Here is a 111781-nt window from a genome sequence, read left to right as displayed (position 1 = left end):
TTAAGTTGCAAACAATCCAAGCATTTTAATGCCTCGAACTTGCTTTGTGGCAGTTGGAGGTGCTTTATTGTTAATATATTAAAATCGAGAGTGGAAGGTCGAGAGAAAGAAGAAAAGACAAGACAAATTGCTTTTTATTCGAGAAAATAATAAATGGGTAAAAATGTCCCCGCAAGTTATCGTGAATTTTTTTCGTAAATGTTTCACATGAGAAATAAGACAATAATTTTTACTTTTTCCGGGTCCCCTTAGGCTTAGAGCCCGCGCGCCTGTATGTTACGCCACTGATTTGATATATACATTTAACTAGAATTTAAAGCCAGATAAAAACAGAATATTTTAATTTTATTGCCTAGAAAGATTAGCCTTTACCTTCTTTTTCCCCTCACTTCTATTTAATACATTTTTGTATCAACCCCATGAGACGCAAGACCCGTTCAGGCGCGAGGCTCCGGGCTTTCGCCCACTTCACCAATCCCTTGCTACGCCACTGGCTAAAAGTGTCAGAAAAGCGAGGTAGAATCAACCAAGTCAATCATTCAAAATCACCATTTAGAGCAGGGGTGTAGCTAACAACTTTGCGGCCACCCCGAAGAACTTAAGTGGCCTCTTCTGTTAAAGATTTTCAGGTATTTGGTAGCACTACATTTACAAAATACGGGTTCATAGACGTAACACAAATAAATAAATCAGCTATTCAAATGCATGGCAATGTAGTAAAATGTGCTGAAAATAATTGATCAAATCATTTTATATTGGGCTGGTTCCCCTGAGAGGCTGCCCCCTCCCCCCGGCGACGCAAGGCCGTTAATTACGCCACTTCCTTTTCCCAGTAATGTAATTGTAATATTCATATTACGAACGTAAAACATTTGTATAAAATAATTATGTAATTAGAAGTATAAAAATGATCACGTATATTTGTTCATAACATGATCTTTGGTACACAACAGGATATTTCAAAACTGTAATAAATTATAGAATGTTTGATATTATAAAATTTATTGAAATACAAATTATATTTCCAGTAATAATTTATATAACTTAACGTACCTTAGAATTAAATTTTACAACAAAATATAGTACGTATTTAAATTTGTCAGAAAATTGGTAATTTTGAAGTGTTGTTCTTTTCCTGTACAATATGAAATATCTTGCCCTCTCCTTTAATTTGACTCTTTAGCAAAGCTTTACACCTACGCAGCTTAATTGTTGCGATGTATTCTTGTTAGTAAATAGATTAACATTTAAGCTATCGAACTAAGAATATACCTTAAATATGAGTTAGATTTCAAGACTTTTCTGTGATAAATGAGAGGTTTATATTTAATATCACAATGCAAATATAAATGTTATCAAATGCGATAATATTACGTATAAAAAGTGTGTTAAAGAAATCTATCATATGAACATTATAAAATTGTAGAACATTTCCAAAATAATATTATATTTCTGTCATAACTAACCATAAAGGGAATATATCATTTTGCATTTCCATTACCGTTAAGGTGTACACACCTAGAGAAGCATTAGCACTCTTACATAACATGATATTTTTCACAGAATCACCAACCATTATGTAATTTTGTACATATCTCAAGTGCTTACTTACTCACTGCACCTTTTACCCCATCCATGGTAACTCTACAATTACATGTGAAATTTAAAAAGAAACATAATGGAATATGTCTAGCTTCCAATTGTGTGTTCTGAGATTTGATGTCCTTCAATCTCCCCAAGTTTCCTGGGAGGTCTCGTCGTAACTGTAGGACATCCTGGACCAACTAAGAAGACAAACAGAAATTATGTTGAATCGCTTGTTTTGTAAAAAAACAAAAAAACAAAAGGGTACAATTTTTTTAAACTGTAAGTTAATATTCCGGATTCTTCTTTAGATACAAGCTAAGAAAACTGTTGTTAAAAGTATTTATAAAATATAAAATATGTATCTGAATATTATAACGCAGGGAATTGTTTCTGCTAATGCTAATATTTCGATGAAGAAAGCAAATTTTCCATAGTCATTCTCACATTACAAATTACTTTACAAATTTTAAAAACATAATTAAACTATGATATTGATAGACAAATATTAATAAATTATAAATTGATACTTATGAAAGGTTATGACTTACCTTGAATTATGTGCTCTCCCGGGCAGTTCTGTAAATAAAAGGATATTGTTTCAGAAACATGTGGTCTTGATATGGGGGATTGGTATTTTGTTTCGGTATATCTAAACACAGGAAAGATATACAACACGGTCAATTGTATGTTAAAATCAATATATTTTATGCTAGTTAAAGTCATGACGAGAAACAATGTTGCCACCTTGAAGCAGAACACACACTTATATTGCATACAATAATAAGTCTGCTTACATTCATGTACAGATATATACAGTAATTAGTTAAATAGAAGTAAAGACGTACGAATGTTACAATAGAGCGTTATTATGACTTACATTCTAAAGGTATTGTAATAAAAGTTACGTCAGTTATTGACTACTCTCAGGCAGTGGCGGCTGGCAGGTACTATGATGGGTAGTGCCAACGGTGATTTTTTTTTACAAATATTAAAGTAAAATATCCCCTGGTGATGCGAATTCTCTTTGATATTTAGACAATTCTTTTTATTACAGAAAATGTCTTCAATATTGTCAACGAGAGTTGCAGCACGTGAGTTTATGTGTGTGTGTGAGAACAAGGGATATATATTTTCTAAAGGAAGAAATCGATAACAAAGAAGTCTGAATGGCTCTTTAGACGCATCTATCTAAATGGTTATATAAATTTGGGAAGATATTACGTTCGTTCTTCCTAAGTAGGCAGGAAAGTATCTTTCTCGCGAATTACTTCTCCAACGAGTATTACAAATCGGTCAGGATTAGTCACTTCTCTCTGAAGTTTGAAACTATGTCAATACAATGCGAAAGCTCTCGCGTCGTGCCAGCCGAAAATGTGCACAATTGGTTGTCTTATGGCTACCGTATCCTTACCCATATGCTGCGGAGACTTTTTCAGGCCTCCACGCATGCCTCTGCGCAAGTGAGAGAACAGCTGGAGATGCGGCGCAGGAATTTAGGCAGCCGTAAGCTCGAACGCTTACCAGATTCCAATCTCCTTGTTCGTAAATGTATCAATTTAACTATATTTTGGAAAAGCAAGTGCTTTTTCTGAGGGTAGAGCCATGGCACGGCGGCTCATCCCTTAGAGCCGCCGCTGCTCTCGGGTATTTAGAAAATGGTTTATTGATATGTTCTTAGTATAATTAAAATATTTTTGGTGATATTTTATATTGTGCATAATGCATCTGCCCTCTTACCATGTGAACTTCATGAGTTTCGGGTATTGTTTCTTCCTAAGTCAGATAAACAGACAATTTAGACATTTTATATCGTTATTAGGTTAAACATCAAGATATCTATCACATGTAATGCCACTCTCCATCTTTGCTAGATTCGGAAATACTTGAATCTTAAGTTATATGCAGTTTTTATTCTCGCGCGAAGAAAACCTGATGTACTTCAAACAATATGTGGTCTAAGATTTTATTTCTGTGAGACCGTATTACCATGACCTTTTGGTAATCATCTTGAACCTTATTTTACCTAGCGTACTGTTAAATGGTAAGTAGCAGTAATATGATAATAAACAATGTTAGAAAGGATCAGAAAGTTTTAATGAAACTTTATTTGTGTAAGAAATGAGAAGTATAAAACTTACCCGTTTCAATTGATGCTTCATGCATCTGATGTACACATTAGACAGTTCACAAAGGCTATTTTCATCTTGATAACTACCCCAAAGGAATTCTAGATGTAAAGGAATAAGAATATTTGAAATGATATTAATTCTATTCAAGTTGATATTTTAAAGAAAATATTGCATAAACGTTGAAAATAGAAACAAACTTAACCTTAAGCCACAGAAAATTAATTTACTGGCTGAATAACTATCTTTCATTAAATTTCTCAAACAGTGTGCAAGTGATGTAATAGGACATGATTCTAGGCTACTGTATTGCTGTTTTGTTATACCATGGATTGAATTAATTTTGTAATTCTTAAAGAATTCATTTTTGTTCAAAAAAAATTGTCCAAATCAGATTCTCTAACTCAGAATGCTCTGACACCGAGGTGGATGAGTGAATTCAATATATTGTTGATTTATCTCAGGCAGGAAATATGCTTATTTTCTGGAAATATATTTAGATTTTCCACTAATAATGTGAAATCAATGGAAAATCTCAAATTACCATAATTTAGATGAATTATTAAAATCACTGAATTTAAGTAATTTTTTGAATGTGTTGATTTATCTTTCCATGTCATTAAATAAAAAGCACCCATGCAAAACAATTTGTCCTGTGGTTTCAAAGATCATGTACAGGAAACTATAATATATTCCCTAAATTGCTCATTGCAACCTTTCCATTCCTTCCCTCTTAAAATAGTCCCAGAATATTTTATATTATATATTATAGTTTTTGAAGATGATATGTTTTCCTGTCCTATTTGTTTACGATGCTGATATTGAAGCGGTATTTATGTGAAACACTGATTTTTTTTCAAGAAATACATTCTAGCTAGTGAAAAGAAATAAATGCTACTTGCAAAAGATAAATGTACTTACGATAATACTGGACCCAAAAGGACACCCTAGCCATGCACTTTCGGTCAGATCTCTGGATGGCTCCGTCCCATTCCGGTCCTGTTACCTTGCCAAGCATCTGCTGATATTTTTCGTTATCTGGCAGCCCAGTGGAGCGGATCTACGAATATCAAATTGTATGCAGATAGTTCCACATATTATATTTTCAAATTCAGTGAAATGTTACATTAAGCAGTGCATTAATGTCATGGAAAAATGTAATAATCAATAAGATATACATTATTGAATTCCTCTTCTCTATTGATTTATTTTATTCACACAAGAGGAAGACAATTTGAAATATATTTCACATCTAACTTTAAAGAAATGTACCAATGGATGTATTGCACCGTCTATTTTAAAAAAGGGGGAATAGGATCTAAGATCAATCTACTTTAACATTTTTTACAAGTTGAAGGAAAACTCAGGAATTAACTGGTAAAGAATAATAATCCACAGCCTGTAAGTAAACTAGAAAGCCATCAGGCACGTTTTTGAAGGCTGTTCATTAATAATATGTGAGTCACTTTTCCGTATGTAATTTTCGTTTAAGCTGTTATTTTCTGTTCTTGTTATGTTATAATGTAAAATGACCAATGTTGTGTTTGGGATCCTCTGTTAAATAAATAATCAATTCGTGTGAATGGAAAAAGGAACCGTTACTAATAGAAGGTACCAGAAAAGCACTTCGTGCTTTGACTTTTAATTTACATTTTAGGAAGCAACGAATGACGTAAAATATGAATTGAATGTCCAAGCTAAAGATCAAGAAAATTAAATATATATGCTCAGATTTGCAAATGAAGTGAGGATAACAAAATAATAGACAAAATGGAAGACGTCCTCCATATCTGATATAAAATAAAAATATAATAATAGGAGAGAACAGAATCGATGAAGTGAAGGAATTTCCTATTTTGGGAGTACAATAACTAATGATGGAATATGGAGGAGGGATATTAAAAATTGGATAACACAGGCAAAGAAAAGCTTGTAACAGAAGTAATTATTAAACTCCAGGAACATAGATTTGGCTACAAGGAAGAGAGTCCTAGAGGTATTTTTCTGTAAATGCATGTGAAACATGGAGAGTAGCTGAAGCTAAAAGTAAACGACTGGAAGCCTTCGAAATGCAATGCTACAAGATAATGGAGAATATCACATGGATAGACAGATGTTTTGAGTCGTACATCTAATAGGAGAGGACTGTGGAGTCTATTCGTCCAGAGAATATGCACGATGGAAGAGCACGTCCTGAGTTATGAAAGAATAACAAAAACTGTAATTGAAGGAAGAATAGAAGGGGGAAGCATATTTACAGACCCAGGATGTACTGTATCAAACAAATCGCTGAAGATGTGAATTGCCAAAACTACAGAGACATTAAGACATTAGCTGCATACAGGAACAAACGAAAGAATGCAATAAAGTAAGAAGAACATAACATAAATAAATTGCAGATACCCTTCCTGTAAATGCGCAGGTACGGGCAACAAAGGACAAAAAAGAGCATAGGAAAACATGAGGAGAACAGGAAAATAATGGAATAAAATTTTCCAATGGAAAAAGAGCTTGAGCAAAGAAACTTCAGAGTTGAACCTTGAAGAATTAAACAAAAAATATACATTTATTTATTGCATTGTCTCAAAGAACGTGTTTATAAAAAGCTATCCTTATTGCACAAATTACATGTGCAACTAAAAGTAAGTCTCTGGTACGTACAACAATAACAAAAGGAATACGATATTGTTATGAATGCTATAATGTACAGTCAATAGCTCAATACTATTTACAATATATATGTAGTTTGCATTAATATTTAAATACTAAATATTAAATACTAAAACTAAAACATTATGTAATGTCAGAGTGTTGAGTCCCTTCGTCTCTGTTTCCTGGCTTTCGAAACCGATATTAGACACTGGAATATGTGAAGATTTACGCTCGGCCTTAGTACTGATCCCAAATGTTCAAAATTCAATATTACAATAATGATAATAAATTTTGTTGCAGTTATTGAAAATTGTGCATCTTTCAGCAATAGTTCTATTTACACAAACACACTAGGCATTCATAAATTTTAAAAAATGTTGAATTTTCGTAGCACAATTTATGTATCACTGTGTCTAATAGTTATAGGTTTAAGATGACGTTTGAACTTCTAATAAAAGAAAACTGAGTATTTCTTGAGAATACTAGACGGATCCATTAAACATGTGATAAAAAAATATTTTAAACTTGCTACATATTTATGGAGATCAATAGGTAAACACGTAATCTGTCGGAAAATATCCATAAGAATGTTGGGTATAGATGTCAACTTTCAACCAAATATTATAATAATGAATGAAAACAAAACTTTGTTCGGGCAAAAATATTTGGAATTTTTCTCAAACATAATAAGTAAGAGGATCTACTCACCATGGACATTTTTTCCAAGACACATTTAGAACCACACTGAAATGAAATAAAAATGCATAAAAAATATGGAAATAATGGCTTTAGTGCAAGTTGACGAACGACCAGACTTGAGAAAATAATATTTGGGGTAAAGAAAAACATTTGGAATATTATATTTTGCCTCAAAAGACACTGTATTCTGTATTGTTTCGTAACGTGAGAAGTGTGGGCTATGTAAGTCTCACGACATACAATGGAATGCATTACCATTTCAATGTTAAGATTTATGAGTAATTTGCAGTGATGTACAATACACAAAATATTATTTGATTTCTTTCTATCATCATTACTATTTATTTTGTGGCTCGTAGTACTGGAAAAAGTGGTTTCAAATAAAGGAAGCCAAATTTGGTTTATTAAAACATCAAAATAATAACAGATGTGCTTACTTCATGGAGGATGATATGTTGTATTTTCATTCGATCGTTGTAATCTCACTTTTCAAAATGCAAATATTTAATGGATATATCGGGTGATGCATATATGAGTTATATATACATATGAAACTAGTCCGTTAAGAGCACATTATACATGCATGTACTTGAATAGTGGTTATGTGAGAAAGTTTGTCTACCTTAATCAATAATTCTAAAACATTACAGGGAAGAGTCGTCCGAAATGGGGACGGTGTCAAATGGGTACGTTCAGCTCCTCACTAATTAATGCTGTTACTTGGAACCCAAAGCGATATTACCATTCTTGACTGTCTACATTATATACTAGTAGTTTGAATCGAGTCGTGGACACGGCAACCCAACATTTCTCTACGAAGTTTTCAAGTTTTCGTGAAAAAGGTTTTCGATTTTTCCTCCATACTGTGTTGGGTTTCATGTTATATTTTGACATACTGCTTGATATGTTATCTTACATCTGTGTGAAGAAACGCCATGTTTTCCAGCATCTGTCACTGTCGGCTAAAACGGGAAAGTTGAGGGTAGTTCGAAACGGGATCGTCCACGTTCTGAATGCAACGGACCAATATTGAAATATGTTTTACCTATTAGGCCTATGCTTTAATTCTCAGAAAAATCTGTGATATTATGTTAATTATTAAGTGTTTAAATCGAGAATAAGAAATTATTTGTTAGTGAGGATGTTAAAGAAAATGACAAAAGTACTTCTTATCTTATATTTTTATTGTATTTTTCATGGTTAACTTTTGTTCTCTCAAAAACGTGTTTGTAATAAAATTTTGCATTTAACCTCGAATTTGAATTGCTTCATATGAGTACCCCACTTTACCAAACCGATTGTCCAAACGGGAACATCGCATATTTTCCGGAAATATATTTTTTCTGACTCTCCTAATGTGTGTGTGTGTTTTTTTTAACACAAACAACCTTGTTTCCTGATAGTGTAGGACCTACTCAGAAAAGAAAAGGTTTGAAACATTTCTTTCATTGGGAAATTTGCATTTGATAGGCCAAAATATGTTAGTGGCCCCAATTTGGACGACTCTCCTCTAAACAGAAAAAAAAGATTGAAAAATTTTCCAATTAATTATAATATGAGACATTTGAACTTTTGGCAAGAAGTATGATTTTAATTCATGGTTCTGTTTCACTGCGCATGAACATATTGAAAAGAAAACAGAATACATCTTATTCGTTAATGAATTAACTTTATCAGGAAATCCGATGATTTCTTGAAGAGTGGTTTCGAGTGCTTATTGTACACTTACAACACGTATTATCACTCATTAAATGCACTAAAAATGTAAAAACTTTAAATAGCATACATTTATTAAAGGGTATAGTGTAAATATTATAGTGTATGCAATACTTACAACTTCAAGAGGTAACCCAACTTGTCTCTGTGGTCTGCTTCCCTCAGGATTAAGAGGCAGATCACTCTTTGAAAGAGCTAAAAGAGAAAGAGAATGAATGTCATTCGATGCAACTAAATTCGAATGGGGAATATAAATGCTTTCAATATATGTTATAACGTTTACAAGTCCAGATAAGTAACGTGATGAAAGTGGGCAAGAATTTGGATATAGTTTTTTCTGTGTTTTTTTATTTATTAAGAGCTAACAATATGTTATGTGCACCCTTCTCCAATGTGTACCTAAGGTTGAACATACATAAGAGGGTACTCGAGTATTGGGATAGAAAGAGGTAATATCTTTCTAATACTTCAGACACTAAAAATCCTTTAATATGTGAAGTCTCACGACATACAATGTAATGCATTACCATTCCAATGTTAAGATTTATGAGTAATTTGCAAAATATATATATATATATATATGTAAAATACACAAAAAGTACACTACAACGATACATACCGGGTGGCCAAAATTAAAGTTACCCAACTCAGAGCTCTCTGTAGCCTGTTTGAGGTATCGTAGAACTCTGAAATTTGATGAATATACTAGGCAGACCATGGTGAAGAGGATGGCGATAAAAATTAGTTCAATTTTCCGCCACCAGGTTGAAATGTGGCGCTATACTTCCATGATGGGTTGTAATAATGACGTAAATTGCTCCAATTGGTTATGGATTTGTTTTTACCTTGCAATCTTGCAATAAACGAGATATTATTTTCTGGCAACTTCCAGCCACTAACAAATGTTTTTCTAATTAATAACTTAGCTAAATCACTTAACGTGGTTATTTATACAACCCATCATGGAAGTGCAGCGCCACATTTCAACCTAGTGGCCGAAAATTGAACTTTTTTTATTGCCATCCTCTTCCCCGTGGTCTGCATAGTGGATTCACCAAATTCCAGAGTTCTACGATGCCTCAAACAGGCTACAGAGGGCTCTGAGTTGGGTAACTTTAATTCTGGTCACCTGGTACATTCATTCATACTACGGATAGTAACGTGAAACAGAATGCTATTAGCAAAGCCGGTAAATCCAATTAAATTACAGGATGGTTTTCAAAGAAGAATTTTCCAAGAATTCACGGGACTATATATTACATAACTACAAGAGAGACATGGAATTTTCTCGAAAGACAAACCTATTATAACAAATCATGAATTATGTTGAAAATAACATCTACCATCTTCATAAATGTCGATGAGATAAATTTTTCAGGATTTGCCATAAACGAAACTTTATTGAGAACTGAATAACAAGAAAACAAATTACAGATTAGTTGAAGTAACTTGTAAGCTGTCTGTTCTTTAAATTTGTGTTGTTTTTGTCACATTTATAGTTGAGTCAGTAACGAAGAAAGTAAACCCATTGCAAGTATCTCTATATTTGTGAAATAAAATGCATGAAGCAGTATTTGTTTGTGTTATGATATGAAAGTTGATAATACAATGATAGAGCACATTAATAGAAATTTGGAAATAAACTGCAAAAATTTAGACTTTTTTACAACCAACGCTCAACATTTGCACTAAATATTTAACATTTTGGCCCCAATAGTTTAGATATCGTAGACGGACATGGCGGAAGAGTACTACTATACTGATCGCTGCCGACCCCTGTGGCGGAGTGGTTAGACATCGCGCTACGACGCCAGGGATCCCGGGCTCGAATCCCGGCCTGGGCATGAATGTTTTTGCGTGTCCATTCATCAATTTCATCATATCATCACTCATATCTTCGCAAATTAGCCAAAAGTTACACAAGAAGCGAAGTAAAATAAAGTCAATATACTGATCGCTGGCCCAACTGGAGGCTGACCTACATAGCTCCACTTGTGTCCACCAATCGTCTTCGGGGGTGTGGAGCTCGATGAGCGTCAACAAACCTCAGTTTGCGAATTAAAGGTCTGGGGGTAACATCGCTCACCTATTACAACGTTGCCAAGCGTACGTCTGTTTTTGTCCGTTGTTTTTATTAGCTTGTTTGTACAGTGTTGTGGTGTTTTGTGCACTTATTTTCCGTGCTTTGTGTACTATTCACAACTTTTATCCAGTAAGGGAGCTGATCAGCTCTCTCTCTCTCTCTCTCTCTCTCTCTCTCTCTCTCTCTCTCTCTCTCTCTCTCTCTCTCTCTCCCCCACGTTTTATAGTACGTTTGGCAACATGCTGTGTATCCGACGCTCATTTGTTTCATCCCGCCAGCAACGTTCGGGTGCCTTGTGACACAAAAATGCCCGATGTCAGTCAAAGAGAATTGAACTGATCGCTGATTGGTTCTTTCCCAGCCGCCAGCTGGAAATGCGATCAGTATACACTAACCAACCAAAACAACGTATCTCTTTCCTCTCCTCTTCGCCCTAAAGTCACTATTTGCTGGACACAAAGTATTCCTGAAATCATGTAATGACTGCATTATGTAGTAAGTGTTACCTGGAGGAGAATCAAAAAAGTATTCTTCTGCGCCATCAGTTTCTCCAAACACTAGCTCAGCTCTGCAATGTTTAATTGCGTCATCCATTTCGGCAGGAACAGCTGGCATGTCACACGATGTCTGTAATGGAAATTGTTAGCAAATATCGTGTGTATTTACACTGTCGAAATTCGTCACAACGATAGCTAATATGGTGAAATATTAAAATCATTCCTTCTATTGGTAATTCTATTCCATATGCAGTCTGATTCCATTATTTTGTTGTTACCTTTCAGTAACATTATTTGTGTTGAATTAGAACAATTTTAAAACTTAAATAGCAAATTATAGTCAGAAATGTTGGCTTATTTCCGGAAGGAAATAGAACCATTTCTCTGCCCCAAAAGAAGAAAACGAATGAAACTATATACTTGTACTTCTCAATGACAATTTTTTGGTATTTAGTAAACTGAAAGAAAACAGAAATAAAAATAAGAATGGTACATTACAAGGCATCTCTCAGAACGTGAAGATTTCCCAGAACTCTTTCGTAATCCGTTTATCACAGGCTCGGTTATCTTCACCAGAGTATCTGCGAATTCTAAAGTTAGAGATTCCACAGGAATTGGAAATGCTTTTCCTTTCCCTAAAATAGAACATCATTAACAAGACAACTTTACTCTTATTTATTAGTAAGCAGAGGCAAACGAAATGTCACATGCAAAGGAACACAAATAGTAAGCAACATAAACGGAATATTTCCTTAACAGAAAAAGACAACAAAAATTATTTACTTATGCACACAACATGCATAAGATACAAAGGCGAACAAATTTTGCTCGTTGCTCGTTTCTATGTTATAGAGAGGTATATTATTTGTAAATAATGAGATTAAAAGACTTTAAAAAATATATTTTTGTGAAAAGAGTTTTTCATTTACAGAATAAATCCTATCATTGTTCTAAATTTTTATATCTCGGAACACAGAGCACATATTGTTAGAAATGTTAAAAATGTTATTTCTATCATGTTATTTAGTGAAATGCGATTTAATTCGTGTTTTCTTGGCTTATAATTTAATGTAAAATTTTATATTCCTGAAAAAGTAGTAGTAGCAAATAAACTTTTCTAAACAAATTTTCTCTAATATTTCTTTACCTGTTAAACCTTTTAACGATTCGAGTTGCTTCAGGCTATCTTTTGTTTCATTTTCATTTGTGGAAGAAACAACCTGTAAGAAAATATTTAAAGGTTTAAAAATATTTTGAACTGAACCATAAAATAGTTTACGGTAGTAATATAATACATATAATAATCACTTGTAAAAACAGCAGAGTTGAGTTTAATATGTTCTAAAATTATAATGATCTATGAAAAAAATATTCTTCGATGATATCACAGAATAAATGTTTATTTTCATACTTAGAGTAGCATGAAATAGCTTCATACACAGAAATGCATACACCATTGCTATAGCAAAATAATAAGTCTTCAGTTAAATAAATTGAAACTCGGCACTTATGTATAGATATATATCCATAAACAAAATATATTCAACCACTAATCTAAGACAGCCATGACAATATAACAAGTCTTCAGTTGAATAAATCGAAATTCAGTACGTACATATAGATTTAGATATGCATAAACAAAAATACATTAAGCCATTATTCTAAGAAAGGAACAGAATATGAATAATGATGTTTAAGTTTTTGTTTTTGCTTTAATGATGAAAGAAAGTAATTTACGACTGCACTTACCAAAATTGCACAGGTGAAAATCAGAACTTCAAAGACGCTGTGAAATCTTTCCATGGTACGTAGGTTTCCTTCAACTGTGGAAAATAGACAAAAGTATAGGTAATGTACTACATGTATTATCCATTATACACACACGCACACATGCGCATGCTCCGCTTAGCACATTTTAAAAATATATTGCAAAAACACCCATTTAGAGCAACTAAAATATGAGATATCTATCACTTGCTATTTGAGACCGGAATGATTTAATGTTTTAAGATTTGCAAATATTTGACATGTAGGCTATGAGACAAAATCCAATATTACCTACGTTGTTTTTCTACTATATATTGTATCATTGGCTCACTTCCCGTTGGTCTTCTGGACGCGTTCCTCTCTTCGTTTTACAGCACATAATGTTGTTGGTACGAGGGTCACTATTTATATTTTGAGCCTAACAATGAAAAAACACGAATTTGGCATTGAAAACTGCTTTATTGTTTTTCGAAGTATTCTCCTTTATGGTCAATACACTTTTGCATTCGTTCGAACCATTTGTCAAAGCAGTTTTTCCAATCTTCTTGAGACACCTCCATAATATGGTTTTTGAACGCATCAACGGCGTCTTCCACCGACGAAAATCGTTGTCCACGCAATTTATTCTTGACATTCGGGAACAAGAAGAAGTCACTGGATGCCAAATCAGGACTGTACGGCGGATGACTCATCAACTCGATTTTTTGACTGTTCATAAAGTCGGTTGTTAGACGAGATGTGTGACAGCTGGCATTGTCTTCATGAAGAATGATCCGACGGCGTTTGTTTGTTTTCCGTATTTGACCAAAGACCTCTGGCAAACAAATTGTTGTGTACCATTCAGAGTTGACCGTTCTACGTTCCTCTAAAGGCACAGTTGCCACATGACCAGTTTTCCCGAAAAAAAAAACAGGCGACCGTTTGTTTCGATGTGCTTCGAGCGGGAACAACTTTTGTTGGATTGGGTTCATCTTGAAACACCCATACAGTCGACTGCTGTTTACGTTCCGGCTCATATGCATATATCCATGATTCGTCACCTGTTACAATCTTATATACGTCTTTTGAAGCACCACGATTGTATTTATTGAGCATTTGTTTGCACCAATTGACGCGAGCGTCTTTTTGAGTTTTTGTCAAATTGTGTGGGATCCAACGAGAACATACCTTTCTCACAGCTAAATGATCATGTAATATTTTATATATGCTGGTGGAACTAATGCCTATGGTTGCCTCAATCTCACAGCATGTCACATGACGATCTTGCAGTATTAGGTTTTGCACAGCATCAATGTTTTCTTGAACAACAACTGATTTTGGACGACCTTCGCGAATCTCGTCGGTGAGCGAATGGCGGCCACGAGTAAATTCGTTATACCAGCGTTTCACAGTGGCAAAGGATGGTGCTTCATCGCCAAATGTGGAAGTAAGTTGATCGATGCACTCTTGTCTTGATAATCCACTTCTAAAATCGTAAAAAATCATCGCACGAAAATGTTCACGAGTTTTATTCATTTTATTGTTGTCGCGCAATCTCCAAGGCAACATGAACAACACAAATGAAGCTATTGACAAAACATTTGAAGTACGTTATGGTCAATAATGCCAGACGATTCCGTGCAAACGTCAAATCGCGCCTAACTTCAATCAGTGTTGCCAAGGCTCAAAATATAAATAGTGGCCCTCGTAGTTTTTCATTTTCACAAAATGTGTGTGTTCTTTGCAACACTGCTGTGAGCTATTTCACCGTAGGAACTGACGCCACAGATGCGATGTTTAGTTGCCAGGTCATCCCATTGTACACATTTCTCTTTCTCTTCGGGATCGATTTCCAAATGATTGTGGAAAAAATCGAAGTAATTCAAAACATTTTCCCATACAGGCTATTTTTGTTAAGTTTTGTTAAGTTTTTTAAGTTTAACTTAATTCATGGATTCTTGGAGCTCGCACTATTCTAAACATATTTTTTTATTCCTTTCTTCTACTTTGAGATATTCGCCAGCTAAATACACCCGATGTTTGGAGCATGCTGTAGATGTCCAGCAAACAAGAGATGATTATAAAGGAGTTTTGTTTCTCAAATCTTTTGTACTAAGAGTAAGAAGTAGAAATGAGTCGTTTAGATATCTTGGTGCAATTCATTGTACTCTGCGTTTTCTTCGGTTAAGTTTTTGTTTTAAGTCCAGTTTATTCACAGAAAGGCTAATTGGAACTGGGCTCCGAACCACTATGTGCTTCCACCGGGTATCAAACTCAGGAACCCTTGATTTCAAGGAGACTACGTTACCACCAGACCATTGGGGAGGCCCCTCTGAGGATGAGCAAAGATGTGTTGAATATATTTCTATTTCAGCATAAATTGCTATTGGCCTCATAAGAAATCAGGAAGATATCTAATTTAGCTTTGTTTATGAGCTGGAATGAGTGAAGCTCCTCTTGCAATTCCAGCTCCCTCAAGTCCCATTTTAGATTGTCCTCAAGACTTGTGCGAATCGGATTGTGGCTATCAATATTTACGGATAATTTTGCAGATATCTTTGGTTTCTTTCGGAACACATGTTGCGCTTGCCTTTTTTGATGATCGAGTAACCACGGAAACAAAGGAGAAAATGACAGAATTTACAACGTCCAAGATCTCCCATTCCCGCTCGACGTCTGCAGATCACAGATGAAGTTGATCTAGGTTGGCGAAACACGTGACAGAAAGGACCTCTATATTTATGGAGGAAGGTGAAGGAAAATCTCAAACCTTCCTTATAAAACATCTAAAGGAATGGATGGACGATCCTGTTTTAAGTGAACTTCATCATAGGGTCTCACAGATGAAAGTAGTGAATGACCAAGGAAAACGAGGCATCGGAAAAGTGTGATGAAACTCTAATAAGAGATGAAGAAGAGAAATAGTTGCTTCTTCGTACAGTAGCAAATCACAGAAAAAAGTTTCGAATTCCTAATATCATAGGTTTTTGAACGTGCATTTCTTAAATAAGAGATACAATTTAATTAGGTAAAAAGTGTAAATTGGGGCAACCCCTAAATATTATTTGTTTGAAGAAAACTGTGGGCTAATTTTTAGTTACATGTCGAGGAATAAAAACATCCTTGTGGAGAATGGAATATTGTATATCTGGATGTGTGAACCACTCTTGATATATATTATTGTCCCAATTTATTTAAATTGGCACCATTTGTTAATAAGAGAAAATCTGTTGCTAGAATAATTGGACAATTGTGACCACTGATAATTGCGTTCTTGGATAATTGCGACCGTGGACAATGATGATCATGGATAATTTAAATTAAATCAGTTTAAAGTGAAAGTTCCTACGAACAATTAGGACAACGTTGAGCAAGGGGTCTGAGCGACTGAACAGGGGCAAGAGGAGGCGATCGCAAACATCAGAGGAAGTTTCGTTTTAATCAATATCAGGGGCGGTGCCAGAAATTTTTGACCGGGTGGGCAGAAGCTCCATAGTGACAGATTAGGGTGGGCAGTATAAATGTAAGACCATGTATGTGTACATAAGACGTATGTATCCCCCTCTCTCTTACATTCCCGATTTTCCTCTTACTTCTTTTCCCTTTCCTTGTTTTTCTCTTTATTCTTTTCTAATCTATTTTCGCATCTTGTTCCATTTCCTTTCGTTTTGTCTCTGATGGACACAATTATTTCAAGGAAGTGTTTACACATGCGCAGCCATACATTCTGATCAAATTCTTTCATGCATGTTAATACAGTGAAATAAATGCGAATTAGGTTTAAGCTTGTTTCAAATACAAGGCACATACTTGATTTAATGTATTCGGCGACAATGATAGAAAATGCGACGGTAGACAATCGTGAAGTTTCTCGTAATTTAAATGCATGTTCCTGAGTATAGTATTTTCATCGCGTAAGTTTTTGACTGAAAGAGTTTTCTTACTCCTTGGGGGTTACTTTTCTTGGCTTACAAGGTTTGTACAACTGACAAATCTATCTGAATGTTTGTAGTAGCAGCGATTTGAGGGGCAAGGACAATATACGCAGAGGTGCCCATCCCCCCCCCCCAGGCCAATGGCGCATCCCCACAAATATCATGTCCATGTCATCCTTCCCCTCCCCCCAATCATATCATATCCGCCCTGAAACTATATCGTAATCCCTACACCGAAATAAACTTTTTTCTTAGCTTTTTGTTACAAATGATGCACCTGCTTTAAAATAAGCAGTATACCAACACTAAGCACTATATTTTAAGAAGTGATGTTACTCATGATTATGGAGAATATCGCTCATGTCTTGTAATGCAGCTATAGCATAAAAATTCACATCCACCTCAGTAAAGCGCCAAACACGCATTGTTGTAACAAACATATTATTGCGAGCGAAGCAAGCAAGAACATTTTTACATCAATTTCTTTGCAGGCTTTCAAGAATATTAATTTAACGGGGTGCCAATATTTTCTTAGGATCCCGGGATATTTAGTCTTTTCCAACTTCTGATTAGGCACGTTCGGGGTCAAAAACGTGTGGATACCATATCGCTAAATACAGTCTCCAAAATTTAATGTTCAAACTCTCTCTTCACTACAGAAATCCCTTGACAATCTAAGATTTAACACTTTATCAAGAGCTCCCTATCTCCCCCTTTAAATTTAATATTCAATCCTACCACAAAAATGTCCATGCCAATTTTAGACTTACTGTTCATATGGAAGACTGGATATTGCCTCCTCCAGAAAAAATAATTCTCAGTCTCCACACCAGAATTTCTGCAACATTCACACCAGAATTTCTGCAACATTCTAAGACAATAGTAATACACAAGAATTGGATACCTTAATGCTCAATGCCCCTCTAACTAAAATACCCCGCCATAATCTAAGACTAGAGTTGAATACTGTCCCCGCCAACGTTTAATTCAGAATTCCCCCAGAACCCACGTGTCAATTAAGGCCTAATATATAAGAGTTGGATATTTATCCTCCGATCGCACCTTCAATAATGACCTTAAACACTTTCTTTTCTTCATCTAATGGATTAAATATGGTGAATTTAAGATGTAAAATTTTTACCCGTTTTTTTTGGAAAAATATATAAATGTTCAATTTTACATTATTTGAAGGGAAAAATCCCCCAAAGAATCTCGATGGCGCAGCCTGCGCCATAATAATACGTTTTCTTGGTAGAAAAGGCTTAGCATAAAGAGGCCATAGTGCGGGGACAAAAAGTGGCAAAATGTGGCTGGAGAACTGCATCCCCCACTTTCCGCTCCTCCTAATCGCCACCACTGAATGTTTTGATTAAAATGAACGTCTTATTAGGAATGATTTAAAACGCACACGGAAAACAAATTATTTGTTCATTGTCCATTAAGTATCCCTAGGCTAATGAAAGGCTATTTTGACAAAATATCACTCGTCATAAGTAATAAACAAGTAAGATTGAAAAATCTGTTCAGAATTTAAGAGATTATTAGCTAAGTTGCTATTAGTTTTCTGAAGAACTGTCATATTACTAATGCGGTAGAAGCAATACACGTATGGTTGATTACATGAACATATTTTTTGAGGTAACAAAATTATTTTGGACACAAGGAATTCATCGAAGTTGATCATCGTACCAGTAATACTTCATCTATTTTTCATTGGGTTGTATGGCGTGATCATTTCGAATACACTAGAATGTCAACCTCTATCCTGTGCAGCATACCCTGGAAACTTTAGTCTTTCAGGGCAACGAGTCCCTGGCGCCTGGAACCACTGTCAAAGTAATAATTTATGAGGGTTTGTATTTTGAGTGTCGGCGTGCGTTTGTGTTCGCCCCTTCGTTACTTTCATCTAATCACCATTGAACCTTATAACGTCGTCATTATTAAAATTAGCACAAAAATGACTTACAATGAAACAAATCAAACAGAACTTACTCTTCCAAAAATGGAGTTTCATTAGTTTATACCTCTTAGAAAGTTGAGGTGGTAATTTCAATCGCACAGCGTTTCATTAGTGGATCAAGGCAGCTAATTCCGTGAACAATGACGTTGTTTTCCGAAAGTCTCAAATATTTGTCTCAGGCAATCACCCTCTTAAAATAGACGCATCTTCTGTGGTGATAAAATGCCACGTTTAGTGCGAGTTCTTTCTGTATATTTTTCCCGAAATGGCATAACGCTGTCGCATTATAATGAAGAGGTCCTTTGTTTGACTCCCCCCTCCTCTGGTGGAAGCACAATGCACACTTGTTCGGACTACACGTTTAACTGTAGGTTTAGTCCCGATTAGCCTATCTGAGCATGAAAGTGGGCTTAGAAACAAACTAACAAAATCGTCTTCTATATACTTCGTGACATAACTTTTTTTCTTCACTTCAGCTGCATCTACAGATTCTGTTGACATTTTCGGCTGATTCATGTGACAAAATATATGTGTGGAACGAGGATTCCTAAATAGGATAAGCCACTCATTAGCAATTGAATAATTCTGTAGCTTTTTCCATATATAACTGATTTATTAAAATTTATTCACTTCGGCATTGTAGTGATTGTTGTGATTCCTTCTTATTAGTAGAACGAATATAAAGTTGATATTCCGTATACAGTATTGATATTTGAAGATAACAGGTATATAAAAATTGTAATGAAAAAAATGGACACTTCTGGAATTTCAATGCAGAGCTAATTAAAATTATATTACACTCTATAGCAGGCATGTCCAACTTCAATCAAGCAGTGATCTACTTTTTATTGTCACAACAGGCAGTGAGCTACTATTAATCGTTCATCTTTGCAAAAAATTGTACCTACTCAGCCATTATACATTATAGAAGTTGAATTCAAATAACGTATATTCGTATAATTACAATAGATAACTGCAATCGACCGGTCAATCGCGATCGACGCGTTGGACATGCCTGCTCTATAGCATACTTCAACCCGAAGGTTTATGGCTGCAGCAACACAAGCCTTCCATCTGTCCCTATCCTGGGCAAGATCAATCCAATCTTTTCCATCCTTACTGATTTCCTTTAGGTCCATCTGAACGTTATCCCTCCATCCTCGTCTTAGCCTTCCTACTGGTCCCTTACCATCAGGTTTCGCAACAAGAATCCTGTAAACTATTCTTTCCTCTGCCATTCGTGTCACATGGCCTGCCCATCTAACTAAGTCTTCTTGATTAAATTAATCTAATATTAATTAAAAAGTCGAAATAATTTATTGTGTTGCTGGAGAAAGTAATGATGATGATGATGTTTAGATTTGTTTATTTGGAGATTATTTTAACCATAGCCAGGCCGGAATATATATACGTAATGGAGGCCCGGAGCTGCAGTCCTCAAGTTCACCCTCAATTCTGATTTAATCTTGATCATACCCTGCATAATTTTGAGCCTCCTAAGCCTACTAGCTGCTTTTAAACATGGAAGTATTCATTTGCTCACAGTTTTTGTTTCAACAATGACAAAAGTGGCTTTTTATGGGTTGATAATATGTGAACATTTCCAGCATAGATAATATTCACAAGTAAAATATACATGTTATGAACACCAGGTTACACTTAAATATTTAATCATTCATATATCCCCGAGTATATGTACTTATTGAATTTGATTGGGTGGGCAATCGGGTGGGCACATGAATTTTTGGGTGGGCGCTTGCCCACCCGTGCCCACCCCTGTCGCCGTCCATGATCAATATTAGAATTAATAACCCTAGATTACCCGAGAAACTTAACTAACTAACTCTCTAGCCTTCTTAAACCCTAAGGTTCATGGCTGCAGCTTCCACTTTTCCCTATCCTGAGCAAGATCTATATATTCTTTTCCATCTCTACCGATTTCCTTCAGGTCCATCTCAACGTTGTCCCTCCATCTTCGTCTTGGCCTTCCTATAGGTCTCTTACCATCAGGTTTCCCAACAAGAATCTTGTGAACTCCTCTTTCCTCTCCCATTCGTGCCACATGGCCTGCCCACCTAAATCTTCTTGATTTAATTATTCTAATAATATCTGGACATAAATACAAATTATGTTGTTCTAAATTATGTAATCTCCACTCACCTGTCTCCTCATCCCTTTTAGGTCCAAAGATTTTCCTAAGGATCTTATTTTATTTTCAAATACTCTCAATTTGTGTTCCTCTTTCAATGTAAGGGACCAAGTTTCACACCCATATAATACTACAGGCAAAATTACTGTTTTGTATATTTTAACTTTTAGTTTCTTAGATATTAAACGAGAAGACAAAAGTTTATGAGGAGAGAAGTAACATGCATTTCCTGAATTAAGCCTACTTTTTATTTCATCTTTAATATAATTTTCATTTGTTAATATTACTTCTAAGTATTTGAATTTGGAAACTGGTTCAAACGAGTTCTTATCAATAATTAGATTTTGATTATTACCTAACACTTGGTTTCGGCCTGCAAGCATATATTTAGTTTTCTGAAAAACTTACTTACCTGAATGGGGTTAAGGGCTCACAGAAACCATTTTGTTTTTGAATTATTGCTTTCTTTGTTGTTTATTAATTATAATAATTACAAAAATAACATTAATAAAAATAATAACCAACTATTTCACGACTGTCACACATATTTTATCATTCACTAAAACTCGCAAAAACCAAATTAATTACACTGGGAAACAGTGAAATTGCGGCACAGTGTTTGAGAGCTAATTTAGGACGATTACATGCTGCTGAAAAATTATAAAATAATATATTTCCTGAATTGGCTCTAATTTATGAAATAAATGCAACTAAACCAAAATGGCGGTAACATAAGAAATACATATAAATGAACTTCCAACAACAATTTAACATTTCTTTTTGTGATTACAATCATTATTATAAAAATAAATTTATATAGGCCTATGATCATAATAATTAAGAAAATATGTACACAATGAAGTAACAAACTATGTGAAACGTTTTCTATACGATTTCCTGCTGTATTGCTTTTTAGGACTATCCCTCTGTAAGCTCCAACATTTGTCGGCCATCATGTGGCGATCCCTGGTACCTTTCTTCCATTATCCTTATATCCTAATGGAACCTTTCTCCCTGTTCTTCACTAAAATCACAAAGGTTTTCGGGGAATCTGTCAATGTGGCTATGTAGAAAATGTATCTTCACACTCATATTAGCTCCCAATTTCTCAACATTTTTCAACATATTTCCAACTATATCGGGGTACTTTTCTGCTCTGTGATTCCCCAAAAAGTCTCTGACGACGGACACAAAGCTCAGCCAGGCCTCAGATTCGATGTAAGACATGTAAGTTGTAAAATTGGCATCATTTATAAGTGTACGAATTTGTGGTCCGTCAAAGATTCCTGCCTTCAATTTTTCAATACTTAGTCCTGGAAAAGTGTGGCATATATATTTGAAACAATCACCACTTGTATCTAAGGCCTTGACAAACTGTTTTATCAACCCAAGTTTAATATGCAGTGGCGGAAGGATGATTTTGTCCCTATCTATCAGCGGTTCATGAATGATATTAGCTTTAACCACTAATATTTTCCCTTGAGGGCCCAACTTTTATCGTCCAATGCTTTTCTCTAGCACGACTATCCCACAAACATAGGAAACAGGGATACTTTGTGTACCCACTTTGCTGTCCTAGTAAAAAAATCACCATCTTCAAATCCACACACACGAGCCACTTATGTTCAGCATATTCAATTTTTTTCTAAAACCATTTTTATGTTTTGGTATTTTTCCTTAAGGTTTGTTGTTGAGTGTCCGATATATTGCCTAGCAATGCTTCATAAGTTGCCTAGCAACAATTTACAAGTAAATAAATAACTTTCTTATGGGAATTTCATCCCATTATCAAATTTTTATATTACCGAGAAAAGCGTAGAGTAATTTTACCTCCTACATTTTCCATGGTGTGTTTATTTTTATAACTGGAGTCAATTCAACTGAACCAATCATACAATTGGCAATCACGGCTGTTTTGTGTGCTGAAACTGTTATTAAACTTTATGCCGCAAAATAAAATCTTTTTTTTGTTCCCCAGTGTTATTCATCAATGCTTTTCTGTTTATATAGGTGCAGTTATATATTCATTATAATAATTACAAAAAATACCATTACTGACATGAGTGTCTCGAATAAGACGCATCCAAAGGGCGGGGCCTATACCAAGTGAATTTTGCCTCCTATGTACGTTGCATTTATGTTTTCATGAAAAGAAGATAATACAGAAAAATTGGGAACAGCGTAGGGAATAATGTACTTTATTTTCAATATTTTAATAAAAAAATTCATTATTGAGGAAAAAATTAGAGGTGGTGGACCTGACAGCCTCCATCTCTCGGTTAAGCTAGGGTTAAAAAAGTAAGTTCCATTATGCTTGTAAGAGTCAAAGCATCAAATGATTATGATGATCGCCTGCATTTACTTCATTATCGTCTTTCTTGAGTTGTTTTAGTTTCAGATCTTGTTTCAAGTCCAATTTATGCACAGTTAGAGAAATCGGGATCCGATTTAAAATGGGATCCGAACCACTATGTGACTTACCGAATATTGAGCCCATATGTCTTGATTTTCAGCACTTTCTATCCCTTTTGAATATCAATTTACAGAAGAAAATACTACTGCGATTAAACATAAGATACAAACACAAAATGTGTTAGTGAGTAATGCTTGTTTGGTGGAAAAGTGTCTTCAATTTAAAAGATCAAACTACGATTCATGTTTATAAGATATCCGTCAGGTTGCGATGCCGCTATCCGACATCACCTTAAGAAAGAAATAAACAACCTAATAACTGCTTCCAATCATTAACAAGAAAACACCTTATTCCCACTGAAGTCACGTCCAACTGCACTAGACATTTTAAATATTCCTTACCTCTATTATGATGAAGTTCGAATGCAACTGCGTATGCAAGTAGGGTTGACCAAAACTGCTGAGGAGCATTCGGGGTGAACTCACTAAATACTTCAAACGAAGCTCCAGTTAACCACAGGAGGCGTCTTCATTGGTGCATCAAGTGGGTCACTTTTCCCCACCCGTCAGTCAAGAGCCAGCAGCCCAGAACAAAACATCAACACATGCGATAAAAAAAAAAAAGAACTTGCTCCGGTGTCGAAACCCGGCACAGGAAAATGACAATTATTGGCGTGGTTTGTTTTGTAATTGTAATTTTCACCTTGTTCGCGGAAAATTGGAACGATGTCACCAACCCACTACCAGGAACGTCATGGAAAACAGTGCACTACCTGGCTGCAAAATTGTCTCTTTCCGTCTTGTTTCCACGCTTTGAACGGCTGCAATGTTTATCTGGAGACCCGCATGGATTTTTTTTTCAATTCTCTGCAATCATGTGCCGTGAGCATCGTTCAACGAACTCTAAACTTTCATATGAAATGAGCTGTGTATATTTTTGTTTTGATTGATTTAACCCATGACTGGTGTGGTGGACTTGAGTTGCGCTAGTAGTGTGGTGCGGGTCAAAATGACCCAGGGTTTCTTTTCTTTATTTTGAGAGTATATGATTAAATAATTATAAAATTGAATTTTTATTTATTACATTAATGTTAATTAAATATACAAAACATATTTTTGCTTAAAATTCTTTACACTAAAATATTCAAAAAATTATCAACTATTATTTACCATTTATTTCTTGTTTACAGAGACTGATATTTTTCTTGAAAATTCTGAACTCGCTAATGATCAAGATAATTGTTCAGTATATGGAATTAAGAAAATAAAAATGAATATAAACACTGACATTCATAAAATGTTTATGAATTGAAAAGTTATTTTTTTCTGCATCACTTAACTTGGGTCACAATACTATATGCACAATCTCACAGTACACAGGCTGTTTGCACTTGTTACAAGCTCAGAATCATCACTATCAATTTCCACATTATCATTCCACATGTTCAATCAAACGACGTATAGTGTCACAATCGTTGGACAAATTTTTGTTCACGTCTCGCGCCATAGCACCAAACCCCACAAAAAAATGTTAACGTAAACGATGTGGTGTGAGTCAGGATGACCCAAACTTGCTATTATACGAAAACAATCAACTGCACATGTCAGGTGGTAACTGCTGTCAATACACACTGCAACTATATTCAGCTACTGAGGACCAGAGCCTTCTACCGGAAAACTCATAAACTATAGAAACGGAGTTTATTTTACTTCTTTTTTCTGCCACTTTTGTTTAATCGAGAAGATGAGGTTGAATGGTGATAAGATGAGATGGATTAAGGAACAATCACAAACACAAAAGGACAGCACACAACACGAGTCCCATGGAGATTTATGCTGGCCGTGAGTCCAGACTCCAGAGTCTCGTTAGTCTGCAAAATGTAGTCCAGGGCGTACTTCGTGGAAGGCAGGTTCACATTTTGGCGCCTTTGGTAAGTGTCACCCCTTACACTCCTATGCATATTTGTTTCATGAATCGTTTAATGCAGGGATCGAAATGAACCGGAACGGACCGGAACGGCGTTCCGGTTCCTTATTTTTATTATTATTTTAGATATTTCACTACATTTTCCTTTTCAGTGTGAACTAAGTGATTAATACTCTTAAATAATGTTTATTATAGCATTCATATAAGTTTCCCCTGTACGTGGAGAAGTGAGGGTGCTTACCAGGGTGTCTATGTTGCCTTCGTCTTCTTGTGACTTATGGTTCTTGTTTTTACTTTTTTGTGTTAATTTTTATATTGTGGATTCGATTGTTCTGACAGAGTTATCGTCCTCCACAAGTGTTTTACACAAATTGGCATTTCTTTATTTTCACACTTTTCCTTTTTTTATATCTTCGCTGATTAATCTAATGAGATCATAGCGTGTCATTTCACTAGTCGTTAATCTCGTCGCTGTAGTAATTAGTGTAAAAAAAGTAAAGGAAGACAACACCATGTTAACGAAAGTAGAATGTTTAATTTCGTGAAAATTTCCATTTCGAGCCCTGGTTTAGTGTTAAAATTGCATCTCGATCCCTTCATGAAAACTCTCCATTGGTATAAGTTAACTTAAATATTATCTCTGAACTATAATCTGTATTAGGCCGGCTTTAGACGAAAGCATTTCCTTTAACATTTTTGCTAGCATAAATGCTATGTAAATGCTTCCAAAAATCTTACAGCAGGTAGTACATTACACGATGATATAACATTTCGAATTTGCGATTACAGCACGAAACGCACCATCATCTATGGTGAGTGCACGATGTTTACAATTGAAACAACTAAAATATTCTTCCATACGTGTACTCTATACGTTATAGAGTATGTATTTAAGAAGCGCCATTGCTTTATACCTAAAAACTTTTTTTTATAAGAAACATTATTTTTCTCGGTTGAATAGTTATCGGCTTTTGAATATGTGAAGTGATACATTGTTTACATCTCACGCGGCCGCTATTACATTTGCACTCGTGACCTAGAGGTCGCTACGAAAAATGCTACTGAAATAGGACGGATCCTATCCTTGAGAAATGCCATGAAATATGCCATGGCATCTGAAATGCCATAAGATTTCTTACTTTACACGGGAGCATTTTGGCCATGGAACAAATGTTAAGAAAAATGCTTTCGTCTAAAGCGTTCCATAGCCATCTCGGCACTTATATTGAAACACTTATAGATACCACAAGATTCAGTTCCGCAATATTGACTTTAGTGTACGGAAAACATAAATAAAAATAACATCACACTACAAACTTTTCTCGACTGTCTCGTCCATGCATTCGTCTGGATCGACACTAGGGTATGAATAAAGATTGTTTACACTTCAAAATTTTTATAAGCCTTTTAATTGACCTAGAGACAAGAGCTGTTGTTTTGTGTGATACGCCAACTCAGAAAGTACTATTTGTGTTCAGGCCAGTTGTACATTCGCACCTTTTGTGGCACATTGGCATCTAATTGTTATTCCCGTTTTAATCCGCACTCAAGGTACGAGTAGCATTAACTCGTAACCGGTGCCAACGGACAGGAGTTTTGTACACTTGCTCTCTAACATAATCTCACAAAGACTTCCAGGGTTCGAGTTTCGGCCTGCACGTGGGTGTTTTTTGTGAGAATCATTTCATCAATTTAATCTAATCACTTCTCATCTGCATCACCGTGTCAATCAAAAGTGTCGGAAAAGCTACGCTAAAAACAAACATACAAACAAACGATTAGCCTAAACGCACGGCTATGAAATTAGGCGGGTGGCAGAAGTTCGCGCTGTTGCCACGTCGGAGGTTTAATAGAATTAGAGATCTCGTTGTAGAGTTGGTCTTTGTAATCCATGTGATACAAGCTGACAGTATTTGCTCGAAAGTTCAGGGATGACACAAAAGTGTCCAGGAGAAAGGACGGTCTGAAGCTCGAACTAGGCAACGCAGTCCGGTTGACGTTGGCGCACACTGCGCGGAAATCAGCGACTTTTGTCCTGTTCTTGCTTTGCTTTTCCCATATGTGGGACTAGGGTAATTCTGCCAAGTTACCTATTTTCGTGTAAGTTAGTATAAAGTGGGCTTAATGCGAAGAACTTTGACAAACTTTTGCTGTCCGCCTGCTTATGGGGTGAAACAATTAGTAAAGGTTAACTTAAGGCAATATAGAGGCCAAAATTTCTATTTCAGTTATCTCGATTTTAAATAACTACTAAGATAAAAATTTATGTAATGAATTCTCTATCATGTACTTATTCATTGTGATATAAATTAACCTCATTTGGCAGTTCTTTACAAAGTCTATAATTAATGAATTGCAGATATGCCACGATGGGGATGGAATCACAGTTACACAATAATCCAAGTTTATTTATCATTACAGTCATGTATTCGGAAAGTACCAACTTGTCCTAGAAATTCCACTCATTGCCCCTCTAAAATTCCTTAACAGCGGCCGATCTAATGAAATATTCACATAAAGTAATGAACCATTGGAGTTCCTAATTTTCTTCTTACATTGTTTTACTTTTCTTCTTTCATTATTCTGAATGAATTACACTAGGGAACAAATGAAATATTTTTTTTTGCCTCCAGAGCGAAATAAGTTGCCTCTTATGGAAAAAAGTGTGCTGAATTCAAAAATAACAAAAAAAAATGCTCTAACACGCAAGATTTTATTTTTACAGGTAGATTTTAGTATACATGGAAATATGCGTAACAAATGTACAGAGCCATGAATTGTACATCATGTAAGTACATGTAAATAATATAAAGTATCATTTTATAAGGAAATTAGTAATCAACCACTAGTCAGAAGTAATTAGCTTGCTTCAGATAAGGAAATTTGAACAATACAAAAGCATACGTTTACTTGAGAATAGGTAAAAAATGTCTACCTTTCAATGAACGTCTCTTATATTCAGTGCTACTTTCTTGTTTCGTATTCCAACAGTAATCCCCTAACATGGCTGGGTCCCATCGTCCTTGGTAACGACGTTCCATGTGAGAAATGTCCTGATGGAACCTTTCCCCCTGTTTATCACTTGCATCACCTAAATTCTGTGGAAAATATTCAAGATGAGAATGTAGAAGATGAATTTTTAAAGACATTCGGCAACCCATTTCTTTGTAACACCTCAGTAGCTCTGAAACTAGAAATTCATAGTTATCTTCTTTTTTGTTTCCCAGGAATCCATTCACCACAGCTTTGAAGAAACTCCACGCTGCCAGCTCGACATCTTGGAGCTTTGATTAAAAAAATGTCTTTCAGGAGTTTTCTAATTTGTAGTCCCACAAAAATACTTTCCTTCAATTTTGCTTGTTGTCTAGTTCAAGAAAAGGTCTTGGAGGTAACGAAATCCACTGCCATCTTTATTCAAGGCTTTCACGATGTTCTTCATCAATCCTAATTTAATATGTAGTGGTGGGAGAAGAATCTTCTTTGAATCAACAAGCGCCACATATTCCACATTTTTTCTCCAATTTGGTATTCATCCCCAATCTTTAACTACAAAATGACGACTTGTGTCGCGACTGTCCCACAGGCACAAAAAGCAGCAATGTTTCGTAAAAACTCCCTGTAATCCTGTGAGCAAAGCAATAACCTTGAGATCAGCACAGATTTACCATTCATATTTATTATAATTTACAGCTGCTAACAAAACAGACATTGTTTCATATGTTTCCTTCGTATTTAGAGCATGGAATAAAGGAATTGATGGTAAAACATTGCCATTATGCAGCAATACAGCTTTCATACTTAATTTTGAGGAGTCTATGAACAGTCTCCAATCGGGTACTGAATGTCGAACACCGAACTCATTCATTAAGGAAACGATATCTACACAGAAGCACATATTTTCTCTCATTGTAAAATACTTGGAAAACTGTTTGTGACGGTTTCGATAAATGGAAATTTTTGTGTATTTCGCAAGGAGTTTCCACTGCTGAAGCCTTGAACCAAGAATCTCTGCTTCTTTTTTTCCCAAATTTAAATTGCGTATAAGATCACTTAGCTCATCATGCATAATGAGGTGCACACCATCATCTTGTTCGTCACAATGGTATTCTACGGTGATTGATGTTGACGGCTCGTCTGCGGTATCTTCATCTGGTGCTTGCACAACCTATGTGCGTGTGTGTGTGTGTGTGGGGGGGGGGGGGTGGAACTGGTAGTTCCTCGCTGTGGTGTACCAGTCTCTTATATATAAATTTACATAACAACTTTTCGAATGAAGTAATTATTTCCCTTTCTTTTCCAGGTAAACATCTAGCCTTATTTTCCAATGTCCGTATACCTTATACCTTAAATTTTATTTTATTAAAAACCGACATTATGAAAAATTTTTGCGTGTAGGAGAATTTTGAGAATTAGTTCCGCTTACTACACTACAAAACACATTAGGAACAGTCATTACTTTCACGGGGGCAAAAATCATGTTCCCTAGTGTTATTTACAAATAATACAAGTACAAAATTATAACAAATATGAAAAAGTTTTTTTTTTTGTCTATAATAGACTAATTCTGTCGAATAATTAACAGAGATGACAGAATGAAATTTAAATCGTACGTATCACGTCGCTGTGAATTAAGCCATCGATGAGTTCCAGCACATAGCACTACCACTTTAGATGCGTTGAACTGTGCTATCAGAAAATGTACAGAATCAGGCCCGTACCCAGGAGGGGGGAGCCATGGGGGCCATGCCCCCCTGGAACAATGAAATATTTAAATGTGAACCTATAAAAAGCTATGAAAATAACATCGACGATTTTTCAAATGTGTAAAAATATCAATTTTGTCCCTTCATATATATGTACTTGTTGTGTAGACAAGAAGGCTCCAGAAGCCTCTTGGAGCCTGCAATATTGAGTAGTTTTAGTTTCATAACCATTGATACAAGGCTACCAGACGTAAACATAGAATTATTATGGCTGTCCAATGCACCATTAAGATAATTAAAGGGAATTTGAAAACATTGTTAATTTGCGGAAACTGGAACTATTCGAATGCTGCTGAGAATTTAATGTAAACAATGAGCAATAAGCTGTACGCCACGTGACACCTTTGTCTGTAAGCTACTGTGTTGCTGATTGTTTGACGGGGGTGGGGCGTGTATCAGTGAGTTGAATTTTTTCCCGTTTCTTTGGACCATAAATATTGCAACTCTACAATAACGTTTATCTCTAGCTGTAATATTATCATATCATTGGTGGTTACATCTAATACTCCAAAAGCATAGGTTTCTCTGTGAGTATGTTCTTAATCAATTTCATCACATCATCGCTCATCCTCACCTTCGCGATCAGATAAACGTGTAAGAAAAGCAACGCAAAATAATCTAATTCAATCAACCTCTCAGCATTTCTGATCTCTATGTTCTTTGATCTAACCCCTCCCCCTTAAAAAAATCCTGGGTACGGCCATTGCAGCAACAGATACGAAATAAAAGTAAAACACGAATTAAGACTAATGAAATCTTATATTGTCAATAACAGAAATTGAATTAAATGAAATCTAACACTTAAGAAAAACATTTAAACTATTTTGAAATCTCTTTACATACCTCATACATACACAGGATCGGATTAAACTATGGGTAACTGGGGCAATTGCCCCGGGGCCTCCACTAAAAGGAAGCTGTGAAGGGCCTCCACCAAAAAAATATTTTAACCAGCTGGCTATCCTTGTGAAAAATTACGTAAGTTGTATTTTAAAAATCAAAAAAACTTAAATGTTGTCGTATGTCTACACTCTTCTGGATCCAATTCCAGCACATCTCTTAGTCGATCTGTTTGTAGATATCTGAAGTTTAGTATACTTTAGCTATACCATGCATTGATTTAACTGTGGTGTGGGAATAAGGCACACTTATTCAATCAATCAATTCTCAGATGCGATTAAGATAATGAATAATCCTACGAAGTACATAACTTTCTTTCGTTAATAACATCGTATTAGAACTGTGAGTTTTTCTAGGGAAAAAATTATGGAGATTCTAGCGCTTTCTCAAAAAGGAAATTAGTGAAAAACAGGCTTCGTGCTGCCATGGGACAGGATCGCTTATCCAATCTTTGTTTATTAAGCATTGAACATGAACGTCTTCGTGAATTGAACTTCGATGATATGGAAGATGAATTTTCGGCGAAAAGGGAAAGAAATGTGTGTCTTCTATAAGTGTTAAGCATTTGGACATTTTCTTGAAGAAAGTGTTACTACAATTTGCACAATGAACCGGTCGGTAATTGTCCAGTAGATGGACCCTGCATATGTAGTGACATATTTACTTTTAATTGTAAATAATATCATTTATAACAAATTATGCACATAAGTACAGTCTACTGCTCAGTTCTCTGTTTCCGTCTGAACCCCCTTAGTATTTACTATATATTGTAGTTACGGTGTTCACTATTCATAATATACTGTAGACATTTAGACGCAGAATTTTACTGCTGCTATAGCGCTACAATTTTCGTCCTGTAACTTTATTTTACAGCGCTATTCTCCCTGCAAACCTATCTGCGATATGTTCGATTGTGAATGACTACTGATTCTAAAATCAGGTCTACCATTTCAACTGCTGAAAATTGATGGTTATCATATTGAGCTAATAAAGCTCCTAGTAAAAAATAATAAAAAATGGTGGGCCCCCACAAAACATTTTGCCCAGGGGCCTCCACAAACCTTGATACGGCCCTGTACATACATACATACAAAGATATATATATATATATATATATATACACATTTCTGGATCTGGCCCTTCCCTTTAAAAAAAATCCTGAGTACGGGCCTGTACAGAATATATATTTTAAGAGTTACTCATGATTCAAATATATTCTTAATAGAGCTTCCCTTCTAAATTACAAATTATAGCCTCTTGTAAAAATGCTGTTTTCAAGTTGTGATGCACCACTAAATATAAATTTAGTTGTGAGTTGCAGGAAAATGTTACTAAGTTACAATTTGTATATTTGGTCTAAAAACCTGAGTTACGGTTACCGTATTGAAATCTTACATGTTTGTGAAATAATAAGTGAAACGTTATATTAAAACTAATACTTTATTTTAAAATGTCATAATTTTTTTTGCGGGCAATTTCGACATTTAATATACGTAATTTTGCATCTCTAAAAGTTAGCATAATATGTGCACTAATCTGCTCAGATCATTGCCATACATCATAAATCACATTGAAATTACATTCGAGGCCGACCTTTTTTTCTGGATGGTTTATCTATCGTTCTACAACGGCAGTGGTTCGAATCCTTTGTAAGGCATGGTTGTTTAGCATCTTTTCACGAGTTCATCACTCATCTTCATAGCGGAAATTAATACGAAGAATAGAAGAGCGAGGGTATAACAACCACCACAGAAGTAGAAAAATCATTGGGCCTTTGAATTGGAGTATTCTCGCAAAATCTCTTGGAATGCACAACATTTGTATTTCTACATTTATAGAAAATGTTCAGTTCCTGCTTTCACTAATTTTTAGTGGAAGGTTAATTTCCCCCTTCTTGCAATAATACAGTGTCTCTATTTTAAGAAATTACTTTTTTATACGGGAATTGCTACTTGAAGTCGCACTCTCTATGTATCTCTTTCGTTCTCTTACGAATTCTTCAAAACTTTTCAACACGAATACAGGTAATTAGTTTTACAGCAGCAACTTCTTCCGTACGAACTAATTTATTTTCGAAACCATGGGTACTACACACTGCGAATCACACACTACACATACAAAGACTGATTTGAATGATTTGCTTTATATTACTTAGCTTTTTGTGCCTGTTGAAGATTGTAAATAGTATATTGCTTTCCGCTCCTCACTTGTTTTTATTTTACTCCCGCTGGGAGCTTCTTGCAAGAACTCGGAATTCTGGGAGCGTGATATTCGAACGCACGGCATGGTGCATGTCGGCTCGCGGCAGCGGGAGAACATTTCAACTAGCCTATCGGATGTGGGCCTTTTTGTATTTCTTCAGTGTGCAAACATATTTAATTATTATACAATACCAAGTGAATTAAAGGACTTATATCATATGCGAATTTGTTTCTATATCCGTTGTTCCAGCCCTATGGTAAGATAGACAATATGGCGTCATACCCAGAGATGCTAGTTTTCTTTCATGTTGATACGTGGAAGGTATCTTCAGACATTTATGGTCCTCCGCATTCCGGATATAGTGGCAGTTTGTTTCGTGCAGGTCAGTGATCATCAGTTGTGACAGTGCTAATTGTGACAGTGTTACAGAACAAACAGTGTTTTTGGTTTGCACAATTACATGTTTTCCGCGTTTTCGTAACGAACATCGTTACAACGAATTTTGCAGTGACCTTGAACTCGGTTGCGATTACAGTAGCATTAATCGTCACGGTACGGTGGAATCAGCTGTTTCAGGAACTCTCGTTCGCGAACACATAAAGCAATAGCTGACCTTGAACTTTTCTTCCGTTCTACGATTTTCGTCGGAATCAACAATGAAGCTCTGCGGAGAAAAACACAATCAACAATCAACTCCCCGTGAAGTGTGTTAGCTTCGGCAACGGTGAGTACAAAAGTCTGGTTTCCTATAACATTCCTTTTCCTTCATTGTTTCATAGCCCTTTGTATTCTTGTGTTTATTTCTGCATTCAGTTTCGTTTCTCAGCAAGCATGGCAAACGTAAGAGCATTGATCAAAGAAAGAAGCTCCCACAAAGGGAAACTTATACGCATTCAATCGTATGTCAGTACTTACGACGAATCCTCAGCTAAAATACAACAAATAAAAACCCGCATGGAACATGTAAATGCTATCTGGAGTAAATTGGAAGGCGTTCTAGACACAATAGAATCAGAAACAACCGAGGGTGAGCACGACGCGGAAAGGAATGAAATCGAAGAAATGTATTTCGATTTAAAGTCACAGATGCAAACATTAATTGACAACCATGATAAAGCAACATGTGTAGAAAACAAATGTGTATCTAAAACTTCAAATACGCAAGTGAAACTGCCGGCAATTGCATTACCACATTTTAGCGGTAATTACACACAGTGGGTGTCTTTCAAGGACACGTTCGTATCGCTGATACACAACAATGTAGATATTTCAAATGTTCAGAAGTTTCAGTATTTGCGCGTATCGTTGAAAGGCGAGGCCTTACATCTAATTCAAAATTTGCCAATGACAGAAGCAAATTACGCTATTGCTTGGGATCAACTCAATGAGCGATACGACAATAAAAGGTTGATTGCAGTCTCACATGTAAATGATATTTTACATATCAATCCAGTTGTAAAGGAGAATTGTCAGGAACTTCGTGCATTTACAAACACTTGAGTTAGCTCTATTTCAGCGCTCAAAATGATAGCTGACAACATGTCGTTAACTGATATAATTTTAGTTCAGCATCTTGTTTCAAATCTCGATCCTGCAACGAGAAGAGCATTTGAACTAGAAAGTAATGATACTGAATTTAGCAAATTAGATCAGCTCTTTAGTTTTCTGGAGCACAGATGCCAGGCTCTTGAAAAGATTAATCCAGTTACGAGTGAAGGTAACAAGATAGCAACAAAATCATCTACAAATATGCACAAACAGTACAGTGCTAAATGTCAACAATCTTCGAAGTCATATGTTACAACAGATTCTTCATTGTGCATGTTTTGTAAAGCAAACAAACATCGCTTATTTTCGTGTGAAGCCTTTAAGAAAGCTTCTATTTCACAAAAGTATAAATTTTTACGTGAGAATCGCGTATGCTTTAACTGTCTTAGCAGCAACAATCACGTTTCGGCACAGTGTAAATATGGAGTGTGCAAGCGATGTAAACAGAAGCATAGTACTTTACTTCATGTAGATTAAGGTACATCCAATGTAAACCAGCAGCGTGAAATGTCATCTGGGGGTCACGTGAACACATCGATGGTAAACAATACAAGCGATTCTTCACAGCATTCAGATCAAGCACCTCAGGTTTCTTATTGTTCAATTAAGCAGAAAAGCGCGTCACAGGTGTTACTTGCTACGGCAATTGTTCAAGTACAAGATATAGCGGGCAATTGGGTCAATTGTCGTGCTCTCTTGGACGCGGCGAGTCAGAATAATTTCATTGTTGAAGATTTTGTTCAAAGTCATCGTCTTAGAAAGGTAAAGCATCGAGTTCCCATTCAGGGAATCAACAATTCGTCAGCTGAATCGAGTCATTCAGTAGAGATCCGTCTGAGATCTAATAATAGCAATTTTACGACAAGTATTTCGTGCTCAGTGTTGCCAACCATTACAGGACTAATGCCTTCAGAAAAGTTTGATGCATCTGAATGGAACATTCCAACAGATATTCGTTTAGCAGACCCAAGCTTTTGTTCGCCTGGCAAAATACAGATTCTGCTTGGTGCAGAGGTTTTCTTTACCGTTATGAAGCCTGAAAAGAGAACAAAACCAGGAAATTTCCCCATTCTTCAAGACACAGAGTTTGGATGGATTATTGCAGGGAAGATTCCAGCAACATCTTCTAGCAACAGTATTACTAGGTCATTTTTCACGAGAAAGGAAGATTCTCTCAGCTCGCAACTCCAACAGTTCTGGATCATAGAGGAGATCCACACGAAACTGCAATCACCAGAAGAAATTGCTTGCGAGCAACATTTTCAGCGAAATGTGACACGAGATGAAAGTGGCCGTTATACGGTCAGGCTGCCATTATGTAAGGATCGTTCAGTGTTAGGTGACTCCTCACACTCTGCATTAACTCGATTTCACCAATTAGAAACGAGGCTTCAACGTCAACCACAATTAAAAGCTGATTATACAGAATTTATGCAAGAATATTACCAGTTGGGACACATGGAACCCATAGGGAATTTAAATGATGTACAAACAAATGACAGCACAAAATTTTTCATTCCGCATCATTGTGTTTTCAAGGATTCCAGTACAACGAAAATACGTGTTGTTTTTGATGGGAGTTCGCCATCAACAAGCGGTGAATCAATAAATAGCATACAAATGGTTGGACCTACCATACAGGAAGATTTATTTTCAATTGTTCTAAGATTTCGAACTCACAAGGTGGCATTGGTTTCTGATGTAACAAAGATGTATAGAATGATACACATACATCCAGATGACAGGCCACTGCAATGCATTCTGTGGAGAAACTCTCCTCAGGAACTCATAACAGTATTTCAATTGAATACGGTCTCGTATGGGCTTACATCAAGTGCCTTTTTAGCAACCAGATGTCTGAAGCAGTTAGCCGAAGATGAAGCAGTTAACTTCCCACACGCATGTCAAGTGTTGCAGCGTGATTTCTATGTTGATGATTACGTTGGAGGAAGCAGTAGCGTGCAAGGTGCGTTACAACTTTACCAAGATCTTTCAGAACTTCTGAAAAGAGGAGGATTCATCTTACGAAAGTGGTGCTCCAACAGCACTGAAGTACTCAACGCTATTCCAGAATCACTGAGAGAGACTCAAAATCTAATTCATTTTCATACCGAAGGTGTTAAAACTCTAGGAATTTCATGGAATCCCTCGGCAGACACTTTCATGATTAACATTGGAGCCAAGTCTGTTAACATGATGTCACACAAACCAACCAAACGTCAAGTAGCCAGTGTTATTGCCCAGATTTTTGATCCAATTGGACTACTTTCACCAGTAACTGTAATGTATAAGTATTTTTTACAACAGTTGTGGCTTCACAACATAAACTGGGATGATCCACTTCCAGAAAGCCTGCAAGTTGAATGGGTTCATCTTCATTCTCAGCTACCAGTCATCAGTGAAATGTAAATACCACGTTTCATCCTAACACCTGGTTGTGTCAAGAATATACAAATCCATGGCTTTTCCGATGCATCGGAGAAAAATTATGGCAGTTGCTTGTATGTTCGCTCAGCAAACAAAGAAGGTTACACCGAAGTTCACTTGCTGTGCTCAAAATCACGGGTCGCCCAAATCAAGAAAACCACTCTTCCTAGATTGGAACTGTGCGCTTCAGTCTTATTGACCATATTACTCAACAAGACTCTCCCAATTTTGAGACTTAATATTGACAATGTTTATTTGTGGACAGATTCACAAATAGTTCTGGCATGGCTCAGATCGCCAGCAAACAGATGGAAGCCTTTTGTATCCAACAGAGTAGCGCAAATTCAAGAATTTACTCAAACTTATCAATGGAGACATGTTTCGTCCAAGGATAATCCAGCGGATTTAATCTCCCGTGGAGTTAAACCTCAAGATATTCATCATCATTCGCTATGGTTTCATGGTCCAGCTTGGTTGCAAGAAGATGAAACGTGCTGGCCATCATCATCATCTGACACAAGTCTTAAGAACAAAGATGGTCCTGAACAACGAAAGCTTCCTGTAACTACACTGGTGTCTCATCTGCAATCAGAGGCAATAATAAACGATTTTTCAACATTTTTCAAATTGTTAAGGATTGTAGCGCTCTGTAAAAGATTCATTCGCAATTGTAAAAATGCAAGTAACAAACAATGCGATCCACTTACTTCAATTGACATTGAAGACGCTACTCAAACGTGTGTCGTTATGACACAAATTTCGTTCTTTCATCGAGAGATAAATGATCTCACTGCCAAAGGGCAAGTATCCAACAAAAGTATCCTTAAAGACTTACACCCCTTTCTGGATAATCAGGGAATTCTTCGTGTCGGAGGTAGGCTAGAAAATAGCAACTTGGAATTCAGCAGCAAGCATCAAATCATTTTGCATCCAAAAAGTCACTTCGCCCGTCTACTAATTGCATCAGAGCATGAACGATTGATGCACGCAGCACCTCAATTGTTAATCTCATCCATTCGAGAAAGGTACTGGATTCCTAGAATACGACAAGTTATTAAGCAAATCATTCATCAGTGTTTAACTTGTTATCGTTTGAAGGCATCTGCAGCACAACAGCTAATGGGACAGCTCCCATCCATCAGAGTTACACCTAGCAAGGCATTTAATCATGTGGGCATAGACTATGCCGGACCATACGTTATCAAAGTAGGGTCAATCAGGAGTAAAATCACAAAGAAATGCTACATAGCTCTTTTTACGTGCCTAGCCACGAGAGCAATACATCTTGAGCTAGTAACAGACCTTACTTCTGAAGCTTTCATAGCAGCATTGCGACGCTTTACAGCAAGACGAGGCAAGTGTTCCACCATTATCAGCGATAATGCCACAACATTTCAAGGAGCGAAGAACGAACTTCAGAAACTTCAATTGCTATTTCAATCGCAAGGATTCAGTGAAGACATTCAAAGGTATGCAGCACAAGAAAACTTTCAGTGGAAAAATTCACCTCCACGTAGCCCAACATTCGGTGGTGTCTGGGAAAGCGCCATAAAATCCATGAAGTACCATCTTCGTAGAGTCGCCAAGAATGCTGTACTGACATACGAAGAGCTGTCAACTCTTTTGTGCCAAATCGAAGCTTGCTTAAACTCTCGACCTCTTACAACCTTACCTGACTCTCGTGAAGAATTTAATTACCTCACTCCAGGCCACTTTCTTATTGGTGGTCCACTAACTTCCTTTCCTCAACCAGACTTAACTGATCTCAAGGAAAATAGACTTTCCAGGTGGCAACGAGTTCAACAGTTTCAACAAAGGATTTGGAGAAACTGGTCCCGAGATTATCTTCATGGTATGCAACAGCGTCAGAAGTGGACAACCACGCAGCCCAACCTGCAACCAGGACTACTTGTGCTTCTGAAAGAAGACAACCTACCCCCATTATCCTGGAAAATGGGCATTATAGAAGAAGTGTTTCCAGGGAAAGACAATTTAGTTCGTGTAGCCGTGGTTCGCACCAAGGATGGAGTGTACCGAAGGACTCTCTGTAAGATTGTACCTCTTCCAGATGGGAAGATCAATTGAACTTTCATGATTTAATTTGGATGCTGCGCATTCCAACGGGGGGGGGGGGGAGAATGTTGAAGATTGTAAATAGTATATTGCTTTCCGCTCCTCACTTGTTTTTATTTTACTCCCGCTGGGAGCTTCTTGCAAGAACTCGGAATTCTGGGAGCGTGATATTCGAACGCACGGCATGGTGCATGTCGGCTCGCGGCAGCGGGAGAACATTTCAACTAGCCTATCGGATGTGGGCCTTTTTGTATTTCTTCAGTGTGCAAACATATTTAATTATTATACAATACCAAGTGAATTAAAGGACTTATATCATATGCGAATTTGTTTCTATATCCGTTGTTCCAGCCCTATGGTAAGATAGACAATATGGCGTCATACCCAGAGATGCTAGTTTTCTTTCATGTTGATACGTGGAAGGTATCTTCAGACAGTGCCACTTTTGGCTAATTTGCGAAGATGGGGATGAGTGATGATATGATGAAATTGATGAATAGACACTCACAAACATCCATGCCCAGGCCAGGATTCGAACTCGGGATCCCTGGTGTCGTAGCGCGGGGGCCGGTACACACATAAAAAAAATTGCACCAAACTTGGTTTATGTACTTCACATTCATTCATTGATTCAACCCTGCGTTCCTGGAATCTTACGATCTGATACATTTTTAAGACATAAAGAGAAAATAAAGTGTTAGGATGAATAAACGAAAACACCGGAATGATTTGACTCAAAATTTACTTCGTATTAAGCCCACCTCAATGGTCCTTATTAATGTTATTATATGAACTAGGGATGCAATGAATTAAATTAAATTTTGAGTAGTAAGTTGTAAGTTGAAATTGACTAACATTTCATGCATTATACAATATATAACATTACTTGCCGTAGTACAAAAAAGGAAGCATGATTATAAACATCAGGAGGGACATATTGTAACTAATTAATTCAAAATAACGTAAATTAAATAAAATGTCTTTCGAACTAACTGCGGAAAAAACTATTAAGACCATGTGGAGATTCTATTATGTAAGTTGTATTTTTCCAGGTCTGCCCCCACATGACTTTCAGAAAAACTTGGTTTATTTTGCAAACACCTTATCAAAGTCCCGCTGAGTCATTATCTGCGAACTGGCAGACTCCCGTACAGTAACACATGTAACCTGACTCTCTTGCATAATGCGGGCACATGACATAACGGACATCAACCTGAGGTGAGGAGAGTGACGTATCAGGGCTATTAACCTTGTATGGGTCTGCGGGGGATAACAAAGGCAACTTTTAAAAGGTGGTACTGTAGGGTAGGTAATGCTGAATGCTGTGCATGCTTGGAACTACACTCGTATCTAGGGAACGGATTTTAAGGTTCAGCACCTTTCCAAAAATATAACTGTTTTCATACCGACTGTATGAGATATGTATTTTAGGTCATGACATCAAGTAAAATGAATACACTCTGTTGCATCTTTTTTTGCACCTTTTCGTAAGATTAGTACATTTATCCCCTTATTACGCTTTTTCTAATGCTTCAGCAGCTTTTTCCTTCATTTTCTTTCGTGTTTTGTTAAAAAATTGGACAGAAAAATAAAGGATTTTTACTCTTCTCGAGCAGCTACATAAAATCATATAGTCTCATTTTGTAGAACAGAACGAGAGCTATAAAATGGTATAATACAGGGAGTCCATACAGTCCTGCAAACAACTAAAACTCTATAACTTTTTAGCTGTTGCGTTTAACAATACACATTTTTTGGGTGAGAAGGGTGGAAGTTTAAAGTTTTGTTCTGGCCACACTTCTCAGAGACGCTTACACTGGTAATCACGTGATCATGTGACTTAAGATGGCGTCCATTCAGGAAAAGGCAAAGTGTGATCTGTGGTTTGCAGAGTTAAAATTTTATGTTTCAGTGCAGAGAAAGTTCCAGACAACATATGGGAAAAAACCAGCCCCGGCAAATTCAAGTATCAAGAGATGGTATGAAAAGTTCAAGGCCACGGGAAATGTGTCAGATTTGCCACGCAGTGGAAGGACAGGATCGAGTGACGATGTGCTTCAGTCAGTGCAGGACAGCATGCATCGGAGTCCAATGAAATCGCTGAAACGAAGATCACTGGAACTGGGAATACCGAAGTCAACATTACACAAGATCGTACGCAAGAAGGTGAAGGCCCGATCCTACAAGTTCGGCAGTTTCTGAACGAACAATTTCAAGGTAGATGGATTGGCCGAAGAGGGCCCACACCTTGGCCTGCAAGATCACCAAACTTGACACCTTGCGATTATTGGTTGTGGAGACATGTAAAGACCGAGGTGTATTCACAGAAACCAGCTAATCTGGATGACCTAAAAGAAAAAATAAGAGAGGTGATTCTGAATAACCTAGGAGAGCACCCTCAGCACGCAATTCTCGGTTTCACAAAAAGACTGCAACAGTGTTTGGACGTGAATGGTGCACAATTGGAGGTTTGGCGATGAACCTAACAAGCAGAAAATAAACTTTGAACCTTGCTGTAAGTACACACAAAATATTTTGTTAATAAACTTAATAGTTTTCAAGTTATAGAGTTTTAGTTTTTTGCAGAACTTTATGGACTCCCTGTATAATCATTGCAGCTCCAATAGTTCCCAAGATAATGTAGCAAAACCCGCGAGAGAAAACACAAACTTCAACAAAACTTCTAAAATATTATGTTACATGTGAATATTCTTTTCTGTCATATCGATATTGACTATTGAATACACCTGTTTCTTGAGACTGTTGTTTATGAAATTTTTGTTATTAATATATAAAAAGATATATCGCGTCGTCGATGAGGATGAATGATGATCTGGTGAAATATATGAACACACAAAATAAAACACCAATGTCTCACTCAGGGTTTGATCCTGGAACCTCCTTGCTTGCTATGGAGTTACACTGGCACTTCGCCACGAATAGCCAGCTCAAGGACGTATTTATGGGGGTCCAGGGGCTCCGGACGCCCCCCGAAAGATTTACTAAGTACTAAAATGAAATAATGAAAATGAGGAAATAACAAAATTATTAAAATTAAATCATGAAAATTTACATGTTTAATCAAGGGTTATTTATTTCTGCCGAACTTATTGGAAGGCAAAGGATTATATTGAGATCATACGATTTTGAATGACAGTACCAAAGAAGATTTATGCAATATTTATTACTATTTATAATAATATGCATAAAATAATACCAGGAACTTTTCTTTCGTCAACTGTATTTAACATCCTTTTTTTGATATTCAATAAATATTCAAGTCTTTATCTATTTGATATTTTTTTTCATGCTAAGCCAGTTGTTTCTTTTACAAACTTTTCGTAAGCTACATAATAAATACGAGCTATTATATCACTATCCTTGTACCGTCTTTTTACTTATTCATCTAAAAATATTATATCAGTTTATTTGAATATTTTAATTAATATTATTTTAATTATTTTAATATTATTATTTTAATTTAATCAGTATTATTATTATTATTTACTATTATTATTATTTTGAGATACTTGGTTTGGATTTCCCCGAAATACATTTCTAGATACGTGCCTGTATTTTATCAGATCATTAAAAATAAAACTAAGGTAATATCTTGTCATTTGGTGAATTTTATTTCTTTAGTTTGATCCAAAATTACCACATCAACTTGTCTATAGAAGCAGGTTGAGTTGCTTGTGTTGACTAATCTTTTGAACCAGACTGTTTCCACTTTTTCTTGCACTCCTCCCTTTCTGTAAGTAGATAGAAAATATATATTGCTAAAATGTGCAAATGAAAACTGCTTAGAAAGAATAAGTATATATAAGCTATTCATTTATTAACTTAAATATAAGTAATGCAAATTTTAAAAGTGTATCCTGTTGTCCTTCAAAGCAACGTCGTGCATACATGCCTGTATTACGAGTTCTAACAATTCCAACCGGTTAGGTTGATAGTAATCTTAAATTCAGAAGAAATAAAAAACAATTTTAAATGTTTAGTAGTAAATGAATATTATAAGCTATATCAAGTTCAAACATCGAGCTTTTCCTTTATCGAATGCAAATGGTATTCTATACATTTGACACTAGTTTAAAGTACAAAGCTACAAATTGAACTATTCAAAACTACAACAATGTGAAATGAATGCTTATCAAACATTATCGTTATCTGTTTTAGATTAAACAATTAAAACACTTTAGACAATTAAATTAATTTAAGGAAAGCTAAATATTCGGAGCTCCTTGTAGTAGAGGAAACGAATGGGAAAAAGGCCTAACCCGAAAATAATTGCAACACAAATGTTTTTTATTGCAGATTGTGCGGAATGGTATAGTGAATAATATATTAAAAATCCGGGATCTTGGAAAATGGCGGCAAAAATTCAACTTAAATATAAAAAAAAATTAATATATCGAACACGAAACGTGAAGATAACCAAAATGAAGGAAAAGAAAATTTGCTAAATTATGTTTTTTGTTTGATAGAGCTACCATAAATCTTAATTGAATTAGAAAGATTAAAATATTTTCTTTAATTTTTAGAATTAGCGTAAAAGTTGGTTTCTGATACAAAAAAAAAAACAGAAAATATGTAAGAAACTATGTAATTTACGTCCTAAAGTCACTGAACCAAATTCATAGCATATATTTTTCTCTAGAGATTGGTTCTTGCTTCGTGCCTTTAGAGTCAGGGGTTGAGAAGATATGAAGTTTAATGCAGAATCATGTGTTTACCTAAATTTACGTGTTCCGTTTCATATGATATTGGTTGATTGATTGATTGAATTGCTTTATTTTCTTCGTTTTTTGTGCCACTTTTGGTTTGGTTTGGTTTGGTTTGGTTTCTGAAGATGGGAATGAGTGATGATATGATGATATGATGAAATTGATGAATGGACACTAACAAACATCCATGTACAGGCCGGGATTCGAATCTGGGACCCCTGGCATTGTAGCGCGATTATGATATTGGTGAGAACGTAATACAGCGTGTCCACAAAGTCCTGCTACCATTACAATGAAACATTGCTCCTAAACTATATGAGATAAAGATATGCGGTTTTTTGCAACGTGTTCTACAGCTAAGTTTTAATAAGTAGTGGTATTTTATTATTATTATTTTAATTTTTGATTTTTTTTTATGTTGTGAGCGACAATGACGACAGCACAGGAGAAGGCCCAATGTGTGTGGTGGTATGCTGAGTCTGGTAAATCACCAGTAACTGTGCAGCGAGAATTCCGCCAGAAGTATGGAAGAGATCCTCCATCAAAATCATCCATAATTAGATGGTGCGCAAAATGTTTAGAGACAGGTAGCGTAATGGACTTGCCGCGGAGTGGACGACCAGGTGTGGAGCAAGAATTGGTGGACAACGTGCAAGTTGCATTTCAGCACAGCCCTCAGAAAACCGTCCGTCGTGCTTCACGCGAATAGCATATACCGAAATCAACAATTAATAAGTTCCTCCACAAGCGGTTACATCTGCAGCCCTACAAAGTGCAACTTGCGCAAGCTTTGGAGCCAACTGACCTTCCTCAGCGTGCTTCCATGCTGGCCTCAATCGAACAAGACAATCAGTACCTGCACAGGGTGATGTTCTCTGATGAAGTCACTTTCCATGTGTCTTGACATGTTAACCGCCATAACGTTCGGATATGGGGTTCTGAAAATCCTCAACGTCATTCGTGAACATGTTCCAGCTAGCCCAAAACTAAACGTTTGGTGTGCTCTTATGTATGATAGAGTAATCGGTCCATTTATCTTTGCTGAGGACAGGGGTTAATTACTACGACATGATTCATGAATACCTACTCCCTCAGCTGTTGGAAATGCAGCCAAACATCATCTTCCAGCAAGATGGAGCGCCTCCTCATTGGTCTCTAGATGTGAGGGACCTTTTGGATAGACATTTCCCTGGGAGATGGATTGGCCGCGATGGACCAATCTCCTGGCCACCGCGCTCCCCTGATATCACCCCCTTGGATTTTTTCCTTTGGGGGTACGTCAAGGATCGTGTCTACGAAACCCCTGATCCAGATCTTGTCACACTGCGTACACGGATTGCAGAAGTTCTCGAACAGGTTGATGCTGCTATCCTGCAGCGTGTATTGATGGAGATCGAATATCGTCTCGACGTCCTGAGGGCAACTAACGGGGCGCATGTGGAAGTGTTGTAATTGTAAATAAAACTTTGAGAGCTGTAGAACACGTTGCAAATAACTGCATGTATTCATCTCATATAGTTTAGGAGTTAAATTTCATTGTAACTTTGTGGAAACCCTGTACATTGTTTTCTGCAGTGTCTCGTCCACGTGGCGTTTGTTACTTACATGTTGTTTTTGTTATTCAAAAATGTATGCACATATTAGCTCTATTAAACAAGAAACATAATTTAGCAAATTTTATTTTCTTTCATTTTGGTTATCTTCACGTTTTGTGTTTAATGCACAGTTTTCGAGATATTATTATTTTTTTAAATATTTAAGTTGAATTTTTGCCACCATTTTTCAAGATGGCGGATTTTCCACAAACATTTGGATGGCGGACTTTTAATATATTATTATCCACTATACCATTCCGCAGAATCTGGCACAAAAAACATTTGTGTTGCAATAATTTCCGAGTGAAACCATACATTTCCTCTACTATTGTGTGTGAAGTAGTCTTAATTATCGTATTGTATCTTGAGATGCAAGAAAGGTAATGATTATTTGGCCCTTTCGCATGATAAACAAAAAAAAATCGCGTCCATCGAAGCTGTCGAGAGATTTTTTTTAAAACAAATTCAGATAATAATAAAAAAATAAGTTATCCAAGTAATGAGAGAATGTGATTTTACTGAAATCTCTTATAAATCTATTAGGGTGGGGTGTCTTGAGCTGTTCAAACTTGAAAGTTGAACATTTGAACAGAGTGTTCAAATTTTACTAAGTTTCAACATTTGTTCATCTCATACCGTCTTTTTTCATTACAACGAGCTCAAGCATCTTCATTCGTTCCCGAGATATACGCAATTGAAAATTGCCTCTCAAAAATGACTTTTTGATCAACCCTCTTGTAATGCGTAATAATCATATTTCAGCAAAATCCTTTCACAAGTGTCGGTTTTGAAGCAGAGCGACGCTGTGTACCAAATATCATCAAAGTCGGTGACTATGAGAGTCAACTCCTGCCTGATTTGACATGGAATGACCCTAGTTCTAATTGTGATCACACATTTGGTTGAATGAAAGCACTTATTTGATATTTAAAAGCGCTGATATTGAAAATAACCTATATTCGTTGTGTTTTCATTTTCAGGTGTTGAATATTGAACTTCCTTATTTTTTCTTTCCTTCTATATTATTATTTTTGGTAATTGACTCAAGGCTGATGCATTATCATCTAGTGGTTTCATTCATCTGTGTTGAGTCACACAATTTTAAGGAAATTTAAACAAAAATATTTTATAGACATTTTATTAATTAATGTCCCTTAAGCCATAAAAACAGCTGGTTTTGTCCAGGTAAAACTTAGCACGAATGTCCATACTTACTCCCACTTACGGGTGGAAAATTGGATAAGAAAATATAAAAATTTCCGAAATATATGTCGAGGAAAATATAAATACGGAATATAGAAATTCCATTAACATGTAATTAAATCATTTTTTAAAACTGGACAACAAAATCTCTAAAAAAATTAAATACGTTAAGCTTAATAAGATTATATACCATAAACCAAGAAAAAGTAAGCCATGGTTTGATATTGAATGTCATAATCTAATACAAATAAGAAATCAGGCTAGACTTAGGTGGTTGAATAACTCTGATGATACAAATCTAAGTAATTATAATAGAATAGAGCGAGAAGTTAACCGCACGTTTAGAAGTAAAAAAGAGATTACTTGAAAAGCAAAATTAACGAAATTGAAACAAACAGCAAAAATAAAAATATCAGAGATTTATATAAAGGTATAAATGAAATTAGAAAGGGGTGGCAACCTAAAGTAAACTTGATAAAATATAAAGATGGTGATTTTCTAGCTGACGCAAGCGATATTCTAAATAGATGGAAGAGTTACTTTAATGACCTTTTAAATGTTCTTGTAGGAGATAAATCAGAAGTAAATGAAGTACACACAGCAGAACCTTTAGTTCCAGAACCTAACTTGACTGAAGTTAAAGATGCTATTAAAAGGCTAAAGAATAACAAAGCACCTGGCATTGATTTAATACCAGCTGAGTTAATTAAATATGGTGGAAATTCGTTAATATGTCAAATTCATAAATTAATTAGTTTAATATGGAATAAAGAAGAAATCCCTCAACAGTGAAGAATCCATAATTGTTCCTGTGTTTAAAAAAGGAGATAAAATGAACTGCAATAATTACCGTGGAATTTCTCTACTCTCAACATACAAAATATTGTCTAACATTCTTTTAACAAGACTAACCCCATTTGCTAATGAAATTATAGGTGATTATCAATGTGGATTTAAACGTAACAGATCAACTACAGATCAAATTTTTCACATCAGACAGACACTTGAAAAAAAGTTGGAATCTAATCAAAATGTCTATCAGCTATTCATTGATTTAAAAAAAAGCATATGATTCGGTCAAAAGAGATAAATTATATAATATATTAGTAGAGTATGGAATACCTAAGAAGATTGTTAGTATGATAAAAGTATGCACCAGTGAAACAAAAAGTAAAATTCGTGTGGGTATTAATGTGTCTGACAAATTTACAATTCAGGATAGGTTAAAACAAGGAGATACATTATCTCCATTGCTCTTTAATTTTGCCTTAGAATATGCTGTTAGGAAGGTAAAAGAAACTAAAGAAGGACTAAAATTAAATGGTGTCACTCAGTTGTTAGCATATGCAGATGATGTAGACTTATTAGGGGATGATATAAATACAATTAAGAATAATGCTAAAATATTTTTCAAAACTGCTAAAGGGATAGGTTTGGAAGTTAACAAAGAGAAAACTAAATATATGCTTACATGCCGAAACCAAGTGTTAGGTAATAATCAAAATCTAATTATTGATAACATCTCGTTTGAACCAGTTTCCAAATTCAAATACTTAGGAGTAATATTAACAAATGAAAATGATATTAAAGAGGAAATAAAAAGTAGGCTTAATTCAGGAAATGCATGTTACTTCTCTCTTCATAAACTTTGTCTTCTCGTTTAATATCTAAGAAACTAAAAGTTATAATATACAAAACAGTAATTTTGCCTGTAGTATTATATGGGTGTGAAACTTGGTCCCTTACATTGAAAGAGGAACATAAATTGAGAGTATTTGAAAATAAGATCCTTAGGAAAATATTTGGACCTAAAAGGGATGAGGAGACAGGTGAGTGGAGAAGGTTACATAATTTACAACTACATAATTTGTATTCATGTCCAGATATTATTAGAATAATTAAATCAAGAAGACTTAGGTGGGCAGGCCATGTGGCACGAATGGGAGAGGAAAGAGGAGTTTATAGGATTCTTGTTGGGAAACCTGATGGTAAGAGACCTATAGGAAGGCCAAGACGAAGATGGAGGGACAACGTTGAGATGGACCTAAAGGAAATCGGTAGGGATGGAAAATAGTATATAGATCTTGCTCAAGATAGGGACAGATGGAATGCCTGTGTTGCTGCAGCATGAACCTTCGGGTTTAAGAAGGCTAGAGAGTTAGTTAGTTAGTTAATAAGATTATACTATTATCAGAATATGTTGTTTTTATTATGTCGTTTATAAAATTGGAAAAATATACAGTCACGAAGAGACTGGATATAAGTTTTTGTCTTGTAACGTGTTTGTTCATTTTTCCATTTGTCTCTCAAAAGCAACAGATTAAAACTTACCGTAGTTTCTGTAATTCTCAGGACAATTCTGTAAAGATAAAATAGTAACATTTTTAAAAATGAAATTTTGGAAGAATTACATAGAACAAAATATTAAAATTAAGAGTTATTTCAGAACTTGAACGTAACGACATTTTTTTCCTGTAGTCGTTTTATTGTTTTATTGTATCGATAGAACCCCATTGCTTTTAGCAAGTTATCCAACAACAAAAAATTAACTCGAGACTCAACTGCGAGTCTGTGTTGCGTAGTTACATATATACAGGATAAAATATGCGTTTGCAGGATGTGAAATGTATTTTGAGACAATACCACCACGAAATAAATATTTATTTCTTACGTTAGTTGTACGAGGTGCAATCAAGCTCGAAGGTGTTCTAATTTATTTTGAAAAATGTACTTACCTCAGAAAGTTGTAACTGGCGTCACTTCTCAACATTACCACCCTCCAGACGTACATATTTTTCACAACGCTGACGCCACGATAGCATGGCCTCTGTAAGCGCTTCTTTAGGGGTCTGTTTTGTGTACTGAAAAATCTCTGATACAAGAGCCGAACGGCTTGAAAATGTGCGACCACGGAGACTGTCCTTGAGCAGTGGCGGCGATTAGGGTTGCGATGGGGCAGTTGCCCCTTCCCCCACTTTTTGTCACTTTTGCTACTGCGCTATGCTAAACCTAATCTAGCAAAGGCAAGTAAACTGCCTTTATGCCCCCCCCCCCAGTTTTGGCACCTTGCCACCCCCTTTCCCAGTTTTGTAATCCAATCACCGTCACTGCCCTTGAGCGTTGAAAAGAACCAACAAAAGCTAGGTGCGAGGTCAGATGAGTATGGATGGAGTATGTCAATCATTTCAAATTTTGTTTTCCATAGAAAACGTGCGAACAATGGCCGCCCGATGAGGCGACGTCTTCTCCTGCTGAAAGAACACAGCTGCAGCCTTTTCCGGCCGTTTCTCTTGCAATGCTGGAAGCATCTTGGTCCTCAAAACAGCTTCATAGCTTGTACCCATAATTGTGTTACCCTTAGGATAACAGTACGTGAGTATAACGACTTCGCTGTCCCAACACATCATTTTCTGCTCCTTCGGTTTGATTTTCACACTACGTTCAGCCTTAGTTGAACTGTCGCATCCACGAACGCACATTTTTTAAGTCAATTATACCACCACAGAATGTCTCAGTGAAGTGTTACTCCACGCAGGGGAAGAAAATTGATAATAACACGCTGTCCTTTCATTGTAAACGACGCCATCTCCAGTATCAAAGATACGTCCGTCGCTAGACAGCACGCTTCCTATGAGCCGGACCGTGCTGTCATCTGGCCTAATCAACCTTCAAGAATGGATGCTTCTTCTCAAACAACTCTCACGTTTATAACTGCTTCTATTCATGAAAAAATAGTAAGAAACCTTAGAACTTGAATGCACCTCGTAAGGTTGAGCTGTTAGGTTCAACTGGAATCCTTATTTTTCCTGTTGAGGGGAGAGTAGTTCAAAATGGGGATCTAACATATTTTGGCCTACCAAAAGCAAAGTTAGTTATCAATGAAGAAAAGGTTACAAACTTTTCTTTTCTACGTAGGTTCTAGACTATCAGGAAACAACGTTGTTTGTGTCAAAAAAAGGCGAGGCCTGAAAAACATTTTTCTGGAAAATGTTCAATGTCTCCGTTTTGGACAACCGGTTGGGTGGCTACTTACATGAAATAATGTAAATGCGAGGTTTAATGCAAAATTTTGATACAAAACTTTCTTGAAAGAACAAGTGTCAAATTAACCATGAAAAATACAATCAAATTATAAGGCGAATTAATTTTGTAATTCCTGTTTTTTAAACATCTGCACTAACAAATAATCTCTTATACTCAATTTAACCACTTAACAAACAACATAGTATCACAGATTTGTCTGATAATTAAAGCATAGGCCTAGTAGATAAAACATATTTCAATATTGGTCGATAGAGTTCAAAACGAGGATGTTTTGGACAACTTTCAAAGTCCCGTCTTATGAGACAGAGACGAACGCTGGAGAACATGGCGACAGATGTAAATTAACTTATCAAGCACTATGTCAAAATATAACTTAAAACTGGAAGAATCACTGCTGAATATCCAAAATTGAATATTCAAAGGTGGCTTGATAACGCCCAACACAGTGCAACAATGTAGGCCGTCAGCCCGTCGCCAAGGCACACGACACACCGACTCGGTCCCCTCGAAAGACCAAGACCGGGCGTCGCTGCCTATCAATTATCTTTCTGTTATAATATATGCCACGACTAATTCTCAGTTCCTGCGGGTCATGAGAGTCCGCATCTCAAGGTTCGGGTAAGGGTCTGCTTTTTGAATAATGATAATAAAAATAATAATTTATGCTTACTTATCTAAGAACTCCAAAATAAGGTAACCATTCTCATGCTTAAACCTCCATCGTGATCGCACCCGCATCTCACTGACCAGTGAGGATACGCATGCGAGTCGCGAGCGAAATCAGCATAATCGAAACTGACGTCTTATGGAATGATAAAGCCTCCGCCTCACTAACCAGTTATGGTGGGACACCTCACCAAACCAAAAGGATGCCAGTTAATTTGTACTTATGAACTAAATTTACTATAAGGAAATACCCATTAACGACTACAAGTTTATTTACAAATCCAAACATAGTTAAGTTAAAAGAAAAATATACACACTTCTGATCAAAAGAAAACTACAATGCCAAAATAAAATTTAGATCAATAACGACTCCGTAACATAGACTGAAACTTGCTTTACAGTAAACATAAAACCCAGAGAGCACTCTCTTATATAACATGTCCAATGTCCATATCCCATCATAGAACTAACACAGCTTTAACTTGGTTTCAATTTACGGGTGACAAATTATTAACTAAAGGTGGACATACTATTAACCAAAATCAAAGAAAAATTTGCATAACATCTTTCCGTAAATTTCTATTCGTGCTTCTGTCATATTTTCACATCTGCATTATGTTCTCTAGAACTCATGAGGTAAACTACCATCTTCAGGGTCAACCTCCAAAAACATTCATAACAAAATATAAGGGGAGCCTTTCTCTACCCAATATAAAAGCCATATCTCGGCCACAAATTACAAATGTCCACGTGGAATTCCTTAACATAGGGGACTCTATGTCTACCCTTTTTGGCTACTCACATTGCAAAAGCAAAACAATAGACTTTTACATAAAAATGAATTTCTATAAAAAAATATACTCGATCGGTCACCTATTATAGCTGTTTCAAAATTACATCACATATCAATCTAAATAAGAGAAACCAATAAACTTTCCTTAACGTTCCGTATACTCAGACTTTAAAACGGACATGAAAAACTATATAAACTGTGAGATTTAAAAGGCACCCTCTGACCAGAGGTATGCTCTCGGATTAATGTAATAAAGAAAATAAACTTTTATTTAAATGAACCTCCTGACCAGGAGAATTCAGAATGATTTAGAATAAAAATTAACTTGGCGAGAAGGATGTATATCTTTGATGAGCCTAATTTACTTAATTTGAATTTACATCGGAGCCACACTGACCAGTGCCAACTTCGACAGAATTTATGAATCAAAATTTTAAATTATTAAGATTAAATATTTATATATGAATTCACTATTTATAAGCCTGCCAAAATCCCCTTTAAGGATCATGTTGACCAGCACAAATCCTGAAAGGTGGCTTACGGAAAACCTCGGACATTGTGGAAGGGAGAGCTGACCAGCCACTCCCCACACAACGCCCGTATTCTCCCAACCCTGGACCTCGACAAGCGATTTAATCACCTAAAGATTCCGGAATCTTCTGCTATACTCATTATTTTGCCATCGAAACGGCTTGTATTTATACTAGCGGGATTACGCAATCCTATTCCCTGAACAAAAGATTTAGACCTATGTAAAGTTATTTTTAGCTTTCAACAATTACCCCGTTGAAAAAGCATATCGGGAAACACAATGCAGCAAAACTTACAAAACAGCGCAGCGCCGAACGAAAAAGAACCCATTGTTGTTAAGGAAGAAAAGAATGCAAGCTTCAACTTTTTTTTTCTTTTCCGGGTGGCAGAAACTGCGTTACAAATTTTAACAAGAATAAAATATACATTCAGAAAGATTAGACAAAAAAAAAATATACGAGGGCTATTGAAAAGTAAATTGAATAATAAAGAAATTTACCCAAATTTATCAATCGTTACAACAGTATAGATGCAAAATCGATTTTTTCCAGGAAACCTTGAAAACTTTGTACAAAGAAGATGGTCAGGCCTTTGCCTCCACGACTCGATTCAAACTGACATATAGATGGGCAGGAATGGTAGTACCGCGTTGGATCCCAGGTAACAGCATTAATCAGCGAGAAACCGAAAGTCCCCATTTGACCCGCCATTCCCGTTTTGGACGACTCTCCCCTACTTTCATTTTACATTGTCGTGCTAGTGATTTCTCTTACGAATCAGTTATGATGAGCGAATTAAGGCGACTATCTTAAAATAGGAAATTTATCATCCTTTACTGAGCTAAATAAATTATTTGAATTGTAATAGAGATTCTCAGTGGTGAAGCTTTTAAACAAGGTAGCTACAGTCACCTCACTTCACTTCATCGTACTTACCGTTAATAAACGGAAGAACATACACGTCATGGTAAGTCCGGAAATCTCCTTACACTGTCCTTCCTCTTGACTTCCCTCTGTAATTAAAAAATTATATTTTTAGTACATGTATAAATCTCTCAATTAATTTTTACTCATGCCAACAACAGTACCGATACGTGTTGCAAAGTTGATGGTGAGGACTTTCTGAAAGAAAGAAAGGAAAAAGTTTCAATTTTGAAAATTTCGTCAATTTCACTTAATTTTCACTCAATTTCATCGTCGCAGAAAAGTAATAACATAAGAAATGTGCAAATAATAATGAAAACATATTGTATTTTAACAAGTTTAGTATTAAGCTATATTTTTTTAATTTATCAATATGTCAGATGATCGTCAGATAGTAAAAGTAATCCGACACAGTAAATACTTTTGTAACAAATGTTTTACCCAAACATAACTGTAGAAACCGCAGGACCTCAATTTGTTTCATTGTTAATTTACTTGGCCTAAAGCCGAGCAATCGTAAACTGGCGGTCGATAGTCAATGTTTTCGTTTGTATGATCTTACAACTAATCACCATGTCACGTACCCGTGGACATCCACAGGTATCGTTACTCTTTGAATCGGACTCTCAGTAAGGCAGGAGTAACACGTAGTCCGTTGCAGGCGATACAGGTCGGAATTTACTTGTTCTATCCTCGAACAGTTTTTTATATCATCTGTTTATTTATTGAGATGATTTAGCTGTCTTTATAAACGGTTTTTAGTGTATCATCAGCCCTTGTTACACCGCTATTACGAGAAGAGATTTGTGTTGATCTTTTTTCGTTCATTAATCCTAAAAAAATACTAAAGACTCGTTAACGGAGAGAATCAGGTACCCCTGGGTGAAGACCCTGGGTCGCCTTATTACTGACTCACTGATAATTATCACACGAAAGCTCTTGGTTGGGTTTAGGTGAAGACCTCGTTCACCTTCCAAGTTTCCGCAATGATCCTCAGGCAGCTTCGCCTACGTCTCAAGGGTGAAGATTGACACGTCCTTTCCCATTGCACTAATATTTATTGTTATTAATTATATTTTCTCTTGTACAAATGTTTATTGTTCTTTAATCTTAATTTCTGTAATTTACCTATCATTGATAATGTCAGGATAGTGACTAACCTGTATATACTTGTCTTGTTAAGAGGGTTACCATGGCAATTACGAGTGTGTTTTGTCTTGACTATGAAGTTCGAGCTCAGTTTTTGAATAGAGTGATCAAGTTGAATTATAAGAAGTTTAATTTCTTTTAGTGAAATGGATTATATGTTAGGCATATATGTATTTAGTTTGCAAAGAAGTAAAATCGACTTCCTTTTTATTAGTGCAAACTTATCTTTGATTATTATTTGACTAACTAACAGAGAGATATTACCCCATGCCCTGAGAGGCATCACGCGAATGCTTTCGAGTCTTTCATGTGAACTTATTAGTTAAATCATGTTCTTTTGACTAAAGAATGTATCAAGACTCTGTTGACGGGACTGTTGAGAATGATGTACCCCTGGGTGAAGACCCTGGGTTGCCTTATTACTGACTCACTGATGATTATCACACGAAAGCTCTTGGTTGGGTTTAGGTGAAGACCTCGTCCCCCTTTCAAGTTTCCGCAATGATCCTCAGACAGCTCCGTCTACGTCTCAAGAGTGAAGACCCTGTTGACGGGACTATTGGGCAGGGTACACATGGGGTGAAGATCCTGTATGTCTCTAACTAGCTGTCGAAATTGGCCCGCTTTTATACCCGTGCTTGTAGACTCGGTAACTATGCATTTTTTTATCTGTCTTAGGGTTGCTATGCTTTCAGTTTAGCCTTTTGCCTTTCTGGCTTTCTATAATTTGCAAGTAAGACATAAATATCATTTCTTAATTTTTATCAAACTTCTGAAATAATCCTTTTCTTTAATATTCGTAGTTTTATTTAAGTAACAAAATATTAATCACCAACGAAGTCCTCACGATGTTTTGTTGGGTAAATAAACCGTAGTATAGGAGCATCCTGATATCTTACAAATGATAAAGTGAAGTTCATATAGGTGAGTCCCATGACAGGAAAGTTGAGTTTATACAGAGGTACCTGTCAACCAGTAGAATTACGTAGTGAATCGTATCAACGGAACCATAAAATTTTGTTCTTGATGAGAGCAACTAATCACTGCATTATCTTAGACTATGGATTGTAATGTTCTTCACAAGAAGCTGAACAATTCAGGAAAATGGATGCCCTTGTAAAGCACCATTTGAATAGGAAAAAAAAAAACTAAAATAATGAAGAAATAGTATAATGGAAGGAAGTACATAATATTAATGATCAAATTGTGGTGGGAACTTACTACTTTGAGTGCCGTTCAAACAAGCGTCTAAAACCTTTGCCACTGGGTTTGACCATTCTCCTTGTGCCTGATTGTTCATATCACTCATGATCTGCTCTTCCTGAAGTTCACCAGACTTTGCCTATGGAAGAAAAACAACAACATTTTTCCAATACAAACTTTAGTTAAATAGACAAGCTACAGCAGTAATCATTATTGTTGCTATATTGACAAATATTATTGCTTTCATTATTAATATAAAATTAATATAAATTAAATTATAGAGGGTGCACCTTGTTAAATCTGATTTAAATTTTAACACTGAAATTGTGGGATAATTCTTACCCCAAATATCAAATTATCAATTTGAATAGGAGTATTGCAGTGTTAACATTAAAATGTCTCGACGCAATTGAGTAGTTGGACATTTAAAATGTTAGGTTTAAAATAGATCACTTTTAGTATGTTAAGATGTCAATTATAGTACATGAAACAATTGTGTAATGTCAAAAAGTTGTTTTGAACAAATCTGCAGGATGTTCAGTTGTTAGATGATGATTGCCGATTTGGACATAATGAAATCTGTGTATTCTGTCCTAAAATTGTATTATTTGGGTTGTGTAATTTTGACTACTGTTATAGTAGAAAGATTGTAAAATATTTTAATAATAATAACACGTGGCGAAACACCCCTTGAGGCTCAGGGCCTACTTACCGACAGCTGGCCTCACTCGCACATGTCTCAGCAGAGATGGGTGATCATCCAATCAGTTACGGGGTGACGTGTGATCAGCACGACGAATCCCCAGTCGTTGTTGTACGTTTTCATGACCTGGCTACGCTAATTATTCGTAGTTCCCCAATTTCCTCACGATGGTGGGTGGTCACCGCACCGGTCCCATACACTGGGTGAAATTTCGGGAGAAAAGTTGTTAAACGAGGAGACTCGATCCACGGTACGGGACTTGTTCAGTACAGTAATATTATTATTCTTTCGTTCATTGTTTCTTTCAAGTGTAAATTTTTTAAAATGTTGAATGAGAGAAACTAAGTGCTGCCGTAAGGATACCTTAGGCAGTGTATCATATGTTCTATATTTTACTCCACGTCGGAAACGGTCTCAGACGCCTCTGAGGAAGCAAAATAATATTTTTATTGTATTTAAAGACAGAGAATAATGAAAACTTACCCATCCCATGGAATTAAATATGCACTCCGTGTAGCACTGTAAAGAGAAATAAAAACATGAGTAAATTTGAAAAATAAAATGTATAAAATGGTTACTTAATGTTCAATCTTAAATTGATTGACAGAGATTTAAAATGTTCATTTAAAGAGCATAATGAAACATATTCCCAGACATAAAGTGTAATACCAGTAGGTCAAGCATATAAAAGTATAAGTTCTTGAAAAGTATATGAAAAATATGTTTTGCTAATGAAAAGGAATTCTTGGGTACATGAACTGTTGTGTCTGAAAATGTGTGGCGACGTAAAATAAGGAAATACATGAATTATTTTAACCACGAGAAAGAGCCGTTCATAGGTTCCATATACCGTGAATTTTGCAACATGCACAATATATAGTAGCTTCCTCAAAATTGCATAAGTATAAATCAATTACACACTTTTTATTTTAGATTTAATTTCTATTTTATGTAGCTATAACATTTTTTGATTGAAATAAAGTTATCCTCTTTCAAATTCTTCGTCTGGGGAAACTTTTTATCCCTTTTATGTGTTTTCAAATAATTAAGCTTACATGGTTTGAGATGTATGTATCTTCTTCTTACTCACAGAACACAGAATAATACGCGGAAATTATGAAATATCTCTCGTTAAGGAACTCCAAAATATGCTGTCCCAACGTCGCAAATCTCTCTCTCTCTCTGTCTGTCTCTCTCTCTCTCTCTCTGTCTGTCTGTCTGTCTCTCTCTCTCTCTCTCTCTCTCTATCTCTCTCTCTCTGTGTGTGTGTGTGTGTGTGTCTGCTTTGTTTTATGGGGTTAGCAACAGATTACTTGGTGCATGATTTCCAGAGGAAAATCACTTATTTGGATTTCCTCTCTCTTTCGATTTGCTTTCTATTCCGATTATTTTATATGGCTTTTCTGTCTTCTGGGTTATAATGGCGATAAAGATGAATGATGAAGTGATGGAACAAACACAATGCCCATGGGTTATCCATTGTTTTACATGGAATATTGACAGATCACTCTGCTATAGAAGGCTCTTACATGATTTTTAATTTTTCTTAATTAGAATTCCAGAATTTCCAACTACCATATTAGGGCACCATGAAGAGTTTGAACGGCTCAATAACTAGGAAACGTTGTTTTTAAAATAGTGCATATTTTAAAGGACATATCGGTGCAATAAACTGGTAAGAAACCACACACACACAGAGAAGTACGTATAATGTGTGTGTCTTGGTGTGTGTGTACCGGGCTAATCAAAAACAAGGAGCACATTCAAAAATGTTATTTCCAAGAAACATTTACAAGACAGGAACATAATCAGCACATCATTGGATAGATTAAGCCTAATGTTCAAAGTTTTGTTGTAGGACAATTGGTTTCGTTCATATATAATTCACACTTCAGTGTTGAGAAATCAAATACTAACTTACGTTCCATTTACGTTGCCATTCTTGAAAACGGTTCTTGAATTGTTGCCACCAAGAAGTGGATGGATTGGACTCCTCTGCTTCCCTTTTTTTAATGTCAGAGTTCTCTTTACAAAATAAAAGATATCCATAATTACGAAATTTTGTATTCATATTTTACATATAGCCAATAAGAACATATAGACCAAGGACTATAGTTTTGCTAAGTTAAGAAATTCACATGGATATTGTATGTATCTTATAGGTTAACCCTCGAGTACTCGCGCGGCATCCCGTAACACGGATACTCGCGCGGGTGACAGTTGTCACCCATAAGGTATTTTATTTATTTCGAAAATACTAATTATAGTATGGTGGATTTTTTTCTTTTGTTATATTTACAATCTATTCTAGGGACACTTAAAATATTTTTTGAATTATTTTTGTATGAAACAGGTGTTGTAAAGAAAAAAATACCAAATCGTTCTTTAACAAAAATTTTGCATGGAAAAAATATCTTAAACTTTAGGCTACCGTAACTTTTTTTAATGCAGGGTAACATTGTAAAACTCCTTGCTCATCTGAAAGACTGCTTTATTGAGAATCCATAAACATATATATTAACATAATTTGGCCTTTATTACAGGGCAAAATAAATCGCTAAAGCGTACCCTGCATTTTACATATAGAAAGAGTATAGTCACAACAATGTTTGTTACTCGTAATAATTTTTTATGCATATTGTAGGTTGAAAATTTCAATGGCAAAGAACTGATGAATGATCACTACAGATATGACGTCCACATTTTTCACAATGTTTTCTGGTTAATTTGTCTCTTACCCTCCCACACAGATAGGAGCGACCTCTGCTGTTACCTTGTTGTCTGCACTCAGGCTGAGGAGTTTCTTCGATTACAAGAAGGGCCTTTCCTCTTCTCTTCAGATGTGCAGGGATGAAAGGAAGCTGGATGAGACTCTCAATCAGAGGTTTTATGAGTTCCAACGCCAAACTTTTCAGGAATTCTCGTCTTGCAGGTGGTTTAACTGCAGCTTTGTTGTACTTGTAATTGATTGAGGCGTTGACCACAAGTTTTGCCCTACAAGTTCTAGGACTTCTCTGATAAGCGCAAGCCGATCAATTTCTCTTCGCTGCTGACAATCTCCGATGTCATCAAAACGAAGACATCGCATGAGGAAATGAAATCTATTCTCACTAACAAGATAACAGACTTCCACACCAGTCCCTGCAGAGTTGTCCCACATTGCTTAGTTTTTTCCTTTCACTGCCAAAACAGCCAATTAGTAGCAAAATGCCTATGAAAGCACGAATTTCAACAACATTCGTGTGTTTCGCGTCCCGCTCTCGGCTAAAATGCTCCTTTATATGGTGAATATAAATGTTGGTTGATGTAACTATAGTTCCAATAACGTTAAAAATTGCAAAGCAATCAAGTGCACTGCGTGCTTCCCTACCCTGTCTAGTTGGTTCTGGCAACCGCAAAATAATGTTGTCAGCTATGGTTCGTACATTTCTGGGCTGAGAGGATAGTTCTTCCACTTCATTACAGTCTTAAACTGGTCTCTTAAAATGTATAAATTTGCAAATGAGATGTCCTCTTCATCACTGGATTCTTCTTCCGCATTTGGCGGCAGGTCTTTTTCGGCATTTTTTACTTGGTCCGTTTGTGGCCCATCTGCTTCTTCTGTGTCAAAGAGATCGTCCTGGACATCTAAATGGTCATCTCCACCAACGTCACTATCATTCTCCACAACATCATCCTCATCGGAACTCTCACCAAGCAATACGTCCAAAATAAGAGAGTTATTACAGAGTCGTGGATGCTTTGGTGCATTCATAACGCCGTTAATCGCGCGGGGGACAAGTGTCACCCAACTGACTTTCAAGCGCAATAACACGGGCCACTCCTCACTACAACATACAAACTCACACTAGTCAGGTAGCTGGAAATGTAGGCGGAAGGCAAGGAATATAGAGATTAGGTAAAGCCATCCGAAGATTACCGATCTTGCACGAACGCGTGACGTCACCGGAGAAGCAGTGAGCTCGGCTGAAGCAGACGGCCCCTAGCATTTATATGGGAGATTCAGAGAGCGAAAGTATATTATTACTTTTAGGAGGGGGAAAATATTAATTGTCATCCTCCAAGATGGTATTGAGGCATTATTATAATGATTAGTAACATAATTGAAAACGCGCTACTTTTAAAAGGGGGCACATGTACATGTACATGTGAAAAAATGTATTTTGAAAATCCATATTCCTGAAACTTTCTGACAGATGCGCTACAAAGAAAGTTGCGTGTTCTCCTTTAGAATTTCGTCATTTTACAAATTGTAATATAATTTTAACAAAAACGTTGCATGCTAAAGAAGAATTAAAGAGTTGAAAAAAATAATTGATTAATAGACTTAGTTTATTTTACTTCGCTTATCTGTCACATATGGCTAATCGCAAAGATGAGGATGCGTGATGATATGATGGAATTGAAGAAAGGAAAGTAGACCCATGCCCGGGTGGGGATTCGAACCTGGGGGCCCTTGCCATCGTAAAGCGTTGTGCTAACCACTTCGCCACAAAGGTTAGCAATACAAGGAAATAAACAGAAAATGGCATCTATGTTTTAATATGCGAGAAACATTTGCGAGGAGGTTATTGAAGTAACAAATAATTATTACAAGACGTTGTTATGAAAATTATTAATATATCTGAAATATCGAGAGTTGACCTTGCAGTCTCTAAATGTACATTTGGGGTTACGCAAAACCTTTACTCAAAATTGCTAGTGTAAATTTATAAGCTATTAAAATTTAAAACATTCCTGTTCGAAAAAAGAAACTGCCAGTCAAATTAATATTTCGTAGAAATACATATATTTTTCTTTCATGAGGCCAAGAAAGTATTTGGAGGGGACGGTGGCTTGGGAAGGCTATAGCCCCAGATCTCGATCTGCAAAAGGGCTTCCAGTGGGAAAACATTGCTATGAAATAGTCCAGAAGAAGGGGCGAAATGTTTTTTTTTTTTTTTAAATGGCTCATGAACACAAAGATATAAGTGGACATTTGACAAGCTTAGTCTAAAGCTTACAACTGAAATCGTACGTGTGTGTGTGTGCGGGGAGCGGGGTGGCTACGTGAGGTAACACAGTGGAATATGATTCACAATACTAAAATTAAAATAAATATGTGGGAACAATAGAAATCAAAATATGTTGTAGATAGTGACGGCGCAATAGTAAAGATGGAGAGGTAAATCATATTTTCCCGGGGCAATCATGTTTATTATTTCGTACGTTACGACACAAAAATGCATATTTTGGCTAAAAGAGCATTCATTCATTTATTTATTTTTGTCGTTTTACTGGGGGCAGATAAGAGAGAGAGAGAGAGAGAGAGAGATATTGAGAGAGAGATAGAGAGAGAGAGAGAGAGAGAGAGAGAGATTGAGAGAGATTGAGAGAGAGATAGAGAGAGAGAGAGAGAGAGAGAGAGAGAGAAATTGTCGAACGAGAATAGGGGGATTCCGCCCCCCTCCCCTGTAGCGTGGGCACTGCTTATACTATGCTGGAGAAGAATGCACCAATTAATACGCTATTAAATAAAACAGATACTTTTAAAACTTTTAATCAAATTATTTGTGAACTATGATTTAAATTTAGAGAGAGCACATACTTGATTAATTTAATTTGGATGAGTTAACTTCTGAAGCCTGCCATATCCGAGCCTTCTTCCGGTGTAACTGCACTGTCCTTTGAGCCCTAGTTGCTGCGTTCAGGTGGCGGAACGAGCAGAATACTAATTAAAACAAATATGTGACAAATATATATTAACAAACAACGTGTTGAAGCTATTGACGGCGCCAAAGAAAAGACAGAAGAGAAACGTGGAGAGTGCAGTGATATATTTACGGGAAGTAGCCGGCACGTATCCAGGAATTCCTGTCGGGGAGCAGGGGCTGAACACCATTTTTTAAAGGAGTATCACAATTGTAGGTTTAAGGCCAGTGGTGGCAATTGGGTTCCAAAATGTGGGGCGGGGGGCAAGGGGATAAGCATTAAGAGGCCATAGTGTGATAGTGTGGAGGCAAAAGAATGGGGAGCAACTATCTCCTAAATCGTCGCCACTGTTTAAGGCTGTCATTTTAATCAGAATGTGACATCGGGACATTTTCTACCACTCAACTCCTCTCTTTCCATGCATTAATATTGTGTGCCGGAACCATCTCAGTATGTATGTTTGTCCATTTCTTCTCATCAGGCATCAAAACATCTATGTACCAGAAGTGTTTTTACGAAGGTGTTACACATGCACGGAATGCACAATCCACTCGACAACGCGAGATTCAAACTGTGTTCTGGGAACTGGACGCAGACAGTTCACGAATATTTCTCTCTGATTCGAGCCTGAGCACCACTAATGTGTCTTGTCCTCCCATGTTTGCAGCTCTTATAAAAGCCGAAACCCACCAAATTGTTCATATTCAGGCCTAAGCACTCGCAAGTGTTCAAAATTGTCTGTTGAGTGTGTGTTGAACCCAGTAGCCTTAAACAAAAGTATTTTTTATGCCATGAAATTCTCGGACTGCATACACAAAATTTGGTCCTGGCAAAACCAAATCATCACTTAAAACTTTGATTGTCAGTTGATCTGTGCAGCTTATTTCTTTTTTAATAAATCGCTCTAATGCCCAGCCCGATACTGCCGAAATATTCATTTTAGAGAGAGAGACCTTCGATCTCTTCGTCTTTCGACCTGAACTACTCGAAGTTCCGCTGTCGTCAATGTCTTTAGCTTTGGGACAGAACTGGAACTAGTGGTAGACTTCGTTACTTTACGGTATTTAGTCCATTTCATTTTCGAATCACTAGATCTTATAAAGCAACCAATGGACACTGACTGATCACTAATCGACTGTATGAATTGTCATACTTACCTCTGAAGTCTCCACCTATTCTGTTGTACAGATCAACCGGGAAATTGAATAAATAATAATATCCTCATTATATTCTAGAACGTTCCGCAGATAAAACGATTCGTAAATATTGCCAGTAGTTCGATTCCTTCTATTTTTCAAGAACGTTCCCTCTCGCGCTTTCCAGAGATTAAAAATTACAATGAATCCGAATCGCCCTACCTGTGGCGCTACCTTTGTTGTGCAGCTTCCAAATGCTGACAAGTCTCTACATAGTGTTCAAGTTCGCTACGACAACACCGAAAGCGTGAGAAAAGTTTACGTGCAATATTATCAACAACAGGGTTATATAACATTCTCTGTCTTGCCTTGATAAGTATTTCTCTCCTAAAATTATCGTCACATTATTCAAGAAAACAAACCTAATTTTATCTGGTGTAAACTGAAAAATTTCCTGGAGGGAGGGGCACGAGTTACGATCCTCACCTTGGATACGCGCTATAAATAATACCTGGGTTATAGAACATTCTCCGTCTTGCCTCGATAATTATTTATCTCCTTAAATTATCGTCACATTATTGAAGAAGACAAAAACCTAATTTTATCTCGTGTAAACTGAAAAATATCCTGGGGAGGGGACTCGAGACACCTGATGCCCACCTTGGATACGCATTATTAACAATAACAGGGTTATAGAACATTCTCCGTCTCGCGTCGATAATTATATATATGTCTCAAATTATTATCACATTATTCAAGAAGCCAAAAACCTACGTAATTTTATCTAGTGTAAACAAAACAATTTCCTAAAGGGGGGAGGGGTCGAACTCCTGATCCCCACCTTGGATACGTACCATTAACAATAATAGGGTTATAGAACATTCTCCGTCTTGTCTCTATAATTATTCATCTCCTTAAATTATCGTCGCATTATTCAAGTCAGAAACCTAATTTTATCAGTCCAAACTGAAAAAAATTCCTTGGGGAGCGGGGGGCGCCTTGAGCCACCTGATCCCTACCTTGGATACACGCTATTAACAATAACAGGCTTATAGAACATTCTCCGTCTTGCCTAGATAATTATCTCTCTCAAATTATCACCATATTATTCAAGAAGCAAGAAACCTAATTTTATCTAGCGTAATCTGAAAATTTTCTGAAGGGGGGCTTGAGCCCCCTGATTCCCACCTTGGATACGAGCTGTTACCAATAACAGGGTTATAGAACATTCTCCGTTTCTCTCCTTAAATTAACGTCACATTATTTTATTTGACACCACAAGAAATAAAAAATCTCATTTTATCTATATTAAACCGAAAACTTTCGGGGGGATTGAGCCCCCTAAGCCCCCCCTTGGATACGTTCCTGGGAAGCAGTCACGTTTATTACACCCTTACATTTACATACAGTATTAAAAAGTTCTGATTTTAGATCTCGCACAATGCCTTTTTCACAAAAATGGGCAATCCCGCATTTTTTATATCAATCAAGCTGTGATATTTTAGATTTCTTCCGTTAGTTTTCTGATAATAGTTTTCCACAGCTTTCCATAGCATTTAGGCATGATTTCAGTTGACAAGAACAACATAATCTTTTTTCAAAACATAGAGCAAAAAGAAATCCAACGCGCTTAAGTTAAAACTCCTTTACATTGGAAGCCTGGAGAGAACAAAACAGGGGTTCCTTCGTAACACGATTTCTTGAAAAACATTTTACACATGTGAATCAACTTCGTGATAAATTGATTAGCAAGGATGAATCTTAACAGTAAAAGTTGTAACTTTTCCCTTGCTACTATATTTTAGAAGATATTCGTTGTCAAATTTCTCAATATTTGCATAAGGAACCAGCCTTTTCCGTGCCGAGTGTTTCGATGATGACGTCATCCATCCACGGACAACTGCGCATACGATCTGCGCCGCCGATCGAGCACCCCCTGGGCGGAAGGTACTGAAGCCCCTACCACTCCCCTCAACCACACTGCTTGGCGGTAACAAAAACAAAGGGGCTGGGTGACAATGGTCACCCGCGCGAGTACTGCAGGGTTAACAACAACTCAGAATATTTTCAAATACAAGACAGGTACTTCGTTAGTGGTGCAATTGATCCTCAAAACAACAATGCAACTCAAATTGCCCCTGGATGTTTATCATATTGTGTTACAAGAATATTAGTTTATATCCAAGCATACAATGTGCGAATTAACGGGGTGGGGGGGGGGGAGATGCCGGGCATTTCACTCCCACAAAAATAATTATCGCCGGCAGAAGATAATTTCTTTCATCCCTGCCACGCAGTGGCGGCGATTAGGGGGGCGATGGGAGGCAACTGCCCCCCCCCCCCCAATTTTCGCCATTTTTGCCCCCGGACTATGTTAAACCTTATATACAAATGGAAATATACTGTCTTTGCAACCCACTTTTGGTACCTTGAGCCCCCGGTTTTGGAACCAAATCGCCGCCACTGACCAGGGATGGATTTCTCCCCCGCAAAGAAAATGAAATTCCAATAATATAGTGTACCATTCCTAAACAATGTAACAAATAGGCTACATTAGTGGCCCAGTCATCAAAGATTTCCCTGTCGAAAAGTATGTAGCCTTGTGGGTTGAAAAACGACTCCATTCTTCAACTGAACAACCTCACCAAGCCGAGACAACAGCAGGCTATTTTCTACTTAAGTTTTCATGGCATAGTGCTGATATTTTAAATGTATTAAAGTGTTCACAAGACACTTGTAGGTATGCTAGATGAACATTAAGTTTGAACTTGTCAATACAAATTTGGTCATGTTTTCGATACATCTACTTATGTAAGGTTTTATTAGAATGTAAATACACTAAGTGTTTCTAAATTGCGTGTAAATGTTAGCATAATATTTCATGGCCAAAGTTAGAACCAATGCTCTAAGATATTTAGAACCGCAAGGCAATTAGTGTTGCCCACGGGACGAGACGGAACAGGCTTTTAAAAATTCGAGACGAGACGAGATTGACCATGTGTCATGAGACAAACGAATATTTTCGAGACGAGACAGCATTTCCACGAGACGAGACAGGCCAAAGTCTCGTCTCGTGGGCAACACTAAATTCAATAGTTTAGTTTAGTGACTGGTAACACACACATTTGCATATTAAAAAAAAAAAGGAAATGAAATTACTAATACGCCACTGAGTGTGCTTCTCCCCCAAAGCAGAAAGCTTAATTCACACAATGGTAAAAACAAATGTACTTCCCTGCCAGGGATGTTCTATCTCCCTCCCCCTCGCTAAGAGAATGTAATTGAAACATTGTAAACCACTTCTTGCAACTATGGAACAAACACAATTGAAACATTCTTATTTTTAAATAGCCCATTGTTTACTTTATTCGTTGGAAGTGGAGCTAGATTTCATTTATTTTTGTGTATGAATTTGTTAGCATGTTAGACAACTGGTGTGAGGTATTTAGAACCTTTATAAATAAAAGTTTAGGTGACAAGTAACGTATGCATATTTGCATCCCCCTTCCCATAACAACTACGTACGCTCAGAAATGAAATCACAAATTCGCCAATGAGTGAACATCCCCCCCCCCCCAAAGCAAAAAGCTTAAATCGCACAGCGCAAGCAGCAAGCATAAACCAGTACATCAAATCCACTAACTTCAAACTTTACAGGAGTTTTTGGACTGAACGTGAACTAATTTCACTTTCACATGGAGACACAAAATATATCAATTTCCTATGCATTCACATTTTTCTCGTACGGTCCCGGGTTGACCGACCAACTAATGTCCCCTCGTAGCTGCACCTCAAGACTCAACAACTAAGAGGAATACAGAACGAAGTCTTTACAGAGGTGTTTTTTTCTATTAGCAGGAGGAAGAAGCCATGTTTTAGCATCCAAATAACCAAATATACTTTGGTCATACCAGCTATATCAAGTATCATGAAGCGTACAATGATGAATTTGTTCGTTCGGAAGTTCTACTCTTTCTAATTTTTAATGGTTCTATAACCGGTGAGGCACGTAGTGGTTCCGATCCCACTTTAAACTGTAGGTCTAGTCCTGATCAGCCTATCTGTGCATAAAGTGGACTTGAAATAAATCTCAATCAATCAATCTAACTTTTGTTTCACCGTGTAAAAGTTTATGCTACGACGGTACGCAACGGGAAGCACTACCGGCATCTTTTTGCACAGATGCAGATATAATTGTTCGCTCCATCGAAAGAAATATAAATAAAATGTACTAATGTAACATGAATATTATAATAATGATTATAATTTATTATGTTAATAGGATTACAATTAAGCCACACAATATTTCATTTAGAACAACATTAATACAAACAATAATTTTATACTTTTCAGAAACTCTTATTATTAATGTCGCATCACTAATGTTTGTGCGTACCACCAAAGTAAGATGACCTAATAAAAGTGCCGAAGAGTACCGCAATATTTGTTCTTACAAAAAATATGGTGTCTCTTTACATCAATGGGGTAGGGTCGTCCAAAATGAGTACATTAACATATTTTGTTCTATCTAAAGCAAAGTTATCTATGAAAAAGTTGTATTTTCTTCCCATTCTGACCAGGTTCTAGACTATCAGGAAATCAGGTTGTTTGTAAAAAAAAAATACATTAGGAAAGGCAGGAAAAGAACTTTTTCGGAAAATATGCAATGTCCCCGTTTTGAACAACCGTTTGGGTAAAATGGGATATACTCATATCAAACAATGTAAATTGGAGATCAAATGCAAAATTTTGTCACAAAACCTTTTTTGAAAAACAAAAGTCAATAGCCGGCCCCCGTGGCGGAGTGGTTAGCACATCGCGGTATGGCGTCAGGGGTCCCAGTTTCAAATCGCGGCCGGGGCATGGATGTTTGTGAGTGTCCATTTATCAATTTCATCATGCCATCACTCATCCCCATCTTTGCAAATTAGCCAAAAGTGGCACAAAAAGCAAAGTAAAATAAAGTAAATAAATAATTCAAACCATGAAAAATACAATAAAATTATAAGGCTAAATAATTATGTTAGTTTTGTTTTTTAACATCTACACTGAATAATAATTTCTTGTACTCTATTGAAACACTTAAGAAATAAATCAATATCACAGATTTGTCTGAGAATTCAAGCATAGGCCTAGTAGGTAAAACATATTTCAATATTGGACAGTGGCATTCAAAACGGGGACTGCCCCGTTTTGACTACCCTCAACGTCCCCGTTTTAGCAGACAGTGACGGACGATAGAAAGCATGGTATCTCTCCACACAGATGTAAGATAACATATCAAGCAGTGTGTCGAAATACAGGGTGATTTCGAACTCCCATTACAAACTTAGGGGGGTGAATCTAGAAGGCAAAACAAGCCGAAAGTGCCATGTGGCAAAATTACGAAAACGGCACCGTGTGGCTGCCAGAGCCGTGAGAAAATCGGTTCACACCTCTTTCAGAGAGCAATAACGTCTGAACCACGAAAGATACGAAGATCGGCTCTGGCGGAAGTGGAGGAAGTCGTATCCAAACAATATCAGGGCGTTGAAATTGCGGCGCTTTTCGTAATGCGCAAGGGGAATCCCCAAAGGAAATGGGGAATCCCCACTGCATGTGAGCGGAAACTCGCGCAAAATGGAGAAAGACGACGAGGGAACATACTGTCACAGGACGGTGACACATGGAGGGAGTCCCCAGAGGAGCGCATGAAGTGCGACAAATGGAACATGCTTGGACAGTGACTGTCGCGCATCCCAGATGGTACGCAAAACGGAGTGATGGATGTACACGTGCATGCTACGTGGAACGCAACGTGCAATTACAATTGCGATATGAACCACTACGTGCCCCCTCCCACCGGGAATTCGTTGAACCCGGGACCTCGGGAGTACAAGGTCAGCCGGAAGTCGACTCTCTGAGGAGCAGCACCAAATACGTATCCACGTGCCCCACGAATGCTGGGACACGTTCGTATTGTTCTGTACTACATTACTGCAGAGCGTGTAGAGGTATCCCATGCGAGTCCGACGTTAGTCATTAACGTTCTCACGTGAAGGACATGGAACGGGAGCGACCAACCCGTACTTACTGACGTTCCTTCCCGTTCGTAGCCTCTGTGATGCATGAAGGTGTGCGCTGACGTCATACTAGGAGTCACTCGCTATCCCTGGTCGAAGTTGACCCTTGCCCCCTCTGGGTATTGCAAGACTGTATGGAGAGAGCGCTGGACGTGACACATTGGTTGAGTACGTACACACGACGTATCTTCTGGGGACATTACGACGTTGTGGGTGTGTGTGGACGTGAAAACTCCCACGATGGTGCAATACAGTTTCGAGGAGTATGCAGACATGATGCTCATTTACGGGGAAGCGAGATGCAATGGAAGGGCTGCCCGTGCGATGTACCAGGAACGTTTCCCGGAACGTGTGACGCCATCACACACCATATTCGAAAAAGTGAACCGTCGTCTTCGTGAATCTGGAACATTTGTTGCGAGTAGAGTGGACACAGGTGCCACAAGGACGAGGCGCACGCCTGCGGTGGAGGAGGCAATTCTTCATGCTGTGCACGAAGACCCTGGTACGAGTACCCGAATCGTAGCGCGGGATGTTGGTGTGTCTCAGTCTGTAGTGTGGAATGTCCTTCATGATCAACAACTGCACCCATATCACCCCCAGAAGGTGCACGCCATGGGTCCCACAGATTTCGAACCACGTGTTCGCTTCTGCACATGGTTTGTGCGTCGTTGCGTGAATACGCCTCAGTTTCCACAGTTGGTGCTCTTCACGGATGAGGCGAAATTCACCAGAGAGGGTGTTTTTAATTCCCGCAACAGCCATGTGTGGGATGAAGAGAACCCATTCGCAACGAAACTCGTGGGTTCCAGCAGCGAATGGGCATCAACGTCTGGGCAGGAATACTGGCCGGTCGTTTAATTGGCCCATACGTACTTCCCACCAATCTCACAGGTCGTACTTATCTGATTTTTCTCCAAGAGACATTGCCAGAGATGTTGGAAAATGTGCCATTGGCCATTAGGCAAAACATGTGGTTCCAGCATGATGGGGCGCCACCCCACTTTGCACGGGACGTACGGGACCATCTGACCCACAGATATGACAGGCAATGGATAGGGCGTGCCGGGCCCGTGCCGTGGCCACCACGATCTCCCGACTTAACGCCCCTGGACTTTTTTTCTATGGGGGCGCATGAAGAGTCTCATTTATGAAACCCCCATCGAGTCTGAGCATGACCTGGTTGCTAGGATTGTGGCAGCAGCGGACTTCATTCGAGAGAATCCACTGGTCTTCAATCGTCTGTATGAGAACATTCTTCGAAGGTACAATGTGTGGATCGATGTTGGTGGTCGTCATATTGAGCCCCTGTTGTGAGTTTCCGTTCTGCACACGCCAAAGGATGTTTTCATACTGTCCTTCGCAGTGCTTACGTGCTGCATTCCGAGTTCATCGTCGTTCCTTCATACCATCGGTAATGAACAGAAACATCAAGCAGCAATGATTCAAGACTTAGCACAAGTTGCCTATTTTTCAGGACAAAGGGTCAATATCTGTGTTACTGATTTTTATCTGTTTGTGCTACTCTCTGTTTTCCTTCCGCCAAAGTGATACTGTACATTCCAATGTAAAACCCTTCATACGTACGTGCCAATTTCTTTCCTTTTTTTTTTTTTTTGTGGCTGTGACTTTTAGGGAGGTGTCCCTGCATTCGTGGGGCACGTGGATATTTGGTGCTGCTCCTCAGAGAGCCGACTTCCGGCTGACCTTGTACTCGGGTTCAACGAATTCCCGGTGGGAGGGGGCACGTAGTGGTTCATATCGCAATTGTAATTGCACGTTGCGTTCCACGTAGCATGCACGTGTACATCCATCACTCCGTTTTGCGTACCATCTGGGATGCGCGACAGTCACTGTCCAAGCATGTTCCATTTGTCGCACTTCATGCGCTCCTCTGGGGACTCCCTCCATGTGTCACCGTCCTGTGACAGTATGTTCCCTCGTCGTCTTTCTCCATTTTGCGCGAGTTTCCGCTCACATGCAGTGGGGATTCCCCATTTCCTTTGGGGATTCCCCTTGCGCATTACGAAAAGCGCCGCAATTTCAACGCCCTGATATTGTTTGGATACGACTTCCTCCACTTGCGCCAGAGCCGATCTTCGTATCTTTCGTGGTTCAGACGTTATTGCTCTCTGAAAGAGGTGTGAACCGATTTTCTCACGGCTCTGGCAGCCACACGGTGCCGTTTTCGTAATTTTGCCACATGGCACTTTCGGCTTGTTTTGCCTTCTAGATTCACCCCCCTAAGTTTGTAATGGGAGTTCGAAATCACCCTGTATAACTTGAAACTGGAAGAATCAATGCTGTAATTACCAAAATTGAGTGTTCAAATGTGGTTTGATAAGACGCAACATAGCATAGAAGCAAAATCGAAAACTTTTTTCACGAAAACTTGAAAACTTCATAGAAAAAAGATCGGGCTGCCGCGTCCACGACTCGATTCAAACTGCCATACGTATAGGCGGCCAGGAATGGTAGTAGCATGTTTGGTTTCAGGTATCAGCATTAATCAGTGAGAAACCTAATGTTCCCATTTGACCCACCATCTCCGTTTTGGACGATTCTCCCCTACTTGTATGCCTCCTTGGAAGTGTGTAATACTAATTCTTACATATGAAATTGTTACTGAAGGAATACACTATACATTATTTTTTATCTTTTTTCTCACAGGCCATCCTGTGCTAAGCTAATGATTTGAGAATATGTCTAAACATTTTCTATTTCAGGAAACTTACCTTTCTCTCTCTCGTTGGGGAAGTGCTCATTCCAGCATTTCTGCATGTTTTCGCGATTAATAAACTGTGGCGTCCGGCAACATCGATCATCCTGAAAAAAATATGAAATTGTTACACATAATTCTGTAAAGCGTTAATGAGGGATAATGATTTGAATGCATGATCGATTAGGTTTAACGAAACGCTACTACCTACACAGTCCGACAATTAAATAATGAGACTGGTTTTATGTTGACCCACGTGTGGATTTTATCCTTGACGTAATCATGGTGTAATGTGGTCCATAATCTACAACCTGGCAACACCTCATGAACTTGCGATGTGCATGCTGGAAATTACGCCGCCATCTCGTGAAAGGGTGTCGTTACATAGCCTAATCGCTATGGAGCAGCGAGTGAATATCACGTTTCATGAAAGACATTCGAAAAACTGCTTGCAGGAATAAGCATTTCTTGAATTCTATTGTTGTGGAAGACAATACAGAGCATTTTCACTACGATCTTCCTACATCATCGACAAATTGCACAATGGAAGTGTCTAATTTTACCAAGAGCCATGAAAATGCAGGTGGAGCATTCCAGCATGACGTGTGTGACATTTTACACACAAAACTTAAGGTTCTAGACATGTGATTGGATTAAAATATTCACAACGAACTGATTTAATAGAATTATGATGTACTTTGTGGTGCCTGCTAGCAAATGAAATTAAACTTGAGTAATCAATGCATGAAAATCATTAACAAAAGTGCGTTACGTGTGTGACACTTTAAAAATGTAGCAAATTTTGACTTGATTTGTCTGTGAAGCGTATAGGTTGCAGATGATAATAAGTTTTATTGGTGAAATGTGCAGATTATATGCATTCACAAACATCAAAACGTTAATGCAGTTAAAAACAATAATAATATTCATATTAATTCGTTATTTTATTAACATGGAGTAGGACCACTTTTCGTGGAATACCCAGCTTCAAAAATCAAAGGTGTAGACAATGTTGTGTTTTTTACGACAGCAAAGGCATTATTCATCGTTTATTTGTTCCGGTGGGTGAGGCTGTAATTGGCTGTTGCTATCGGAGTGTTCTGAATGATTATGAAAGGGAACTGACCGTGTTCGACCTTAGGATCCTGAACCGAACAGTTGGTTTCTGCTCCACGATAATGTACTGTGCCAGCGAGCAGTGTCTAGGTATTCCTAGTCCACGAACAAGTGAGTGTATTGAATCATCCTCGCCACTACCCAGATATAGATCCCCTGTGATTATTTTCTGTTCCAGAAATTGAAGCTGCTGCTGAAATTACGCACATTTGATGAACACAGGACCATCCAACAGGTTGTGACGTCCAATCTTCAAGTCATACCACATGAAATCTTGCAGATAACGTTTCAATCATTGGCCAACAGTGCCAATTGCTGTATTGATGCAGGCGCGATGTACTTTGTGTAATAAATAGGCAATGTTCAAATATTTTGTTTCCTTTCCCTTTGATAACGGCTGTCTCATCACTTAATTGTCGGACTGTGAATGTTGGAAACGCAAGGAATACCAACCGCGCGATTTTTTTCTTTTGCAATAAACAATATAGAATTCATATTATTAATATATTGGGCCAATTGATTAATTGGGATTGATCCAAGATGCTCACATATTTCTGGAAATAGTCAAGGTACAAGATTTGCATATTTATTAATGTTTCAACTAGTCAAACAGAGCTTGCATTGTCGAAGGTAGTTGAACAATATCTTAACACAGTTTTAATAGAAAGAATTGCTTTCAGGATAATTGCAAGGAGTTCAGAGGAATTGTAATGTTGCATTTTACTGTTGGGAATTTGTGTCACAAAATAAACAACTACTTCGGTGTCCAATTGAGTAAATGGTCGAGTGACGGCGATCTTGCCATCGAAGATTGCGGATTCGAGTACTGGCCTGGGCACATTGGCGCCGACTAGGGGGGGGGGGCAAAATTCACGTAGAGGGACAGATCTTCGCATATATAAAATATTGTTTATGCCAACCTTGCCCCCTTAAATTTATTTTCATTTGACGCCTCTGGCTGGGCATGGATCTTCCCTTGCCATTGTCGCTTCATCAGTCTCATCCAATTCATTCATCCTCATCGTCAATATTATCGTAAAGGGGAGGAAAGCTATGAAAACTATAGTATGCAAACATAAATAGATGCATGTAATGTGAAAAATCATGCCTGAAAGCTTAAACCAATAATTTGATTCATACCACTTAACTTGTGCAAGAACTTGGTAGTTATAATGTTACAAAGGAAGAACACCTCATAATATTTTCTTTCTTAGGTTCAAAGATTTTCAATCTTCAAAATTAATAAAGAAAATATTTTGGAAAAAGTTTTTTTTACCTGTATGTATTCTGGCATATTAAAAATTGCTACTATTCGAAATTCATGTTGTGGCTGATAAAGAAAATGATCAGAAATTGTTCTGGCATTATTAAAATACCACACGATGTGAAACAAATTATTAGTAGGCTTTTCAAAAAAGGTAACAGTAAATAAACACCAAAGCCTATTAATTGATTTATCAAAACACATGTATTTTAGATCTAATTAATAACAAGGGCAAAGTGGGCTGGCTATATGTGCAAGAACTGTTGGTGTGTCAGAATTACACTTTACATTTTCGAACTGTATTTACATTTTTTATTGACCCAGTATCTCTTACAATTTCAGCTTATCAACCAAAGGGGTAATGAATTTGATTGGACAAGTACATGGGTGAGGTTGGGAAATCATTACACGAGCCGATCAAGAAACTTTCTTTGGTGCTCAGCTGATGAAGTCAAGAAGAGTTGACATCAACGATAATTGTTTAATGCAGCTGTAGTAATTGTCCTTGATGAATGTTAGGATCCTGACCATAACCTATATTCCCACATCGACTACTGATGTTGGGAGATAAATCATTTCTAAACTCTTTTTCTCCTGACCAGATTTTGCACCTTCTCTTTCATCATCAAATGCACAAAAATGTCATTAGCTTATGTGCCACTTCCTCGTAAGGTAGCTGTCAAGAAGACGAGAAGTGTCAACTTAGTCGAATGATCATAATCAAGTATTTTTTTTAAAAAAAAGGTAGTATGCGCATGGTAGCAGTTTGTAATATGCCATGACATCTTGTAGCTCTTCAAACTTACCAGGACATGAAATTTCGTGTTGTATCCCTCTCTGTAAAGTAACAACGTGTCCTGGATCTCACCACTGAGAGTTCTAGACCTTTGAACCTAACGTCTTCATTACGCAAGAAATGTTTGTTCCAAACGTTTTCTGTAACAAAAGGTTTTACCAGTTCTATTCTACTCTACTCACAGTTACCCCAACGTTAAGAAAGTTACTTCGTACATTTAAAAAAAAAATCTAGAGATGATGTTACTCGTATATGAACTGCAAACATGATATTTTTTCGTAGATGAAAATCTAAATTTTAAACTAATATTTAGTGCATTACAAACTGTGTTGTATTTAAGAAATTTCCAGATGAAGGGAAATTATACTGACTGTCTAGAGACAGCATGTGTGTGTGTATGTACCTTTGTGGCCGCTAGAGGATAGAGGTTTCAGGGGAAGGGGGGTATCTCGACAATTTAAATGGGGTAAGTCCACACTTCGATTTATGTCACTCAACTTAAAAAAAAAAAACACTCAACAAAACATATTTTTAATAATTGCTGAAAATTGCCAGAAAGAAAAGGCCAAGTCCACTTCATGATCAAAACAGCAAATCGGGACTGGGTTACAGTTTTTAAAATGAGATTGTGACACCCACCTCCCGAAATCTAGTCTGGGACATAACTTTTGTGGGGGAGGGCAGAACCAAAAAGTTTTCTACCCCATAAAAATAGTGCCCAAGACAACTTTGCTAAATTATTGTTACATTTGCGAAATCATAAGAATTACTCATTAACTTGCTTCTCAGGTCACAGGAGCTTAACACAAGTTCCATTAGCTTCTTAATTCTGAAAATGTATTAGGTGGGCAAGTAATCCCACCAAGTTACGCTAATTAGTTCGGGACTCCTTGAATGCAAGACAGTAGCAATTAGCGATTACCACTATTATGTATATAGTATACAGGGTGACTGGTAATTAGATGTATTCCCTGAAAGGGGTTAAAGTAGAGACAATTTGTAATAAATTTGACCATATGATACCCCGTCGGAAAATTAATAATTTTCGAGATAATCGAATTTCAATTGTTTTTTAAAAAAATGACAATTTTCCACATAAAAAGATGAATTGAGAAAAAACTGCTCATTGTATGGAACTTATTTCAGCGTTTGCTGATAGCTAACAAATAAGTGGTTCGTTGAAAAAAAAGTTTTTCCCAAATAACAATCACATGTAAGTAATGGGTGGGTCTAAACTTACAAGTGATGATAAAAAATGCACTCTTAGTTAACTTGGAACATATTAATAACAAAATGGTATGACACGAAGCGTACTAATTACTTAAGTTACTTCAGCTATCCAACAAGGTACAAATGTTGCTAACATTCACATTTGTGTACAAGAAATAATACTTCATTCATCTTCATGTGAATGGAATCAATGAACAATACAATTAAAGAACATTACACGTCTTGCTCAAAGTAGGCACCTCCGTTACGAATGCAGGCACGCAGGTTTTTACGGGTCATTTGGTCTCGTAACTCGTGATGTGATGGTGGCCTTGACGTGTTGACCAGCTGTTAAGATCCTCTCCCTGAGCTCTTCTTGCGAGTTTACCGGTGCCTTGTCATGTGGCTCCAAATGTAAAAGTCGCAAGGCGTCAAATTGATAGGAACGTCCTGCGCTTATCTCGGGAGAATCCCCGACTTACTGCAGTGGATATTGGACGGGAATTACCGAGTCCAGGACATCGCCAGCCATCCATACGGACGATACAAAAGAGGCTGAAGGCTGCCGGACTGAATGGACGTCGGCCAGTTAAGAAACCGCTTGACTCCGAGACGAATAAGATGGCACGTGTCGAGTGGGCCAAGGCACATCTGAACTGGACTCGTCGTGAGTGAAATATCGTAATCTGGAGTGACGAAAGGAAGTATCTACTATTCGAGACTGACGGCATACAGTGGGTACGACGTCCTAAAGGCACCAAATTCCACCATAAGTATCAGCTTCCTAGAGTGAAACACGGTGGTGGATCGGTCATGGTGGGGGGTGCTTCTCTTCCCTCGGCACTGACCCCCCGGAACGCATCAATGGAATCATGGATCTGCACGTCTACAAGAACATCCTGGAAAATACCATGCTGCCGTGGGCACGTCGCAGTATGGGCAGAAGATGAGTTTTCCAACAAGACGATATCCCTAAGCACTGATCGAAGGACGTCACGGGATGCTTCGTGCAGCGCAGTGTGCCAGTTATGGAGTGGTCCAGCCAGAGTCCCGATCTGAACCCCATAGAACACCTCTGGGAGGTACTCAGCCGACGTCTCCGAGGAACCAGAGTCACTTCGGCGGATGAGAAGTTCAGACAACTGAAGGAGGAGTGGGAAAAGATCGACCAGTCTGTCATCGATACTCTCCTCCATTCCATGCATCGTAGATGCCAAGCTGTGATTGATAGCAAGGGATTTACTACGAAGTATTAACTGATTGTTTGAAGTTGTTAGAGCACAGCAGAGTAGGCATAGTAGGCTAATTTTTAGTGTAATAATGACGACTAGTTTTTTGCGGCTCTGCCCAAAATGACAAAATAAATTCTGTAAAATTTGAAAATGAGTTTTCGATGCTGTATACCTGTTTCAACTATGTGATATACCTCACTAATATTATGTCGAAATTAGCAGATGAATTGATGTAGGTTCAAAAAAGTTGTCCTCAAAAAACCAAAATATGATATAATTTGGGCGGGTACTGTATCTTCGTGTAGTATTGTTCCACTCGTACAAATACAGACGTTATGTGGTGACAATTTACAAATACCACCCTCAAAAATTGTTCCCAACAATTGATTGATTGAATTGAAAATTTTGGGTGCGTCAACACTTAGACTATTTTACACCCATCACTTAATAGACTAAAATATTCTTACTTGGGTTAAAAGCTGAAGCTGTAAAGAGGCACTCAGCACACATAAGGACAAACACAGGACAACACACACACAGCCCTGCGAGGATTATACTGGCAGTAGGTCCAGTCGCCAGAGCCTCGTTCGTCTGCAAAATGCAGTCCAGGGTGTACTACGTGGAAGTGAGGTTGACAACTTGGTGTACGTTCCCAACAAATATCCATACACTGATGTATGTGTCAGGTGGAGGGGGCGAGGAGGATGTGGATTTTCTATATTGCGACAATATTGGATATAAGTGATTAACTTCACGTCCCAGCCACTGGCGTACGTAGAGAAGAGCTGATGGGGCTACATCCCTCTCCGAAATTTTGAGAATCAACGTTTTCAAAAAAGCATTGAAGAACTTGTGAAAAAGCAGAGTGGTAAATGTAACCCCTCTCCTTAAAATTACAAAATCCTTCGTATTCCGGTGGTCCCAGGAGCCTTACCTTTCTACAACTTTGCTCTCACTTACCCCCCACTGGTGACAGGTTGGGTGACCCCTAGAGCGGCCTATGCACGGACGCTGATGGAAAAAATCCTACTTCAGATCACGCACTACTGGAATCGAGTACGTGTCTAACATCCTACCAACACTACACAGCGGTGTTTCTTACATCCCGGAAATTGCAACAATGTTAATGAGATAATTACAACGAGCAATCACGGTCAGGATAATCATCGATCCATTTGTTGTTGCGTGACTTTTGCATCCTCAGGTTTGGCCTTTGACGAAGTTCTACGACTTAATTCGAAATTGTTTCTTATCATGTTTTAAGCACTGCCACGAGTAATTTTAACGACATCAACGTGAATAATCCTTTAATTGTAATGGGAATGCCTTACAGTGTGGTCAGTTGAAACTCACCTTTTCTGCTTGTCGCTTGTATCTCTGGGATATCCCTCTTGTCATTTCATCCAAAAGGAAGATTTCTTGTTTCAGTTGCGTGGTTTCGAGCCCTGAAAAATGTACAAGTAAAAGCACGTATAAAGAAGGACAAAAGATACGAAAGAACTTTATACGCAACTATTAAAATAAAATAAGGCACCAATATAAAGAAAAACTCTGGAAGTTTTATTGTCACTTGGCGTGCTAACGCAGCTTTGCCGCTGCTCCGCCAGGATCGCTAGTGTGGCAAAATGGCGAGTGACAAGCAGAATGCATTTTGTGTGTTGAAGTTAGAGAAGACTGATTCAATCATACTGGTGCAAAGATATTTCCGCACGAATGTGTATGTTCCACCCCTTCGAAAGGATCTGTGAGATGATACAACAGCGACTTGTTAGAGTCCTTGAAACCGAAGACAACGACATGCTGCCTCGTTTAAGACAAGAGCTTGATTATCGTTAGTACACTCACTGCAATAAAAATGGACACCTATATCCTGAAATACTCGTTTCTCTGCAATGCGTTATGTGTGTTGACTAAATCTACGGCTGTGGTAGAAGTTACCATTAAAAATTTGATATTACAATCCACTTATCGCCGTAGAGTGCTATTACAACACACATAACGCCTAGCACGGCGTACACAGTTGGGACTGTACGTTTGTCGCGTGACCCTTGGTTCCCTTATTGGATGTTTGAAATGTAAATCATGTGAGGAAAACTTCCAGATTTTTTCTTTATATTGGTGCCTTGATTGATTTTCTATCTTAAATAGTTCCGTCTGTAATGACCCCGAGTTGGCCATTACTGCGTTGTGTTATATTATTATTTAACAAACATTATATAATGGATAGTATATTCTTTCATGTTTATTACATATATAATTTTATTATTAGTATACTTAGTTTTTCACTTATTTTACAGTTAATAATTACAGATATAAGATCATAAATATTATATTCATGTCTTCAGACAAATTTATAAATTTCCCAATATGGACCCCTTCGTTAACTTTATATACCAATATTTCTAGATGTAGGTATATATAACGGCAAATGTAAGCCAATTTCATAATATACAACACCAATAGTTTGATTCGACTTTAAACGTGGTAAAGAATGGCGTAATTTTATTTCGATCAGTGTATTGAGGCCAAGATTATTCCTTTTTAAGTGAAATTCGTGATATTAATTCTTAGTTATTTGCTTTTGGCAGGCGCCATTCTTTCCTCTCGTTGTTTCGAAAGCCAATTGTTCATTTGTTTAAATTATTGTGGAGTGAGAAGATTACGCTTTGCCGTTTGCCACCAGTTATCAAAATGCACTGTGCCAGATGAATGTACGTTTTAATATTTTACTGTTTAAATATATAACTAATTTGTATCACCTTTCTAGTATTTAAAAATTATAGTAGCTGGTACTACTGAGTCAGTGAAGAGAAGTAATGGCTTCCTGACAAAGCGGTTGGCAGTTTTCGGTAAGACGATCGGGAGTAAAGAGGTGTATTTGCGTAACCAAAAATTAAGCTTACTCGGTTTGACTGTGGAAACCGTGTTTTATTTTATTATTATTATTATTTATTTTCCGAAACCTTTTTTTCCATTCAAAGATACGGCTTCTCGATAATGCGCATTTTGTTGGAAGTTACACAAGTGTCGTGATGGACTTGCATTCCGAGCAGAGAGTTAACATTAAGTTTTGTGTTAAGCTGTGAAACCCCTAGTGAAACGTGGAATATGATACAGCAAGCATTTGGTGACAAGGTCCTTTGGACGTCACAATAACTGTGTAAAGATTCATTCCGGTTGACTTACCCTGTGTACTATTATCTTTGCTTCCTCGTGGCTGAGAACTTTGAGATACGACTCATTATCTTCGAAGGTTATGGGTTCGATTTCCAGTATTCAAATGTCTCCTTCATTAATTTCATCTGATCATCATTCATTCTCATCGTCGCGATTATACAACAGGGCCACCAGGAAAGAGACACAAAATGAGCAAAATACATATACGTCATTATATTAGCATTAATTATTCTACTTAATAATAATTTATTATTAGCACCATCATATTGTTTACTTCTACATCTTCATGAAAGTAGAGTTGTTATCTGGCATACCTCCTGCTTTTTTCAAGTGGCCCGAATTGTCTTGACACTAGGTCAATACAAATTTCTTGGGGCTCCTATGAGGAATCGAATACATTTTATCGATTTTTTACTTAAATTTTGCATTGTGATGATGAGTGATCGCCAATGAGATACAAATTATCACACGTTATACTCTGTCACTTAAAATCACAAGATACATTTAAGTAGTTCTGGTGTTTATGTGGAGTGTCAAATTACTCACCAGTATCATCTGGTACAAAACCATCTCCTACCTGAAAGAAGATAATATAATCTTGAAATCAATCTCTTTAAATAGAAGTTTATTGCAATATTTTTATGTTCTATATTAAAAATTACCTTAGTGAATTTTTCTAATCATAAACATTTTGACCAGTATACTTCTTATAAATAGTATAGGGCTTAGTAGGAACAGAAAAGGGGTCGAATATATCCCGAAGCGACTGGGTAGGAGGAGACGAGGGGAGGAAGAATTAAAGGAAAACTGAAATTTATAAAAGGTATTTTTTTATAAAAATAATATTGATTTCAGCAGATAAGTTTTCATTTTCCATTTCATAAAAGAAAAAAAAAAGAGTCTTACTGATACATGTCAAAAGACCTGTCCCCCCAAAAAACAAGCCCTTAATTTGGAATTTCTGGATTATGATATAGTTAGATCATGTTGTTCCTTAAGTTATGTAGTATCAGAAAAATAATGATTGCGAGATTCAATCTGGGACTGAGGTTAGGGTGACAGGTGACAATTGTTAAGGTTCACGGAAAATAATAATTTTGTAATGATATACAACTTTGTCAGAAAAGTTCCAGGACTGAGCTCGTAAAAAATAATTTATTCAACTTAGGAACTAATGGTCCTAGATTTTGTCAAAATAGTCCCCTCGGCTATCTATACATAACTACCACCGTTTCTGGAGGTCATGGAAGAAAGCAGGGAAAGCTTCATCTAGGATGCTTCTCAACACATCTGTCACAAAACCGTTTGAATTGATACCAATATCTTCATGACGCTTCCCTTTCAGCTGTGTTTGCACACGGGAGACAAAAAATAATCACAAGGTAACTGGTCGGGTAAATATGGGAGATGTGGTAGAGCAGAGATACGATGCTTGGCCAGATATTCCTGGACTGATAAAGCAGTATGTGGCCTTGCATTGTCGTGCAATAAGAACCACTGCCCAGATGCCCACAAATCAGGACGGCGCCGCAGAATTGCTTGACGCAAATGTTTTAGGACGTCAATATAAAGGATTTTGTTTATCGTTTGTCCTTCAGGCAGATATTCATGGTGCACCAAACCTTTAGCATGAAAAAATAGGATCAACATTGTCTTTGGATCATCTTGCACTGAAACTCTGTCCTTCCGAAACCTTTTTTTTCCATTCAAAGATACGGCTTCTCGATAATGCCTTGTCACCAAATGCTTGCTGTATCATATTCCACGTTTCACTAGGGGTTTCACAGCTTAACACAAAACTTAATGTTAACTCTCTGCTCGGAATGCAAGTCCATCATGACACTTGTGTAACTTCCAACAAAATGCGCCAACAAGCCAAATAGTGGGCTGCTAAGCACAGTCCTACCACCTACTGTGTTTACATGGAAACACTTCCAAGGCCATTTCTATTCAGAACACATATCAGGTGACTGAATAACACCAATTTCTTGTGTTTGAAAATCACAGGTAAAGAATAAAAAAATCAGTCCTGGAACTTTTCTGACAAAGGTTGTAGTTTTAGAAGAGAAATAAGTTTATTTCCCCTCTATTTCAGTTTTCACTTCGTCTTTTCATTTTGGATACTTTATTTGTTTTCCTAGCGTTTTTTGTATAGCTGCTTGACCTCCCGTTCGGGTATTCCACGTGTTCCTCTCTGCATTTTACAACACATATTGTGGTTGATAGTTTGTCATTTTTCGCAGAATGTGTGTTCCTTGCTACACTGGCACGCCCGATTTCACAACAGGACGAGCCATCATATATGCAATTTATATATATATGGAACCAGAAGGAACCCAAATGTCAATCTTTGTTGGGTTGTGTGCTGTCCTTGTGTGATCCTCATCTTCAAAATTACCCTAAAGTAGAACACAAGCTAAATAAAATACATCAATTTAATCAATCAATCAATGCATACTATACATCATGTGTAGCTATAATATGTGGGTGGGTATATGATGTTTTCTCTTCAATCTATTGCACGACGTATAGAAAACTCGAGCAAATTGAAGGTGTTTATGCGTATGTCTCTTTATCGATTCATACTAGGTGTTTTAGAATTAGCCATGAAGAGTTCGTGATTACACATCACAGTTCGGACGCTGGTGTTTAGTTGCGTAAGAAAGTAAAAACTAATTTGCTTGTGAATCAGAAAATTACAGTACAAACCAAATGGTTGCAGGACACGAGGCACGTCTATTTCTCCGAAGAAAGATTTCATATGGCAAACTTGACTTGTTGTAGATCGATATTTTCGAAAATATACATGAAAATAAGAAAAGTGAATAACTGAACTTTTTGACGTTGAAGACTTAGGCAATGCTATTTTACGATTATTGACTTCATTATTGTTCTCTAGCGTCACTTTTCTGCCACTTTTGGATAATCCCGAAGGTGAAGATGAGTGATAATATGATGAAATTGATAAAGGACACTTACAAAGAACAATCCCATGCACATGCCCATGTCCAACTCGGGATCCCTGGCATTGTAGTGTGCTGCGCAAGCCACTTCGTATATCAAGTTGATGCAATATTCCTATTTTGATTTGTCCACCAATTTACCTGTTCTACTTAAGAATCAAATCCAATCAATACCTGTCGATTACTTATAAACTACAAGAGATCTATATATATAAAAATGGATGTATGTGTGTATATATGTATTTTAGTGTCTCATCCCCTCGAGCCGAGACTAAAGTATGTATGTTTGTTCCGGCATAAGTCTCGAACGCCTGCAGCAATTTCAACCAAATTTGGTACACTCATGACTTACAATCTGGAAAGAAATACTGTGGGGGTAAGAAAACCCTGGTACCCCCAGGGGTGGGGTGGGAAGGGGTGACATGTAAAAATAATCGAGAACGACCGATATTAGTGTGGAATCCGTAGCTTTCAGGGTTGCTAAGATGAATAGTGACACTCCCAATGCCATTCAATTTATTTATTCTTGCTCCAGTAGGTGAAACTAAAAATGTTGTTTATAATCAAGTTTTGAGTTAAATTAATATTATAGTGAATTTGTAAAATATTTTACTTTATAATTTGTATACTGTACTTATACTTTTAAATACGTGTAAATAAAATTAGTTACATTTATAGTTAGAATACATTATTTTCCTGTCTAATATAAGATTAGGATAAATAATGCAGGGTAATCAGCTAGTACTATGATAAAAATGAGTGTAGGTACTGAAAGGTCTAATAATCTCGATTGGTATATACTTCGGTCTGTATGTGGGAGCTAAGCAAGAAAAACTTCAACCATCTCTAATATTTAAAGAATTAAGATGCACATATTCCATACAATGAGAGACGGTTAAAAAAATATAATCAGTTTACACTCAGCAACTATTGGAGATATATAAAGAACAGCTGATACACAGATATATACAGGGTGAGCATAAAGTCTTTCCCTGATTATGAATATTGATATCTCAACTTCCACGGTAGATAGGCAAATAAAACCTATGGCAATAAGTAGTGCAATACATCAAGTTTTTTTCCATTTCTTTGTTTTGTCTGATTCTTGTTCTCTTGTCTGATTTCTTCTTCTCTTGTGTTTCAGGTAGCGTAATTTTCAGATGAAGCGACGTTTCACATATCTGGGAAAGTAAACAGACATAATGTCCGGATATGGGGATCGGAGAACCACATGTCGTGTCACAGCACATAAGGGACAGCCCGATAGTAAATGTTTGGTATGGCTTAATGCACAACAAAATTATTGGACTGTTATTTTTCATTACGTCAACAGTTTACCTGGACATGTTGAAACTTTACATTGCGCCCCAGTTACAGGAATTTTTCAACCATCAATAAGATGGTGCACCGCCACACTAGGAGTTAACTGGTCGCCAGTTCTTGCATGACACCTTTCCAGACAGATGGATCGGTAGAGACGGTCCCATATCATGGCCACCGCGTTCGCCGGACATAACCCCTCTTGACTCTTTTTATGGGGTTACGTTTAGGACACAGTGTTTAGTTCACCAGTCCCTGATATGCAAACTCTTCAGACACGAATACGGGATGCTATAGAGACGGTGACGGAAGAGATGTTGGCGAAGACATGGAGAGATATTGAGTATGGCCTATACGTTCTAAGGGCAACAAAGGGAGCACATGTCGAAGTGTACTGAAGTGTACTGATAACAAAACATTCTGAGTTAAGCTACCATTTTCAACAAACCGCATATGTGTATCTAGCATAGTTCTTAGCAATAAACGTTTTTAATCAAGGAACGACTTTATGCTCACCCTCGTATTATAAATAAACCTAATTGATCAATTTTTATTGAATATTCGGTAAGCCGAGAAATATCAATTATCCAGATTCTAATTAGCACTAATGGTGCATGTTCAAGTTACACAGTAAACGAAACTCTAACTAGTTTCACATAAAAATATTGGAAAATGTTGGGATTATTAGATTTTAATTGTAAAACCAAATTTTAATTTTACGAAAAACACAAAATAAAAGTTTTACTGTCTTTTTGAAAGACATGGTCATAGCTACGGAAAGATGACCATTTGATATGTAAAGAGTTGCCGTCCTCAAATAGACCCAAATTCTAACAGCTTTCAAAGAAAATTTATCTTTTAGATGCATCTAACCTGCTCTGAAGATTTGGATTCTGTTTCTGTGTACGCTGATGTAGTGAACAGAGTGGTCGACTCATTGCCTCACCAGCCGGCCCCTTGGCGGAGTGGTTAACAGATCGCACTACGACGCCAGAGGTCCCGGAATCGAATCCCGGCCTGGGCATGGATGTTTGCGAGTGTCCATTCATCAATTTCATCATATCATCACTCATCCCCATCTTCGCAAAGTAGCCAAGAAGTGGCACAAAAAGCCAACTAAAATAAAGCAAATCAATCAATCATTGGCTCACCACACAAGGTTTGAGCCTCTTCATGGGCATCATCATTCATCACCTTCGTTACGATTAGCATAAAGAGGAAAAAAACCGAAGAAAGAAAAACATATTTTCACTGGAATGCAATACGAACTATTTCAATAAAACTTATTTTTTGAGTCAGATAATGAAAAGATTGTGTTCGTACATTGAAAACTTGCATATGTGTAATTTTGTACTTACACATAATATACCCGGCAGGAATGCCGCTAATGCGATAGTAATGATCATTGCAGCCCGGTGAACCACAGGAAAGTGAGGTGTCGAATATGGAAGTATTGCTTCACCTGCAACGTCCTTCAACCTAGTATATTTTCAGGGAACTACCTTTTTAAATCCCTAACGAGATAAGATCGCTGGACCAATAGAGAAACGACCGGAAACTGGATTCTATGATTATTACGTAAGCAAACCCTCTCGAGGAAAAATGTTTGAATACACATCCTGAAACTGGATAGAAGTACGTCACGCACGGTGTCCGCAAATTATATTTCTCTCCACATCTGAAAAAAAAAAAACATTCGTGCGTCATAGGTTCATAGAGGATGGGTGAAATTATTTATGTACTAATCAGTGCGATAAAATACTGGGAAATTGTTTTTTTCGTCCGTAAATGTCAGTTATTATCGATATCGAAAGAAGAATTACAATATTAATTTAGCATAAGGTTCTAGCAGGTTGATCTGCTTTTTTAGCATTCATACGGTCTGCCAAAATGATTTAATCGTGATGTAAAGCCAAGGTAAAACTTACATTGAGTTTGCCAAAATTGAAAATTTTGAATAAATGCTCAATTAGATTTTGTTCTGATCTTGAATCTTGATTACATACAAAACAAACCTTATAGCTACTGGTAACTTGTTATTTAAAAGGTGAGAATAAAACAACCATCACCTACGTAATTTGCTGTCATGTAAATCTGATGAATATTTTGATGAAGTAAGGAAGACGCGGTCTCTCCCTCACGAAAACGACTAAAATAACAATTAGTCAAAAATTAACATGCAAATGAATAGCAATCGTATCCCTTGACGTATAAAATTAAGCGATAACAAGCAACAATACAACGTCTTTTAAGATAAGAGTAAACAGAGATTGGCCAGTACATCTTGACGTCTAAAAATAAGCGTGAGACGACTTTTAACACTAACAAGAAGCCTTCAATGAAATCAGCAGGTGACACATAAAAATTAGGCCATCTAAGGCCACGAGAGAAGCCTCAAATCTCCTATACTCTGTCCATTTATCTCTGGAGCAAGGCTACGCATTGCGGAGAGAAGGGGAAGGGGAGGATCGAGTAGGCATTGCGAAGCAGTACACGCTGCAGCGAAGACTGGTAACTGCAGTTGCTTTCCCCCCTCAACGCAATTCCAATTCCTTTCACGTGTTCATTGGTGGAGCCGTCGCGCGTCACTACTTGCGCAGAGACTTGTTTTCCTTTCTTTGTTCCAGAGACAATCGGGACAGAATAGAAGTCCTCTGCGAAAGTAGTGACCCAAGAGCCGACCAATGAACTCGTTTTCTCCCCTTCTCTACCGTTATGCTCGACTTTGCTCGACAGAAAATGTCCAATGCAGAATTTGACGAATTCACCTCTCTCCAAAGGATTACATAAATAGTAAAAAAAAAAACGACATCATTAAGAGCATTGCAACATCTAGGTAGGATTCACGTGTCAAGATGTATGATATGTAATTTGAGTGACAAGGTTATATTTTGTCGTTGCACACATCCCGTGTGACAAGAAAATCATAATTGCAAGAGATAGAGCGGCAACATTTATCTCCTGCATGCACGAGGGATGTTGATTCTTCTCACATCCTGGAAGAAATACTGGGGAAAATAAAGCACTATATAACACACAAATGCGTTTTGCATTATGGAATTTCCATTCCGTGAGAAATTCTTAAGCAGGGATAATGCTAATCGGAAATTGTGCAGAAATCACATGTTAGATTCAGCAGCACTAGATCTTTCATAGGCGTGTGCAGATTAATTTATTTGGGAGTACCTTAAGGGGAGTTTCAAATGCTTATGTGAACAATTTTAGCCTAAGTTTCGCGACTTCGTGTTCCTTTCTCACAAAAAACTATTAGGTATATATGGACATGAAATTATTGACTATTGATTACACGTTTTTTTTGTTACTATGACGATATTTATATTACTTAAATAATAAAAGTAATCAACTGAAAATCAACTAACTCTGACAAATGTAATACAACACAATAGTAGTCTTAGATCTCTACAGGTAATATCAGCTGAGGGGTAAGTGAATGTCGGTTTCTGTGCGATTTACGAAGTGAGAAACATCATCTTTACTACGTGATTACTGATTATTACAGTAATCAATATCACATTGTTTTTGAAGTAGGGGAGTGCGAGATAGCAGGGAATCTCAAACGGAATTTCTTACTTTCTTAAAACATTAAAACCATTTTCATTATTTTATGTTAGTTTCTACTTCTTTCTCTGAGGACAAATTAGGGAGTGCCCAGGCAACCCTGGCATCCCCTGTACTCACGCCTATGGATGAAGTTTTGAGATGTTATTAATTTATTCCAAGTTTCAGATCCAGCGCTTGTATTGGCCATTTTACACTGAAAGTTGTAATACATAACAAACAAAAACAAGTCAACGTAGTTTTGGTAAAACCAAGAAAGGTAAATAAAAACATGACAAGACCTACAGATTTTATAATGTTTTAAAAAACGTTTTGGCGTAGGGATGTGACAACCTCATCGCCCAGTGGCTTGTTCACTGCAGTTAGTCAACCAACAGAGTGAAATGGTCAACATTTTGCTCTGTTGGGATTTACAGAGCTGTCCTGTCATGGCTCTATGAGCGTCCCACAATTGGCAGAAGTGGGGTATGGTTGGTGGACTACTATGTGATCCTCCCAGCTAGATCCGAGGGATCCGCTGACCAACGACAGATGCGGTCCTCCATTCATATTGGGGGTTAGGCGTAGAGCTGACAACTTTGCACTGTAAAAAGACATGTCAAGAAACAGCAATATAAGGCCATGGATGTTACCAAGGTAAAATATTCCGGAGGTAAAATAGTCCCCCATTCGGATCTCCGGGTGGGGACTACTTTGGGAGGTCCCTGGACTAAGGATAAGATCTACATTATTAATAAGGATATTAAATTAGGCACCTGGAATGTTCTGAGCCTTTACCGGCCTAGGGCATTTCAGTGTACAGTTAATGAGATAGTTAAGTATAAATTAGATATAGTATCTGTCCAGGAAGTTAGGTGGCCAGGAGAAGGGAATTGTAAAATTAAAAATTATACTTTATTCTATGGTGGTACTGAAAATCATAATTTTGGAACAGGATTCTTCATAAATAATAGAATTATCTCTGCTCTTAAAAAAGTAAAATTTATTAATGATAGTATATCATATGCAGTTTTACAGGGTAGGTGGTGTAGAATTATTTTAATAAACATACATGATAAAGATGATAACACTAAAGATGTTTTTTATGCAGAGTTAGAACAGGCCTTTGATAAATTTTCCCAGTATGATATGAAAATGCTGTTGGGTGACTGTAATGCACAGATTGGTAAGGAAGAGATATTTAAACCCACAATTGGTAAAGAAAGTCTTCATGAATTAAGTAACGATAATGGTATAAGATTAATTACTTTTGCAACCTCAAGGAATTTAATTGTGAAAAGTACCACTTTTAAACATAAAGATTTCCATAAATATACCTGGTCTTCTCCAGATGGTAAAACTCATAATCAGATAGATCATATTCTCATTGATAAGAGAAGGCATACTAGTATAATTGACGTTCGTTCACATAGAGGTGCTGACTGTGTCAGTGACCATTATTTAGTAATTGCTAAATTAAGAGAAAGACTCGCAGTGATAAATCATAAGCAACAAAATCTAAAAGTTATAAAATCTAATACAGGAAAATTTGCTGATGAAAGAATTAAGAAAGATTACCAATTTAAACTGTCAAATAGATTTGATGTTTTGCAGGATTTAAATGACAATGAAAATATAAATGAAACAGACGTAAATAAGAATTAGGAGCACACACGTAATGCAATAGTATCAGCAGCTAAAGAAAGTATAGGATACCATAAACCAAGAAAAAGTAAGCCATGGTTTGATAACGAATGTCATAATCTAATAGAAATAAGAAATCAGGCTAGACTTAGGTGGTTAAATAACTCAAATACAAATCTAAGCAATTATAATAGAATAAAGCGAGAAGTTAACCGCACGTTTCGAAGTAAAAAAAAAGAGATTAGCTACTTGAAAAGCAAAATGAATGAAATTGAAACAAAAGGCAAAAAAATGTATCAGAGATTTATATAAAGGTGTAAATGAATTTAGAAAAGAGTGGCAACCTAAAGTAAACTCGATAAAAGATAAAGAAGGTAATTTTTTGGCTGACCTCTTAAATGTTCATGTAGGAGATAAATCAAAAGTAAATTAAGTTCACACAGCAGAACCTTTAGTTCCAGAACCTAACTTGACTGAAGAGAAAGATGCTATTAAAAGGCTAAAGAATAACAAAGCACCTGGCATTGATTTAATACCAGCTGAGTTAATTAAATATGGTGGAAATTCGTTAATATGTCAAATTCATAAATTAATTTGTTTAATATGGAAAAAAGAAGAAATCCTTCAACAGTGGAAAGAATCCATAATTGTTCCTGTGTTTAAAAAAGGAGATAAAATGAACTGCAATAATTACCGTGGAATCTCTCCACTCTTAACAACATATACAATATTATCAAAATTCTTTTAACAAGAGTAACCCCATATGCTAATGAAATTATAGATGATTATCAATGTTGATTTAAACGTAACAGATCAACTACGGATCAAATTTTTCACATCAGACAGACACTTGAGAAAAAGTGGGAATATAATCAAAGTGTCCATCAGCTATTCACTGATTTCAAAAAAAGCATATGATTCGGTCAAAAGAGATAAATTACATAATATATTAGTCGAGTTTGGAATACCTAAGAAGCTTGTTAATATGATAAAAGTATGCACCAGTGAAACAGAAAGTAAAATTCGTGTGAGTATTAATGTGTCTGACAAATTTACAATTCATGATGGGTTAAAACAAGGAGATGCATTATCTCCATGACTCTTTAATTTTGCCTTAGAATATGCTGTTCGGAAGGTAAAAGAAACTAACGAAGGACTAAAATTAAACGGTGATCCGTTTTATTAGCATATGCAGATGATGTAGACTAATTAGGGGATGATATAAATACAATTAAGAATAATGCTAAAATACTTTTTAAAGCAGCTAAAGAGATAGGTTTGGAAGATAGCAAAGAGAAAACTAAATATATGCTTACAGGCTGAAACCAAGTGTTAGGTAATAATCAAAATCTAATTATTGATAACAACTCGTTTGAACCAGTTTCCAAATTCAAGTACTTAGGAATAATACTTACAAATGAAAATGATATTAAAGAGGAAATAAAAAGTAGGCTTAATTCAGGAAATGCATGTTACTTTTCTCCTCATAAACTTTTGTCTTCTCGTTTAATATCTAAGAAACTAAAAGTAAAATATACAAAACAGTAATTTTGCCTGTAGTATTATATGGGTGTGAAACTTGGTCCCTTACATTGAAAGAGGAACATAAATTGAGAGTATTCGAAAATAAGATCCTTAGGAAAATATTTGGACCTAAAAGGGATGAGGAGACAGGTGAGTGGAGAAGGTTACATAATTTAGAACTACATAATTTGTATTCATGTCCTGATATTATTAGAATGATTAAATCAAGAAGACTTAGGTGGGCAGGCCATGTGGCACGAATGGGAGAGGAAAGAGGAGTTTACAGGATTGTTGTTGGGAAACCTGATGGTAAGAGACCAATAGGAAGACCAAGACGAAGATGGAGGGATAACTTTGAGATGGACCGAAAGGAAATCGGTAGGGATGGAAAAGAGTATATAGATCTTGCTCAGGAAAGGGACAGATTGAAGGCCTGAGTTGCTGCAGCCATGAACGTTCGGGTTTAAGAAGGCTAGAGAGTTGGTTAGTTTAAAAAACGTTTATTAAGCAAATGTAGGGTATTGGACCCGTAAAAAAATTAAATGTTTACTAAACAGATAGAGGGCATTGGGCCCGTTAAATCCTCCCATTATATACGGCCATGATCAAGTGGCAGTCCTGAAATTTTAGGCAATTTCCAAAAAACGTAAAATTTTCGTTAGAAGGAACAAAAAAGACAAAAAAATTATATTTTGTAGAGAAAGAGCATGTCTTTGCAATGATTTTCAACATCAAAAGTTTTTTGTTTCATCATACCCATACGATGAAAATTCAGATTTTCGTAACCTAGTTTTCCCACCACAAAAATTAGGATACAAATCCATCATTAGTCTTTTTATAGGCATTTGTAAAAATTTTTGAGTGATGATGTATTTTTTTCTGAAATCCTCGTTACTTCATTGAATTTTGTATAAAGTTTCAAAGATATCTGATGATTGGTTAAGGAGAAAATAAATAAAATTTAAGCAAGGGTATATTGTGTCTAGGTTTCAAGACTGACAGACAACACTGATTTGATGACATTTCAAAGTGCTGTAAAGTGAAAACGTTTCATATAGAGTGAAAAAAAATTTAGGGAGTTTCTTTCAATCAAAATGGAAGGATGTATACCAAATTTAATCGAAAGCGGAGTTGGTGGGTGTCAAAATCTTAGTTTTTTGCGTTGATTTGATGTGGAGTGACCCTATCGCAACCATGGAAAGAATACATACAGTTCCTTCTCTTTCATTGAATTCTGGCTCTCGTGCAGATATACCGAAATAAACAATATATTCACATGAAAACATCTTTTTCTCGAACAAAATGTAACTAAAATAACACTAGCACTAGAATGATCATATTGTAAATTTCGATCCTTAGTGACGCTGCTAAATATTACAATTGAAGCCATAAATCCATTGATCTAACATTTCTCGCAGTCCATAGACGTGATGTAAACTTGCATTAAAATATGACCGATATAACAATACATTTATCTGTTCCACGTTTCAATTATTGAAAGCATAATTCAGGTTGCGATTGTTGCAACTCGTTGCCGTAGATCCTGTGCATGTCAATGTCCATTGGATTGAAGCTAAATCGCTGTTGCAAAACGTGCAGGAAGCTGACCAACTAGCACTGGAGAGTGCGTCGGTGAAAGATTTGAAAGGATCTGTCGCAGAAGAACCACACGTAGAAATACCAACCACAGTGCTCCAGGGACGGAGAAGACGCCATCATTGAAGAATGGAACTTGGCTGATACACTAGGTGTGCCGAAGATCTGGAGAAGATGCAAAGAGCTTTTTCCTCAAGCCTCAAGTGGAAATTTAAAAAAGTAAGTAGTACAATACAGGGTGATTCTTTATGTAGTTTACAACTTCAATAAATTATAATTATTTATTGGAACCACATACAGACATGGTTTATATGTCATTATGCAGCAAAACACTTCAAGTTTTGACTCACGTAGTGTTTAGTTGCGGACTTGATCACATGCGGCGCCACCGGTCTATCGTTGAAAATGGCGACTTTCACTGGTGCGGAAAGAGCTAAATGCGTGTTCAAGGAATTCCCTTACCTCTGTCAGGTAGTGCGGCGGGGAGCCATCTTGTTGCCACCATATGCGCCCATCATAGTCATCTTCATCCAACTGTGGAAGAAGGAAGTTCTGGAGCATATCCAGATTGACTTTGCCGGTGATGGTGCTCTCAGCAAAGAAGAATCTCCAGATTACACTCCCCTCGACTTTTTTTGTGGGGGTTTGTGAAAGATAAGGTGTACACCCCTCCCCTACCTCATAATCTTCATGAACTTCAAGATCGCATCACAACAGCCATCGCTAATGTTACCCCTGAAATGCTGGTTAATGTTTGGAAGGAAAATGACTTTCGTTGGAATGTGTCCAGGATGACCAACGGTGCACACATTGAACCATAACAGATTTCTAATAAAAAACTTGAAGTGTTTTGCCGCATAATGACATATAAATCAAGTCTGTATGTGGTTCCAATAAATAATTATAAATTATTGAAGTTGTAAACTACATAAAGAATCACCCTGTATTAGAGGAATATTTTCACAGGAAGATACGCAAGGAAACATCTTCCTGCCTGAAGAAAATCAGGAATGTAGATTTGGACTGGAGTTTGAAACGTGACCTGACCAAGAAGATCCACGCAGCTGGTAATGAGATTACTGGAAAATTTGATGAACAGTTGTGTGAATTAGAAACCTCAGTTGAAAAGTTCATCCTGGGAAATCCGAATTCAAAAATATAATATTTGGAAAATTTCGTCAAGATGCAGCAGCTAGAAGCGAAGAAGACTTAGGAAGATTTTCTTAGAGAAGAACTTAGATCCATTACGGCTGATTCCACTCAGAAGAAATATAAATTTTATTCTGTGATTTGTAACTTAATGTGCTATAACGTTACACGTGCAATATCTGCCTGGATGTGAGATGTAAATAGGTTAGGCATTGTAAATAGTTACGTTAAGGGCTATAAATAGTTAGTTAAGACTGTAAATAATTGCAATAAGTTTAGTTTGTTAGGAATAATCAGCGGTGGGTGTAACCCAATCTTGATATATGGCCAATTATAATATACGACTGATATTAGTCAAACGACTAATTCGACTAATATTAATCGACTATTTTTTTCAGTAGACAAATTTTGATAAGTTGATGTTTTTCTCCATTATCTTAATAATCGACTAGTATTAGTCGACTAATGGCCATCACTAGGCATATTTATTGTTTTATTATCATCGGCGTGAATACCTACAACTTTAAAAAGGAGTAAAACGAGAAAACACTAATCAAACTAAAAGTACAAGAGAATGTACGTCTCTTGCATATCTTAAGGTTGCATTATGGGAATGGAAGTATTGGCTCTGTGAATAGCACATCGTATTCCTACCACCAATGGGCTACTAAAAAAGTTAAGCATAGGAGTGAACTTGCATTAATATAGTATGTTGAGTTGTTGTTTTCCCCTCTCTTGTTCCTGTGTGGTTAATTCCTTTTCACTTGTTTCTCTTTTCATACTTGTAATTTCTCATAGCTCTGATTGATCTGTAGTACGAGGTAAATATGGCTTAAGGTTCATATTTTATTACTTGAGTAAATCACTCCACGTGCTCCTGTTTTCCTTTAGCATTATTTATATCAAGGTTTGATGTACACATATATTTTGACCTATAGATGATAGTTTTGCACATGCGTTCCCGTTTGCATTGTAGCCACTATATACCAAAATTCACTGTGTCAGATGAATGTACATTTCCAATATATTACTCTTTTCTTTTATCCCGGCACTCGACGTGACGGGAGAGGTCAACAGGGGACTTGGACGAACGTATTGGTGATGGTTTAATTTCATTTTTTTCGTAGAGAATTATTATTATTATTTTATTTCATTTCGTAGAGTTGTTCGTAGTATTATATTAATTTGCTTGTTGATCTTTACCGAGTAATCGTCATTACAGACAAGTATAAAAAGGGGGAATTTTAACATAGAAATATTCTTTTAGGAAATCAGATAACATGGATGAATAATGATACCAATTAAATAATCAGAAAAAGGAGAGAAAGTCAATTATTAGTTAAGGATAACTATTGAAAATTATTTTGATATATATATATATATTAATGTTATCGTTGAGTTCATAATTGTTAATGACAGTTTACAGTTTATATATATACACACACACGCACACACACAGTGAGTGTAAAAAGTGTTTGGACACTGCTGTAGTTGCGTTAATAATGGATCCTCTTGGCGTTCTGGATAATGGTAAGTGAGCGGGATAAAACTGCAATGGTTCTACCTCAAATTATTTCTTTCTTGGCAAAACAACGAAATAAAAATATCAAAATATAAACAATCCAAGAACAATTATAACAAAAATCCCCCAAATTATGGGCACAAAAAGTCTTTGGACACTTAGGAATAAACATTAAAAATGACCTCTGTGAAACACGATCAATAAACCTGGACTGACCCCTTCAACCTCTGGGCTCACAGCTGTCAGTTCGGAAGTCTCGGTACGGGCAGTAGCTCCGCCTCATTGAACACGATAGTGCAACGTGGGTTCCGGAAGGAGAGAGTTCACCGTTTGTGAACGTCGGCAAGTTATCCGGCTACACAACCAGTGCAAGTCGTTAAGGGAAATATCATGCTTGTCCGGAATTCCTAAATCAACAGTGCACGTGATCATAGATCGCTTTGGCGAAAGAAAAACAGTAGAAAATAAGCCGAGGTATGGACGACCAAGAGTGCTTTCTGTTCAAGACGAACGGTTTATTTTGCAAACTATCAAAAAAGACCCCAAAACTAGTGCTCTGACGTTGGCTGCAAACTTTCAAGACCGAGGTAAGCAAGTTTTCTCCAGTACAGTTCGTTACGTATGCCGAAGAAATGCCTACCATGGACGTGTGGCAAGGAAGACATTTTGGGTTAGTGTAATAAACAGAAAGAAGAGCCACGAATTTGCCCTATACCACCGCAATTACGACGCAGACTTCTGGAACAATGTCATTTTTTCGGACGAAACCAAATTCAACTTATTTGGATCGGATGGTAGGCATATAGTATGTCGGCAAAGAAATACAGAATTGGAGCTTCGCAACTTAATCCCAACTGTCAAACACGGTGGCGGTTCACTCTTATTATGGGCTTGTATGAGTGCTGCTGGGGTCGGCATGTTACATTTCATAGAGGGGACGATGGATCAGTACATGTACATTGATATATTGAAGAATAAATTGAGCGCTAGTGCGGCTCAAATGAGCTTGGGTAATGATTACTTGTTTCAACATGACAACGTTCCTAAGCATACCACCCTTAATACAAAATTGTGGCTGTTATATAACACCCAAAAACAACTTCACACCCCCTCAATCCCCAGATCTGAACCCCTTAGAAAATGTATGGAATGTATTAGAGAAACAGATAAGAAAAAGAAACATATCCATTAATTCCGACCTAAAATTAGTATTGCAGGAAGAATGGAAAGCCATTTCACTTCAGATTACTGCAGATGTGGTAAAATCGGTACCAGACAGGCTCCAGGCAGTGATTTGTACAGTGTCTCTCAAAAGTTTTAGGACAACGACATTTTAAACTAGGCAACCCAATTTACACAAGCCGTTGGTGGGTTGCGTGCAGAATTAGGCTCAATTTCAGGGTTGCCACATGCACAATAGATATTTATAAAATACGCGAAAGAAATATAAACAAGTATTATTGTATAAAATTATTAAAAATATAACTATTATATCGCAAATGACAAAATTCTTTCTGAAAGAAAAAAATAGGTTTTCTAGTATTTCATCGCTGATGAGTCTACAGTAAGGAAAAGAGGTGAGAGGAAACGAAAGGTCACAAAGGAGAGGAGAAAGAGAAAGCGAAAGGAGAAGAGGAAAAGCAGAGGAGAGAAGAAAGATAAGATAGACGAGGAGAGGAGATGTAGTGAGGAGAATGGAAAAAGATTCGAGGAGAGATGAGGAAAAAAGAACAAAGAAGAGAAAAGAGGAGGAAAACGAGAGGAGAGGAGAGGAGGAGACGAGAAGAGGGAAATGGAGAGTAGAGTAAAGGAGAGAAAAAAAGAAGAACGAAAAAAGAGAGAATAGTGCAGTGGAGTCGGAAATCTAAGACAGGAAAGGAGATAAGAGGAGTGGAGAAGAGTGGGATGGAGATAAGATGCGAGAAAAATAGGGAAGGCGATATGAGATAAAAGCAGAACGGAAAGAGGGGAGAGAAGAAGGAGAAGGAACTGGAGAGAAGAGGTAGTTGCAGAAAATATCGTCTGAGCGTCAAGAATGGATGCATTGGTCAAATTATCGACATGAAACATTCAATAACATTTTGAAATGTATTGGAGAATATATTAGATCGGTGCGAAATGCCTTTTGGCTGAGTTCAGAGCAAATTAAAATCTTCCATGTAAGATCTTTGATTTTACCTGCGATTACACCACTAAAAAAATGAACGTAATTTTTAATATTTATAAGAATTATTCAATTTTTCTCCACTTCTCGGTTCGTTGAAATGGAGATTTTGTAATTCAATATTTCCCCTCTCCCCATCGTTAATTCCAAACTGAATCCTTCCATTTCACACGGCGTGGACAATGAACACAATGGGATATGTCTAAAACTTACGAAAATTTTCTGCCAGCGGAAGGGTTTGAACCTACGACCATCAGATTGACAATCCTGAACGGTAACCACTACCCTACAACCTTTAGCTCCTTAAACCAGGTAGAATAACCACTACACTACGCCTTTAACTTCGAATGAAACAATATTTTCTTTTAAGTGTTCTGTCCCTCCAATATTGTAAATGTCGTTTGGTATACGTGTAGTTGAACTTTTACTTTAATTTTGATTTGCTTTCTTGTAGTATAACCGATATCTTCGAGAAATAATTTTCGAAGTAATTAAAAACGAGAATATTGGTAGTTGTGAAAATGCGAGTTATTTCGTCTAACTTATTATTGTGATTAGACATTACTAATAGAAAATATCTAGAGGCTTGAATATTACAGGACGATTTTCTTTTCCTGTGATACTGTAACAGACAAAATGCTTGTTTACTGATGCAAGTCTTGTGTCCAGAACAGTCTTATGAAATGTATTTGCTGTTGCGTAAGATAACACGAAATAATTACACCGTTTGCGAACTACCAAATCTGTGCAACGTTATACGTAAACAGGCGGAAAATTTTATTCACTTCACATTTGACAGTGTTAGTCAAGAGAGACTCGTGGGACACTGTGTTAAGGTGCTGGACTAAATCCTTCTAATTTCTAAGGAAGAGCAACAGTGATGATCTTTCTTATTTCTTTTAAATCCTTACACTTTCCTTTAATTGGGTTAAAAATAAATAAGAATATTGCTTGCATTTCTGTCATTGACGTAGACCAGAGAGAGAGACAGACAGACAGACAGATATTACAAAATAGTTCAAATAGTGCGAACGCCATTAAAAAGTCATGATAATTCTATGTTGCGTACTTAGAATTATTCATACAATAAAGAACATGTCTAATTGTGAGTTAACAAAAAAAAAAAAAAAAAAAAAAACAATAATAAAGAGACATTTTCGCATCACGACTGCAGTTCGAAAAAGTCGGGACAGGGATTGAAAGTAACGTACTGTCCTGACTAAATCGGTGAATCGGACGTCTGGTAGCCTTGCATCAATGATCATAAAACTAAAACCACCCAATATTGCAGCTTGAAGACTTTTGCGCAAGAAACAGATTCATTTATACAAGAGCAAAATTGAAATTTTTACACATTTCAAAAATCGACGATGTTATTTTCGAATTTATTTATTTATAGGTTCACAGTTAAATATTTTAGGGTTCGAGGGGGAAGCATGGCCCATCATGGCCCCTCCCCTGGGTACTGACCTTACGTAGACAGTGGAAGAGAAATTTTGGAGAACCTTTCTATTAAATTTAGTATTTACATTCACCTTATGCTCAGATAGGTTAAACCGTTTATTGACAATCGTGAACTTTTCGTTTAATAGATAATATTTGCTTTTAAACGACGGGAGAACATTAGTCGAATTTCCTTTCTTGCTCTTTTGAGAGAATATACAGGGTGCTCGGAAATTCCCCTTACAAACTCCAAGGGCTAGTAGAGGGGACTGAGTAGACAAAATTTGGAATAGGAACCCATGTCCAGAGACGTACCGTTTCCGTGCTACAACCATGACAATGTGTTGGATGTGCCTGTGCTGGTATGCAACCTGGTAGGCAGTACATGACGTCAGAAGATCACCTGATGGCACGTAACGTCTACCCTGCCGCGGTATCCAGCCAGGCTAACGGGCCGCGTACTTGATCTTCCTACAGGAAGTATTGGCCTTGTTCTTGGATGCTGTACCATTGAACGTCCGTCAGGAACTGTTGTTTCAGCACGATGGCGCACCGCCTCAATTTACACGTGACGTTCGGAGACATCTTAACCGAAGATTCGGGCAAATATGGATAGGCCGAGGTGATCCAATCGTGTGGTCCCCCCGATCGCCGGATTTAACGCCATTGGACTATTTCTTGTGGGGACGTATGAAGAGTATGGTGTACGAGACTCATGTAAGGACAGAGGAAGAACTGCTGGCACGAGTTCTGGTCGCTGCACAAGAGACTAACGAGACACCGGTGTGATGGAGCGATTGTACCGGAAAATGATTCGTCTGTATAATGTGTGTAACGACGTTGGTGGTCGTCATATCGAGCCACTGTTGTAGTTGAGCAGTGCCGTATGCGACACATCCAGTGCAGAAGACAGAAACAAATTGTTGCGTTTCACTGTCGACACAAGTGTTATTGTGATCCATGAATAGTACGTTTCTTTGTTGTTCCCTTGGCATTGTTACCAAATAAATTTGTTTGTATTATGTACTGTCACACATCATTCAATTCTGTACCTTACGTAACACCTCATTTGACATGGTTGTAATAAGTGATTACACTTTAGGTCATCAGGTGATCTTCTGAAGTCATGTACTGCCTACCCGGTTGCATACCAACACAGGCACATCCGACACATTGTCATGGTTGTAGCACGGAAACGGAACGTTTCCGGACATGGGTTGCTATTCCAAATATTGTCTACTCAGTCCCCTCTACTAGCCCTTGGAGTTTGTAAGGGGAATTTCCGAGCACCCTGTATACTTCTACAATAGCAATCGCGTTCGGAAACCGTGAAAAAAATGACTTGGTTTTCAAAGGCAGACAAGCTTGGTAGTCTAGCTTGCTCGCGATCAAAGTGACTCACTCACGCTATTCAAGGCCGCTTCTTATCGCAAAACACTGCTTCGATGCATAGTGTCTGCATCCAGCACGTTACAAGTGACCAGAGTCGAATTTTAAAGAGACTCTGAATAATGGTAGATTTCATCAGAGGCGGCTAGGTAGGCACCAGCTCAACATGCAATAGTTTAAGTGATAATTCCTGACAAACAAAAAACCGTATTGAATAATTATTGGGATAGTAATACGTGTCTCCGCTCCTTTTTAACAATGTAAGCTCGAAGACAATCTGTATTCCATTTATTTATATTGGCAACTTGGTCAACCGGAGGTTATATCGAGTGGACAGAGCGAATCAGTGCATGCTGCTGGGAAGGCTGGTAACTGCAGTGGCTTTCCTCCCTCCACGCAATCCCATTCCTCTCACGTGTTCATCGCTGCTCAGATACTTGTTTTCGTTCACCTGCTCCAGAGATAAGTGGGACAGAGTGTAGTTCGGATACATGTAGCAAGTAAAGAAACTTATCCCAGAATGAAAATTCCACATAGTTTTAAAACGTTTGTTTAAGCAATGAATAACTGGAAACGGATCACACATAATTCAAAATCTAGTGGTCGAAAATTAATTTCAAGACATTTCATATCTATTCACCATATTTCAAGTTATAAGGAACTATTTCGTAGATGTTCATGAAACCGTTATAAAATTACAAATAAAATATATTCACAAGCTTAGATATACTAATACGAAGAAAGAAATTCAGAGTTAAATTTCAAATGCATGTGTATAAAGTAATTCTAGAAGTACAGAGCTATATCTGAGTATTTAACTTCTTTTTTGCAGATAACGTTTACAATATTGAGGCTACAGAATAATTAGGAACAGTAGCTCCAAGAAAACAAAGGGCATAATGTATTGGTTAGAGTTCTTGAAAGCACGTTCGATCCTCCATACTAGATGATCCCTTCCATTAAACAAGAGCATGGTAACATTATTTGTAATAGCAGTATATAGCCTAGTGGCTACATTGTTCTGCACATGGAATTTATAAAAAAAAATAAACAAATAAATGAATTGACACACGTTCAACGGGATATTTTTATATATAAGATCATGAATTATGATACTATAGCGATAATTGTGTACTGCTTCAAAGACATTGACAAATATTAATGAAATAACTATTTATATGTGTAGCAATTCAGAACATGCTAATTTTACCCTTTTTCAAACTTGAGTTCAATGCAAGGATGCAAGGATGTGTAAAAATTTCAATTTTGCGTGACCTTCTTGATTTTTCTATTCGTTGTTCATCCTCATCGTCGCGATTAGCCAAAGGTAAAATAAGAAAAGTCCTCCTCCGTGACCTCCGACTGCAGGACGGCATGGATTCGAGTCCGCCTATAGTAGTGTAATTGATGCTATTATAAACCCGAGAAATGATGAACCCCCCTCAGGCAGATTTGCCTACACTTAAAACTAGCTCAACATGCCCATATGAGCTTTTTGCTCAAGTGTGGAACTCTGTCTAATCCAAGATTTTTGTAAAAATACCCTCGGGAATTTCCCGTGAAATGATGAGCCCCTCAGATTGATTTGCCTACATTTACTTACAAAAGCCACATCTGTGAGATTTTTGTCCATAAACTTGTCAAAAATATACCCCTCTTGATATTTTTTGATATCTTAAGTATAGTGACTGCTATAGTGCCCTATAGTGGAGCCCAAGTTAAGAGTTCAGTATGGGCCCTTATGGGCTTTTACTTTTGAGATCACCACCCCTAAACAAGTGTGTTTCTGTCAGAAACAAAAGTCGTTATCATTCGAAGAGAAAATAATAAATAAGCAAAAACCAGAGGAAATATAAGGCTTTGATGGTTTACACCTTCTTTTGCAATTCGGACCATCAAAAAAAGACGTTTTCCTTTCTTGTGTTTACCGCGATTTGGGGAGTTAAAACTAACAGCCGTCCGACGGTTGCCACTTGCTGCAAACACGTGTTGGGAAAAGGGAAGGGGGCGGGGAATGGCCAGGCAAAAGTTCGTGAATAGGCGGCTCCTGTCGGGGGTCAAGTGGTTTGTTGTTTGCCTACGCGCTTTCTCATTTTGGGTATTTCTTGAAGGAATTTATTATTATAATTATTCTACAACAGGAAAATGGCAAGGGGTGGTATTATCAAGCATAAAAGTGTCCAGAGTCTTACAAGTAAAGAGAGACAAATTGTAATAAATATAAATATACTTCAAGCAGAAAAATCCCGGTAAAAGTGTTAGTTGGACTGCAAGCGAAAATGCTGAAACGACTGGAATTTCGTTCAAAACTGTTTACAAAATTAATAGCGAAGCGATTAAAGGTCCTCTTGCAACACCAAACGAGCAGAAAAAGCGTCAAGAGGTACGCAAAATCCAACGACTTCGAATATAACTTTAATACGAGGCGATGTGCGGCGAAACTTCCCAGGCACATTGTATATAATACATTGCCGGATTTTTCGGGAGGAGGTTCACTTGCCCCTCCCAAAATGATGACTAAGTATTATGAAAAGTATTGAGAGCGTTATATTAAAAGATATAAAAAAAATGATCGAGCCATTTTTCCTAGATAGTTAAAAGAATGTCAGTCTCCTTTCTGTAAGTATCCTTCATATGAGTAAAAATACAATAGAACTCCTTTTATTTCACACCTCTACTAATAATTGATTGATTGAGTTTTAAGTCCAATTTTATGCGCAGATAGGTTAGTTGGGACTGGACCTACAGTTTTATGTGAGATACGAAGTACTATGTGCCTCCAGCAGGTATCGAACCCTGGATCACTTGATTATAATGCGACGACGGAAATTCTGCTAATGCTATCCCCTTAGAATCGAAGGACCCTGGGTTCAGTTTCCTGGTGGAGGTACATTCTACGATGAATTATACATTGAAGGCTCAGTTCCGATTAGTTCATCTGACCACAAATTACACCTAGAACGAACCCTTGCAATTATATTGATGTGAATGACGTGACGTGTCCAATGGGCATATATGCTGGTCATAACTCCTCCTTGGATAAGTATTCCTAAAAGAAGAGGGTCAACAGCAGGAGAAGATGGCATATGAGGACCAGCTACTAAAAAGTATACGTACTACACCCTCCCCCTTCGAAAACACTGGGCACAACACTGATATAAGGGCACTCTTTGATGTGTCGAATAAGTTGCAAATCTGCACATTATATTTCCAATATTACGTAATACTTACAGCATATTCTGTGCACGTCCCAGAAAAAAATAATCTAGACCCGCCTATGACTGTCGAGCTGCTGCTGTGCAAAACGAATAGAGGGACAAAACAATAAAGACACAACAAGACTTTCTGTGCGGCCTTACGAGTTGCTTGCGAGCACTTACAGGTCGGGGGGAGAGATTTGCTTTGGTGCATGCCGGTAATGAACACGGTTTTGTCTTAAACGAGACAGTGTGCCGAGAAATGTGAAACAGGCCTCTCCGATGGCACAGTGGTAACGTCCTGGTTTGATACCCTTTGGAGGCATATAGTGGTTCGGATCCCAGTTTAAACTGTAGGTCCAGTCCCGATTAGCCTTTCTGTGCAAAAAGTGGACTTAAAGGGAAAAAACACGGCCAACGTACACGATGAAATGGACAGCAAGACGTATGACAAGTATATTCGGGAAGAGTTATTTGCAAATCTCCCTCCATGGACCGTCATTACTCTGTACAGTGTCTCTCAAAAGTTTTAGGACAACGACATTTTAAACTAGGCAACCCAATTTACACAAGCCGTTGGTGGGTTGCGTGCAGAATTAGGCTCAATTTCAGGGTTGCCACATGCACAATAGATATTTATAAAATACGCGAAAGAAATATAAACAAGTATTATTGTATAAAATTATTAAAAATATAACTATTATATCGCAAATGACAAAATTCTTTCTGAAAGAAAAAAATAGGTTTTCTAGTATTTCATCGCTGATGAGTCTACAGTAAGGAAAAGAGGTGAGAGGAAACGAAAGGTCACAAAGGAGAGGAGAAAGAGAAAGCGAAAGGAGAAGAGGAAAAGCAGAGGAGAGAAGAAAGATAAGATAGACGAGGAGAGGAGATGTAGTGAGGAGAATGGAAAAAGATTCGAGGAGAGATGAGGAAAAAAGAACAAAGAAGAGAAAAGAGGAGGAAAACGAGAGGAGAGGAGAGGAGGAGACGAGAAGAGGGAAATGGAGAGTAGAGTAAAGGAGAGAAAAAAAGAAGAACGAAAAAAGAGAGAATAGTGCAGTGGAGTCGGAAATCTAAGACAGGAAAGGAGATAAGAGGAGTGGAGAAGAGTGGGATGGAGATAAGATGCGAGAAAAATAGGGAAGGCGATATGAGATAAAAGCAGAACGGAAAGAGGGGAGAGAAGAAGGAGAAGGAACTGGAGAGAAGAGGTAGTTGCAGAAAATATCGTCTGAGCGTCAAGAATGGATGCATTGGTCAAATTATCGACATGAAACATTCAATAACATTTTGAAATGTATTGGAGAATATATTAGATCGGTGCGAAATGCCTTTTGGCTGAGTTCAGAGCAAATTAAAATCTTCCATGTAAGATCTTTGATTTTACCTGCGATTACACCACTAAAAAAATGAACGTAATTTTTAATATTTATAAGAATTATTCAATTTTTCTCCACTTCTCGGTTCGTTGAAATGGAGATTTTGTAATTCAATATTTCCCCTCTCCCCATCGTTAATTCCAAACTGAATCCTTCCATTTCACACGGCGTGGACAATGAACACAATGGGATATGTCTAAAACTTACGAAAATTTTCTGCCAGCGGAAGGGTTTGAACCTACGACCATCAGATTGACAATCCTGAACGGTAACCACTACCCTACAACCTTTAGCTCCTTAAACCAGGTAGAATAACCACTACACTACGCCTTTAACTTCGAATGAAACAATATTTTCTTTTAAGTGTTCTGTCCCTCCAATATTGTAAATGTCGTTTGGTATACGTGTAGTTGAACTTTTACTTTAATTTTGATTTGCTTTCTTGTAGTATAACCGATATCTTCGAGAAATAATTTTCGAAGTAATTAAAAACGAGAATATTGGTAGTTGTGAAAATGCGAGTTATTTCGTCTAACTTATTATTGTGATTAGACATTACTAATAGAAAATATCTAGAGGCTTGAATATTACAGGACGATTTTCTTTTCCTGTGATACTGTAACAGACAAAATGCTTGTTTACTGATGCAAGTCTTGTGTCCAGAACAGTCTTATGAAATGTATTTGCTGTTGCGTAAGATAACACGAAATAATTACACCGTTTGCGAACTACCAAATCTGTGCAACGTTATACGTAAACAGGCGGAAAATTTTATTCACTTCACATTTGACAGTGTTAGTCAAGAGAGACTCGTGGGACACTGTGTTAAGGTGCTGGACTAAATCCTTCTAATTTCTAAGGAAGAGCAACAGTGATGATCTTTCTTATTTCTTTTAAATCCTTACACTTTCCTTTAATTGGGTTAAAAATAAATAAGAATATTGCTTGCATTTCTGTCATTGACGTAGACCAGAGAGAGAGACAGACAGACAGACAGATATTACAAAATAGTTCAAATAGTGCGAACGCCATTAAAAAGTCATGATAATTCTATGTTGCGTACTTAGAATTATTCATACAATAAAGAACATGTCTAATTGTGAGTTAACAAAAAAAAAAAAAAAACAATAATAAAGAGACATTTTCGCATCACGACTGCAGTTCGAAAAAGTCGGGACAGGGATTGAAAGTAACGTACTGTCCTGACTAAATCGGTGAATCGGACGTCTGGTAGCCTTGCATCAATGATCATAAAACTAAAACCACCCAATATTGCAGCTTGAAGACTTTTGCGCAAGAAACAGATTCATTTATACAAGAGCAAAATTGAAATTTTTACACATTTCAAAAATCGACGATGTTATTTTCGAATTTATTTATTTATAGGTTCACAGTTAAATATTTTAGGGTTCGAGGGGGAAGCATGGCCCATCATGGCCCCTCCCCTGGGTACTGACCTTACGTAGACAGTGGAAGAGAAATTTTGGAGAACCTTTCTATTAAATTTAGTATTTACATTCACCTTATGCTCAGATAGGTTAAACCGTTTATTGACAATCGTGAACTTTTCGTTTAATAGATAATATTTGCTTTTAAACGACGGGAGAACATTAGTCGAATTTCCTTTCTTGCTCTTTTGAGAGAATATATACTTCTACAATAGCAATCGCGTTCGGAAACCGTGAAAAAAATGACTTGGTGTTCAAAGGCAGACAAGCTTGGTAGTCTAGCTTGCTCGCGATCAAAGTGACTCACTCACGCTATTCAAGGCCGCTTCTTATCGCAAAACACTGCTTCGATGCATAGTGTCTGCATCCAGCACGTTACAAGTGACCAGAGTCGAATTTTAAAGAGACTCTGAATAATGGTAGATTTCATCAGAGGCGGCTAGGTAGGCACCAGCTCAACATGCAATAGTTTAAGTGATAATTCCTGACAAACAAAAAACCGTATTGAATAATTATTGGGATAGTAATACGTGTCTCCGCTCCTTTTTAACAATGTAAGCTCGAAGACAATCTGTATTCCATTTATTTATATTGGCAACTTGGTCAACCGGAGGTTATTTTAATGCCTTCGATAATCGAATTGTCTGATCGATTATTTTTTGTTTACCCAGGAACATGCCCCATAGGAGATTTCCGAGACCGGGTTACGCTACTCACTCGTAGCTCCCCGATTTCTTCACGATGGTGGGTTGCCACCGGTCCCATACACAGGCCGAGAACCTAGAGAGTGAGCATAGGCAGTAGTGTAATTGATGCTATTATAAACCCGAGAAATGATGAACCCCCCTCAGGCAGATTTGCCTACACTTAAAACTAGTTCAACATGAGCATATGAGCTTATTGCTCAAGTGTGGAACCCTGTCTAATCCAAGATTTTTGTAAAAATGCCCTCGGGAATTTCCCGTGAAATGATGAGCCCCCTCAGATTGATTTGCCTACAATTACAAAAGGCACTTCTGTGAGATTGTTGTCCATAATCCTGTCAAAAATATGCCTCTTTTGATATTGTTTTGGATATACTTGAAATTAAACCAAAATCCCACACCCACCCACACATATTTACTTCCGGTTTAAGTTCAATTGGATACCAGGTTCAATTTGTTTATCTAATATTAAAACAATGTAATATGCAGAGCCCCTCTAGAATTGCTCTGTGACTCTCTCATTTCTTACATCATAAACATATGATTTTTCCCTTATGAGAATAACACTACATATGGTGTCATCAGGGAGTGTATCGTGGAATTCACAGATAATTTTAATGTTTGTCCTGTCATTAACCACAACTTGTTTCCTTTTTGAAGTGTTGATGACAAACATGGGTCTCTGTGCTTTGAATTCATCTGGTGTGTAATACATGTCAGTATTGCCAGTAGTGACCCTTTTGTATGCTGTAAATGCTTCATATAATTTGAGGAAATCATCCTTGGACATGTCTAAATTATAATTTTCTCTAGGAAATACCTCATTTCTGCCATTTTTAAGATATATGTTCTTGATGTTGTAGCTATCAAATTTACTTGAATTTTTTTCCTGATTATTGTGTCTTCCAGTCTGAAACAGTACCACCACAAAATCTGGCATGTCATATTGTATACTGGAGAATGAATTTGTAGCATCAAACTCATAATAGGTACCAGTTGCGGGCTTCTGTACACATTGATATGTATAAAATTGTAAAGGAATCTGTGGATTTTTTATTATATCTGCTTTGTATTTAAGAGCATAACTGGCTTCATATTCAACAACTGGGATTCTTAGCTCCATAGTCTGAATAATGCATTTGCCCTCATCAGGTAGGGTATTAGGCAGAGCTTCCCCTGTAGAGTTTATTGCACTGTACCTCATCAAAGCATTATTATCATTGGCAGCTCTTCTAAATGTGATTCTTAAACCACCCTTCCACATAATATCTTTGTAATCTGAGAAGAATCCTGGCAACAGGCGCATGGGGAACAGCACTGTGTGGTTTTTAGATAATATCTTATCACCAGCCTCAAATCCACCTATTTTGTAGTAAGAAGCCTCGGTCTTGGATAATTTTAGTGTGGCCAAAGCTGTGGAGGTAATGCCGGGATAATCTACTCTGTTTATAACAACACCATGTTTTCTGATCTCAATTTCAGAGAACAGATGTGGCACAAAATTATCTACCAATCTTATATTTGAATTTGCCGGATAATCTGTACCATCGAGCTTTACAACATCAAACTTAATGTATAGATCCGCTCTGTGGGGTGTATAAAGCCACCCCCTACATCAAGATCAACCTCAATCTCTGTGTTGGGTTGATTTAAATTTGCAAATGTCCTCCTGTTTGGAGGGAATGATTGTAGCTCATAACTCTCAATATTTTCCATTTTTTTTGTATGTATTTTTATTTAAATATTAATCTCTATGATTGCAGTTGTTGTGGCTCCAGCAAAATCAACTAATTCTTCTTTTTCATTAGTGACCATCAACTCAATGTAATCTATTCTATTATGGCACACAGGAAAATATAATGTTGGGGATGGAGTGTAGATGATGGGCTCCATAAATTCAGAATTAGGTTTGAATGTTGCAATGATGCCAGTTTGTTTGTGAGTGCCTATGCCATTTGATTTGGTGATCATACCCTCGGCCACATTACAGTGAATATTTAGAGTCTCTATGGCTAAGAATTTAGGTATATTAATAGCAGTGTGTTTGATGGCTGGTTCAAGTTTTGTGTTGTTCTCAAAGCCTAACAGCTCTCCTATAGTACCCAGATCCACTGTCTCTGTAGCAGATAAAATCTCTACTCTGTGAGTGACAGAATTTTGAGTTAATACTATACCTCTGGGTAATTGAGCATTTAGAGTAGACAGATTATACTGCCCTGGAGTGATGACAATTTTTTGATCCCCAACTGCAATTGTGTTGTTGTGGTGTGTAATATTGGGGATCAAGTACATGCCATAAAATGCTCTGAGAGCTATTGTTTTGGGATACACTATATCATCATGTAATCTAAGTTTCAATATTGAATTTTGGCTGGTGAGATGGAATACCCCCATGATGTTTCAGATACCACAGGGCTTTTTGAAAATTTTCAATTGATGGTTTATTTATTTGAGACATATATCTAAGAACAGATAAACACAGATGTCCACAATTAACATCTTTGAAATTTTGAACACGGGCATTATTGTAATAAAGATTAGCTGAATTTAGGTATTTTACTAAATTTTCAGGTGGAATACCTCCAAATGAATCAAACACAAATGCCTCATTTTTTAAATATTTAAGATAACAGATCCAGTGAGTGCCCTGATTTTTGTACTTATCCAAATTAACAATGCCACACTCTTTGTTGAGTGGTTGTTCTGGTAAAGAATCAGACATGTACACACCTCTAAAATGTTTGATGCCCAGTGGCTTGATTAAAGCTTCAATATCTTGGTTTGGAAGCGGCTCTTGTTTTTTTAAACTTATTCATGGCTCTCTTAACACCTTTGCCTTGTTTCTCCATGGCCAGGTTATGGCGCCTCTGCTCATCTAATTCTGCCTTATTTTTTTTGGCATCTATTACTGTTTTTGCTATGGCAGCTGATCCCCCAGCCAAGCTCCCCACAGCCCCGAGAGCAGCTAAGATGGCCGGGATAGTAAATATAAATCCACCCACATGTGATTTTTTCTAGATTGCTGTAATTTTTTTAATTGGGGGTGCTAAGCAACAATTTCATACCATGGCCCTTGGCAATACAAGAACTTTTTTTCTTGCGCTGCTTTTTGGTTAAAAGGCTATCAATAGTTTTAAGAGATTTAAGACCTGCATAAGGTACCTGATACATAACACCCTTGGCCTTCATCCTAGGTTTATTATATACATATTCACAACCCCCACCCCAGTTTTTGTTTGGTGTTCATAGCTATGGTGGTTCCCAATGCTGCTATTCTTTCACTTAAAGAAGCATCTTTGCTTACAAATCTACCAAATGCAGCTTCTTCTAATTTCTTGTCTGCATCATGTCTCTTGTCAAGATCAGAATGTGTGTTGTATGCTATGTCATGGTCTCTACAAGCAGCATCTAGGAGATTAACACCAGGATCACCTCTG

The 111781-nt window shown here is 37.2% G+C and overlaps 3 protein-coding genes across 3 annotated transcripts; 1 reads left to right on the top strand and 2 right to left on the bottom strand.

Moving 5' to 3' along the window:
• Positions 1-985: 985 nt before the first annotated feature.
• On the bottom strand, positions 986-24132 carry LOC145995339 (uncharacterized). The gene is made up of 11 exons (XM_083131952.1): positions 23965-24132; positions 13110-13183; positions 12508-12580; positions 11859-11995; positions 11370-11490; positions 8899-8975; positions 7074-7109; positions 4635-4773; positions 3726-3814; positions 2136-2163; positions 986-1784 (listed from the first exon to the last, which is right to left on the bottom strand). Exons 2-11 carry the CDS (start codon positions 13161-13163, stop codon positions 1690-1692), a joined length of 849 nt encoding a protein of 282 aa, XP_082988078.1. The 5' UTR covers positions 13164-13183; positions 23965-24132; the 3' UTR covers positions 986-1689.
• A 14754-nt stretch (positions 24133-38886) lies between these two features.
• Positions 38887-39414, top strand: LOC145995105 (uncharacterized). The gene has a single exon (XM_083131641.1). The coding sequence runs from the start codon at positions 38887-38889 to the stop codon at positions 39412-39414; it is 528 nt and encodes a 175-aa protein (XP_082987767.1).
• A 3599-nt stretch (positions 39415-43013) lies between these two features.
• LOC145995338 (uncharacterized) lies at positions 43014-87110 on the bottom strand. Its single transcript, XM_083131951.1, has 10 exons — positions 86983-87110; positions 81888-81918; positions 79518-79609; positions 72564-72654; positions 58861-58964; positions 57423-57458; positions 56255-56375; positions 53897-53973; positions 49259-49286; positions 43014-43154 (listed from the first exon to the last, which is right to left on the bottom strand). The coding sequence occupies exons 1-10, from the start codon at positions 87028-87030 to the stop codon at positions 43105-43107; spliced, it is 678 nt and encodes a 225-aa protein (XP_082988077.1). The 5' UTR covers positions 87031-87110; the 3' UTR covers positions 43014-43104.
• Positions 87111-111781: the final 24671 nt, after the last annotated feature.

This window comes from Lepisma saccharinum, chromosome 11 (genome assembly GCF_977018435.1).
Source record: "Lepisma saccharinum chromosome 11, izLepSacc3.1, whole genome shotgun sequence".
In the NCBI taxonomy this organism is placed as follows: Eukaryota; Metazoa; Arthropoda; class Insecta; order Zygentoma; family Lepismatidae; genus Lepisma; species Lepisma saccharinum.
The sequence above is the reverse complement of the archived record's forward strand: the minus strand, read 5'-3'. Positions and strand labels throughout refer to the sequence as shown.

Coding starts and splice junctions, on each gene's coding strand:
- LOC145995105 (XM_083131641.1), top strand. CDS start 38,887: ATGAAGTACCATCTTCGTAGAGTCGCCAAGAATGCTGTACTGACATAC.
- LOC145995338 (XM_083131951.1), bottom strand. CDS start 87,030: ATGATCATTACTATCGCATTAGCGGCATTCCTGCCGGGTATATTATGT. Junction 81,919..86,982: donor TCCTGCCGGGTATATTATGT/GTAAGTACAAAA, acceptor ATCTTCTTTCAG/GTAGGAGATGGTTTTGTACC. Junction 79,610..81,887: donor TTTTGTACCAGATGATACTG/GTGAGTAATTTG, acceptor TACATTTTTCAG/GGCTCGAAACCACGCAACTG.
- LOC145995339 (XM_083131952.1), bottom strand. CDS start 13,163: ATGGAAAGATTTCACAGCGTCTTTGAAGTTCTGATTTTCACCTGTGCA. Junction 12,581..13,109: donor TTTTCACCTGTGCAATTTTG/GTAAGTGCAGTC, acceptor ATTTTCTTACAG/GTTGTTTCTTCCACAAATGA. Junction 1,785..2,135: donor GGGAGAGCACATAATTCAAG/GTAAGTCATAAC, acceptor TTGTCTTCTTAG/TTGGTCCAGGATGTCCTACA.